Here is a 144,179-nt window from a genome sequence, read left to right as displayed (position 1 = left end):
AACAACAAACAACAGTCAAACATTACAACAACAAACAATACAACAGTCAAACATTACAACAGTCAAACATTACAACAGTCAAACATTACAACAACAAACAACAGTCAAACATTACAACAACAAACAATACAACAGTCAAACATTACAACAGTCAAACATTACAACAGTCAAACATTACAACAACAAACAATACAACAGTCAAACATTACAACAACAAACATTACAACAGTCAAACAATACAACAGTCAAACATTACAACAACAAACATTACAACAGTCAAACATTACAACAACAAACATTACAACAGTCAAACAATACAACAGTCAAACATTACAACAGTCAAACATTACAGCAGTCAAACATTACAACAACAAACATTACAACAGTCAAATATTACAACAACAAACAATACAACAGTCAAACATTACAACAACAAACATTACAACAACAAACATTACAACAACAAACATTACAACAACAAACATTACAACAACAAACACTACAACAACAAACATTACAACAGTCAAACATTACAACAGTCAAACATTACAACAGTCAAACAATACAACAGTCAAACATTACAACAACAAACATTACAACAGTCAAACATTACAACAGTCAAACATTACAACAACAAACATTACAACAACAAACATTACAACAGTCAAACATTACAACAGTCAAACATTACAACAACAAACATTACAACAACAAACATTACAACAACAAACACTACAACAACAAACATTACAACAGTCAAACATTACAACAGTCAAACATTACAACAGTCAAACATTACAACAGTCAAACAATACAACAGTCAAACATTACAACAACAAACATTACAACAGTCAAACATTACAACAGTCAAACATTACAACAACAAACATTACAACAACAAACATTACAACAGTCAAACATTACAACAGTCAAACATTACAACAACAAACATTACAACAGTCAAACAATACAACAGTCAAACATTACAACAGTCAAACATTACAACAACAAACATTTCAACAGTCAAACATTACAACAACAAACATTACAACAGTCAAACATTACAACAACAAACAATACAACAGTCAAACATTACAACAACAAACATTACAACAATCAAACATTACAACAGTCAAACAATACAACAGTCAAACAATACAACAGTCAAACAATACAACAGTCAAACAATACAACAACAAACATTACAACAACAAACATTAGAGCAACAAACAATACAACAGTCAAACATTACAGCAGTCAAACATTACAACAACAAACATTACAACAGTCAAATATTACAACAACAAACAATACAACAGTCAAACATTACAACAACAAACATTACAACAGTCAAACATTACAACAACAAACATTACAACAGTCAAACATTACAACAGTCAAACATTACAACAACAAACATTACAACAGTCAAACATTACAACAGTCAAACAATACAACAGTCAAACATTACAACAAACATTACAACAGTCAAACATTACAACAACAAACAATACAACAGTCAAACATTACAATAACACACATTACAACAACAAACATTACAACAGTCAAACATTACAACAGTCAAACATTACAACAGTCAAACAATACAACAGTCAAACATTACAACAGTCAAACATTACAACAACAAACATTACAACAGTCAAACATTACAACAGTCAAACATTACAACAACAAACAACAGTCAAACATTACAACAACAAACAATACAACAGTCAAACATTACAACAGTCAAACATTACAACAGTCAAAAATTACAACAACAAACAATACAACAGTCAAACATTACAACAACAAACATTACAACAACAAACATTACAACAGTCAAACAATACAACAGTCAAACATTACAACAACAAACATTACAACAGTCAAACATTACAACAACAAACATTACAACAGTCAAACATACAACAGTCAAACATTACAACAGTCAAACATTACTGCAGTCAAACATTACAACAACAAACATTACAACAGTCAAATATTACAACAACAAACAATACAACAGTCAAACATTACAACAACAAACATTACAACAACAAACATTACAACAACAAACATTACAACAACAAACACTACAACAACAAACATTACAACAGTCAAACATTACAACAGTCAAACATTACAACAGTCAAACATTACAACAGTCAAACATTACAAAAGTCAAACAATACAACAGTCAAACATTACAACAACAAACATTACAACAGTCAAACATTACAACAGTCAAACATTACAACAACAAACATTACAACAACAAACATTACAACAGTCAAACATTACAACAGTCAAACATTACAACAACAAACATTACAACAGTCAAACAATACAACAGTCAAACATTACAACAGTCAAACATTACAACAACAAACATTTCAACAGTCAAACATTACAACAACAAACATTACAACAGTCAAACATTACAACAACAAACATTACAACAACAAACATTACAACAGTCAAACATTACAACAACAAACATTACAACAGTCAAACATTACAACAACAAACATTACAACAACAAACATTACAACAGTCAAACATTACAACAACAAACATTACAACAATCAAACATTACAACAGTCAAACAATACAACAGTCAAACAATACAACAGTCAAACAATACAACAGTCAAACAATACAACAACAAACATTACAACAACAAACATTACAGCAACAAACAATACAACAGTCAAACATTACAGCAGTCAAACATTACAACAACAAACATTACAACAGTCAAATATTACAACAACAAACAATACAACAGTCAAACATTACAACAACAAACATTACAACAGTCAAACATTACAACAACAAACATTACAACAGTCAAACATTACAACAGTCAAAACATTACAACAACAAACAATACAACAGTCAAACATTACAACAGTCAAACAATACAAAAGTCAAACATTACAACAACAAATATTACAACAACAAACATTACAACAACAAACAATACAACAGTCAATCATTACAACAACAAACATTACAACAGTCAAACATTACAACAGTCAAACATTACAACAGTCAAACATTACAACAGTAGAACATTACAACAACAAACATTACAACAGTCAAACATTACAACAACAAACATTACAACAGTCAAACATTTAAACAACAAATATTACAACAGTCAGACATTACAACAGTCAAACATTACAACAGTCAAACATTACAACAGTCAAACATTACAACAGTCAAACAATACAACACTCAAACAATACAACAGTGAAACATTACAACAGTCAAACATTACAACAGCCAAACATTACAACAACAAACATTACAACAAAAAACATTACAACAGTCAAACATTACAACAACAGACCATACAACAGTCAAACATTACAACAACAAACATTACAACAGTCAAACATTACAACAACAAACATTACAACAACAAACATTACAACAGTCAAACATTACAACAGTCAAACATTACAACAGTCAAACATTACAACAACAAACCATACAACAGTCAAACATTACAACAACAAACATTACAACAGTCAAACATTACAACAACAAACATTACAACAGTCAAACAATACAACAACAAACAATACAACAGTCAAACATTACAACAACAAACATTACAAAAACAAACATTACAACAGTCAAACATTACAACAACAAACAATACAACAGTCAAACATTACAACAACAAACATTACAACAGTCAAACATTACAACAGTCAAACAATACAACAGTCAAACATTGCAACAGTCAAACATTACAACAACAAACATTACAACAGTCAAACATTACAACAACAAACAATACAACAGTCAAACATTACAACAACAAACATTACAACAGTCAAACATTACAACAACAAACATTACAACAACAAACATTACAACAACAAACATTACAACAGTCAAACATTACAACAGTCAAACATTACAACAACAAACATTACAACAACAAACATTACAACAGTCAAACATTACAACAGTCAAACATTACAACAACAAACATTACAACAACAAACATTACAACAGTCAAACAATACAACAGTCAAACATTACAACAACAAACATTACAACAGTCAAACATTACAACAACAAACATTACAACAGTCAAACATTACAACAACAAACAATACAACAGTCAAACATTACAACAACAAACAATACAACAGTCAAACATTACAACAACAAACATTACAACAACAAACATTACAACAGTCAAACATTACAACAACAAACATTACAACAGTCAAACATTACAACAGTCAAACATTACAACAGTCAAACATTACAACAGTCAAACATTACAACAACAAACAATACAACAGTCAAACATTACAACAACAAACATTACAACAACAAACATTACAACAACAAACATTACAACAGTCAAACATTACAACAACAAACATTACAACAGTCAAACAATACAACAACAAACAATACAACAGTCAAACATTACAACAACAAACATTACAACAACAAACATTACAACAGTCAAACAATACAACAGTCAAACATTACAACAGTCAAACATTACAACAACAAACAATACAACAGTCAAACATTACAACAGTCAAACATTACAACAGTCAAACATTACGACAGTCAAACATTACAACAGTCAAACATTACAACAACAAACAATACAACAGTCAAACATTACAACAGTCAAACATTACAACAGTCAAACAATACAACAGTCAAACATTACAACAACAAACAACAGTCAAACATTACAACAGTCAAAGAATACAACAGTCAAACATTACAACAACAAACATTACAACAACAAACATTACAACAACAAACATTACAACAGTCAAACATTACAACAACAAACATTACAACAGTCAAACATTACAACAGTCAAACATTACAACGTCAAACATTACAACAGTCAAACATTACAACAGTCAAACATTACAACAACAAACATTACAACAGTCAAACATTACAACAACAAACATTACAACAGTCAAATATTACAACAGTCAAATATTACAACAGTCAAACATTAAAACAACAAACATTACAACAGTCAAACATTACAACAGTCAAACATTACAGCAACAAACATTACAGCAACAAACATTACAACAGTCAAACATTACAACAACAAACATTACAACAGTCAAACATTACAACAACAAACAATACAACAACAAACATTACAACAACAAACATTACAACAGTCAAACATTACAACAGTCAAACATTACAACAGTCAAACATTACAACAACAAACATTACAACAACAAACATTACAACAGTCAAACAATACAACAGTCAAACATTTCAACAACAAACATTACAACAGTCAAACATTACAACAACAAACATTACAACAGTCAAAAATTACAACAACAAACAATACAACAGTCAAACATTACAACAACAAACAATACAACAGTCAAACATTACAACAACAAACATTACAACAACAAACATTACAACAGTCAAACATTACAACAGTCAAACAATACAACAGTCAAACATTACAACAAACATTACAACAGTCAAACATTACAACAACAAACAATACAACAGTCAAACATTACAATAACACACATTACAACAACAAACATTACAACAGTCAAACATTACAACAGTTAAACAATACAACAGTCAAACATTACAACAGTCAAACATTACAACAACAAACATTACAACAGTCAAACATTACAACAGTCAAACATTACAACAACAAACAACAGTCAAACATTACAACAACAAACAATACAACAGTCAAACATTACAACAGTCAAACATTACAACAGTCAAACATTACAACAACAAACAATACAACAGTCAAACATTACAGCAACAAACATTACAACAACAAACATTACAACAGTCAAACAATACAACAGTCAAACATTACAACAACAAACATTACAACAGTCAAACATTACAACAACAAACATTACAACAGTCAAACAATACAACAGTCAAACATTACAACAGTCAAACATTACAGCAGTCAAACATTACAACAACAAACATTACAACAGTCAAATATTACAACAACAAACAATACAACAGTCAAACATTACAACAACAAACATTACAACAACAAACATTACAACAACAAACATTACAACAACAAACACTACAACAACAAACATTACAACAGTCAAACATTACAACAGTCAAACATTACAACAGTCAAACATTACAACAGTCAAACATTACAACAGTCAAACAATACAACAGTCAAACATTACAACAACAAACATTACAACAGTCAAACATTACAACAGTCAAACATTACAACAACAAACATTACAACAACAAACATTACAACAGTCAAACATTACAACAGTCAAACATTACAACAACAAACATTACAACAGTCAAACAATACAACAGTCAAACATTACAACAGTCAAACATTACAACAACAAACATTTCAACAGTCAAACATTACAACAACAAACATTACAACAGTCAAACATTACAACAACAAACATTACAACAGTCAAACATTACAACAACAAACATTACAACAATCAAACATTACAACAGTCAAACAATACAACAGTCAAACAATACAACAGTCAAACAATACAACAGTCAAACAATACAACAACAAACATTACAACAACAAACATTACAGCAACAAACAATACAACAGTCAAACATTACAGCAGTCAAACATTACAACAACAAACATTACAACAGTCAAATATTACAACAACAAACAATACAACAGTCAAACATTACAACAACAAACATTACAACAGTCAAACATTACAACAACAAACATTACAACAGTCAAACATTACAACAGTCAAACATTACAACAACAAACAATACAACAGTCAAACATTACAACAGTCAAACAATACAAAAGTCAAACATTACAACAACAAATATTACAACAACAAACATTACAACAAGAAACAATACAACAGTCAAACATTACAACAACAAACATTACAACAGTCAAACATTACAACAGTCAAACATTACAACAGTCAAACATTACAACAGTAGAACATTACAACAACAAACATTACAACAGTCAAACATTACAACAACAAACATTACAACAGTCAAACATTTAAACAACAAATATTACAACAGTCAGACATTACAACAGTCAAACATTACAACAGTCAAAAATTACAACAGTCAAACATTACAACAGTCAAACAATACAACACTCAAACAATACAACAGTCAAACATTACAACAGTCAAACATTACAACAGTCAAACATTACAACAACAAACATTACAACAACAAACATTACAACAGTCAAACATTACAACAACAAACCATACAACAGTCAAACATTACAACAACAAACATTACAACAGTCAAACATTACAAAAACAAACATTACAACAACAAACATTACAACAGTCAAACATTACAACAGTCAAACATTACAACAGTCAAACATTACAACAACAAACCATACAACAGTCAAACATTACAACAACAAACATTACAACAGTCAAACATTACAACAAAAAATATTACAACAGTCAAACAATACAACAACAAACAATACAACAGTCAAACATTACAACAACAAACATTACAACAACAAACATTACAACAGTCAAACATTACAACAACAAACAATACAACAGTCAAACATTACAACAACAAACATTACAACAGTCAAACATTACAACAGTCAAACAATACAACAGTCAAACATTATAACAGTCAAACATTACAACAACAAACATTACAACAGTCAAACATTACAACAACAAACAATACAACAGTCAAACATTACAACAACAAACATTACAACAGTCAAACATTACAACAACAAACATTACAACAACAAACATTACAACAACAAACATTACAACAGTCAAACATTACAACAGTCAAACATTACAACAACAAACATTACAACAACAAACATTACAACAGTCAAACATTACAACAGTCAAACATTACAACAGTCAAACATTACAACAACAAACAATACAACAGTCAAACATTACAACAACAAACATTACAACAACAAACATTACAACAACAAACATTACAACAGTCAAACATTACAACAACAAACATTACAACAGTCAAACAATACAACAGTCAAACATTACAACAAACATTACAACAGTCAAACATTACAACAACAAACAATACAACAGTCAAACATTACAATAACACACATTACAACAACAAACATTACAACAGTCAAACATTACAACAGTCAAACATTACAACAGTCAAACAATACAACAGTCAAACATTACAACAGTCAAACATTACAACAACAAACATTACAACAGTCAAACATTACAACAGTCAAACATTACAACAACAAACAACAGTCAAACATTACAACAACAAACAATACAACAGTCAAACATTACAACAGTCAAACATTACAACAGTCAAACATTACAACAACAAACAATACAACAGTCAAACATTACAACAACAAACATTACAACAACAAACATTACAACAGTCAAACAATACAACAGTCAAACATTACAACAACAAACATTACAACAGTCAAACATTACAACAACAAACATTACAACAGTCAAACAATACAACAGTCAAACATTACAACAGTCAAACATTACAGCAGTCAAACATTACAACAACAAACATTACAACAGTCAAATATTACAACAACAAACAATACAACAGTCAAACATTACAACAACAAACATTACAACAACAAACATTACAACAACAAACATTACAACAACAAACACTACAACAACAAACATTACAACAGTCAAACATTACAACAGTCAAACATTACAACAGTCAAACATTACAACAGTCAAACAATACAACAGTCAAACATTACAACAGTCAAACATTACAACAACAAACAATACAACAGTCAAACATTACAACAGTCAAACAATACAAAAGTCAAACATTACAACAACAAATATTACAACAACAAACATTACAACAAGAAACAATACAACAGTCAAACATTACAACAACAAACATTACAACAGTCAAACATTACAACAGTCAAACATTACAACAGTCAAACATTACAACAGTAGAACATTACAACAACAAACATTACAACAGTCAAACATTACAACAACAAACATTACAACAGTCAAACATTTAAACAACAAATATTACAACAGTCAGACATTACAACAGTCAAACATTACAACAGTCAAAAATTACAACAGTCAAACATTACAACAGTCAAACAATACAACACTCAAACAATACAACAGTCAAACATTACAACAGTCAAACATTACAACAGTCAAACATTACAACAACAAACATTACAACAACAAACATTACAACAGTCAAACATTACAACAACAAACCATACAACAGTCAAACATTACAACAACAAACATTACAACAGTCAAACATTACAAAAACAAACATTACAACAACAAACATTACAACAGTCAAACATTACAACAGTCAAACATTACAACAGTCAAACATTACAACAACAAACCATACAACAGTCAAACATTACAACAACAAACATTACAACAGTCAAACATTACAACAAAAAATATTACAACAGTCAAACAATACAACAACAAACAATACAACAGTCAAACATTACAACAACAAACATTACAACAACAAACATTACAACAGTCAAACATTACAACAACAAACAATACAACAGTCAAACATTACAACAACAAACATTACAACAGTCAAACATTACAACAGTCAAACAATACAACAGTCAAACATTATAACAGTCAAACATTACAACAACAAACATTACAACAGTCAAACATTACAACAACAAACAATACAACAGTCAAACATTACAACAACAAACATTACAACAGTCAAACATTACAACAACAAACATTACAACAACAAACATTACAACAACAAACATTACAACAGTCAAACATTACAACAGTCAAACATTACAACAACAAACATTACAACAACAAACATTACAACAGTCAAACATTACAACAGTCAAACATTACAACAGTCAAACATTACAACAACAAACAATACAACAGTCAAACATTACAACAACAAACATTACAACAACAAACATTACAACAACAAACATTACAACAGTCAAACATTACAACAACAAACATTACAACAGTCAAACAATACAACAGTCAAACATTACAACAAACATTACAACAGTCAAACATTACAACAACAAACAATACAACAGTCAAACATTACAATAACACACATTACAACAACAAACATTACAACAGTCAAACATTACAACAGTCAAACATTACAACAGTCAAACAATACAACAGTCAAACATTACAACAGTCAAACATTACAACAACAAACATTACAACAGTCAAACATTACAACAGTCAAACATTACAACAACAAACAACAGTCAAACATTACAACAACAAACAATACAACAGTCAAACATTACAACAGTCAAACATTACAACAGTCAAACATTACAACAACAAACAATACAACAGTCAAACATTACAACAACAAACATTACAACAACAAACATTACAACATTCAAACAATACAACAGTCAAACATTACAACAACAAACATTACAACAGTCAAACATTACAACAACAAACATTACAACAGTCAAACAATACAACAGTCAAACATTACAACAGTCAAACATTACAGCAGTCAAACATTACAACAACAAACATTACAACAGTCAAATATTACAACAACAAACAATACAACAGTCAAACATTACAACAACAAACATTACAACAACAAACATTACAACAACAAACATTACAACAACAAACACTACAACAACAAACATTACAACAGTCAAACATTACAACAGTCAAACATTACAACAGTCAAACATTACAACAGTCAAACAATACAACAGTCAAACATTACAACAACAAACATTACAACAGTCAAACATTACAACAGTCAAACATTACAACAACAAACATTACAACAACAAACATTACAACAGTCAAACATTACAACAGTCAAACATTACAACAACAAACATTACAACAGTCAAACAATACAACAGTCAAACATTACAACAGTCAAACATTACAACAACAAACATTTCAACAGTCAAACATTACAACAACAAACATTACAACAGTCAAACATTACAACAACAAACATTACAACAGTCAAACATTACAACAACAAACATTACAACAATCAAACATTACAACAGTCAAACAATACAACAGTCAAACAATACAACAGTCAAACAATACAACAGTCAAACAATACAACAACAAACATTACAACAACAAACATTACAGCAACAAACAATACAACAGTCAAACATTACAGCAGTCAAACATTACAACAACAAACATTACAACAGTCAAATATTACAACAACAAACAATACAACAGTCAAACATTACAACAACAAACATTACAACAGTCAAACATTACAACAACAAACATTACAACAGTCAAACATTACAACAGTCAAACATTACAACAACAAACAATACAACAGTCAAACATTACAACAGTCAAACAATACAAAAGTCAAACATTACAACAACAAATATTACAACAACAAACATTACAACAACAAACAATACAACAGTCAAACATTACAACAACAAACATTACAACAGTCAAACATTACAACAGTCAAACATTACAACAGTCAAACATTACAACAGTAGAACATTACAACAACAAACATTACAACAGTCAAACATTACAACAACAAACATTACAACAGTCAAACATTTAAAGAACAAATATTACAACAGTCAGACATTACAACAGTCAAACATTACAACAGTCAAAAATTACAACAGTCAAACATTACAACAGTCAAACAATACAACACTCAAACAATACAACAGTCAAACATTACAACAGTCAAACATTACAACAGTCAAACATTACAACAACAAACATTACAACAACAAACATTACAACAGTCAAACATTACAACAACAAACCATACAACAGTCAAACATTACAACAACAAACATTACAACAGTCAAACATTACAACAACAAACATTACAACAACAAACATTACAACAGTCAAACATTACAACAGTCAAACATTACAACAGTCAAACATTACAACAACAAACCATACAACAGTCAAACATTACAACAACAAACATTACAACAGTCAAACATTACAACAACAAACATTACAACAGTCAAACAATACAACAACAAACAATACAACAGTCAAACATTACAACAACAAACATTACAACAACAAACATTACAACAGTCAAACATTACAACAACAAACAATACAACAGTCAAACATTACAACAACAAACATTACAACAGTCAAACATTACAACAGTCAAACAATACAACAGTCAAACATTATAACAGTCAAACATTACAACAACAAACATTACAACAGTCAAACATTACAACAACAAACAATACAACAGTCAAACATTACAACAACAAACATTACAACAGTCAAACATTACAACAACAAACATTACAACAACAAACATTACAACAACAAACATTACAACAGTCAAACATTACAACAGTCAAACATTACAACAACAAACATTACAACAACAAACATTACAACAGTCAAACATTACAACAGTCAAACATTACAACAACAAACATTACAACAACAAACATTACAACAGTCAAACAATACAACAGTCAAACATTACAACAACAAACATTACAACAGTCAAACATTACAACAACAAACATTACAACAGTGAAACATTACAACAACAAACAATACAACAGTCAAACATTACAACAACAAACAATACAACAGTCAAACATTACAACAACAAACATTACAACAACAAACATTACAACAGTCAAACATTACAACAACAAACATTACAACAGTCAAACATTACAACAGTCAAACATTACAACAGTCAAACATTACAACAGTCAAACATTACAACAACAAACAATACAACAGTCAAACATTACAACAACAAACATTACAACAACAAACATTACAACAACAAACATTACAACAGTCAAACATTACAACAACAAACATTACAACAGTCAAGCAATACAACAACAAACAATACAACAGTCAAACATTACAACAACAAACATTACAACAACAAACATTACAACAGTCAAACAATACAACAGTCAAACATTACAACAACAAACATTACAACAGTCAAACATTACAACAACAAACATTACAACAGTCAAACAATACAACAGTCAAACATTACAACAGTCAAACATTACAGCAGTCAAACATTACAACAACAAACATTACAACAGTCAAATATTACAACAACAAACAATACAACAGTCAAACATTACAACAACAAACATTACAACAACAAACATTACAACAACAAACATTACAACAACAAACACTACAACAACAAACATTACAACAGTCAAACATTACAACAGTCAAACATTACAACAGTCAAACATTACAACAGTCAAACATTACAACAGTCAAACAATACAACAGTCAAACATTACAACAACAAACATTACAACAGTCAAACATTACAACAGTCAAACATTACAACAACAAACATTACAACAACAAACATTACAACAGTCAAACATTACAACAGTCAAACATTACAACAACAAACATTACAACAGTCAAACAATACAACAGTCAAACATTACAACAGTCAAACATTACAACAACAAACATTTCAACAGTCAAACATTACAACAACAAACATTACAACAGTCAAACATTACAACAACAAACATTACAACAGTCAAACATTACAACAACAAACATTACAACAATCAAACATTACAACAGTCAAACAATACAACAGTCAAACAATACAACAGTCAAACAATACAACAGTCAAACAATACAACAACAAACATTACAACAACAAACATTACAGCAACAAACAATACAACAGTCAAACATTACAGCAGTCAAACATTACAACAACAAACATTACAACAGTCAAATATTACAACAACAAACAATACAACAGTCAAACATTACAACAACAAACATTACAACAGTCAAACATTACAACAACAAACATTACAACAGTCAAACATTACAACAGTCAAACATTACAACAACAAACAATACAACAGTCAAACATTACAACAGTCAAACAATACAAAAGTCAAACATTACAACAACAAATATTACAACAACAAACATTACAACAACAAACAATACAACAGTCAAACATTACAACAACAAACATTACAACAGTCAAACATTACAACAGTCAAACATTACAACAGTCAAACATTACAACAGTAGAACATTACAACAACAAACATTACAACAGTCAAACATTACAACAACAAACATTACAACAGTCAAACATTTAAACAACAAATATTACAACAGTCAGACATTACAACAGTCAAACATTACAACAGTCAAAAATTACAACAGTCAAACATTACAACAGTCAAACAATACAACACTCAAACAATACAACAGTCAAACATTACAACAGTCAAACATTACAACAGTCAAACATTACAACAACAAACATTACAACAACAAACATTACAACAGTCAAACATTACAACAACAAACCATACAACAGTCAAACATTACAACAACAAACATTACAACAGTCAAACATTACAACAACAAACATTACAACAACAAACATTACAACAGTCAAACATTACAACAGTCAAACATTACAACAGTCAAACATTACAACAACAAACCATACAACAGTCAAACATTACAACAACAAACATTACAACAGTCAAACATTACAACAACAAACATTACAACAGTCAAACAATACAACAACAAACAATACAACAGTCAAACATTACAACAACAAACATTACAACAACAAACATTACAACAGTCAAACATTACAACAACAAACAATACAACAGTCAAACATTATAACAGTCAAACATTACAACAACAAACATTACAACAGTCAAACATTACAACAACAAACAATACAACAGTCAAACATTACAACAACAAACATTACAACAGTCAAACATTACAACAACAAACATTACAACAACAAACATTACAACAACAAACATTACAACAGTCAAACATTACAACAGTCAAACATTACAACAACAAACATTACAACAACAAACATTACAACAGTCAAACATTACAACAGTCAAACATTACAACAACAAACATTACAACAACAAACATTACAACAGTCAAACAATACAACAGTCAAACATTACAACAACAAACATTACAACAGTCAAACATTACAACAACAAACATTACAACAGTGAAACATTACAACAACAAACAATACAACAGTCAAACATTACAACAACAAACAATACAACAGTCAAACATTACAACAACAAACATTACAACAACAAACATTACAACAGTCAAACATTACAACAACAAACATTACAACAGTCAAACATTACAACAGTCAAACATTACAACAGTCAAACATTACAACAGTCAAACATTACAACAACAAACAATACAACAGTCAAACATTACAACAACAAACATTACAACAACAAACATTACAACAACAAACATTACAACAGTCAAACATTACAACAACAAACATTACAACAGTCAAACAATACAACAGTCAAACATTACAACAAACATTACAACAGTCAAACATTACAACAACAAACAATACAACAGTCAAACATTACAATAACACACATTACAACAACAAACATTACAACAGTCAAACATTACAATAGTCAAACATTACAACAGTCAAACAATACAACAGTCAAACATTACAACAGTCAAACATTACAACAACAAACATTACAACAGTCAAACATTACAACAGTCAAACATTACAACAACAAACAACAGTCAAACATTACAACAACAAACAATACAACAGTCAAACATTACAACAGTCAAACATTACAACAGTCAAACTTTACAACAACAAACAATACAACAGTCAAACATTACAACAACAAACATTACAACAACAAACATTACAACAGTCAAACAATACAACAGTCAAACATTACAACAACAAACATTACAACAGTCAAACAATACAACAGTCAAACAATACAACAGTCAAACATTACAGCAGTCAAACATTACAACAACAAACATTACAACAGTCAAATATTACAACAACAAACAATACAACAGTCAAACATTACAACAACAAACATTACAACAACAAACATTACAACAACAAACATTACAACAACAAACACTACAACAACAAACATTACAACAGTCAAACATTACAACAGTCAAACATTACAACAGTCAAACATTACAACAGTCAAACAATACAACAGTCAAACATTACAACAACAAACATTACAACAGTCAAACATTACAACAGTCAAACATTACAACAACAAACATTACAACAACAAACATTACAACAGTCAAACATTACAACAGTCAAACATTACAACAACAAACATTACAACAGTCAAACAATACAACAGTCAAACATTACAACAGTCAAACATTACAACAACAAACATTTCAACAGTCAAACATTACAACAACAAACATTACAACAGTCAAACATTACAACAACAAACATTACAACAGTCAAACATTACAACAACAAACATTACAACAATCAAACATTACAACAGTCAAACAATACAACAGTCAAACAATACAACAGTCAAACAATACAACAGTCAAACAATACAACAACAAACATTACAACAACAAACATTACAGCAACAAACAATACAACAGTCAAACATTACAGCAGTCAAACATTACAACAACAAACATTACAACAGTCAAATATTACAACAACAAACAATACAACAGTCAAACATTACAACAACAAACATTACAACAGTCAAACATTACAACAACAAACATTACAACAGTCAAACATTACAACAGTCAAACATTACAACAACAAACAATACAACAGTCAAACATTACAACAGTCAAACAATACAAAAGTCAAACATTACAACAACAAATATTACAACAACAAACATTACAACAACAAACAATACAACAGTCAAACATTACAACAACAAACATTACAACAGTCAAACATTACAACAGTCAAACATTACAACAGTCAAACATTACAACAGTAGAACATTACAACAACAAACATTACAACAGTCAAACATTACAACAACAAACATTACAACAGTCAAACATTTAAACAACAAATATTACAACAGTCAGACATTACAACAGTCAAACATTACAACAGTCAAAAATTACAACAGTCAAACATTACAACAGTCAAACAATACAACACTCAAACAATACAACAGTCAAACATTACAACAGTCAAACATTACAACAGTCAAACATTACAACAACAAACATTACAACAACAAACATTACAACAGTCAAACATTACAACAACAAACATTACAACAACAAACCATACAACAGTCAAACATTACAACAACAAACATTACAACAGTCAAACATTACAACAACAAACATTACAACAACAAACATTACAACAGTCAAACATTACAACAGTCAAACATTACAACAGTCAAACATTACAACAACAAACCATACAACAGTCAAACATTACAACAACAAACATTACAAAAGTCAAACATTACAACAACAAACATTACAACAACAAACATTACAACAGTCAAACATTACAACAGTCAAACATTACAACAGTCAAACATTACAACAACAAACCATACAACAGTCAAACATTACAACAACAAACATTACAACAGTCAAACATTACAACAACAAACATTACAACAGTCAAACAATACAACAACAAACAATACAACAGTCAAACATTACAACAACAAACATTACAACAACAAACATTACAACAGTCAAATATTACAACAACAAACAATACAACAGTCAAACATTACAACAACAAACATTACAACAGTCAAACATTACAACAGTCAAACAATACAACAGTCAAACATTATAACAGTCAAACATTACAACAACAAACATTACAACAGTCAAACATTACAACAACAAACAATACAACAGTCAAACATTACAACAACAAACATTACAACAGTCAAACATTACAACAACAAACATTACAACAACAAACATTACAACAACAAACATTACAACAGTCAAACATTACAACAGTCAAACATTACAACAACAAACATTACAACAACAAACATTACAACAGTCAAACATTACAACAGTCAAACATTACAACAACAAACATTACAACAACAAACATTACAACAGTCAAACAATACAACAGTCAAACATTACAACAACAAACATTACAACAGTCAAACATTACAACAACAAACATTACAACAGTGAAACATTACAACAACAAACAATACAACAGTCAAACATTACAACAACAAACAATACAACAGTCAAACATTACAACAACAAACATTACAACAACAAACATTACAACAGTCAAACATTACAACAACAAACATTACAACAGTCAAACATTACAACAGTCAAACGTTACAACAGTCAAACATTACAACAGTCAAACATTACAACAACAAACAATACAACAGTCAAACATTACAACAACAAACATTACAACAACAAACATTACAACAACAAACATTACAACAGTCAAACATTACAACAACAAACATTACAACAGTCAAACAATACAACAACAAACAATACAACAGTCAAACATTACAACAACAAACATTACAACAACAAACATTACAACAGTCAAACAATACAACAGTCAAACATTACAACAGTCAAACATTACAACAACAAACAATACAACAGTCAAACATTACAACAGTCAAACATTACAACAACAAACATTACAACAGTCAAACAATACAACAGTCAAACATTACAACAAACATTACAACAGTCAAACATTACAACAACAAACAATACAACAGTCAATCATTACAATAACACACATTACAACAACAAACATTACAACAGTCAAACATTACAACAGTCAAACATTACAACAGTCAAACAATACAACAGTCAAACATTACAACAGTCAAACATTACAACAACAAACATTACAACAGTCAAACATTAAAACAGTCAAACATTACAACAACAAACATTACAACAACAAGCATTACAACAGTCAAACAATACAACAGTCAAACATTACAACAGTCAAACATTACAACAACAAACAATACAACAGTCAAACATTACAACAGTCAAACATTACAACAACAAACATTACAACAGTCAAACAATACAACAGTCAAACATTACAACAAACATTACAACAGTCAAACATTACAACAACAAACAATACAACAGTCAAACATTACAATAACACACATTACAACAACAAACATTACAACAGTCAAACATTACAACAGTCAAACATTACAACAGTCAAACAATACAACAGTCAAACATTACAACAGTCAAACATTACAACAACAAACAACAGTCAAACATTACAACAACAAACAATACAACAGTCAAACATTACAACAGTCAAACATTACAACAGTCAAACATTACAACAACAAACAACAGTCAAACATTACAACAACAAACAATACAACAGTCAAACATTACAACAGTCAAACATTACAACAGTCAAACATTACAACAGTCAAACAATACAACAGTCAAACATTACAACAACAAACATTACAACAGTCAAACATTACAACAACAAACATTACAACAGTCAAACAATACAACAGTTAAACATTACAACAGTCAAACATTACAGCAGTCAAACATTACAACAACAAACATTACAACAGTCAAATATTACAACAACAAACAATACAACAGTCAAACATTACAACAACAAACATTACAACAACAAACATTACAACAACAAACATTACAACAACAAACACTACAACAACAAACATTACAACAGTCAAACATTACAACAGTCAAACATTACAACAGTCAAACATTACAACAGTCAAACAATACAACAGTCAAACATTACAACAACAAACATTACAACAGTCAAACATTACAAAAGTCAAACATTACAACAACAACATTACAACAACAAACATTACAACAACAAACATTACAACAGTCAAACATTACAACAGTCAAACATTACAACAGTCAAACATTACAACAGTCAAACATTACAACAACAAACATTACAACAACAAACATTACAACAGTCAAACATTACAACAGTCAAACATTACAACAGTCAAACATTACAACAACAAACAATACAACAGTCAAACATTACAACAGTCAAACAATGCAACAGTCAAACATTACAACAGTCAAACATTACAACAGTCAAACATTACAACAACAACATTACAACAACAAACATTACAACAGTAGAACATTACAACAACAAACATTACAACAGTCAAACATTACAACAACAAACATTACAACAGTCAAACATTACAACAACAAACAATACAACAGTCAAACAATACAACAGTCAAACATTACAACAGTCAAACATTACAACAGTCAAACATTACAACAACAAACATTACAACACTCAAACATTACAACAACAAACATTTCAACAGTCAAACATTACAACAACAAACATTACAACAGTCAAACATTACAACAACAAACAATACAACAGTCAAACATTACAACAACAAACATTACAACAGTCAAACTTACAACAACAAACATTACAACAACAAACATTACAACAACAAACATTACAACAGTCAAACATTACAACAGTCAAACATTACAACAACAAACATTACAACAGTCAAACATTACAACAACAAACATTACAACAGTGAAACATTACAACAACAAACAATACAACAGTCAAACATTACAACAACAAACAATACAACAGTCAAACATTACAACAACAAACATTACAACAACAAACATTACAACAGTCAAACATTACAACAACAAACATTACAACAGTCAAACATTACAACAGTCAAACATTACAACAGTCAAACATTACAACAGTCAAACATTACAACAACAAACAATACAACAGTCAAACATTACAACAACAAACATTACAACAACAAACATTACAACAACAAACATTACAACAGTCAAACATTACAACAACAAACATTACAACAGTCAAACAATACAACAACAAACAATACAACAGTCAAACATTACAACAACAAACATTACAACAACAAACATTACAACAGTCAAACAATACAACAGTCAAACATTACAACAGTCAAACATTACAACAACAAACAATACAACAGTCAAACATTACAACAGTCAAACATTACAACAACAAACATTACAACAGTCAAACAATACAACAGTCAAACATTACAACAAACATTACAACAGTCAAACATTACAACAACAAACAATACAACAGTCAATCATTACAATAACACACATTACAACAACAAACATTACAACAGTCAAACATTACAACAGTCAAACATTGCAACAGTCAAACAATACAACAGTCAAACATTACAACAGTCAAACATTACAACAACAAACATTACAACAGTCAAACATTACAACAGTCAAACATTACAACAACAAACATTACAACAACAAGCATTACAACAGTCAAACAATACAACAGTCAAACATTACAACAGTCAAACATTACAACAACAAACAATACAACAGTCAAACATTACAACAGTCAAACATTACAACAACAAACATTACAACAGTCAAACAATACAACAGTCAAACATTACAACAAACATTACAACAGTCAAACATTACAACAACAAACAATACAACAGTCAAACATTACAATAACACACATTACAACAACAAACATTACAACAGTCAAACATTACAACAGTCAAACATTACAACAGTCAAACAATACAACAGTCAAACATTACAACAGTCAAACATTACAACAACAAACATTACAACAGTCAAACATTACAACAGTCAAACATTACAACAACAAACAACAGTCAAACATTACAACAACAAACAATACAACAGTCAAACATTACAACAGTCAAACATTACAACAGTCAAACATTACAACAGTCAAACAATACAACAGTCAAACATTACAACAACAAACATTACAACAGTCAAACATTACAACAACAAACATTACAACAGTCAAACAATACAACAGTCAAACATTACAACAGTCAAACATTACAGCAGTCAAACATTACAACAACAAACATTACAACAGTCAAATATTACAACAACAAACAATACAACAGTCAAACATTACAACAACAAACATTACAACAACAAACATTACAACAACAAACATTACAACAACAAACACTACAACAACAAACATTACAACAGTCAAACATTACAACAGTCAAACATTACAACAGTCAAACATTACAACAGTCAAACAATACAACAGTCAAACATTACAACAACAAACATTACAACAGTCAAACATTACAAAAGTCAAACATTACAACAACAACATTACAACAACAAACATTACAACAACAAACATTACAACAGTCAAACATTACAACAGTCAAACATTACAACAGTCAAACATTACAACAGTCAAACATTACAACAACAAACATTACAACAACAAACATTACAACAGTCAAACATTACAACAGTCAAACATTACAACAGTCAAACATTACAACAACAAACAATACAACAGTCAAACATTACAACAGTCAAACAATGCAACAGTCAAACATTACAACAGTCAAACATTACAACAGTCAAACATTACAACAACAACATTACAACAACAAACATTACAACAGTAGAACATTACAACAACAAACATTACAACAGTCAAACATTACAACAACAAACATTACAACAGTCAAACATTACAACAACAAACAATACAACAGTCAAACAATACAACAGTCAAACATTACAACAGTCAAACATTACAACAGTCAAACATTACAACAACAAACATTACAACACTCAAACATTACAACAACAAACATTTCAACAGTCAAACATTACAACAACAAACATTACAACAGTCAAACATTACAACAACAAACAATACAACAGTCAAACATTACAACAACAAACATTACAACAGTCAAACATTACAACAACAAACATTACAACAACAAACATTACAACAACAAACATTACAACAGTCAAACATTACAACAGTCAAACATTACAACAACAAACATTACAACAACAAACATTACAACAGTCAAACATTACAACAGTCAAACATTACAACAACAAACATTACAACAACAAACATTACAACAGTCAAACAATACAACAGTCAAACATTACAACAACAAACATTACAACAGTCAAACATTACAACAACAAACATTACAACAGTGAAACATTACAACAACAAACAATACAACAGTCAAACATTACAACAACAAACAATACAACAGTCAAACATTACAACAACAAACATTACAACAACAAACATTACAACAGTCAAACATTACAACAACAAACATTACAACAGTCAAACATTACAACAGTCAAACATTACAACAGTCAAACATTACAACAGTCAAACATTACAACAACAAACAATACAACAGTCAAACATTACAACAACAAACATTACAACAACAAACATTACAACAACAAACATTACAACAGTCAAACATTACAACAACAAACATTACAACAGTCAAACAATACAACAGTCAAACATTACAACAAACATTACAACAGTCAAACATTACAACAACAAACAATACAACAGTCAAACATTACAATAACACACATTACAACAACAAACATTACAACAGTCAAACATTACAACAGTCAAACATTACAACAGTCAAACAATACAACAGTCAAACATTACAACAGTCAAACATTACAACAACAAACATTACAACAGTCAAACATTACAACAGTCAAACATTACAACAACAAACAACAGTCAAACATTACAACAACAAACAATACAACAGTCAAACATTACAACAGTCAAACATTACAACAGTCAAACTTTACAACAACAAACAATACAACAGTCAAACATTACAACAACAAACATTACAACAACAAACATTACAACAGTCAAACAATACAACAGTCAAACATTACAACAACAAACATTACAACAGTCAAACATTACAACAACAAACATTACAACAGTCAAACAATACAACAGTCAAACAATACAACAGTCAAACATTACAGCAGTCAAACATTACAACAACAAACATTACAACAGTCAAATATTACAACAACAAACAATACAACAGTCAAACATTACAACAACAAACATTACAACAACAAACATTACAACAACAAACATTACAACAACAAACACTACAACAACAAACATTACAACAGTCAAACATTACAACAGTCAAACATTACAACAGTCAAACATTACAACAGTCAAACAATACAACAGTCAAACATTACAACAACAAACATTACAACAACAAACAATACAACAGTCAAACATTACAACAGTCAAACATTACAACAGTCAAACATTACAACAGTCAAACATTACAACAACAAACATTACAACAACAAACATTACAACAGTCAAACATTACAACAGTCAAACATTACAACAACAAACATTACAACAGTCAAACAATACAACAGTCAAACATTACAACAGTCAAACATTACAACAACAAACATTTCAACAGTCAAACATTACAACAACAAACATTACAACAGTCAAACATTACAACAACAAACATTACAACAGTCAAACATTACAACAACAAACATTACAACAATCAAACATTACAACAGTCAAACAATACAACAGTCAAACAATACAACAGTCAAACAATACAACAGTCAAACAATACAACAACAAACATTACAACAACAAACATTACAGCAACAAACAATACAACAGTCAAACATTACAGCAGTCAAACATTACAACAACAAACATTACAACAGTCAAATATTACAACAACAATCAATACAACAGTCAAACATTACAACAACAAACATTACAACAGTCAAACATTACAACAACAAACATTACAACAGTCAAACATTACAACAGTCAAACATTACAACAACAAACAATACAACAGTCAAACATTACAACAGTCAAACAATACAAAAGTCAAACATTACAACAACAAATATTACAACAACAAACATTACAACAACAAACAATACAACAGTCAAACATTACAACAACAAACATTACAACAGTCAAACATTACAACAGTCAAACATTACAACAGTCAAACATTACAACAGTAGAACATTACAACAACAAACATTACAACAGTCAAACATTACAACAACAAACATTACAACAGTCAAACATTTAAACAACAAATATTACAACAGTCAGACATTACAACAGTCAAACATTACAACAGTCAAAAATTACAACAGTCAAACATTACAACAGTCAAACAATACAACACTCAAACAATACAACAGTCAAACATTACAACAGTCAAACATTACAACAGTCAAACATTACAACAACAAACATTACAACAACAAACATTACAACAGTCAAACATTACAACAACAAACATTACAACAACAAACCATACAACAGTCAAACATTACAACAACAAACATTACAACAGTCAAACATTACAACAACAAACATTACAACAACAAACATTACAACAGTCAAACATTACAACAGTCAAACATTACAACAGTCAAACATTACAACAACAAACCATACAACAGTCAAACATTACAACAACAAACATTACAACAGTCAAACATTACAACAACAAACATTACAACAACAAACATTACAACAGTCAAACATTACAACAGTCAAACATTACAACAGTCAAACATTACAACAACAAACCATACAACAGTCAAACATTACAACAACAAACATTACAACAGTCAAACATTACAACAACAAACATTACAACAGTCAAACAATACAACAACAAACAATACAACAGTCAAACATTACAACAACAAACATTACAACAACAAACATTACAACACTCAAACATTACAACAACAAACAATACAATAGTCAAACATTACAACAACAAACATTACAACAGTCAAACATTACAACAGTCAAACAATACAACAGTCAAACATTATAACAGTCAAACATTACAACAACAAACATTACAACAGTCAAACATTACAACAACAAACAATACAACAGTCAAACATTACAACAACAAACATTACAACAGTCAAACATTACAACAACAAACATTACAACAACAAACATTACAACAACAAACATTACAACAGTCAAACATTACAACAGTCAAACATTACAACAACAAACATTACAACAACAAACATTACAACAGTCAAACATTACAACAGTCAAACATTACAACAACAAACATTACAACAACAAACATTACAACAGTCAAACAATACAACAGTCAAACATTACAACAACAAACATTACAACAGTCAAACATTACAACAACAAACATTACAACAGTGAAACATTACAACAACAAACAATACAACAGTCAAACATTACAACAACAAACAATACAACAGTCAAACATTACAACAACAAACATTACAACAACAAACATTACAACAGTCAAACATTACAACAACAAACATTACAACAGTCAAACATTACAACAGTCAAACATTACAACAGTCAAACATTACAACAGTCAAACATTACAACAACAAACAATACAACAGTCAAACATTACAACAACAAACATTACAACAACAAACATTACAACAACAAACATTACAACAGTCAAACATTACAACAACAAACATTACAACAGTCAAACAATACAACAACAAACAATACAACAGTCAAACATTACAACAACAAACATTACAACAACAAACATTACAACAGTCAAAAAATACAACAGTCAAACATTACAACAGTCAAACATTACAACAACAAACAATACAACAGTCAAACATTACAACAGTCAAACATTACAACAACAAACATTACAACAGTCAAACAATACAACAGTCAAACATTACAACAAACATTACAACAGTCAAACATTACAACAACAAACAATACAACAGTCAAACATTACAATAACACACATTACAACAACAAACATTACAACAGTCAAACATTACAACAGTCAAACATTACAACAGTCAAACAATACAACAGTCAAACATTACAACAGTCAAACATTACAACAACAAACATTACAACAGTCAAACATTACAACAGTCAAACATTACAACAACAAACATTACAACAACAAACATTACAACAGTCAAACAATACAACAGTCAAACATTACAACAGTCAAACATTACAACAACAAACAATACAACAGTCAAACATTACAACAGTCAAACATTACAACAACAAACATTACAACAGTCAAACAATACAACAGTCAAACATTACAACAAACATTACAACAGTCAAACATTACAACAACAAACAATACAACAGTCAAACATTACAATAACACACATTACAACAACAAACATTACAACAGTCAAACATTACAACAGTCAAACATTACAACAACAAACATTACAACAGTCAAACATTACAACAGTCAAACATTACAACAACAAACAACAGTCAAACATTACAACAACAAACAATACAACAGTCAAACATTACAACAGTCAAACATTACAACAGTCAAACATTACAACAACAAACAATACAACAGTCAAACATTACAACAACAAACATTACAACAACAAACATTACAACAGTCAAACAATACAACAGTCAAACATTACAACAACAAACATTACAACAGTCAAACATTACAACAACAAACATTACAACAGTCAAACAATACAACAGTCAAACATTACAACAGTCAAACATTACAGCAGTCAAACATTACAACAACAAACATTACAACAGTCAAATATTACAACAACAAACAATACAACAGTCAAACATTACAACAACAAACATTACAACAACAAACATTACAACAACAAACATTACAACAACAAACACTACAACAACAAACATTACAACAGTCAAACATTACAACAGTCAAACATTACAACAGTCAAACATTACAACAGTCAAACAATACAACAGTCAAACATTACAACAACAAACATTACAACAGTCAAACATTACAACAGTCAAACATTACAACAACAACATTACAACAACAAACATTACAACAACAAACATTACAACAGTCAAACATTACAACAGTCAAACATTACAACAGTCAAACATTACAACAGTCAAACATTACAACAACAAACATTACAACAACAAACATTACAACAGCAAACATTACAACAGTCAAACATTACAACAGTCAAACATTACAACAGTCAAACATTACAACAGTCAAACATTACAACAACAAACATTACAACAACAAACATTACAACAGTCAAACATTACAACAGTCAAACATTACAACAGTCAAACATTACAACAACAAACAATACAACAGTCAAACATTACAACAACAAACATTACAACAACAAACATTACAACAGTCAAACATTACAACAACAAACATTACAACAGTCAAACATTACAACAGTCAAACATTACAACAGTCAAACATTACAACAGTCAAACATTACAACAACAAACAATACAACAGTCAAACATTACAACAACAAACATTACAACAACAAACATTACAACAACAAACATTACAACAGTCAAACATTACAACAACAAACATTACAACAGTCAAACAATACAACAGTCAAACATTACAACAAACATTACAACAGTCAAACATTACAACAACAAACAATACAACAGTCAAACATTACAATAACACACATTACAACAACAAACATTACAACAGTCAAACATTACAACAGTCAAACATTACAACAGTCAAACAATACAACAGTCAAACATTACAACAGTCAAACATTACAACAACAAACATTACAACAGTCAAACATTACAACAGTCAAACATTACAACAACAAACAACAGTCAAACATTACAACAACAAACAATACAACAGTCAAACATTACAACAGTCAAACATTACAACAGTCAAACTTTACAACAACAAACAATACAACAGTCAAACATTACAACAACAAACATTACAACAACAAACATTACAACAGTCAAACAATACAACAGTCAAACATTACAACAACAAACATTACAACAGTCAAACATTACAACAACAAACATTACAACAGTCAAACAATACAACAGTCAAACAATACAACAGTCAAACATTACAGCAGTCAAACATTACAACAACAAACATTACAACAGTCAAATATTACAACAACAAACAATACAACAGTCAAACATTACAACAACAAACATTACAACAACAAACATTACAACAACAAACATTACAACAACAAACACTACAACAACAAACATTACAACAGTCAAACATTACAACAGTCAAACATTACAACAGTCAAACATTACAACAGTCAAACAATACAACAGTCAAACATTACAACAACAAACATTACAACAACAAACAATACAACAGTCAAACATTACAACAGTCAAACATTACAACAGTCAAACATTACAACAGTCAAACATTACAACAACAAACATTACAACAACAAACATTACAACAGTCAAACATTACAACAGTCAAACATTACAACAACAAACATTACAACAGTCAAACAATACAACAGTCAAACATTACAACAGTCAAACATTACAACAACAAACATTTCAACAGTCAAACATTACAACAACAAACATTACAACAGTCAAACATTACAACAACAAACATTACAACAGTCAAACATTACAACAACAAACATTACAACAATCAAACATTACAACAGTCAAACAATACAACAGTCAAACAATACAACAGTCAAACAATACAACAGTCAAACAATACAACAACAAACATTACAACAACAAACATTACAGCAACAAACAATACAACAGTCAAACATTACAGCAGTCAAACATTACAACAACAAACATTACAACAGTCAAATATTACAACAACAAACAATACAACAGTCAAACATTACAACAACAAACATTACAACAGTCAAACATTACAACAACAAACATTACAACAGTCAAACATTACAACAGTCAAACATTACAACAACAAACAATACAACAGTCAAACATTACAACAGTCAAACAATACAAAAGTCAAACATTACAACAACAAATATTACAACAACAAACATTACAACAACAAACAATACAACAGTCAAACATTACAACAACAAACATTACAACAGTCAAACATTACAACAACAAACATTACAACAGTCAAACATTACAACAGTCAAACATTACAACAGTCAAACATTACAACAGTAGAACATTACAACAACAAACATTACAACAGTCAAACATTACAACAACAAACATTACAACAGTCAAACATTTAAACAACAAATATTACAACAGTCAGACATTACAACAGTCAAACATTACAACAGTCAAAAATTACAACAGTCAAACATTACAACAGTCAAACAATACAACACTCAAACAATACAACAGTCAAACATTACAACAGTCAAACATTACAACAGTCAAACATTACAACAACAAACATTACAACAACAAACATTACAACAGTCAAACATTACAACAACAAACATTACAACAACAAACCATACAACAGTCAAACATTACAACAACAAACATTACAACAGTCAAACATTACAACAACAAACATTACAACAACAAACATTACAACAGTCAAACATTACAACAGTCAAACATTACAACAGTCAAACATTACAACAACAAACCATACAACAGTCAAACATTACAACAACAAACATTACAACAGTCAAACATTACAACAACAAACATTACAACAACAAACATTACAACAGTCAAACATTACAACAGTCAAACATTACAACAGTCAAACATTACAACAACAAACCATACAACAGTCAAACATTACAACAACAAACATTACAACAGTCAAACATTACAACAACAAACATTACAACAGTCAAACAATACAACAACAAACAATACAACAGTCAAACATTACAACAACAAACATTACAACAACAAACATTACAACAGTCAAACATTACAACAACAAACAATACAATAGTCAAACATTACAACAACAAACATTACAACAGTCAAACATTACAACAGTCAAACAATACAACAGTCAAACATTATAACAGTCAAACATTACAACAACAAACATTACAACAGTCAAACATTACAACAACAAACAATACAACAGTCAAACATTACAACAACAAACATTACAACAGTCAAACATTACAACAACAAACATTACAACAACAAACATTACAACAACAAACATTACAACAGTCAAACATTACAACAGTCAAACATTACAACAACAAACATTACAACAACAAACATTACAACAGTCAAACATTACAACAGTCAAACATTACAACAACAAACATTACAACAACAAACATTACAACAGTCAAACAATACAACAGTCAAACATTACGACAACAAACATTACAACAGTCAAACATTACAACAACAAACATTACAACAGTGAAACATTACAACAACAAACAATACAACAGTCAAACATTACAACAACAAACAATACAACAGTCAAACATTACAACAACAAACATTACAACAACAAACATTACAACAGTCAAACATTACAACAACAAACATTACAACAGTCAAACATTACAACAGTCAAACATTACAACAGTCAAACATTACAACAGTCAAACATTACAACAACAAACAATACAACAGTCAAACATTACAACAACAAACATTACAACAACAAACATTACAACAACAAACATTACAACAGTCAAACATTACAACAACAAACATTACAACAGTCAAACAATACAACAACAAACAATACAACAGTCAAACATTACAACAACAAACATTACAACAACAAACATTACAACAGTCAAAAAATACAACAGTCAAACATTACAACAGTCAAACATTACAACAACAAACAATACAACAGTCAAACATTACAACAGTCAAACATTACAACAACAAACATTACAACAGTCAAACAATACAACAGTCAAACATTACAACAAACATTACAACAGTCAAACATTACAACAACAAACAATACAACAGTCAAACATTACAATAACACACATTACAACAACAAACATTACAACAGTCAAACATTACAACAGTCAAACATTACAACAGTCAAACAATACAACAGTCAAACATTACAACAGTCAAACATTACAACAACAAACATTACAACAGTCAAACATTACAACAGTCAAACATTACAACAACAAACATTACAACAACAAACATTACAACAGTCAAACAATACAACAGTCAAACATTACAACAGTCAAACATTACAACAACAAACAATACAACAGTCAAACATTACAACAGTCAAACATTACAACAACAAACATTACAACAGTCAAACAATACAACAGTCAAACATTACAACAAACATTACAACAGTCAAACATTACAACAACAAACAATACAACAGTCAAACATTACAATAACACACATTACAACAACAAACATTACAACAGTCAAACATTACAACAACAAACAATACAACAGTCAAACATTACAACAACAAACATTACAACAACAAACATTACAACAACAAACATTACAACAGTCAAACATTACAACAACAAACATTACAACAGTCAAACAATACAACAGTCAAACATTACAACAAACATTACAACAGTCAAACATTACAACAACAAACAATACAACAGTCAAACATTACAATAACACACATTACAACAACAAACATTACAACAGTCAAACATTACAACAGTCAAACATTACAACAGTCAAACAATACAACAGTCAAACATTACAACAGTCAAACATTACAACAACAAACATTACAACAGTCAAACATTACAACAGTCAAACATTACAACAACAAACAACAGTCAAACATTACAACAACAAACAATACAACAGTCAAACATTACAACAGTCAAACATTACAACAGTCAAACTTTACAACAACAAACAATACAACAGTCAAACATTACAACAACAAACATTACAACAACAAACATTACAACAGTCAAACATTACAACAGTCAAACATTACAACAGTCAAACATTACAACAACAAACAATACAACAGTCAAACATTACAACAACAAACATTACAACAACAAACATTACAACAACAAACATTACAACAGTCAAACATTACAACAACAAACATTACAACAGTCAAACAATACAACAGTCAAACATTACAACAAACATTACAACAGTCAAACATTACAACAACAAACAATACAACAGTCAAACATTACAATAACACACATTACAACAACAAACATTACAACAGTCAAACATTACAACAGTCAAACATTACAACAGTCAAACAATACAACAGTCAAACATTACAACAGTCAAACATTACAACAACAAACATTACAACAGTCAAACATTACAACAGTCAAACATTACAACAACAAACAACAGTCAAACATTACAACAACAAACAATACAACAGTCAAACATTACAACAGTCAAACATTACAACAGTCAAACTTTACAACAACAAACAATACAACAGTCAAACATTACAACAACAAACATTACAACAACAAACATTACAACAGTCAAACAATACAACAGTCAAACATTACAACAACAAACATTACAACAGTCAAACATTACAACAACAAACATTACAACAGTCAAACAATACAACAGTCAAACAATACAACAGTCAAACATTACAGCAGTCAAACATTACAACAACAAACATTACAACAGTCAAATATTACAACAACAAACAATACAACAGTCAAACATTACAACAACAAACATTACAACAACAAACATTACAACAACAAACATTACAACAACAAACACTACAACAACAAACATTACAACAGTCAAACATTACAACAGTCAAACATTACAACAGTCAAACATTACAACAGTCAAACAATACAACAGTCAAACATTACAACAACAAACATTACAACAACAAACAATACAACAGTCAAACATTACAACAGTCAAACATTACAACAGTCAAACATTACAACAGTCAAACATTACAACAACAAACATTACAACAACAAACATTACAACAGTCAAACATTACAACAGTCAAACATTACAACAACAAACATTACAACAGTCAAACAATACAACAGTCAAACATTACAACAGTCAAACATTACAACAACAAACATTTCAACAGTCAAACATTACAACAACAAACATTACAACAGTCAAACATTACAACAACAAACATTACAACAGTCAAACATTACAACAACAAACATTACAACAATCAAACATTACAACAGTCAAACAATACAACAGTCAAACAATACAACAGTCAAACAATACAACAGTCAAACAATACAACAACAAACATTACAACAACAAACATTACAGCAACAAACAATACAACAGTCAAACATTACAGCAGTCAAACATTACAACAACAAACATTACAACAGTCAAATATTACAACAACAAACAATACAACAGTCAAACATTACAACAACAAACATTACAACAGTCAAACATTACAACAACAAACATTACAACAGTCAAACATTACAACAGTCAAACATTACAACAACAAACAATACAACAGTCAAACATTACAACAGTCAAACAATACAAAAGTCAAACATTACAACAAATATTACAACAACAAACATTACAACAACAAACAATACAACAGTCAAACATTACAACAACAAACATTACAACAGTCAAACATTACAACAGTCAAACATTACAACAGTCAAACATTACAACAGTAGAACATTACAACAACAAACATTACAACAGTCAAACATTACAACAACAAACATTACAACAGTCAAACATTTAAACAACAAATATTACAACAGTCAGACATTACAACAGTCAAACATTACAACAGTCAAAAATTACAACAGTCAAACATTACAACAGTCAAACAATACAACACTCAAACAATACAACAGTCAAACATTACAACAGTCAAACATTACAACAGTCAAACATTACAACAACAAACATTACAACAACAAACATTACAACAGTCAAACATTACAACAACAAACATTACAACAACAAACCATACAACAGTCAAACATTACAACAACAAACATTACAACAGTCAAACATTACAACAACAAACATTACAACAACAAACATTACAACAGTCAAACATTACAACAGTCAAACATTACAACAGTCAAACATTACAACAACAAACCATACAACAGTCAAACATTACAACAACAAACATTACAACAGTCAAACATTACAACAACAAACATTACAACAACAAACATTACAACAGTCAAACATTACAACAGTCAAACATTACAACAGTCAAACATTACAACAACAAACCATACAACAGTCAAACATTACAACAACAAACATTACAACAGTCAAACATTACAACAACAAACATTACAACAGTCAAACAATACAACAACAAACAATACAACAGTCAAACATTACAACAACAAACATTACAACAACAAACATTACAACAGTCAAACATTACAACAACAAACAATACAATAGTCAAACATTACAACAACAAACATTACAACAGTCAAACATTACAACAGTCAAACAATACAACAGTCAAACATTATAACAGTCAAACATTACAACAACAAACATTACAACAGTCAAACATTACAACAACAAACAATACAACAGTCAAACATTACAACAACAAACATTACAACAGTCAAACATTACAACAACAAACATTACAACAACAAACATTACAACAACAAACATTACAACAGTCAAACATTACAACAGTCAAACATTACAACAACAAACATTACAACAACAAACATTACAACAGTCAAACATTACAACAGTCAAACATTACAACAACAAACATTACAACAACAAACATTACAACAGTCAAACAATACAACAGTCAAACATTACGACAACAAACATTACAACAGTCAAACATTACAACAACAAACATTACAACAGTGAAACATTACAACAACAAACAATACAACAGTCAAACATTACAACAACAAACAATACAACAGTCAAACATTACAACAACAAACATTACAACAACAAACATTACAACAGTCAAACATTACAACAACAAACATTACAACAGTCAAACATTACAACAGTCAAACATTACAACAGTCAAACATTACAACAGTCAAACATTACAACAACAAACAATACAACAGTCAAACATTACAACAACAAACATTACAACAACAAACATTACAACAACAAACATTACAACAGTCAAACATTACAACAACAAACATTACAACAGTCAAACAATACAACAACAAACAATACAACAGTCAAACATTACAACAACAAACATTACAACAACAAACATTACAACAGTCAAAAAATACAACAGTCAAACATTACAACAGTCAAACATTACAACAACAAACAATACAACAGTCAAACATTACAACAGTCAAACATTACAACAACAAACATTACAACAGTCAAACAATACAACAGTCAAACATTACAACAAACATTACAACAGTCAAACATTACAACAACAAACAATACAACAGTCAAACATTACAATAACACACATTACAACAACAAACATTACAACAGTCAAACATTACAACAGTCAAACATTACAACAGTCAAACAATACAACAGTCAAACATTACAACAGTCAAACATTACAACAACAAACATTACAACAGTCAAACATTACAACAGTCAAACATTACAACAACAAACATTACAACAACAAACATTACAACAGTCAAACAATACAACAGTCAAACATTACAACAGTCAAACATTACAACAACAAACAATACAACAGTCAAACATTACAACAGTCAAACATTACAACAACAAACATTACAACAGTCAAACAATACAACAGTCAAACATTACAACAAACATTACAACAGTCAAACATTACAACAACAAACAATACAACAGTCAAACATTACAATAACACACATTACAACAACAAACATTACAACAGTCAAACATTACAACAGTCAAACATTACAACAACAAACATTACAACAGTCAAACATTACAACAGTCAAACATTACAACAACAAACAACAGTCAAACATTACAACAACAAACAATACAACAGTCAAACATTACAACAGTCAAACATTACAACAGTCAAACATTACAACAACAAACAATACAACAGTCAAACATTACAACAACAAACATTACAACAACAAACATTACAACAGTCAAACAATACAACAGTCAAACATTACAACAACAAACATTACAACAGTCAAACATTACAACAACAAACATTACAACAGTCAAACAATACAACAGTCAAACATTACAACAGTCAAACATTACAGCAGTCAAACATTACAACAACAAACATTACAACAGTCAAATATTACAACAACAAACAATACAACAGTCAAACATTACAACAACAAACATTACAACAACAAACATTACAACAACAAACATTACAACAACAAACACTACAACAACAAACATTGCAACAGTCAAACATTACAACAGTCAAACATTACAACAGTCAAACATTACAACAGTCAAACAATACAACAGTCAAACATTACAACAACAAACATTACAACAGTCAAACATTACAACAGTCAAACATTACAACAACAACATTACAACAACAAACATTACAACAACAAACATTACAACAGTCAAACATTACAACAGTCAAACATTACAACAGTCAAACATTACAACAGTCAAACATTACAACAACAAACATTACAACAACAAACATTACAACAGTCAAACATTACAACAGTCAAACATTACAACAGTCAAACATTACAACAACAAACAATACAACAGTCAAACATTACAACAGTCAAACAATGCAACAGTCAAACATTACAACAGTCAAACATTACAACAGTCAAACATTACAACAACAACATTACAACAACAAACATTACAACAGTAGAACATTACAACAACAAACATTACAACAGTCAAACATTACAACAACAAACATTACAACAGTCAAACATTACAACAACAAACAATACAACAGTCAAACATTACAACAACAAACATTACAACAGTCAAACAATACAACAACAAACAATACAACAGTCAAACATTACAACAACAAACATTACAACAACAAACATTACAACAACAAACATTACAACAGTCAAACATTACAACAACAAACATTACAACAGTCAAACAATACAACAACAAACAATACAACAGTCAAACATTACAACAAGAAACATTACAACAACAAACATTACAACAGTCAAAAAATACAACAGTCAAACATTACAACAGTCAAACATTACAACAACAAACAATACAACAGTCAAACATTACAACAGTCAAACATTACAACAACAAACATTACAACAGTCAAACAATACAACAGTCAAACATTACAACAAACATTACAACAGTCAAACATTACAACAACAAACAATACAACAGTCAAACATTACAATAACACACATTACAACAACAAACATTACAACAGTCAAACATTACAACAGTCAAACATTACAACAGTCAAACAATACAACAGTCAAACATTACAACAGTCAAACATTACAACAACAAACATTACAACAGTCAAACATTACAACAGTCAAACATTACAACAACAAACATTACAACAACAAACATTACAACAGTCAAACAATACAACAGTCAAACATTACAACAGTCAAACATTACAACAACAAACAATACAACAGTCAAACATTACAACAGTCAAACATTACAACAACAAACATTACAACAGTCAAACAATACAACAGTCAAACATTACAACAAACATTACAACAGTCAAACATTACAACAACAAACAATACAACAGTCAAACATTACAATAACACACATTACAACAACAAACATTACAACAGTCAAACATTACAACAGTCAAACATTACAACAACAAACATTACAACAGTCAAACATTACAACAGTCAAACATTACAACAACAAACAACAGTCAAACATTACAACAACAAACAATACAACAGTCAAACATTACAACAGTCAAACATTACAACAGTCAAACATTACAACAACAAACAATACAACAGTCAAACATTACAACAACAAACATTACAACAACAAACATTACAACAGTCAAACAATACAACAGTCAAACATTACAACAACAAACATTACAACAGTCAAACATTACAACAACAAACATTACAACAGTCAAACAATACAACAGTCAAACATTACAACAGTCAAACATTACAGCAGTCAAACATTACAACAACAAACATTACAACAGTCAAATATTACAACAACAAACAATACAACAGTCAAACATTACAACAACAAACATTACAACAACAAACATTACAACAACAAACATTACAACAACAAACACTACAACAACAAACATTACAACAGTCAAACATTACAACAGTCAAACATTACAACAGTCAAACATTACAACAGTCAAACAATACAACAGTCAAACATTACAACAACAAACATTACAACAGTCAAACATTACAACAGTCAAACATTACAACAACAACATTACAACAACAAACATTACAACAACAAACATTACAACAGTCAAACATTACAACAGTCAAACATTACAACAGTCAAACATTACAACAGTCAAACATTACAACAACAAACATTACAACAACAAACATTACAACAGTCAAACATTACAACAGTCAAACATTACAACAGTCAAACATTACAACAACAAACAATACAACAGTCAAACATTACAACAGTCAAACAATGCAACAGTCAAACATTACAACAGTCAAACATTACAACAGTCAAACATTACAACAACAACATTACAACAACAAACATTACAACAGTAGAACATTACAACAACAAACATTACAACAGTCAAACATTACAACAACAAACATTACAACAGTCAAACATTACAACAACAAACAATACAACAGTCAAACAATACAACAGTCAAACATTACAACAGTCAAACATTACAACAGTCAAACATTACAACAACAAACATTACAACACTCAAACATTACAACAACAAACATTTCAACAGTCAAACATTACAACAACAAACATTACAACAGTCAAACATTACAACAACAAACAATACAACAGTCAAACATTACAACAACAAACATTACAACAGTCAAACATTACAACAGTCAAACATTACAACAACAAACAATACAACAGTCAAACATTACAACAGTCAAACAATACAAAAGTCAAACATTACAACAACAAATATTACAACAACAAACATTACAACAACAAACAATACAACAGTCAAACATTACAACAACAAACATTACAACAGTCAAACATTACAACAGTCAAACATTACAACAGTCAAACATTACAACAGTAGAACATTACAACAACAAACATTACAACAGTCAAACATTACAACAACAAACATTACAACAGTCAAACATTTAAACAACAAATATTACAACAGTCAGACATTACAACAGTCAAACATTACAACACTCAAACAATACAACAGTCAAACATTACAACAGTCAAACATTACAACAGTCAAACATTACAACAACAAACATTACAACAACAAACATTACAACAGTCAAACATTACAACAACAAACATTACAACAACAAACCATACAACAGTCAAACATTACAACAACAAACATTACAACAGTCAAACATTACAACAACAAACATTACAACAACAAACATTACAACAGTCAAACATTACAACAGTCAAACATTACAACAGTCAAACATTACAACAACAAACCATACAACAGTCAAACATTACAACAACAAACATTACAACAGTCAAACATTACAACAACAAACATTACAACAACAAACATTACAACAGTCAAACATTACAACAGTCAAACATTACAACAGTCAAACATTACAACAACAAACCATACAACAGTCAAACATTACAACAACAAACATTACAACAGTCAAACATTACAACAACAAACATTACAACAGTCAAACAATACAACAACAAACAATACAACAGTCAAACATTACAACAACAAACATTACAACAACAAACATTACAACAGTCAAACATTACAACAACAAACAATACAACAGTCAAACATTACAACAACAAACATTACAACAGTCAAACATTACAACAGTCAAACAATACAACAGTCAAACATTATAACAGTCAAACATTACAACAACAAACATTACAACAGTCAAACATTACAACAACAAACAATACAACAGTCAAACATTACAACAACAAACATTACAACAGTCAAACATTACAACAACAAACATTACAACAACAAACATTACAACAACAAACATTACAACAGTCAAACATTACAACAGTCAAACATTACAACAACAAACATTACAACAACAAACATTACAACAGTCAAACATTACAACAGTCAAACATTACAACAACAAACATTACAACAACAAACATTACAACAGTCAAACAATACAACAGTCAAACATTACAACAACAAACATTACAACAGTCAAACATTACAACAACAAACATTACAACAGTGAAACATTACAACAACAAACAATACAACAGTCAAACATTACAACAACAAACAATACAACAGTCAAACATTACAACAACAAACATTACAACAACAAACATTACAACAGTCAAACATTACAACAACAAACATTACAACAGTCAAACATTACAACAGTCAAACATTACAACAGTCAAACATTACAACAGTCAAACATTACAACAACAAACAATACAACAGTCAAACATTACAACAACAAACATTACAACAACAAACATTACAACAGTCAAACAATACAACAGTCAAACATTACAACAGTCAAACATTACAACAACAAACAATACAACAGTCAAACTTTACAACAGTCAAACATTACAACAACAAACATTACAACAGTCAAACAATACAACAGTCAAACATTACAACAAATATTACAACAGTCAAACATTACAACAACAAACAATACAACAGTCAAACATTACAATAACACACATTACAACAACAAACATTACAACAGTCAAACATTACAACAGTCAAACATTACAACAGTCAAACAATACAACAACAAACATTACAACAGTCAAACATTACAACAGTCAAACATTACAACAACAAACATTACAACAACAAACATTACAACAGTCAAACAATACAACAGTCAAACATTACAACAGTCAAACATTACAACAGTCAAACATTACAACAACAAACATTACAACAGTCAAACAATACAACAGTCAAACATTACAACAAATATTACAACAGTCAAACATTACAACAACAAACAATACAACAGTCAAACATTACAATAACACACATTACAACAACAAACATTACAACAGTCAAACATTACAACAGTCAAACATTACAACAGTCAAACAATACAACAGTCAAACATTACAACAGTCAAACATTACAACAACAAACATTACAACAGTCAAACATTACAACAGTCAAACATTACAACAACAAACAACAGTCAAACATTACAACAACAAACAATACAACAGTCAAACATTACAACAGTCAAACATTACAACAGTCAAACATTACAACAACAAACAATACAACAGTCAAACATTACAACAACAAACATTACAACAACAAACATTACAACAGTCAAACAATACAACAGTCAAACATTACAACAACAAACATTACAACAGTCAAACATTACAACAACAAACATTACAACAGTCAAACAATACAACAGTCAAACATTACAACAGTCAAACATTACAGCAGTCAAATATTACAACAACAAACAATACAACAGTCAAACATTACAACATCAAACATTACAACAACAAACATTACAACAACAAACATTACAACAACAAACACTACAACAACAAACATTACAACAGTCAAACATTACAACAGTCAAACATTACAACAGTCAAACATTACAACAGTCAAACAATACAACAGTCAAACATTACAACAACAAACATTACAACAGTCAAACATTACAACAGTCAAACATTACAACAACAACATTACAACAACAAACATTACAACAACAAACATTACAACAGTCAAACATTACAACAGTCAAACATTACAACAGTCAAACATTACAACAGTCAAACATTACAACAACAAACATTACAACAACAAACATTACAACAGTCAAACATTACAACAGTCAAACATTACAACAGTCAACCATTACAACAACAAACAATACAACAGTCAAACATTACAACAGTCAAACAATGCAACAGTCAAACATTACAACAGTCAAACATTACAACAGTCAAACATTACAACAACAACATTACAACAACAAACATTACAACAGTAGAACATTACAACAACAAACATTACAACAGTCAAACATTACAACAACAAACATTACAACAGTCAAACATTACAACAACAAACAATACAACAGTCAAACAATACAACAGTCAAACATTACAACAGTCAAACATTACAACAGTCAAACATTACAACAACAAACATTACAACACTCAAACATTACAACAACAAACATTTCAACAGTCAAACATTACAACAACAAACATTACAACAGTCAAACATTACAACAACAAACAATACAACAGTCAAACATTACAACAACAAACATTACAACAACAAACATTACAACAGTCAAACATTACAACAACAAACATTACAACAGTCAAACATTACAACAACAAACATTACAACAATCAAACAATACAACAGTCAAACAATACAACAACAAACATTACAACAACAAACATTACAGCAACAAACATTACAACAGTCAAACATTACAACAACAACATTACAACAACAAACATTACAACAACAAACATTACAACAGTAGAACATTACAACAACAAACATTACAACAGTCAAACATTACAACAACAAACATTACAACAGTCAAACATTACAACAACAAACAATACAACAGTCAAACAATACAACAGTCAAACATTACAACAGTCAAACATTACAACAGTCAAACATTACAACAACAAACATTTCAACAGTCAAACATTACAACAACAAACATTACAACAGTCAAACATTACAACAACAAACAATACAACAGTCAAACATTACAACAACAAACATTACAACAACAAACATTACAACAGTCAAACATTACAACAACAAACAATACAACAGTCAAACAATACAACAGTCAAACATTACAAAAGTCAAACATTACAACAGTCAAACAATACAACAGTCAAACATTACAACAGTCAAACAATACAACAGTCAAACAATACAACAACAAACATTACAGCAACAAACATTACAGCAACAAACATTACAACAGTCAAACATTACAACAACAAACATTACAACAGTCAAACATTACAACAGTCAAACATTACAACAGTCAAACATTAGAACAACAAACATTACAACAGTCAAACATTACAACAGTCAAACATTACAACAGTCAAACATTACAACAACAAACAATACAACAGTCAAACATTACAACAAACATTACAACAACAAACATTACAACAGTCAAATATTACAACAACAAACATTACAACAGTCAAACATTACAACAACAAACATTACAACAACAAACATTACAACAACAAACATTACAACAGTCAAACATTACAACAACAAACAATACAACAGTCAAACATTACAACAGTCAAACATTACAACAGTCAAACATTACAACAGTCAAACAATACAACAGTCAAACATTACAACAACAAATATTACGACAACAAACATTACGACAACAAACAATACAACAGTCAAACATTACAACAGTCAACCATTACAACAACAAACATTACAACAGTCAAACTTTACAACAGTCAAACATTACAACATTCAAACAATACAACAGTCCAACAATACAACAGTCAAACATTACAACAGTCAAACATTACAACAGTCAAACAATACAACAGTCAAACATTACAACAGTCAAACATTACAACAGTCAAACATTACAACAGTCAAACAATACAACAGTCAAACATTACAACAGTCAAACATTACAACAGTCAAACATTACAACAACAAACATTACAACAGTCAAACTTTACAACAGTCAAACAATACAACAGTCAAACATTACAACAGTCAAACATTACAACAGTCAAACAATACAACAGTCAAACATTACAACAGTCAAACATTACAACAGTCAAACATTACAACAGTCAAACAATACAACAGTCAAACATTACAACAGTCAAACATTACAGCAACAAATATTACTAGAACAAACATTACAACAACAAACAATACAACAGTCAAACATTACAATAACAAACATTACAACAACAAACATTACAACAGTCAAACATTACAACAGTCAAACATTACAACAGTCAAACAATACAACAGTCAAACATTACAACAACAAACATTACAACAGTCAAACATTACAACAGTCAAACATTACAACAACAAACATTACAACAACAAACATTACAACAGTCAAACATTACAACAACAGACATTACAACAGTCAAACATTACAACAACAAACAACAGTCAAAAATTACAACAACAAACAATACAACAGTCAAACATTACAACAGTCAAACATTACAACAGTCAAACATTGCAACAACAAACATTTCAACAGTCAAACATTTCAACAGTCAAACATTACAACAACAAACATTACAACAGTCAAACATTACAACAACAAACAATACAACAGTCAAACATTACAACAACAAACATTACAACAACAAACATTACAACAACAAACAATACAACAGTCAAACATTACAACAGTCAAACATTACAACAGTCAAACAATACAACAGTCAAACATTACAACAGTCAAACATAACAACAGTCAAACAATACAACAGTCAAACATTACAACAACAAACATTACAACAGTCAAACATTACAACAACAAACATTACAACAGTCAAACAATACAACAGTCAAACATTACAACAACAAACATTACAACAGTCAAATATTACAACAACAAACAATACAACAGTCAAACATTACAACAACAAACATTACAACAACAAACAATACAACAGTCAAACCTTACAACAACAAACATTACAACAGTCAAATATTACAACAACAAACATTACAACAGTCAAACATTACAACAACAAACATTACAACAGTCAAACAATACAACAACAAACATTACAATAACAAACATTACAACAACAAACATTACAACAGTTAAACATTACAACAGTCAAACATTACAACAACAACATTACAACAACAAACATTACAACAGTCAAATATTACAACAGTCAAACAATACAACAGTCAAACATTACAACAGTCAAACATTACAACAACAAACAACAGTCAAACATTACAACAGTCAAAGAATACAACAGTCAAACATTACAACAACAAACATTACAACAACAAACATTACAACAGTCAAACATTACAACAACAAACATTACAACAGTCAAACATTACAACAGTCAAACATTACAATGTCAAACATTACAACAGTCAAACATTACAACAGTCAAACATTACAACAACAAACATTACAACAACAAACATTACAACAGTCAAATATTACAACAGTCAAACATTAAAACAACAAACATTACAACAGTCAAACATTACAACAGTCAAACATTACAGCAACAAACATTACAGCAACAAACATTACAACAGTCAAACATTACAACAACAAACATTACAACAGTCAAACATTACAACAACAAACATTACAACAGTCAAACATTACAACAACAAACAATACAACAACAAACATTACAACAACAAACATTACAACAGTCAAACATTACAACAACAAACATTACAACAGTCAAACATTACAACAACAAACATTACAACAGTCAAACAATACAACAGTCAAACATTACAACAGTCAAACAATACAACAGTCAAACATTACAACAGTCAAACATTACAACAACAAACATTACAACAGTCAAACATTACAACAGTCAAACATTACAACAACAAACAACAGTCAAACATTACAACAACAAACAATACAACAGTCAAACATTACAACAGTCAAACATTACAACAGTCAAACATTACAACAACAAACAATACAACAGTCAAACATTACAACAACAAACATTACAACAACAAACATTACAACAGTCAAACAATACAACAGTCAAACATTACAACAACAAACATTACAACAGTCAAACATTACAACAACAAACATTACAACAGTCAAACAATACAACAGTCAAACATTACAACAGTCAAACATTACAGCAGTCAAACATTACAACAACAAACATTACAACAGTCAAATATTACAACAACAAACAATACAACAGTCAAACATTACAACAACAAACATTACAACAACAAACATTACAACAACAAACATTACAACAACAAACACTACAACAACAAACATTACAACAGTCAAACATTACAACAGTCAAACATTACAACAGTCAAACATTACAACAGTCAAACAATACAACAGTCAAACATTACAACAACAAACATTACAACAGTCAAACATTACAACAGTCAAACATTACAACAACAACATTACAACAACAAACATTACAACAACAAACATTACAACAGTCAAACATTACAACAGTCAAACATTACAACAGTCAAACATTACAACAGTCAAACATTACAACAACAAACATTACAACAACAAACATTACAACAGTCAAACATTACAACAGTCAAACATTACAACAGTCAAACATTACAACAACAAACAATACAACAGTCAAACATTACAACAGTCAAACAATGCAACAGTCAAACATTACAACAGTCAAACATTACAACAGTCAAACATTACAACAACAACATTACAACAACAAACATTACAACAGTAGAACATTACAACAACAAACATTACAACAGTCAAACATTACAACAACAAACATTACAACAGTCAAACATTACAACAACAAACAATACAACAGTCAAACAATACAACAGTCAAACATTACAACAGTCAAACATTACAACAGTCAAACATTACAACAACAAACATTACAACAATCAAACATTACAACAACAAACATTTCAACAGTCAAACATTACAACAACAAACATTACAACAGTCAAACATTACAACAACAAACAATACAACAGTCAAACATTACAACAACAAACATTACAACAGTCAAACATTACAACAACAAACATTACAACAACAAACATTACAACAACAAACATTACAACAGTCAAACATTACAACAGTCAAACATTACAACAACAAACATTACAACAACAAACATTACAACAGTCAAACATTACAACAGTCAAACATTACAACAACAAACATTACAACAACAAACATTACAACAGTCAAACAATACAACAGTCAAACATTACAACAACAAACATTACAACAGTCAAACATTACAACAACAAACATTACAACAGTGAAACATTACAACAACAAACAATACAACAGTCAAACATTACAACAACAAACAATACAACAGTCAAACATTACAACAACAAACATTACAACAACAAACATTACAACAGTCAAACATTACAACAACAAACATTACAACAGTCAAACATTACAACAGTCAAACATTACAACAGTCAAACATTACAACAGTCAAACATTACAACAACAAACAATACAACAGTCAAACATTACAACAACAAACATTACAACAACAAACATTACAACAACAAACATTACAACAGTCAAACATTACAACAACAAACATTACAACAGTCAAACAATACAACAGTCAAACATTACAACAAACATTACAACAGTCAAACATTACAACAACAAACAATACAACAGTCAAACATTACAATAACACACATTACAACAACAAACATTACAACAGTCAAACATTACAACAGTCAAACATTACAACAGTCAAACAATACAACAGTCAAACATTACAACAGTCAAACATTACAACAACAAACATTACAACAGTCAAACATTACAACAGTCAAACATTACAACAACAAACAACAGTCAAACATTACAACAACAAACAATACAACAGTCAAACATTACAACAGTCAAACATTACAACAGTCAAACTTTACAACAACAAACAATACAACAGTCAAACATTACAACAACAAACATTACAACAACAAACATTACAACAGTCAAACAATACAACAGTCAAACATTACAACAACAAACATTACAACAGTCAAACATTACAACAACAAACATTACAACAGTCAAACAATACAACAGTCAAACAATACAACAGTCAAACATTACAGCAGTCAAACATTACAACAACAAACATTACAACAGTCAAACATTACAACAGTCAAACATTACAACAGTCAAACATTACAACAACAAACAATACAACAGTCAAACATTACAACAGTCAAACAATGCAACAGTCAAACATTACAACAGTCAAACATTACAACAGTCAAACATTACAACAACAACATTACAACAACAAACATTACAACAGTAGAACATTACAACAACAAACATTACAACAGTCAAACATTACAACAACAAACATTACAACAGTCAAACATTACAACAACAAACAATACAACAGTCAAACAATACAACAGTCAAACATTACAACAGTCAAACATTACAACAGTCAAACATTACAACAACAAACATTACAACAATCAAACATTACAACAACAAACATTTCAACAGTCAAACATTACAACAACAAACATTACAACAGTCAAACATTACAACAACAAACAATACAACAGTCAAACATTACAACAACAAACATTACAACAGTCAAACATTACAACAACAAACATTACAACAACAAACATTACAACAACAAACATTACAACAGTCAAACATTACAACAGTCAAACATTACAACAACAAACATTACAACAACAAACATTACAACAGTCAAACATTACAACAGTCAAACATTACAACAACAAACATTACAACAACAAACATTACAACAGTCAAACAATACAACAGTCAAACATTACAACAACAAACATTACAACAGTCAAACATTACAACAACAAACATTACAACAGTGAAACATTACAACAACAAACAATACAACAGTCAAACATTACAACAACAAACAATACAACAGTCAAACATTACAACAACAAACATTACAACAACAAACATTACAACAGTCAAACATTACAACAACAAACATTACAACAGTCAAACATTACAACAGTCAAACATTACAACAGTCAAACATTACAACAGTCAAACATTACAACAACAAACAATACAACAGTCAAACATTACAACAACAAACATTACAACAACAAACATTACAACAACAAACATTACAACAGTCAAACATTACAACAGTCAAACATTACAACAGTCAAACATTACAACAACAAACAATACAACAGTCAAACATTACAACAGTCAAACAATGCAACAGTCAAACATTACAACAGTCAAACATTACAACAGTCAAACATTACAACAACAACATTACAACAACAAACATTACAACAGTAGAACATTACAACAACAAACATTACAACAGTCAAACATTACAACAACAAACATTACAACAGTCAAACATTACAACAACAAACAATACAACAGTCAAACAATACAACAGTCAAACATTACAACAGTCAAACATTACAACAGTCAAACATTACAACAACAAACATTACAACAATCAAACATTACAACAACAAACATTTCAACAGTCAAACATTACAACAACAAACATTACAACAGTCAAACATTACAACAACAAACAATACAACAGTCAAACATTACAACAACAAACATTACAACAGTCAAACATTACAACAACAAACATTACAACAACAAACATTACAACAACAAACATTACAACAGTCAAACATTACAACAGTCAAACATTACAACAACAAACATTACAACAACAAACATTACAACAGTCAAACATTACAACAGTCAAACATTACAACAACAAACATTACAACAACAAACATTACAACATTCAAACAATACAACAGTCAAACATTACAACAACAAACATTACAACAGTCAAACATTACAACAACAAACATTACAACAGTGAAACATTACAACAACAAACAATACAACAGTCAAACATTACAACAACAAACAATACAACAGTCAAACATTACAACAACAAACATTACAACAACAAACATTACAACAGTCAAACATTACAACAACAAACATTACAACAGTCAAACATTACAACAGTCAAACATTACAACAGTCAAACATTACAACAGTCAAACATTACAACAACAAACAATACAACAGTCAAACATTACAACAACAAACATTACAACAACAAACATTACAACAACAAACATTACAACAGTCAAACATTACAACAACAAACATTACAACAGTCAAACAATACAACAGTCAAACATTACAACAAACATTACAACAGTCAAACATTACAACAACAAACAATACAACAGTCAAACATTACAATAACACACATTACAACAACAAACATTACAACAGTCAAACATTACAACAGTCAAACATTACAACAGTCAAACAATACAACAGTCAAACATTACAACAGTCAAACATTACAACAACAAACATTACAACAGTCAAACATTACAACAGTCAAACATTACAACAACAAACAACAGTCAAACATTACAACAACAAACAATACAACAGTCAAACATTACAACAGTCAAACATTACAACAGTCAAACTTTACAACAACAAACAATACAACAGTCAAACATTACAACAACAAACATTACAACAACAAACATTACAACAGTCAAACAATACAACAGTCAAACATTACAACAACAAACATTACAACAGTCAAACATTACAACAACAAACATTACAACAGTCAAACAATACAACAGTCAAACAATACAACAGTCAAACATTACAGCAGTCAAACATTACAACAACAAACATTACAACAGTCAAACATTACAACAGTCAAACATTACAACAGTCAAACATTACAACAACAAACAATACAACAGTCAAACATTACAACAGTCAAACAATGCAACAGTCAAACATTACAACAGTCAAACATTACAACAGTCAAACATTACAACAACAACATTACAACAACAAACATTACAACAGTAGAACATTACAACAACAAACATTACAACAGTCAAACATTACAACAACAAACATTACAACAGTCAAACATTACAACAACAAACAATACAACAGTCAAACAATACAACAGTCAAACATTACAACAGTCAAACATTACAACAGTCAAACATTACAACAACAAACATTACAACAATCAAACATTACAACAACAAACATTTCAACAGTCAAACATTACAACAACAAACATTACAACAGTCAAACATTACAACAACAAACAATACAACAGTCAAACATTACAACAACAAACATTACAACAGTCAAACATTACAACAACAAACATTACAACAACAAACATTACAACAACAAACATTACAACAGTCAAACATTACAACAGTCAAACATTACAACAACAAACATTACAACAACAAACATTACAACAGTCAAACATTACAACAGTCAAACATTACAACAACAAACATTACAACAACAAACATTACAACAGTCAAACAATACAACAGTCAAACATTACAACAACAAACATTACAACAGTCAAACATTACAACAACAAACATTACAACAGTGAAACATTACAACAACAAACAATACAACAGTCAAACATTACAACAACAAACAATACAACAGTCAAACATTACAACAACAAACATTACAACAACAAACATTACAACAGTCAAACATTACAACAACAAACATTACAACAGTCAAACATTACAACAGTCAAACATTACAACAGTCAAACATTACAACAGTCAAACATTACAACAACAAACAATACAACAGTCAAACATTACAACAACAAACATTACAACAACAAACATTACAACAACAAACATTACAACAGTCAAACATTACAACAACAAACATTACAACAGTCAAACAATACAACAGTCAAACATTACAACAAACATTACAACAGTCAAACATTACAACAACAAACAATACAACAGTCAAACATTACAATAACACACATTACAACAACAAACATAACAACAGTCAAACATTACAACAGTCAAACATTACAACAGTCAAACAATACAACAGTCAAACATTACAACAGTCAAACATTACAACAACAAACATTACAACAGTCAAACATTACAACAGTCAAACATTACAACAACAAACAACAGTCAAACATTACAACAACAAACAATACAACAGTCAAACATTACAACAGTCAAACATTACAACAGTCAAACTTTACAACAACAAACAATACAACAGTCAAACATTACAACAACAAACATTACAACAACAAACATTACAACAGTCAAACAATACAACAGTCAAACATTACAACAACAAACATTACAACAGTCAAACATTACAACAACAAACATTACAACAGTCAAACAATACAACAGTCAAACAATACAACAGTCAAACATTACAGCAGTCAAACATTACAACAACAAACATTACAACAGTCAAATATTACAACAACAAACAATACAACAGTCAAACATTACAACAACAAACATTACAACAACAAACATTACAACAACAAACATTACAACAACAAACACTACAACAACAAACATTACAACAGTCAAACATTACAACAGTCAAACATTACAACAGTCAAACATTACAACAGTCAAACAATACAACAGTCAAACATTACAACAACAAACATTACAACAGTCAAACATTACAACAGTCAAACATTACAACAACAAACATTACAACAACAAACATTACAACAGTCAAACATTACAACAACAAACATTACAACAGTCAAACAATACAACAGTCAAACATTACAACAGTCAAACATTACAACAACAAACATTTCAACAGTCAAACATTACAACAGTCAAACATTACAACAACAAACATTACAACAACAAACATTACAACAACAAACATTACAACAACAAACATTACAACAACAAACACTACAACAACAAACATTACAACAGTCAAACATTACAACAGTCAAACATTACAACAGTCAAACATTACAACAGTCAAACAATACAACAGTCAAACATTACAACAACAAACATTACAACAACAAACATTACAACAGTCAAACATTACAACAGTCAAACATTACAACAACAAACATTACAACAACAAACATTACAACAGTCAAACAATACAACAGTCAAACATTACAACAACAAACATTACAACAGTCAAACATTACAACAACAAACATTACAACAGTGAAACATTACAACAACAAACAATACAACAGTCAAACATTACAACAACAAACAATACAACAGTCAAACATTACAACAACAAACATTACAACAACAAACATTACAACAGTCAAACATTACAACAACAAACATTACAACAGTCAAACATTACAACAGTCAAACATTACAACAGTCAAACATTACAACAGTCAAACATTACAACAACAAACAATACAACAGTCAAACATTACAACAACAAACATTACAACAACAAACATTACATCAACAAACATTACAACAGTCAAACATTACAACAACAAACATTACAACAGTCAAACAATACAACAGTCAAACATTACAACAAACATTACAACAGTCAAACATTACAACAACAAACAATACAACAGTCAAACATTACAATAACACACATTACAACAACAAACATTACAACAGTCAAACATTACAACAGTCAAACATTACAACAGTCAAACAATACAACAGTCAAACATTACAACAGTCAAACATTACAACAACAAACATTACAACAGTCAAACATTACAACAGTCAAACATTACAACAACAAACAACAGTCAAACATTACAACAACAAACAATACAACAGTCAAACATTACAACAGTCAAACATTACAACAGTCAAACTTTACAACAACAAACAATACAACAGTCAAACATTACAACAACAAACATTACAACAACAAACATTACAACAGTCAAACAATACAACAGTCAAACATTACAACAACAAACATTACAACAGTCAAACATTACAACAACAAACATTACAACAGTCAAACAATACAACAGTCAAACAATACAACAGTCAAACATTACAGCAGTCAAACATTACAACAACAAACATTACAACAGTCAAATATTACAACAACAAACAATACAACAGTCAAACATTACAACAACAAACATTACAACAACAAACATTACAACAACAAACATTACAACAACAAACACTACAACAACAAACATTACAACAGTCAAACATTACAACAACAAACATTACAACAATCAAACATTACAACAGTCAAACAATACAACAGTCAAACAATACAACAGTCAAACAATACAACAGTCAAACAATACAACAACAAACATTACAACAACAAACATTACAGCAACAAACAATACAACAGTCAAACATTACAGCAGTCAAACATTACAACAACAAACATTACAACAGTCAAATATTACAACAACAAACAATACAACAGTCAAACATTACAACAACAAACATTACAACAGTCAAACATTACAACAACAAACATTACAACAGTCAAACATTACAACAGTCAAACATTACAACAACAAACAATACAACAGTCAAACATTACAACAGTCAAACAATACAAAAGTCAAACATTACAACAACAAATATTACAACAACAAACATTACAACAACAAACAATACAACAGTCAAACATTACAACAACAAACATTACAACAGTCAAACATTACAACAGTCAAACATTACAACAGTCAAACATTACAACAGTAGAACATTACAACAACAAACATTACAACAGTCAAACATTACAACAACAAACATTACAACAGTCAAACATTTAAACAACAAATATTACAACAGTCAGACATTACAACAGTCAAACATTACAACAGTCAAAAATTACAACAGTCAAACATTACAACAGTCAAACAATACAACACTCAAACAATACAACAGTCAAACATTACAACAGTCAAACATTACAACAGTCAAACATTACAACAACAAACATTACAACAACAAACATTACAACAGTCAAACATTACAACAACAAACATTACAACAACAAACCATACAACAGTCAAACATTACAACAACAAACATTACAACAGTCAAACATTACAACAACAAACATTACAACAACAAACATTACAACAGTCAAACATTACAACAGTCAAACATTACAACAGTCAAACATTACAACAACAAACCATACAACAGTCAAACATTACAACAACAAACATTACAACAGTCAAACATTACAACAACAAACATTACAACAACAAACATTACAACAGTCAAACATTACAACAGTCAAACATTACAACAGTCAAACATTTAAACAACAAATATTACAACAGTCAGACATTACAACAGTCAAACATTACAACAGTCAAAAATTACAACAGTCAAACATTACAACAGTCAAACAATACAACACTCAAACAATACAACAGTCAAACATTACAACAGTCAAACATTACAACAGTCAAACATTACAACAACAAACATTACAACAACAAACATTACAACATTCAAACATTACAACAACAAACATTACAACAACAAACCATACAACAGTCAAACATTACAACAACAAACATTACAACAGTCAAACATTACAACAACAAACATTACAACAACAAACATTACAACAGTCAAACATTACAACAGTCAAACATTACAACAGTCAAACATTACAACAACAAACCATACAACAGTCAAACATTACAACAACAAACATTACAACAGTCAAACATTACAACAACAAACATTACAACAACAAACATTACAACAGTCAAACATTACAACAGTCAAACATTACAACAGTCAAACATTACAACAACAAACCATACAACAGTCAAACATTACAACAACAAACATTACAACAGTCAAACATTACAACAACAAACATTACAACAGTCAAACAATACAACAACAAACAATACAACAGTCAAACATTACAACAACAAACATTAAAACAGTCAAACATTACAACAACAAACAATACAACAGTCAAACATTACAACAACAAACATTACAACAGTCAAACATTACAACAGTCAAACAATACAACAGTCAAACATTATAACAGTCAAACATTACAACAACAAACATTACAACAGTCAAACATTACAACAACAAACATTACAACAACAAACATTACAACAGTCAAACATTACAACAGTCAAACATTACAACAACAAACATTACAACAACAAACATTACAACAGTCAAACAATACAACAGTCAAACATTACAACAACAAACATTACAACAGTCAAACATTACAACAACAAACATTACAACAGTGAAACATTACAACAACAAACAATACAACAGTCAAACATTACAACAACAAACAATACAACAGTCAAACATTACAACAACAAACATTACAACAACAAACATTACAACAGTCAAACATTACAACAACAAACATTACAACAGTCAAACATTACAACAGTCAAACATTACAACAGTCAAACATTACAACAGTCAAACATTACAACAACAAACAATACAACAGTCAAACATTACAACAACAAACATTACAACAACAAACATTACAACAACAAACATTACAACAGTCAAACATTACAACAACAAACATTACAACAGTCAAACAATACAACAACAAACAATACAACAGTCAAACATTACAACAACAAACATTACAACAACAAACATTACAACAGTCAAAAAATACAACAGTCAAACATTACAACAGTCAAACATTACAACAACAAACAATACAACAGTCAAACATTACAACAGTCAAACATTACAACAACAAACATTACAACAGTCAAACAATACAACAGTCAAACATTACAACAAACATTACAACAGTCAAACATTACAACAACAAACAATACAACAGTCAAACATTACAATAACACACATTACAACAACAAACATTACAACAGTCAAACATTACAACAGTCAAACATTACAACAGTCAAACAATACAACAGTCAAACATTACAACAGTCAAACATTACAACAACAAACATTACAACAGTCAAACATTACAACAGTCAAACATTACAACAACAAACATTACAACAACAAACATTACAACAGTCAAACAATACAACAGTCAAACATTACAACAGTCAAACATTACAACAACAAACAATACAACAGTCAAACATTACAACAGTCAAACATTACAACAACAAACATTACAACAGTCAAACAATACAACAGTCAAACATTACAACAAACATTACAACAGTCAAACGTTACAACAACAAACAATACAACAGTCAAACATTACAATAACACACATTACAACAACAAACATTACAACAGTCAAACATTACAACAGTCAAACATTACAACAGTCAAACAATACAACAGTCAAACATTACAACAGTCAAACATTACAACAACAAACATTACAACAGTCAAACATTACAACAGTCAAACATTACAACAACAAACAACAGTCAAACATTACAACAACAAACAATACAACAGTCAAACATTACAACAGTCAAACATTACAACAGTCAAACATTACAACAACAAACAATACAACAGTCAAACATTACAACAACAAACATTACAACAACAAACATTACAACAGTCAAACAATACAACAGTCAAACATTACAACAACAAACATTACAACAGTCAAACATTACAACAACAAACATTACAACAGTCAAACAATACAACAGTCAAACATTACAACAGTCAAACATTACAGCAGTCAAACATTACAACAACAAACATTACAACAGTCAAATATTACAACAACAAACAATACAACAGTCAAACATTACAACAACAAACATTACAACAACAAACATTACAACAACAAACATTACAACAACAAACACTACAACAACAAACATTACAACAGTCAAACATTACAACAGTCAAACATTACAACAGTCAAACATTACAACAGTCAAACAATACAACAGTCAAACATTACAACAACAAACATTACAACAGTCAAACATTACAACAGTCAAACATTACAACAACAACATTACAACAACAAACATTACAACAACAAACATTACAACAGTCAAACATTACAACAGTCAAACATTACAACAGTCAAACATTACAACAGTCAAACATTACAACAACAAAATTACAATTACAACAGTCAAACATTACAACAGTCAAACATTACAACAGTCAAACATTACAACAACAAACAATACAACAGTCAAACATTACAACAGTCAAACAATGCAACAGTCAAACATTACAACAGTCAAACATTACAACAGTCAAACATTACAACAACAACATTACAACAACAAACATTACAACAGTAGAACATTACAACAACAAACATTACAACAGTCAAACATTACAACAACAAACATTACAACAGTCAAACATTACAACAACAAACAATACAACAGTCAAACAATACAACAGTCAAACATTACAACAGTCAAACATTACAACAGTCAAACATTACAACAACAAACATTACAACACTCAAACATTACAACAACAAACATTTCAACAGTCAAACATTACAACAACAAACATTACAACAGTCAAACATTACAACAACAAACAATACAACAGTCAAACATTACAACAACAAACATTACAACAGTCAAACATTACAACAGTCAAACATTACAACAACAAACAATACAACAGTCAAACATTACAACAGTCAAACAATACAAAAGTCAAACATTACAACAACAAATATTACAACAACAAACATTACAACAACAAACAATACAACATTCAAACATTACAACAACAAACATTACAACAGTCAAACATTACAACAGTCAAACATTACAACAGTCAAACATTACAACAGTAGAACATTACAACAACAAACATTACAACAGTCAAACATTACACCAACAAACATTACAACAGTCAAACATTTAAACAACAAATATTACAACAGTCAGACATTACAACAGTCAAACATTACAACACTCAAACAATACAACAGTCAAACATTACAACAGTCAAACATTACAACAGTCAAACATTACAACAACAAACATTACAACAACAAACATTACAACAGTCAAACATTACAACAACAAACATTACAACAACAAACCATACAACAGTCAAACATTACAACAACAAACATTACAACAGTCAAACATTACAACAACAAACATTACAACAACAAACATTACAACAGTCAAACATTACAACAGTCAAACATTACAACAGTCAAACATTACAACAACAAACCATACAACAGTCAAACATTACAACAACAAACATTACAACAGTCAAACATTACAACAACAAACATTACAACAACAAACATTACAACAGTCAAACATTACAACAGTCAAACATTACAACAGTCAAACATTACAACAACAAACCATACAACAGTCAAATATTACAACAACAAACATTACAACAGTCAAACATTACAACAACAAACATTACAACAGTCAAACAATACAACAACAAACAATACAACAGTCAAACATTACAACAACAAACATTACAACAACAAACATTACAACAGTCAAACATTACAACAACAAACAATACAACAGTCAAACATTACAACAACAAACATTACAACAGTCAAACATTACAACAGTCAAACAATACAACAGTCAAACATTATAACAGTCAAACATTACAACAACAAACATTACAACAGTCAAACATTACAACAACAAACAATACAACAGTCAAACATTACAACAACAAACATTACAACAGTCAAACATTACAACAACAAACATTACAACAACAAACATTACAACAACAAACATTACAACAGTCAAACATTACAACAGTCAAACATTACAACAACAAACATTACAACAACAAACATTACAACAGTCAAACATTACAACAGTCAAACATTACAACAACAAACATTACAACAACAAACATTACAACAGTCAAACAATACAACAGTCAAACATTACAACAACAAACATTACAACAGTCAAACATTACAACAACAAACATTACAACAGTGAAACATTACAACAACAAACAATACAACAGTCAAACATTACAACAACAAACAATACAACAGTCAAACATTACAACAACAAACATTACAACAACAAACATTACAACAGTCAAACATTACAACAACAAACATTACAACAGTCAAACATTACAACAGTCAAACATTACAACAGTCAAACATTACAACAGTCAAACATTACAACAACAAACAATACAACAGTCAAACATTACAACAACAAACATTACAACAACAAACATTACAACAACAAACATTACAACAGTCAAACATTACAACAACAAACATTACAACAGTCAAACAATACAACAACAAACAATACAACAGTCAAACATTACAACAACAAACATTACAACAACAAACATTACAACAGTCAAACAATACAACAGTCAAACATTACAACAGTCAAACATTACAACAACAAACAATACAACAGTCAAACTTTACAAAAGTCAAACATTACAACAACAAACATTACAACAGTCAAACAATACAACAGTCAAACATTACAACAAACATTACAACAGTCAAACATTACAACAACAAACAATACAACAGTCAAACATTACAATAACACACATTACAACAACAAACATTACAACAGTCAAACATTACAACAGTCAAACATTACAACAGTCAAACAATACAACAGTCAAACATTACAACAGTCAAACATTACAACAACAAACATTACAACAGTCAAACATTACAACAGTCAAACATTACAACAACAAACATTACAACAACAAACATTACAACAGTCAAACAATACAACAGTCAAACATTACAACAGTCAAACATTACAACAGTCAAACATTACAACAACAAACATTACAACAGACAAACAATACAACAGTCAAACATTACAACAAACATTACAACAGTCAAACATTACAACAACAAACAATACAACAGTCAAACATTACAATAACACACATTACAACAACAAACATTACAACAGTCAAACATTACAACAGTCAAACATTACAACAGTCAAACAATACAACAGTCAAACATTACAACAGTCAAACATTACAACAACAAACATTACAACAGTCAAACATTACAACAGTCAAACATTACAACAACAAACAACAGTCAAACATTACAACAACAAACAATACAACAGTCAAACATTACAACAGTCAAACATTACAACAGTCAAACATTACAACAACAAACAATACAACAGTCAAACATTACAACAACAAACATTACAACAACAAACATTACAACAGTCAAACAATACAACAGTCAAACATTACAACAACAAACATTACAACAGTCAAACATTACAACAACAAACATTACAACAGTCAAACAATACAACAGTCAAACATTACAACAGTCAAACATTACAGCAGTCAAACATTACAACAACAAACATTACAACAGTCAAATATTACAACAACAAACAATACAACAGTCAAACATTACAACAACAAACATTACAACAACAAACATTACAACAACAAACATTACAACAACAAACACTACAACAACAAACATTACAACAGTCAAACATTACAACAGTCAAACATTACAACAGTCAAACATTACAACAGTCAAACAATACAACAGTCAAACATTACAACAACAAACATTACAACAGTCAAACATTACAACAGTCAAACATTACAACAACAACATTACAACAACAAACATTACAACAACAAACATTACAACAGTCAAACATTACAACAGTCAAACATTACAACAGTCAAACATTACAACAGTCAAACATTACAACAACAAACATTACAACAACAAACATTACAACAGTCAAACATTACAACAGTCAAACATTACAACAGTCAACCATTACAACAACAAACAATACAACAGTCAAACATTACAACAGTCAAACAATGCAACAGTCAAACATTACAACAGTCAAACATTACAACAGTCAAACATTACAACAACAACATTACAACAACAAACATTACAACAGTAGAACATTACAACAACAAACATTACAACAGTCAAACATTACAACAACAAACATTACAACAGTCAAACATTACAACAACAAACAATACAACAGTCAAACAATACAACAGTCAAACATTACAACAGTCAAACATTACAACAGTCAAACATTACAACAACAAACATTACAACACTCAAACATTACAACAACAAACATTTCAACAGTCAAACATTACAACAACAAACATTACAACAGTCAAACATTACAACAACAAACAATACAACAGTCAAACATTACAACAACAAACATTACAACAACAAACATTACAACAGTCAAACATTACAACAACAAACATTACAACAGTCAAACATTACAACAACAAACATTACAACAACAAACATTACAGCAACAAACATTACAACAGTCAAACATTACAACAACAACATTACAACAACAAACATTACAACAACAAACATTACAACAGTAGAACATTACAACAACAAACATTACAACAGTCAAACATTACAACAACAAACATTACAACAGTCAAACATTACAACAACAAACAATACAACAGTCAAACAATACAACAGTCAAACATTACAACAGTCAAACATTACAACAGTCAAACATTACAACAACAAACATTTCAACAGTCAAACATTACAACAACAAACATTACAACAGTCAAACATTACAACAACAAACAATACAACAGTCAAACATTACAACAACAAACATTACAACAACAAACATTACAACAGTCAAACATTACAACAACAAACAATACAACAGTCAAACAATACAACAGTCAAACATTACAAAAGTCAAACATTACAACAGTCAAACAATACAACAGTCAAACATTACAACAGTCAAACAATACAACAGTCAAACATTACAACAGTCAAACATTACAACAGTCAAACATTACAACAGTAGAACATTACAACAACAAACATTACAACAGTCAAACATTACAACAACAAACATTACAACAGTCAAACATTTAAACAACAAATATTACAACAGTCAGACATTACAACAGTCAAACATTACAACAGTCAAACATTACAACAATCAAACATTACAACAGTCAAACAATACAACACTCAAACAATACAACAGTCAAACATTACAACAGTCAAACATTACAACAGTCAAACATTACAACAACAAACATTACAACAACAAACATTACAACAGTCAAACATTACAACAACAAACCATACAACAGTCAAACATTACAACAACAAACATTACAACAGTCAAACAATACAACAACAAACATTACAACAACAAACATTACAACAGTCAAACATTACAACAGTCAAACATTACAACAGTCAAACATTACAACAACAAACCATACAACAGTCAAACATTACAACAACAAACATTACAACAGTCAAACATTACAACAACAAACATTACAACAGTCAAACAATACAACAACAAACAATACAACAGTCAAACATTACAACAACAAACATTACAACAACAAACATTACAACAGTCAAACATTACAACAACAAACAATACAACAGTCAAACATTACAACAACAAACATTACAACAGTCAAACATTACAACAGTCAAACAATACAACAGTCAAACATTACAACAGTCAAACATTACAACAACAAACATTACAACAGTCAAACATTACAACAACAAACAATACAACAGTCAAACATTACAACAACAAACATTACAACAGTCAAACATTACAACAACAAACATTACAACAACAAACATTACAACAACAAACATTACAACAGTCAAACATTACAACAGTCAAACATTACAACAACAAACATTACAACAACAAACATTACAACAGTCAAACATTACAACAGTCAAACATTACAACAATAAACATTACAACAACAAACATTACAACAGTCAAACAATACAACAGTCAAACATTACAACAACAAACATTACAAAAGTCAAACATTACAACAACAAACATTACAACAGTCAAACATTACAACAACAAACAATACAACAGTCAAACATTACAACAACAAACAATACAACAGTCAAACATTACAACAAACATTACAACAGTCAAACATTACAACAACAAACAATACAACAGTCAAACATTACAATAACACACATTACAACAACAAACATTACAACAGTCAAACATTACAACAGTCAAACATTACAACAGTCAAACAATACAACAGTCAAACATTACAACAGTCAAACATTACAACAACAAACATTACAACAGTCAAACATTACAACAGTCAAACATTACAACAACAAACAACAGTCAAACATTACAACAACAAACAATACAACAGTCAAACATTACAACAGTCAAACATTACAACAGTCAAACATTACAACAACAAACAATACAACAGTCAAACATTACAACAACAAACATTACAACAACAAACATTACAACAGTCAAACAATACAACAGTCAAACATTACAACAACAAACATTACAACAGTCAAACATTACAACAACAAACATTACAACAGTCAAACAATACAACAGTCAAACATTACAACAGTCAAACATTACAGCAGTCAAACATTACAACAACAAACATTACAACAGTCAAATATTACAACAACAAACAATACAACAGTCAAACATTACAACAACAAACATTACAACAACAAACATTACAACAACAAACATTACAACAACAAACACTACAACAACAAACATTACAACAGTCAAACATTACAACAGTCAAACATTACAACAGTCAAACATTACAACAGTCAAACAATACAACAGTCAAACATTACAACAACAAACATTACAACAGTCAAACATTACAACAGTCAAACATTACAACAACAACATTACAACAACAAACATTACAACAACAAACATTACAACAGTCAAACATTACAACAGTCAAACATTACAACAGTCAAACATTACAACAGTCAAACATTACAACAACAAACATTACAACAACAAACATTACAACAGTCAAACATTACAACAGTCAAACATTACAACAGTCAACCATTACAACAACAAACAATACAACAGTCAAACATTACAACAGTCAAACAATGCAACAGTCAAACATTACAACAGTCAAACATTACAACAGTCAAACATTACAACAACAACATTACAACAACAAACATTACAACAGTAGAACATTACAACAACAAACATTACAACAGTCAAACATTACAACAACAAACATTACAACAGTCAAACATTACAACAACAAACAATACAACAGTCAAACGATACAACAGTCAAACATTACAACAGTCAAACATTACAACAGTCAAACATTACAACAACAAACATTACAACACTCAAACATTACAACAACAAACATTTCAACAGTCAAACATTACAACAACAAACATTACAACAGTCAAACATTACAACAACAAACAATACAACAGTCAAACATTACAACAACAAACATTACAACAACAAACATTACAACAGTCAAACATTACAACAACAAACATTACAACAGTCAAACATTACAACAACAAACATTACAACAATCAAACAATACAACAGTCAAACAATACAACAACAAACATTACAACAACAAACATTACAGCAACAAACATTACAACAGTCAAACATTACAACAACAACATTACAACAACAAACATTACAACAACAAACATTACAACAGTAGAACATTACAACAACAAACATTACAACAGTCAAACATTACAACAACAAACATTACAACAGTCAAACATTACAACAACAAACAATACAACAGTCAAACAATACAACAGTCAAACATTACAACAGTCAAACATTACAACAGTCAAACATTACAACAACAAACATTTCAACAGTCAAACATTACAACAACAAACATTACAACAGTCAAACATTACAACAACAAACAATACAACAGTCAAACATTACAACAACAAACATTACAACAACAAACATTACAACAGTCAAACATTACAACAACAAACAATACAACAGTCAAACAATACAACAGTCAAACATTACAAAAGTCAAACATTACAACAGTCAAACAATACAACAGTCAAACATTACAACAGTCAAACAATACAACAGTCAAACAATACAACAACAAACATTACAGCAACAAACATTACAGCAACAAACATTACAACAGTCAAACATTACAACAACAAACATTACAACAGTCAAACATTACAACAGTCAAACATTACAACAGTCAAACATTAGAACAACAAACATTACAACAGTCAAACATTACAACAGTCAAACATTACAACAGTCAAACATTACAACAACAAACAATACAACAGTCAAACATTACAACAAACATTACAACAACAAACATTACAACAGTCAAATATTACAACAACAAACATTACAACAGTCAAACATTACAACAACAAACATTACAACAACAAACATTACAACAACAAACATTACAACAGTCAAACATTACAACAACAAACAATACAACAGTCAAACATTACAACAGTCAAACATTACAACAGTCAAACATTACAACAGTCAAACAATACAACAGTCAAACATTACAACAACAAATATTACGACAACAAACATTACGACAACAAACAATACAACAGTCAAACATTACAACAGTCAACCATTACAACAACAAACATTACAACAGTCAAACTTTACAACAGTCAAACATTACAACAGTCAAACAATACAACAGTCCAACAATACAACAGTCAAACATTACAACAGTCAAACATTACAACAGTCAAACAATACAACAGTCAAACATTACAACAGTCAAACATTACAACAGTCAAACATTACAACAGTCAAACAATACAACAGTCAAACATTACAACAGTCAAACATTACAACAGTCAAACATTACAACAACAAACATTACAACAGTCAAACTTTACAACAGTCAAACAATACAACAGTCAAACATTACAACAGTCAAACATTACAACAGTCAAACATTACAACAGTCAAACAATACAACAGTCAAACATTACAACAGTCAAACATTACAACAGTCAAACATTACAACAGTCAAACATTACAACAGTCAAACAATACAACAGTCAAACATTACAACAGTCAAACATTACAGCAACAAATATTACAAGAACAAACATTACAACAACAAACAATACAACAGTCAAACATTACAATAACAAACATTACAACAACAAACATTACAACAGTCAAACATTACAACAGTCAAACATTACAACAGTCAAACAATACAACAGTCAAACATTACAACAACAAACATTACAACAGTCAAACATTACAACAGTCAAACATTACAACAACAAACATTACAACAACAAACATTACAACAGTCAAACATTACAACAACAAACATTACAACAGTCAAACATTACAACAACAAACAACAGTCAAAAATTACAACAACAAACAATACAACAGTCAAACATTACAACAGTCAAACATTACAACAGTCAAACATTGCAACAACAAACATTTCAACAGTCAAACATTTCAACAGTCAAACATTACAACAACAAACATTACAACAGTCAAACATTACAACAACAAACAATACAACAGTCAAACATTACAACAACAAACATTACAACAACAAACATTACAACAACAAACAATACAACAGTCAAACATTACAACAGTCAAACATTACAACAGTCAAACAATACAACAGTCAAACATTACAACAGTCAAACATAACAACAGTCAAACAATACAACAGTCAAACATTACAACAACAAACATTACAACAGTCAAACATTACAACAACAAACATTACAACAGTCAAACAATACAACAGTCAAACATTACAACAACAAACATTACAACAGTCAAATATTACAACAACAAACAATACAACAGTCAAACATTACAACAACAAACATTACAACAACAAACAATACAACAGTCAAACCTTACAACAACAAACATTACAACAGTCAAATATTACAACAACAAACATTACAACAGTCAAACATTACAACAACAAACATTACAACAGTCAAACAATACAACAACAAACATTACAATAACAAACATTACAACAACAAACATTACAACAGTCAAACATTACAACAACAACATTACAACAACAAACATTACAACAGTCAAATATTACAACAGTCAAACAATACAACAGTCAAACATTACAACAGTCAAACATTACAACAACAAACAACAGTCAAACATTACAACAGTCAAAGAATACAACAGTCAAACATTACAACAACAAACATTACAACAACAAACATTACAACAGTCAAACATTACAACAACAAACATTACAACAGTCAAACATTACAACAGTCAAACATTACAATGTCAAACATTACAACAGTCAAACATTACAACAGTCAAACATTACAACAACAAACATTACAACAACAAACATTACAACAGTCAAACATTACAACAGTCAAACATTACAGCAACAAACATTACAGCAACAAACATTACAACAGTCAAACATTACAAAAACAAACATTACAACAGTCAAACATTACAACAACAAACATTACAACAGTCAAACATTACAACAACAAACAATACAACAACAAACATTACAACAACAAACATTACAACAGTCAAACATTACAACAACAAACATTACAACAGTCAAACATTACAACAACAAACATTACAACAACAAACATTACAACAGTCAAACATTACAACAACAAACATTACAACATTCAAACATTACAACATTCAAACAATACAACAACAATCATTACAACAGTCAAACATTACAACAGTCAAACATTACAACAGTCAAACATTACAACAACAAACATTACAACAGTCAAACATTACAACAACAAACAATACAACAGTCAAACATTACAACAACAAACATTACAACAGTCAAACATTACAACAACAAACATTACAACAGTCAAACATTACAACAGTCAAACATTACAACAACAAACATTACAACAACAAACATTACAACAGTCAAACAATACAACAGTCAAACATTACAACAGTCAAACATTACAACAGTCAAACATTACAACAACAAACATTACAACAGTCAAACAATACAACAGTCAAACATTACAACAAACATTACAACAGTCAAACATTACAACAACAAACAATACAACAGTCAAACATTACAATAACACACATTACAACAACAAACATTACAACAGTCAAACATTACAACAGTCAAACATTACAACAGTCAAACAATACAACAGTCAAACATTACAACAGTCAAACATTACAACAACAAACATTACAACAGTCAAACATTACAACAGTCAAACATTACAACAACAAACAACAGTCAAACATTACAACAACAAACAATACAACAGTCAAACATTACAACAGTCAAACATTACAACAGTCAAACATTACAACAACAAACAATACAACAGTCAAACATTACAACAACAAACATTACAACAACAAACATTACAACAGTCAAACAATACAACAGTCAAACATTACAACAACAAACATTACAACAGTCAAACATTACAACAACAAACATTACAACAGTCAAACAATACAACAGTCAAACATTACAACAGTCAAACATTACAGCAGTCAAACATTACAACAACAAACATTACAACAGTCAAATATTACAACAACAAACAATACAACAGTCAAACATTACAACAACAAACATTACAACAACAAACATTACAACAACAAACATTACAACAACAAACACTACAACAACAAACATTACAACAGTCAAACATTACAACAGTCAAACATTACAACAGTCAAACATTACAACAGTCAAACAATACAACAGTCAAACATTACAACAACAAACATTACAACAGTCAAACATTACAACAACAACATTACAACAACAAACATTACAACAGTCAAACATTATAACAACAAACAACAGTCAAAAATTACAACAACAAACAATACAACAGTCAAACATTACAACAGTCAAACATTACAACAGTCAAACATTGCAACAACAAACATTTCAACAGTCAAACATTTCAACAGTCAAACATTACAACAACAAACATTACAACAGTCAAACATTACAACAACAAACAATACAACAGTCAAACATTACAACAACAAACATTACAACAACAAACATTACAACAACAAACAATACAACAGTCAAACATTACAACAGTCAAACATTACAACAGTCAAACAATACAACAGTCAAACATTACAACAGTCAAACATAACAACAGTCAAACAATACAACAGTCAAACATTACAACAACAAACATTACAACAGTCAAACATTACAACAACAAACATTACAACAGTCAAACAATACAACAGTCAAACATTACAACAACAAACATTACAACAGTCAAATATTACAACAACAAACAATACAACAGTCAAACATTACAACAACAAACATTACAACAACAAACAATACAACAGTCAAACCTTACAACAACAAACATTACAACAGTCAAATATTACAACAACAAACATTACAACAGTCAAACATTACAACAACAAACATTACAACAGTCAAACAATACAACAACAAACATTACAATAACAAACATTACAACAACAAACATTACAACAGTCAAACATTACAACAACAACATTACAACAACAAACATTACAACAGTCAAATATTACAACAGTCAAACAATACAACAGTCAAACATTACAACAGTCAAACATTACAACAACAAACAACAGTCAAACATTACAACAGTCAAAGAATACAACAGTCAAACATTACAACAACAAACATTACAACAACAAACATTACAACAGTCAAACATTACAACAACAAACATTACAACAGTCAAACATTACAACAGTCAAACATTACAATGTCAAACATTACAACAGTCAAACATTACAACAGTCAAACATTACAACAACAAACATTACAACAACAAACATTACAACAGTCAAACATTACAACAGTCAAACATTACAGCAACAAACATTACAGCAACAAACATTACAACAGTCAAACATTACAAAAACAAACATTACAACAGTCAAACATTACAACAACAAACATTACAACAGTCAAACATTACAACAACAAACAATACAACAACAAACATTACAACAACAAACATTACAACAGTCAAACATTACAACAACAAACATTACAACAGTCAAACATTACAACAGTCAAACATTACAACAACAAACATTACAACAACAAACATTACAACAGTCAAACATTACAACAACAAACATTACAACAGTCAAACATTACAACAACAAACAACAGTCAAAAATTACAACAACAAACAATACAACAGTCAAACATTACAACAGTCAAACATTACAACAGTCAAACATTGCAACAACAAACATTTCAACAGTCAAACATTTCAACAGTCAAACATTACAACAACAAACATTACAACAGTCAAACATTACAACAACAAACAATACAACAGTCAAACATTACAACAACAAACATTACAACAACAAACATTACAACAACAAACAATACAACAGTCAAACATTACAACAGTCAAACATTACAACAGTCAAACAATACAACAGTCAAACATTACAACAGTCAAACATAACAACAGTCAAACAATACAACAGTCAAACATTACAACAACAAACATTACAACAGTCAAACATTACAACAACAAACATTACAACAGTCAAACAATACAACAGTCAAACATTACAACAACAAACATTACAACAGTCAAATATTACAACAACAAACAATACAACAGTCAAACATTACAACAACAAACATTACAACAACAAACAATACAACAGTCAAACCTTACAACAACAAACATTACAACAGTCAAATATTACAACAACAAACATTACAACAGTCAAACATTACAACAACAAACATTACAACAGTCAAACAATACAACAACAAACATTACAATAACAAACATTACAACAACAAACATTACAACAGTCAAACATTACAACAACAACATTACAACAACAAACATTACAACAGTCAAATATTACAACAGTCAAACAATACAACAGTCAAACATTACAACAGTCAAACATTACAACAACAAACAACAGTCAAACATTACAACAGTCAAAGAATACAACAGTCAAACATTACAACAACAAACATTACAACAACAAACATTACAACAGTCAAACATTACAACAACAAACATTACAACAGTCAAACATTACAACAGTCAAACATTACAATGTCAAACATTACAACAGTCAAACATTACAACAGTCAAACATTACAACAACAAACATTACAACAACAAACATTACAACAGTCAAACATTACAACAGTCAAACATTACAGCAACAAACATTACAGCAACAAACATTACAACAGTCAAACATTACAAAAACAAACATTACAACAGTCAAACATTACAACAACAAACATTACAACAGTCAAACATTCCAACAACAAACAATACAACAACAAACATTACAACAACAAACATTACAACAGTCAAACATTACAACAACAAACATTACAACAGTCAAACATTACAACAACAAACATTACAACAACAAACATTACAACAGTCAAACATTACAACAACAAACATTACAACATTCAAACATTACAACATTCAAACAATACAACAACAATCATTACAACAGTCAAACATTACAACAGTCAAACATTACAACAGTCAAACATTACAACAACAAACATTACAACAGTCAAACATTACAACAACAAACAATACAACAGTCAAACATTACAACAACAAACATTACAACAGTCAAACATTACAACAACAAACATTACAACAGTCAAACATTACAACAGTCAAACATTACAACAACAAACATTACAACAACAAACATTACAACAGTCAAACAATACAACAGTCAAACATTACAACAGTCAAACATTACAACAGTCAAACATTACAACAACAAACATTACAACAGTCAAACAATACAACAGTCAAACATTACAACAGTCAAACATTACAGCAGTCAAACATTACAACAACAAACATTACAACAGTCAAATATTACAACAACAAACAATACAACAGTCAAACATTACAACAACAAACATTACAACAACAAACATTACAACAACAAACATTACAACAACAAACACTACAACAACAAACATTACAACAGTCAAACATTACAACAGTCAAACATTACAACAGTCAAACATTACAACAGTCAAACAATACAACAGTCAAACATTACAACAACAAACATTACAACAGTCAAACATTACAACAACAACATTACAACAACAAACATTACAACAGTCAAACATTATAACAACAAACAACAGTCAAAAATTACAACAACAAACAATACAACAGTCAAACATTACAACAGTCAAACATTACAACAGTCAAACATTTCAACAGTCAAACATTACAACAACAAACATTACAACAGTCAAACATTACAACAACAAACAATACAACAGTCAAACATTACAACAACAAACATTACAACAACAAACATTACAACAACAAACAATACAACAGTCAAACATTACAACAGTCAAACATTACAACAGTCAAACAATACAACAGTCAAACATTACAACAGTCAAACATAACAACAGTCAAACAATACAACAGTCAAACATTACAACAACAAACATTACAACAGTCAAACATTACAACAACAAACATTACAACAGTCAAACAATACAACAGTCAAACATTACAACAACAAACATTACAACAGTCAAATATTACAACAACAAACAATACAACAGTCAAACATTACAACAACAAACATTACAACAACAAACAATACAACAGTCAAACCTTACAACAACAAACATTACAACAGTCAAATATTACAACAACAAACATTACAACAGTCAAACATTACAACAACAAACATTACAACAGTCAAACAATACAACAACAAACATTACAATAACAAACATTACAACAACAAACATTACAACAGTCAAACATTACAACAACAACATTACAACAACAAACATTACAACAGTCAAATATTACAACAGTCAAACAATACAACAGTCAAACATTACAACAGTCAAACATTACAACAACAAACAACAGTCAAACATTACAACAGTCAAAGAATACAACAGTCAAACATTACAACAACAAACATTACAACAACAAACATTACAACAGTCAAACATTACAACAACAAACATTACAACAGTCAAACATTACAACAGTCAAACATTACAATGTCAAACATTACAACAGTCAAACATTACAACAGTCAAACATTACAACAACAAACATTACAACAACAAACATTACAACAGTCAAACATTACAACAGTCAAACATTACAGCAACAAACATTACAGCAACAAACATTACAACAGTCAAACATTACAAAAACAAACATTACAACAGTCAAACATTACAACAACAAACATTACAACAGTCAAACATTACAACAACAAACAATACAACAACAAACATTACAACAACAAACATTACAACAGTCAAACATTACAACAACAAACATTACAACAGTCAAACATTACAACAGTCAAACATTACAACAACAAACATTACAACAACAAACATTACAACAGTCAAACATTACAACAACAAACATTACAACAGTCAAACATTACAACAACAAACAACAGTCAAAAATTACAACAACAAACAATACAACAGTCAAACATTACAACAGTCAAACATTACAACAGTCAAACATTGCAACAACAAACATTTCAACAGTCAAACATTTCAACAGTCAAACATTACAACAACAAACATTACAACAGTCAAACATTACAACAACAAACAATACAACAGTCAAACATTACAACAACAAACATTACAACAACAAACATTACAACAACAAACAATACAACAGTCAAACATTACAACAGTCAAACATTACAACAGTCAAACAATACAACAGTCAAACATTACAACAGTCAAACATAACAACAGTCAAACAATACAACAGTCAAACATTACAACAACAAACATTACAACAGTCAAACATTACAACAACAAACATTACAACAGTCAAACAATACAACAGTCAAACATTACAACAACAAACATTACAACAGTCAAATATTACAACAACAAACAATACAACAGTCAAACATTACAACAACAAACATTACAACAACAAACAATACAACAGTCAAACCTTACAACAACAAACATTACAACAGTCAAATATTACAACAACAAACATTACAACAGTCAAACATTACAACAACAAACATTACAACAGTCAAACAATACAACAACAAACATTACAATAACAAACATTACAACAACAAACATTACAACAGTCAAACATTACAACAACAACATTACAACAACAAACATTACAACAGTCAAATATTACAACAGTCAAACAATACAACAGTCAAACATTACAACAGTCAAACATTACAACAACAAACAACAGTCAAACATTACAACAGTCAAAGAATACAACAGTCAAACATTACAACAACAAACATTACAACAACAAACATTACAACAGTCAAACATTACAACAACAAACATTACAACAGTCAAACATTACAACAGTCAAACATTACAATGTCAAACATTACAACAGTCAAACATTACAACAGTCAAACATTACAACAACAAACATTACAACAACAAACATTACAACAGTCAAACATTACAACAGTCAAACATTACAGCAACAAACATTACAGCAACAAACATTACAACAGTCAAACATTACAAAAACAAACATTACAACAGTCAAACATTACAACAACAAACATTACAACAGTCAAACATTACAACAACAAACAATACAACAACAAACATTACAACAACAAACATTACAACAGTCAAACATTACAACAACAAACATTACAACAGTCAAACATTACAACAACAAACATTACAACAACAAACATTACAACAGTCAAACATTACAACAACAAACATTACAACATTCAAACATTACAACATTCAAACAATACAACAACAATCATTACAACAGTCAAACATTACAACAGTCAAACATTACAACAGTCAAACATTACAACAACAAACATTACAACAGTCAAACATTACAACAACAAACAATACAACAGTCAAACATTACAACAACAAACATTACAACAGTCAAACATTACAACAACAAACATTACAACAGTCAAACATTACAACAGTCAAACATTACAACAACAAACATTACAACAACAAACATTACAACAGTCAAACAATACAACAGTCAAACATTACAACAGTCAAACATTACAACAGTCAAACATTACAACAACAAACATTACAACAGTCAAACAATACAACAGTCAAACATTACAACAAACATTACAACAGTCAAACATTACAACAACAAACAATACAACAGTCAAACATTACAATAACACACATTACAACAACAAACATTACAACAGTCAAACATTACAACAGTCAAACATTACAACAGTCAAACAATACAACAGTCAAACATTACAACAGTCAAACATTACAACAACAAACATTACAACAGTCAAACATTACAACAGTCAAACATTACAACAACAAACAACAGTCAAACATTACAACAACAAACAATACAACAGTCAAACATTACAACAGTCAAACATTACAACAGTCAAACATTACAACAACAAACAATACAACAGTCAAACATTACAACAACAAACATTACAACAACAAACATTACAACAGTCAAACAATACAACAGTCAAACATTACAACAACAAACATTACAACAGTCAAACATTACAACAACAAACATTACAACAGTCAAACAATACAACAGTCAAACATTACAACAGTCAAACATTACAGCAGTCAAACATTACAACAACAAACATTACAACAGTCAAATATTACAACAACAAACAATACAACAGTCAAACATTACAACAACAAACATTACAACAACAAACATTACAACAACAAACATTACAACAACAAACACTACAACAACAAACATTACAACAGTCAAACATTACAACAGTCAAACATTACAACAGTCAAACATTACAACAGTCAAACAATACAACAGTCAAACATTACAACAACAAACATTACAACAGTCAAACATTACAACAACAACATTACAACAACAAACATTACAACAGTCAAACATTATAACAACAAACAACAGTCAAAAATTACAACAACAAACAATACAACAGTCAAACATTACAACAGTCAAACATTACAACAGTCAAACATTGCAACAACAAACATTTCAACAGTCAAACATTTCAACAGTCAAACATTACAACAACAAACATTACAACAGTCAAACATTACAACAACAAACAATACAACAGTCAAACATTACAACAACAAACATTACAACAACAAACATTACAACAACAAACAATACAACAGTCAAACATTACAACAGTCAAACATTACAACAGTCAAACAATACAACAGTCAAACATTACAACAGTCAAACATAACAACAGTCAAACAATACAACAGTCAAACATTACAACAACAAACATTACAACAGTCAAACATTACAACAACAAACATTACAACAGTCAAACAATACAACAGTCAAACATTACAACAACAAACATTACAACAGTCAAATATTACAACAACAAACAATACAACAGTCAAACATTACAACAACAAACATTACAACAACAAACAATACAACAGTCAAACCTTACAACAACAAACATTACAACAGTCAAATATTACAACAACAAACATTACAACAGTCAAACATTACAACAACAAACATTACAACAGTCAAACAATACAACAACAAACATTACAATAACAAACATTACAACAACAAACATTACAACAGTCAAACATTACAACAACAACATTACAACAACAAACATTACAACAGTCAAATATTACAACAGTCAAACAATACAACAGTCAAACATTACAACAGTCAAACATTACAACAACAAACAACAGTCAAACATTACAACAGTCAAAGAATACAACAGTCAAACATTACAACAACAAACATTACAACAACAAACATTACAACAGTCAAACATTACAACAACAAACATTACAACAGTCAAACATTACAACAGTCAAACATTACAATGTCAAACATTACAACAGTCAAACATTACAACAGTCAAACATTACAACAACAAACATTACAACAACAAACATTACAACAGTCAAACATTACAACAGTCAAACATTACAGCAACAAACATTACAGCAACAAACATTACAACAGTCAAACATTACAACAACAAACATTACAACAGTCAAACATTACAACAACAAACAATACAACAGTCAAACATTACAACAACAAACATTACAACAGTCAAACATTACAACAACAAACATTACAACAGTCAAACATTACAACAGTCAAACATTACAACAACAAACATTACAACAACAAACATTACAACAGTCAAACAATACAACAGTCAAACATTACAACAGTCAAACATTACAACAGTCAAACATTACAACAACAAACATTACAACAGTCAAACAATACAACAGTCAAACATTACAACAAACATTACAACAGTCAAACATTACAACAACAAACAATACAACAGTCAAACATTACAATAACACACATTACAACAACAAACATTACAACAGTCAAACATTACAACAGTCAAACATTACAACAGTCAAACAATACAACAGTCAAACATTACAACAGTCAAACATTACAACAACAAACATTACAACAGTCAAACATTACAACAGTCAAACATTACAACAACAAACAACAGTCAAACATTACAACAACAAACAATACAACAGTCAAACATTACAACAGTCAAACATTACAACAGTCAAACATTACAACAACAAACAATACAACAGTCAAACATTACAACAACAAACATTACAACAACAAACATTACAACAGTCAAACAATACAACAGTCAAACATTACAACAACAAACATTACAACAGTCAAACATTACAACAACAAACATTACAACAGTCAAACAATACAACAGTCAAACATTACAACAGTCAAACATTACAGCAGTCAAACATTACAACAACAAACATTACAACAGTCAAATATTACAACAACAAACAATACAACAGTCAAACATTACAACAACAAACATTACAACAACAAACATTACAACAACAAACATTACAACAACAAACACTACAACAACAAACATTACAACAGTCAAACATTACAACAGTCAAACATTACAACAGTCAAACATTACAACAGTCAAACAATACAACAGTCAAACATTACAACAACAAACATTACAACAGTCAAACATTACAACAACAACATTACAACAACAAACATTACAACAGTCAAACATTATAACAACAAACAACAGTCAAAAATTACAACAACAAACAATACAACAGTCAAACATTACAACAGTCAAACATTACAACAGTCAAACATTGCAACAACAAACATTTCAACAGTCAAACATTTCAACAGTCAAACATTACAACAACAAACATTACAACAGTCAAACATTACAACAACAAACAATACAACAGTCAAACATTACAACAACAAACATTACAACAACAAACATTACAACAACAAACAATACAACAGTCAAACATTACAACAGTCAAACATTACAACAGTCAAACAATACAACAGTCAAACATTACAACAGTCAAACATAACAACAGTCAAACAATACAACAGTCAAACATTACAACAACAAACATTACAACAGTCAAACATTACAACAACAAACATTACAACAGTCAAACAATACAACAGTCAAACATTACAACAACAAACATTACAACAGTCAAATATTACAACAACAAACAATACAACAGTCAAACATTACAACAACAAACATTACAACAACAAACAATACAACAGTCAAACCTTACAACAACAAACATTACAACAGTCAAATATTACAACAACAAACATTACAACAGTCAAACATTACAACAACAAACATTACAACAGTCAAACAATACAACAACAAACATTACAATAACAAACATTACAACAACAAACATTACAACAGTCAAACATTACAACAACAACATTACAACAACAAACATTACAACAGTCAAATATTACAACAGTCAAACAATACAACAGTCAAACATTACAACAGTCAAACATTACAACAACAAACAACAGTCAAACATTACAACAGTCAAAGAATACAACAGTCAAACATTACAACAACAAACATTACAACAACAAACATTACAACAGTCAAACATTACAACAACAAACATTACAACAGTCAAACATTACAACAGTCAAACATTACAATGTCAAACATTACAACAGTCAAACATTACAACAGTCAAACATTACAACAACAAACATTACAACAACAAACATTACAACAGTCAAACATTACAACAGTCAAACATTACAGCAACAAACATTACAGCAACAAACATTACAACAGTCAAACATTACAAAAACAAACATTACAACAGTCAAACATTACAACAACAAACATTACAACAGTCAAACATTACAACAACAAACAATACAACAACAAACATTACAACAACAAACATTACAACAGTCAAACATTACAACAACAAACATTACAACAGTCAAACATTACAACAACAAACATTACAACAACAAACATTACAACAGTCAAACATTACAACAACAAACATTACAACATTCAAACATTACAACATTCAAACAATACAACAACAATCATTACAACAGTCAAACATTACAACAGTCAAACATTACAACAGTCAAACATTACAACAACAAACATTACAACAGTCAAACATTACAACAACAAACAATACAACAGTCAAACATTACAACAACAAACATTACAACAGTCAAACATTACAACAACAAACATTACAACAGTCAAACATTACAACAGTCAAACATTACAACAACAAACATTACAACAACAAACATTACAACAGTCAAACAATACAACAGTCAAACATTACAACAGTCAAACATTACAACAGTCAAACATTACAACAACAAACATTACAACAGTCAAACAATACAACAGTCAAACATTACAACAAACATTACAACAGTCAAACATTACAACAACAAACAATACAACAGTCAAACATTACAATAACACACATTACAACAACAAACATTACAACAGTCAAACATTACAACAGTCAAACATTACAACAGTCAAACAATACAACAGTCAAACATTACAACAGTCAAACATTACAACAACAAACATTACAACAGTCAAACATTACAACAGTCAAACATTACAACAACAAACAACAGTCAAACATTACAACAACAAACAATACAACAGTCAAACATTACAACAGTCAAACATTACAACAGTCAAACATTACAACAACAAACAATACAACAGTCAAACATTACAACAACAAACATTACAACAACAAACATTACAACAGTCAAACAATACAACAGTCAAACATTACAACAACAAACATTACAACAGTCAAACATTACAACAACAAACATTACAACAGTCAAACAATACAACAGTCAAACATTACAACAGTCAAACATTACAGCAGTCAAACATTACAACAACAAACATTACAACAGTCAAATATTACAACAACAAACAATACAACAGTCAAACATTACAACAACAAACATTACAACAACAAACATTACAACAACAAACATTACAACAACAAACACTACAACAACAAACATTACAACAGTCAAACATTACAACAGTCAAACATTACAACAGTCAAACATTACAACAGTCAAACAATACAACAGTCAAACATTACAACAACAAACATTACAACAGTCAAACATTACAACAACAACATTACAACAACAAACATTACAACAACAAACATTACAACAGTCAAACATTACAACAGTCAAACATTACAACAGTCAAACATTACAACAGTCAAACATTACAACAACAAACATTACAACAACAAACATTACAACAGTCAAACATTACAACAGTCAAACATTACAACAGTCAACCATTACAACAACAAACAATACAACAGTCAAACATTACAACAGTCAAACAATGCAACAGTCAAACATTACAACAGTCAAACATTACAACAGTCAAACATTACAACAACAACATTACAACAACAAACATTACAACAGTAGAACATTACAACAACAAACATTACAACAGTCAAACATTACAACAACAAACATTACAACAGTCAAACATTACAACAACAAACAATACAACAGTCAAACAATACAACAGTCAAACATTACAACAGTCAAACATTACAACAGTCAAACATTACAACAACAAACATTACAACACTCAAACATTACAACAACAAACATTTCAACAGTCAAACATTACAACAACAAACATTACAACAGTCAAACATTACAACAACAAACAATACAACAGTCAAACATTACAACAACAAACATTACAACAACAAACATTACAACAGTCAAACATTACAACAACAAACATTACAACAGTCAAACATTACAACAACAAACATTACAACAATCAAACAATACAACAGTCAAACAATACAACAACAAACATTACAACAACAAACATTACAGCAACAAACATTACAACAGTCAAACATTACAACAACAACATTACAACAACAAACATTACAACAACAAACATTACAACAGTAGAACATTACAACAACAAACATTACAACAGTCAAACATTACAACAACAAACATTACAACAGTCAAACATTACAACAACAAACAATACAACAGTCAAACAATACAACAGTCAAACATTACAACAGTCAAACATTACAACAGTCAAACATTACAACAACAAACATTTCAACAGACAAACATTACAACAACAAACATTACAACAGTCAAACATTACAACAACAAACAATACAACAGTCAAACATTACAACAACAAACATTACAACAACAAACATTACAACAGTCAAACATTACAACAACAAACAATACAACAGTCAAACAATACAACAGTCAAACATTACAAAAGTCAAACATTACAACAGTCAAACAATACAACAGTCAAACATTACAACAGTCAAACAATACAACAGTCAAACATTACAACAGTCAAACATTACAACAGTCAAACATTACAACAGTAGAACATTACAACAACAAACATTACAACAGTCAAACATTACAACAACAAACATTACAACAGTCAAACATTTAAACAACAAATATTACAACAGTCAGACATTACAACAGTCAAACATTACAACAGTCAAACATTACAACAGTCAAACATTACAACAGTCAAACAATACAACACTCAAACAATACAACAGTCAAACATTACAACAGTCAAACATTACAACAGTCAAACATTACAACAACAAACATTACAACAACAAACATTACAACAGTCAAACATTACAACAACAAACCATACAACAGTCAAACATTACAACAACAAACATTACAACAGTCAAACAATACAACAACAAACATTACAACAACAAACATTACAACAGTCAAACATTACAACAGTCAAACATTACAACAGTCAAACATTACAACAACAAACCATACAACAGTCAAACATTACAACAACAAACATTACAACAGTCAAACATTACAACAACAAACATTACAACAGTCAAACAATACAACAACAAACAATACAACAGTCAAACATTACAACAACAAACATTACAACAACAAACATTACAACAGTCAAACATTACAACAACAAACAATACAACAGTCAAACATTACAACAACAAACATTACAACAGTCAAACATTACAACAGTCAAACAATACAACAGTCAAACATTACAACAGTCAAACATTACAACAACAAACATTACAACAGTCAAACATTACAACAACAAACAATACAACAGTCAAACATTACAACAACAAACATTACAACAGTCAAACATTACAACAACAAACATTACAACAACAAACATTACAACAACAAACATTACAACAGTCAAACATTACAACAGTCAAACATTACAACAACAAACATTACAACAACAAACATTACAACAGTCAAACATTACAACAGTCAAACATTACAACAATAAACATTACAACAACAAACATTACAACAGTCAAACAATACAACAGTCAAACATTACAACAACAAACATTACAAAAGTCAAACATTACAACAACAAACATTACAACAGTCAAACATTACAACAACAAACAATACAACAGTCAAACATTACAACAACAAACAATACAACAGTCAAACATTACAACAAACATTACAACAGTCAAACATTACAACAACAAACAATACAACAGTCAAACATTACAATAACACACATTACAACAACAAACATTACAACAGTCAAACATTACAACAGTCAAACATTACAACAGTCAAACAATACAACAGTCAAACATTACAACAACAAACATTACAACAGTCAAACATTACAACAACAAACATTACAACAACAAACATTACAACAACAAACATTACAACAGTCAAACATTACAACAGTCAAACATTACAACAACAAACATTACAACAACAAACATTACAACAGTCAAACATTACAACAGTCAAACATTACAACAATAAACATTACAACAACAAACATTACAACAGTCAAACAATACAACAGTCAAACATTACAACAACAAACATTACAAAAGTCAAACATTACAACAACAAACATTACAACAGTCAAACATTACAACAACAAACAATACAACAGTCAAACATTACAACAACAAACAATACAACAGTCAAACATTACAACAAACATTACAACAGTCAAACATTACAACAACAAACAATACAACAGTCAAACATTACAATAACACACATTACAACAACAAACATTACAACAGTCAAACATTACAACAGTCAAACATTACAACAGTCAAACAATACAACAGTCAAACATTACAACAGTCAAACATTACAACAACAAACATTACAACAGTCAAACATTACAACAGTCAAACATTACAACAACAAACAACAGTCAAACATTACAACAACAAACAATACAACAGTCAAACATTACAACAGTCAAACATTACAACAGTCAAACATTACAACAACAAACAATACAACAGTCAAACATTACAACAACAAACATTACAACAACAAACATTACAACAGTCAAACAATACAACAGTCAAACATTACAACAACAAACATTACAACAGTCAAACATTACAACAACAAACATTACAACAGTCAAACAATACAACAGTCAAACATTACAACAGTCAAACATTACAGCAGTCAAACATTACAACAACAAACATTACAACAGTCAAATATTACAACAACAAACAATACAACAGTCAAACATTACAACAACAAACATTACAACAACAAACATTACAACAACAAACATTACAACAACAAACACTACAACAACAAACATTACAACAGTCAAACATTACAACAGTCAAACATTACAACAGTCAAACATTACAACAGTCAAACAATACAACAGTCAAACATTACAACAACAAACATTACAACAGTCAAACATTACAACAGTCAAACATTACAACAACAACATTACAACAACAAACATTACAACAACAAACATTACAACAGTCAAACATTACAACAGTCAAACATTACAACAGTCAAACATTACAACAGTCAAACATTACAACAACAAACATTACAACAACAAACATTACAACAGTCAAACATTACAACAGTCAAACATTACAACAGTCAACCATTACAACAACAAACAATACAACAGTCAAACATTACAACAGTCAAACAATGCAACAGTCAAACATTACAACAGTCAAACATTACAACAGTCAAACATTACAACAACAACATTACAACAACAAACATTACAACAGTAGAACATTACAACAACAAACATTACAACAGTCAAACATTACAACAACAAACATTACAACAGTCAAACATTACAACAACAAACAATACAACAGTCAAACAATACAACAGTCAAACATTACAACAGTCAAACATTACAACAGTCAAACATTACAACAACAAACATTACAACACTCAAACATTACAACAACAAACATTTCAACAGTCAAACATTACAACAACAAACATTACAACAGTCAAACATTACAACAACAAACAATACAACAGTCAAACATTACAACAACAAACATTACAACAACAAACATTACAACAGTCAAACATTACAACAACAAACATTACAACAGTCAAACATTACAACAACAAACATTACAACAATCAAACAATACAACAGTCAAACAATACAACAACAAACATTACAACAACAAACATTACAGCAACAAACATTACAACAGTCAAACATTACAACAACAACATTACAACAACAAACATTACAACAACAAACATTACAACAGTAGAACATTACAACAACAAACATTACAGCAACAAACATTACAACAGTCAAACATTACAACAACAACATTACAACAACAAACATTACAACAACAAACATTACAACAGTCAAACATTACAACAACAAACAATACAACAGTCAAACAATACAACAGTCAAACATTACAACAGTCAAACATTACAACAGTCAAACATTACAACAACAAACATTTCAACAGTCAAACATTACAACAACAAACATTACAACAGTCAAACATTACAACAACAAACAATACAACAGTCAAACATTACAACAACAAACATTACAACAACAAACATTACAACAGTCAAACATTACAACAACAAACAATACAACAGTCAAACAATACAACAGTCAAACATTACAAAAGTCAAACATTACAACAGTCAAACAATACAACAGTCAAACATTACAACAGTCAAACAATACAACAGTCAAACAATACAACAACAAACATTACAACACTCAAACATTACAACAACAAACATTTCAACAGTCAAACATTACAACAACAAACATTACAACAGTCAAACATTACAACAACAAACAATACAACAGTCAAACATTACAACAACAAACATTACAACAACAAACATTACAACAGTCAAACATTACAACAACAAACATTACAACAGTCAAACATTACAACAACAAACATTACAACAATCAAACAATACAACAGTCAAACAATACAACAACAAACATTACAACAACAAACATTACAGCAACAAACATTACAACAGTCAAACATTACAACAACAACATTACAACAACAAACATTACAACAACAAACATTACAACAGTAGAACATTACAACAACAAACATTACAACAGTCAAACATTACAACAACAAACATTACAACAGTCAAACATTACAACAACAAACAATACAACAGTCAAACAATACAACAGTCAAACATTACAACAGTCAAACATTACAACAGTCAAACATTACAACAACAAACATTTCAACAGTCAAACATTACAACAACAAACATTACAACAGTCAAACATTACAACAACAAACAATACAACAGTCAAACATTACAACAACAAACATTACAACAACAAACATTACAACAGTCAAACATTACAACAACAAACAATACAACAGTCAAACAATACAACAGTCAAACATTACAACAGTCAAACATTACAACAGTCAAACATTACAACAACAAACATTACAACACTCAAACATTACAACAACAAACATTTCAACAGTCAAACATTACAACAACAAACATTACAACAGTCAAACATTACAACAACAAACAATACAACAGTCAAACATTACAACAACAAACATTACAACAACAAACATTACAACAGTCAAACATTACAACAACAAACATTACAACAGTCAAACATTACAACAACAAACATTACAACAATCAAACAATACAACAGTCAAACAATACAACAACAAACATTACAACAACAAACATTACAGCAACAAACATTACAACAGTCAAACATTACAACAACAACATTACAACAACAAACATTACAACAACAAACATTACAACAGTAGAACATTACAACAACAAACATTACAACAGTCAAACATTACAACAACAAACATTACAACAGTCAAACATTACAACAACAAACAATACAACAGTCAAACAATACAACAGTCAAACATTACAACAGTCAAACATTACAACAGTCAAACATTACAACAACAAACATTTCAACAGTCAAACATTACAACAACAAACATTACAACAGTCAAACATTACAACAACAAACAATACAACAGTCAAACATTACAACAACAAACATTACAACAACAAACATTACAACAGTCAAACATTACAACAACAAACAATACAACAGTCAAACAATACAACAGTCAAACATTACAAAAGTCAAACATTACAACAGTCAAACAATACAACAGTCAAACATTACAACAGTCAAACAATACAACAGTCAAACAATACAACAACAAACATTACAACACTCAAACATTACAACAACAAACATTTCAACAGTCAAACATTACAACAACAAACATTACAACAGTCAAACATTACAACAACAAACAATACAACAGTCAAACATTACAACAACAAACATTACAACAGTCAAACATTACAACAACAAACATTACAACAGTCAAACATTACAACAACAAACATTACAACAATCAAACAATACAACAGTCAAACAATACAACAACAAACATTACAACAACAAACATTACAGCAACAAACATTACAACAGTCAAACATTACAACAACAACATTACAACAACAAACATTACAACAACAAACATTACAACAGTAGAACATTACAACAACAAACATTACAACAGTCAAACATTACAACAACAAACATTACAACAGTCAAACATTACAACAACAAACAATACAACAGTCAAACAATACAACAGTCAAACATTACAACAGTCAAACATTACAACAGTCAAACATTACAACAACAAACATTTCAACAGTCAAACATTACAACAACAAACATTACAACAGTCAAACATTACAACAACAAACAATACAACAGTCAAACATTACAACAACAAACATTACAACAACAAACATTACAACAGTCAAACATTACAACAACAAACAATACAACAGTCAAACAATACAACAGTCAAACATTACAAAAGTCAAACATTACAACAGTCAAACAATACAACAGTCAAACATTACAACAGTCAAACAATACAACAGTCAAACAATACAACAACAAACATTACAGCAACAAACATTACAGCAACAAACATTACAACAGTCAAACATTACAACAACAAACATTACAACAGTCAAACATTACAACAGTCAAACATTACAACAGTCAAACATTAGAACAACAAACATTACAACAGTCAAACATTACAACAGTCAAACATTACAACAGTCAAACATTACAACAACAAACAATACAACAGTCAAACATTACAACAAACATTACAACAACAAACATTACAACAGTCAAATATTACAACAACAAACATTACAACAGTCAAACATTACAACAACAAACATTACAACAACAAACATTACAACAACAAACATTACAACAGTCAAACATTACAACAACAAACAATACAACAGTCAAACATTACAACAGTCAAACATTACAACAGTCAAACATTACAACAGTCAAACAATACAACAGTCAAACATTACAACAACAAATATTACGACAACAAACATTACGACAACAAACAATACAACAGTCAAACATTACAACAGTCAACCATTACAACAACAAACATTACAACAGTCAAACTTTACAACAGTCAAACATTACAATAGTCAAACAATACAACAGTCCAACAATACAACAGTCAAACATTACAACAGTCAAACATAACAACAGTCAAACAATACAACAGTCAAACATTACAACAGTCAAACATTACAACAGTCAAACATTACAACAGTCAAACAATACAACAGTCAAACATTACAACAGTCAAACATTACAACAGTCAAACATTACAACAACAAACATTACAACAGTCAAACTTTACAACAGTCAAACAATACAACAGTCAAACATTACAACAGTCAAACATTACAACAGTCAAACATTACAACAGTCAAACAATACAACAGTCAAACATTACAACAGTCAAACATTACAACAGTCAAACATTACAACAGTCAAACATTACAACAGTCAAACAATACAACAGTCAAACATTACAACAGTCAAACATTACAGCAACAAATATTACAAGAACAAACATTACAACAACAAACAATACAACAGTCAAACATTACAATAACAAACATTACAACAACAAACATTACAACAGTCAAACATTACAACAGTCAAACATTACAACAGTCAAACATTACAACAGTCAAACATTACAACAACAAACATTACAACAGTCAAACATTACAACAGTCAAACATTACAACAACAAACATTACAACAACAAACATTACAACAGTCAAACATTACAACAACAAACATTACAACAGTCAAACATTACAACAACAAACAACAGTCAAAAATTACAACAACAAACAATACAACAGTCAAACATTACAACAGTCAAACATTACAACAGTCAAACATTGCAACAACAAACATTTCAACAGTCAAACATTTCAACAGTCAAACATTAGAACAACAAACATTACAACAGTCAAACATTACAACAACAAACAATACAACAGTCAAACATTACAACAACAAACATTACAACAACAAACATTACAACAACAAACAATACAACAGTCAAACATTACAACAGTCAAACATTACAACAGTCAAACAATACAACAGTCAAACATTACAACAGTCAAACATAACAACAGTCAAACAATACAACAGTCAAACATTACAACAACAAACATTACAACAGTCAAACATTACAACAACAAACATTACAACAGTCAAACAATACAACAGTCAAACATTACAACAACAAACATTACAACAGTCAAATATTACAACAACAAACAATACAACAGTCAAACATTACAACAACAAACATTACAACAACAAACAATACAACAGTCAAACCTTACAACAACAAACATTACAACAGTCAAATATTACAACAACAAACATTACAACAGTCAAACATTACAAGAACAAACATTACAACAGTCAAACAATACAACAACAAACATTACAATAACAAACATTACAACAACAAACATTACAACAGTCAAACATTACAACAACAACATTACAACAACAAACATTACAACAGTCAAATATTACAACAGTCAAACAATACAACAGTCAAACATTACAACAGTCAAACATTACAACAACAAACAACAGTCAAACATTACAACAGTCAAAGAATACAACAGTCAAACATTACAACAACAAACATTACAACAACAAACATTACAACAGTCAAACATTACAACAACAAACATTACAACAGTCAAACATTACAACAGTCAAACATTACAATGTCAAACATTACAACAGTCAAACATTACAACAGTCAAACATTACAACAACAAACATTACAACAACAAACATTACAACAGTCAAATATTACAACAGTCAAACATTAAAACAACAAACATTACAACAGTCAAACATTACAACAGTCAAACATTACAGCAACAAACATTACAGCAACAAACATTACAAAAGTCAAACATTACAAAAACAAACATTACAACAGTCAAACATTACAACAACAAACAATACAACAGTCAAACATTACAACAACAAACAATACAACAACAAACATTACAACAACAAACATTACAACAGTCAAACATTACAACAACAAACATTACAACAGTCAAACATTACAACAACAAACATTACAACAACAAACATTACAACAGTCAAACATTACAACAACAAACATTACAACATTCAAACATTACAACATTCAAACAATACAACAACAATCATTACAACAGTCAAACATTACAACAGTCAAACATTACAACAGTCAAACATTACAACAACAAACATTACAACAGTCAAACATTACAACAACAAACAATACAACAGTCAAACATTACAACAACAAACATTACAACAGTCAAACATTACAACAACAAACATTACAACAACAAACATTACAACAGTCAAACATTACAACAGTCAAACATTACAACAACAAACATTACAACAACAAACATTACAACAGTCAAACATTACAACAGTCAAACATTACAACAGTCAAACATTACAACAACAAACATTACAACAACAAACATTACAACAGTCAAACAATACAACAGTCAAACATTACAACAACAAACATTACAACAGTCAAACATTACAACAACAAACATTACAACAGTCAAACATTACAACAGTCAAACATTACAACAGTCAAACATTACAACAGTCAAACATTACAACAACAAACATTACAACAGTCAAACAATACAACAGTCAAACATTACAACAACAAACATTACAACAGTCAAATATTACAACAACAAACAATACAACAGTCAAACATTACAACAACAAACATTACAACAACAAACAATACAACAGTCAAACATTACAACAGTCAAACATTACAACAACAAACATTACAACAGTCAAATATTACAACAACAAACATTACAACAGTCAAACATTACAACAACAAACATTACAACAGTCAAACAATACAACAACATACATTACAATAACAAACATTACAACAACAAACATTACAACAGTCAAACATTACAACAGTCAAACATTACAACAGTCAAACAATACAACAGTCAAACATTACAACAACAAACATTACAACAGTCAAACATTACAACAGTCAAACATTACAACAACAACATTACAACAACAAACATTACAACAACAAACATTACAACAGTCAAACATTACAACAGTCAAACATTACAACAGTCAAACATTACAACAGTCAAACATTACAACAACAAACATTACAACAACAAACATTACAACAGTCAAACATTACAACAGTCAAACATTACAACAGTCAAACATTACAACAACAAACAATACAACAGTCAAACATTACAACAGTCAAACAATGCAACAGTCAAACATTACAACAGTCAAACATTACAACAACAACATTACAACAACAAACATTACAACAGTAGAACATTACAACAACAAACATTACAACAGTCAAACATTACAACAACAAACATTACAACAGTCAAACATTACAACAACAAACAATACAACAGTCAAACAATACAACAGTCAAACATTACAACAGTCAAACATTACAACAGTCAAACATTACAACAACAAACATTACAACACTCAAACATTACAACAACAAACATTTCAACAGTCAAACATTACAACAACAAACATTACAACAGTCAAACATTACAACAACAAACAATACAACAGTCAAACATTACAACAACAAACATTACAACAACAAACATTACAACAGTCAAACATTACAACAACAAACATTACAACAGTCAAACATTACAACAACAAACATTAAAACAATCAAACAATACAACAGTCAAACAATACAACAACAAACATTACAACAACAAACATTACAGCAACAAACATTACAACAGTCAAACATTACAACAACAACATTACAACAACAAACATTACAACAACAAACATTACAACAGTAGAACATTACAACAACAAACATTACAACAGTCAAACATTACAACAACAAACATTACAACAGTCAAACATTACAACAACAAACAATACAACAGTCAAACAATACAACAGTCAAACATTACAACAGTCAAACATTACAACAGTCAAACATTACAACAACAAACATTTCAACAGTCAAACATTACAACAACAAACATTACAACAGTCAAACATTACAACAACAAACAATACAACAGTCAAACATTACAACAACAAACATTACAACAACAAACATTACAACAGTCAAACATTACAACAACAAACAATGCAACAGTCAAACAATACAACAGTCAAACATTACAACAGTCAAACATTACAACAGTCAAACAATACAACAGTCAAACATTACAACAGTCAAACAATACAACAGTCAAACAATACAACAACAAACATTACAGCAACAAACATTACAGCAACAAACATTACAACAGTCAAACATTAGAACAACAAACATTACAACAGTCAAACATTACAACAGTCAAACATTACAACAGTCAAACATTACAACAACAAACAATACAACAGTCAAACATTACAACAAACATTACAACAACAAACATTACAACAGTCAAATATTACAACAACAAACATTACAACAGTCAAACATTACAACAACAAACATTACAACAACAAACATTACAACAACAAACATTACAACAGTCAAACATTACAAGAACAAACAATACAACAGTCAAACATTACAACAGTCAAACATTACAACAGTCAAACATTACAACAGTCAAACAATACAACAGTCAAACATTACAACAACAAATATTACGACAACAAACATTACGACAACAAACAATACAACAGTCAAACATTACAACAGTCAACCATTACAACAACAAACATTACAACAGTCAAACTTTACAACAGTCAAACATTACAACAGTCAAACAATACAACAGTCCAACAATACAACAGTCAAACATTACAACAGTCAAACATTACAACAGTCAAACATTACAACAGTCAAACATTACAACAACAAACATTACAACAGTCAAACTTTACAACAGTCAAACAATACAACAGTCAAACATTACAACAGTCAAACATTACAACAGTCAAACATTACAACAGTCAAACAATACAACAGTCAAACATTACAACAGTCAAACATTACAACAGTCAAACATTACAACAGTCAAACATTACAACAGTCAAACAATACAACAGTCAAACATTACAACAGTCAAACATTACAGCAACAAATATTACAAGAACAAACATTACAACAACAAACAATACAACAGTCAAACATTACAATAACAAACATTACAACAACAAACATTACAACAGTCAAACATTACAACAGTCAAACATTACAACAGTCAAACAATACAACAGTCAAACATTACAACAACAAACATTACAACAGTCAAACATTACAACAGTCAAACATTACAACAACAAACATTACAACAACAAACATTACAACAGTCAAACATTACAACAACAAACATTACAACAGTCAAACATTACAACAACAAACAACAGTCAAAAATTACAACAACAAACAATACAACAGTCAAACATTACAACAGTCAAACATTACAACAGTCAAACATTGCAACAACAAACATTTCAACAGTCAAACATTTCAACAGTCAAACATTACAACAACAAACATTACAACAGTCAAACATTACAACAACAAACATTACAACAACAAACATTACAACAACAAACAATACAACAGTCAAACATTACAACAGTCAAACATTACAACAGTCAAACAATACAACAGTCAAACATTACAACAGTCAAACATAACAACAGTCAAACAATACAACAGTCAAACATTACAACAACAAACATTACAACAGTCAAACATTACAACAACAAACATTACAACAGTCAAACAATACAACAGTCAAACATTACAACAACAAACATTACAACAGTCAAATATTACAACAACAAACAATACAACAGTCAAACATTACAACAACAAACATTACAACAACAAACAATACAACAGTCAAACATTACAACAACAAACATTACAACAGTCAAATATTACAACAACAAACATTACAACAGTCAAACATTACAACAACAAACATTACAACAGTCAAACAATACAACAACAAACATTACAATAACAAACATTACAACAACAAACATTACAACAGTTAAACATTACAACAGTCAAACATTACAACAACAACATTACAACAACAAACATTACAACAGTCAAATATTACAACAGTCAAACAATACAACAGTCAAACATTACAACAGTCAAACATTACAACAACAAACAACAGTCAAACATTACAACAGTCAAAGAATACAACAGTCAAACATTACAACAACAAACATTACAACAACAAACATTACAACAGTCAAACATTACAACAACAAACATTACAACAGTCAAACATTACAATGTCAAACATTACAACAGTCAAACATTACAACAGTCAAACATTACAACAACAAACATTACAACAACAAACATTACAACAGTCAAATATTACAACAGTCAAACATTAAAACAACAAACATTACAACAGTCAAACATTACAACAGTCAAACATTACAACAACAAACATTACAACAGTCAAACATTACAACAACAAACATTACAACAGTCAAACATTACAACAACAAACAATACAACAACAAACATTACAACAACAAACATTACAACAGTCAAACATTACAACAACAAACATTACAACAGTCAAACATTACAACAACAAACATTACAACAACAAACATTACAACAGTCAAACATTACAACAACAAACATTACAACATTCAAACATTACAACATTCAAACAATACAACAACAATCATTACAACAGTCAAACATTACAACAGTCAAACATTACAACAGTCAAACATTACAACAACAAACATTACAACAGTCAAACATTACAACAACAAACAATACAACAGTCAAACATTACAACAACAAACATTACAACAGTCAAACATTACAACAACAAACATTACAACAACAAACATTACAACAGTCAAACATTACAACAGTCAAACATTACAACAACAAACATTACAACAACAAACATTACAACAGTCAAACATTACAACAGTCAAACATTACAACAGTCAAACATTACAACAACAAACATTACAACAACAAACATTACAACAGTCAAACAATACAACAGTCAAACATTACAACAACAAACATTACAACAGTCAAACATTACAACAACAAACATTACAACAGTCAAACATTACAACAGTCAAACATTACAACAGTCAAACATTACAACAGTCAAACATTACAACAACAAACAATACCACAGTCAAACATTACAACAACAAACATTACAACAACAAACATTACAACAACAAACATTACAACAGTCAAACAATACAACAACAAACATTACAACAACAAACATTACAACAACAAACATTACAACAACAAACATTACAACAGTCAAACATTACAACAACAAACATTACAACAGTCAAACAGTACAACAGTCAAACAATACAACAGTCAAACATTACAACAACAAACATTACAACAGTCAAACATTACAACAGTCAAACAATACAACAACAAACATTACAACAGTCAAACATTACAACAGTCAAACATTACAACAGTCAAACATTACAACAACAACATTACAACAACAAACATTACAACAGTAGAACATTACAACAACAAACATTACAACAACAAACATTACAACAGTCAAACATTACAACAACAAACATTACAACATTCAAACATTACAACATTCAAACAATACAACAACAATCATTACAACAGTCAAACATTACAACAGTCAAACATTACAACAGTCAAACATTACAACAACAAACATTACAACAGTCAAACATTACAACAACAAACAATACAACAGTCAAACATTACAACAACAAACATTACAACAGTCAAACATTACAACAACAAACATTACAACAACAAACATTACAACAGTCAAACATTACAACAGTCAAACATTACAACAACAAACATTACAACAACAAACATTACAACAGTCAAACATTACAACAGTCAAACATTACAACAGTCAAACATTACAACAACAAACATTACAACAACAAACATTACAACAGTCAAACAATACAACAGTCAAACATTACAACAACAAACATTACAACAGTCAAACATTACAACAACAAACATTACAACAGTCAAACATTACAACAGTCAAACATTACAACAGTCAAACATTACAACAGTCAAACATTACAACAACAAACATTACAACAACAAACATTACAACAACAAACATTACAACAGTCAAACAATACAACAACAAACATTACAACAACAAACATTACAACAACAAACATTACAACAACAAACATTACAACAGTCAAACATTACAACAACAAACATTACAACAGTCAAACAGTACAACAGTCAAACAATACAACAGTCAAACATTACAACAACAAACATTACAACAGTCAAACATTACAACAGTCAAACAATACAACAACAAACATTACAACAGTCAAACATTACAACAGTCAAACATTACAACAGTCAAACATTACAACAACAACATTACAACAACAAACATTACAACAGTAGAACATTACAACAACAAACATTACAACAGTCAAACATTACAACAACAAACATTACAACAGTCAAACATTACAACAACAAACAATACAACAGTCAAACAATACAACAGTCAAACATTACAACAGTCAAACATTACAACAGTCAAACATTACAACAACAAACATTACAACACTCAAACATTACAACAACAAACATTTCAACAGTCAAACATTACAACAACAAACATTACAACAGTCAAACATTACAACAACAAACAATACAACAGTCAAACATTACAACAACAAACATTACAACAACAAACATTACAACAGTCAAACATTACAACAACAAACATTACAACAGTCAAACATTACAACAACAAACATTAAAACAATCAAACAATACAACAGTCAAACAATACAACAACAAACATTACAACAACAAACATTACAGCAACAAACATTACAACAGTCAAACATTACAACAACAACATTACAACAACAAACATTACAACAACAAACATTACAACAGTAGAACATTACAACAACAAACATTACAACAGTCAAACATTACAACAACAAACATTACAACAGTCAAACATTACAACAACAAACAATACAACAGTCAAACAATACAACAGTCAAACATTACAACAGTCAAACATTACAACAGTCAAACATTACAACAACAAACATTTCAACAGTCAAACATTACAACAACAAACATTACAACAGTCAAACATTACAACAACAAACAATACAACAGTCAAACATTACAACAACAAACATTACAACAACAAACATTACAACAGTCAAACATTACAACAACAAACAATACAACAGTCAAACAATACAACAGTCAAACATTACAACAGTCAAACATTACAACAGTCAAACATTACAACAGTCAAACATTACAACAACAGACATTACAACAGTCAAACATTACAACAGTCAAACATTACAACAGTCAAACATTACAACAACAAACAATACAACAGTCAAACATTACAACAAACATTACAACAACAAACATTACAACAGTCAAACATTACAACAACAAACATTACAACAGTCAAACATTACAACAACAAACATTACAACAACAAACATTACAACAACAAACATTACAACAACAAACATTACAACAGTCAAACATTACAACAACAAACAATACAACAGTCAAACATTACAACAGTCAAACATTACAACAGTCAAACATTACAACAGTCAAACAATACAACAGTCAAACATTACAACAACAAATATTACGACAACAAACATTACGACAACAAACAATACAACAGTCAAACATTACAACAGTCAACCATTACAACAACAAACATTACAACAGTCAAACTTTACAACAGTCAAACATTACAACAGTCAAACAATACAACAGTCAAACAATACAACAGTCAAACATTACAACAGTCAAACATTACAACAGTCAAACAATACAACAGTCAAACATTACAACAGTCAAACATTACAACAGTCAAACATTACAACAGTCAAACAACACAACAGTCAAACATTACAACAGTCAAACATTACAACAGTCAAACATTACAACAACAAACATTACAACAGTCAAACTTTACAACAGTCAAACAATACAACAGTCAAACATTACAACAGTCAAACATTACAACAGTCAAACATTACAACAGTCAAACAATACAACAGTCAAACATTACAACAGTCAAACATTACAACAGTCAAACATTACAACAGTCAAACAATACAACAGTCAAACATTACAACAGTCAAACATTACAGCAACAAATATTACAAGAACAAACATTACAACAACAAACAATACAACAGTCAAACATTACAATAACAAACATTACAACAACAAACATTACAACAGTCAAACATTACAACAGTCAAACATTACAACAGTCAAACAATACAACAGTCAAACCTTACAACAACAAACATTACAACAGTCAAACATTACAACAGTCAAACATTACAACAACAAACATTACAACAACAAACATTACAACAGTCAAACATTACAACAGTCAAACATTACAACAGTCAAACATTACAACAACAAACATTTCAACAGTCAAACATTACAACAACAAACATTACAACAGTCAAACATTACAACAACAAACAATACAACAGTCAAACATTACAACAACAAACATTACAACAACAAACATTACAACAGTCAAACATTACAACAACAAACAATACAACAGTCAAACAATACAACAGTCAAACATTACAACAGTCAAACATTACAACAGTCAAACATTACAACAGTCAAACATTACAACAGTCAAAAAATACAACAGTCAAACAATACAACAACAAACATTACAGCAACAAACATTACAGCAACAAACATTAAAACAGTCAAACATTAAAACAACAAACATTACAACAGTCAAACATTACAACAGTCAAACATTACAACAGTCAAACATTACAACAACAAACATTACAACAGTCAAACATTACAACAGTCAAACATTACAACAGTCAAACATTACAACAACAAACAATACAACAGTCAAACATTACAACAAACATTACAACAACAAACATTACAACAGTCAAACATTACAACAACAAACATTACAACAACAAACATTACAACAGTCAAACATTACAACAACAAACAATACAACAGTCAAACATTACAACAGTCAAACATTACAACAGTCAAACATTACAACAGTCAAACAATACAACAGTCAAACATTACAACAACAAATATTACGACAACAAACATTACGACAACAAACAATACAACAGTCAAACATTACAACAGTCAACCATTACAACAACAAACATTACAACAGTCAAACTTTACAACAGTCAAACATTACAACAGTCAAACAATACAACAGTCCAACAATACAACAGTCAAACATTACAACAGTCAAACATTACAACAGTCAAACAATACAACAGTCAAACATTACAACAGTCAAACATTACAACAGTCAAACATTACAACAGTCAAACATTACAACAGTCAAACAATACAACAACAAACATTACAACAGTAGAACATTACAACAACAAACATTACAACAGTCAAACATTACAACAACAAACATTACAACAGTCAAACATTACAACAACAAACAATACAACAGTCAAACAATACAACAGTCAAACATTACAACAGTCAAACATTACAACAGTCAAACATTACAACAACAAACATTACAACACTCAAACATTACAACAACAAACATTTCAACAGTCAAACATTACAACAACAAACATTACAACAGTCAAACATTACAACAACAAACAATACAACAGTCAAACATTACAACAACAAACATTACAACAACAAACATTACAACAGTCAAACATTACAACAACAAACATTACAACAGTCAAACATTACAACAACAAACATTACAACAATCAAACAATACAACAGTCAAACAATACAACAACAAACATTACAACAACAAACATTACAGCAACAAACATTACAACAGTCAAACATTACAACAACAACATTACAACAACAAACATTACAACAACAAACATTACAACAGTAGAACATTACAACAACAAACATTACAACAGTCAAACATTACAACAACAAACATTACAACAGTCAAACATTACAACAACAAACAATACAACAGTCAAACAATACAATAGTCAAACATTACAACAGTCAAACATTACAACAGTCAAACATTACAACAACAAACATTTCAACAGTCAAACATTACAACAACAAACATTACAACAGTCAAACATTACAACAACAAACAATACAACAGTCAAACATTACAACAACAAACATTACAACAACAAACATTACAACAGTCAAACATTACAACAACAAACAATACAACAGTCAAACAATACAACAGTCAAACATTACAACAGTCAAACATTACAACAGTCAAACATTACAACAGTCAAACATTACAACAACAGACATTACAACAGTCAAACATTACAACAGTCAAACATTACAACAGTCAAACATTACAACAACAAACAATACAACAGTCAAACATTACAACAAACATTACAACAACAAACATTACAACAGTCAAACATTACAACAACAAACATTACAACAGTCAAACATTACAACAACAAACATTACAACAACAAACATTACAACAACAAACATTACAACAACAAACATTACAACAGTCAAACATTACAACAACAAACAATACAACAGTCAAACATTACAACAGTCAAACATTACAACAGTCAAACATTACAACAGTCAAACAATACAACAGTCAAACATTACAACAACAAATATTACGACAACAAACATTACGACAACAAACAATACAACAGTCAAACATTACAACAGTCAACCATTACAACAACAAACATTACAACAGTCAAACTTTACAACAGTCAAACATTACAACAGTCAAACAATACAACAGTCAAACAATACAACAGTCAAACATTACAACAGTCAAACATTACAACAGTCAAACAATACAACAGTCAAACATTACAACAGTCAAACATTACAACAGTCAAACATTACAACAGTCAAACAATACAACAGTCAAACATTACAACAGTCAAACATTACAACAGTCAAACATTACAACAACAAACATTACAACAGTCAAACTTTACAACAGTCAAACAATACAACAGTCAAACATTACAACAGTCAAACATTACAACAGTCAAACATTACAACAGTCAAACAATACAACAGTCAAACATTACAACAGTCAAACATTACAACAGTCAAACATTACAACAGTCAAACAATACAACAGTCAAACATTACAACAGTCAAACATTACAGCAACAAATATTACAAGAACAAACATTACAACAACAAACAATACAACAGTCAAACATTACAATAACAAACATTACAACAACAAACATTACAACAGTCAAACATTACAACAGTCAAACAATACAACAGTCAAACCTTACAACAACAAACATTACAACAGTCAAACATTACAACAGTCAAACATTACAACAACAAACATTACAACAACAAACATTACAACAGTCAAACATTACAACAGTCAAACATTACAACAGTCAAACATTACAACAACAAACATTTCAACAGTCAAACATTACAACAACAAACATTACAACAGTCAAACATTACAACAACAAACAATACAACAGTCAAACATTACAACAACAAACATTACAACAACAAACATTACAACAGTCAAACATTACAACAACAAACATTACAACAGTCAAACATTACAACAACAAACATTACAACAATCAAACAATACAACAGTCAAACAATACAACAACAAACATTACAACAACAAACATTACAGCAACAAACATTACAACAGTCAAACATTACAACAACAACATTACAACAACAAACATTACAACAACAAACATTACAACAGTAGAACATTACAACAACAAACATTACAACAGTCAAACATTACAACAACAAACATTACAACAGTCAAACATTACAACAACAAACAATACAACAGTCAAACAATACAACAGTCAAACATTACAACAGTCAAACATTACAACAGTCAAACATTACAACAACAAACATTTCAACAGTCAAACATTACAACAACAAACATTACAACAGTCAAACATTACAACAACAAACAATACAACAGTCAAACATTACAACAACAAACATTACAACAACAAACATTACAACAGTCAAACATTACAACAACAAACAATACAACAGTCAAACAATACAACAGTCAAACATTACAACAGTCAAACATTACAACAGTCAAACATTACAACAGTCAAACATTACAACAACAGACATTACAACAGTCAAACATTACAACAGTCAAACATTACAACAGTCAAACATTACAACAACAAACAATACAACAGTCAAACATTACAACAAACATTACAACAACAAACATTACAACAGTCAAACATTACAACAACAAACATTACAACAGTCAAACATTACAACAACAAACATTACAACAACAAACATTACAACAACAAACATTACAACAACAAACATTACAACAGTCAAACATTACAACAACAAACAATACAACAGTCAAACATTACAACAGTCAAACATTACAACAGTCAAACATTACAACAGTCAAACAATACAACAGTCAAACATTACAACAACAAATATTACGACAACAAACATTACGACAACAAACAATACAACAGTCAAACATTACAACAGTCAACCATTACAACAACAAACATTACAACAGTCAAACTTTACAACAGTCAAACATTACAACAGTCAAACAATACAACAGTCAAACAATACAACAGTCAAACATTACAACAGTCAAACATTACAACAGTCAAACAATACAACAGTCAAACATTACAACAGTCAAACATTACAACAGTCAAACATTACAACAGTCAAACAATACAACAGTCAAACATTACAACAGTCAAACATTACAACAGTCAAACATTACAACAACAAACATTACAACAGTCAAACTTTACAACAGTCAAACAATACAACAGTCAAACATTACAACAGTCAAACTTTACAACAGTCAAACATTACAACAGTCAAACAATACAACAGTCAAACAATACAACAGTCAAACATTACAACAGCCAAACATTACAACAGTCAAACAATACAACAGTCAAACATTACAACAGTCAAACATTACAACAGTCAAACATTACAACAGTCAAACAATACAACAGTCAAACATTACAACAGTCAAACATTACAACAGTCAAACATTACAACAACAAACATTACAACAGTCAAACTTTACAACAGTCAAACAATACAACAGTCAAACATTACAACTGTCAAACATTACAACAGTCAAACATTACAACAGTCAAACATTACAACAGTCGAACATTACAACAGTCAAACATTACAACAGTCAAACATTACAACAGTCAAACAATACAACAGTCAAACATTACAACAGTCAAACATTACAGCAACAAATATTACAAGAACAAACATTACAACAACAAACAATACAACAGTCAAACATTACAATAACAAACATTACAACAACAAACATTACAACAGTCAAACATTACAACAGTCAAACATTACAACAGTCAAACAATACAACAGTCAAACCTTACAACAACAAACATTACAACAGTCAAACATTACAACAGTCAAACATTACAACAACAAACATTACAACAGTCAAACATTACAACAGTCAAACATTACAACAGTCAAACATTACAACAACAAACATTTCAACAGTCAAACATTACAACAACAAACATTACAACAGTCAAACATTACAACAACAAACAATACAACAGTCAAACATTACAACAACAAACATTACAACAACAAACATTACAACAGTCAAACATTACAACAACAAACAATACAACAGTCAAACAATACAACAGTCAAACATTACAACAGTCAAACATTACAACAGTCAAACATTACAACAGTCAAACATTACAACAGTCAAACAATACAACAGTCAAACAATACAACAACAAACATTACAGCAACAAACATTACAGCAACAAACATTAAAACAGTCAAACATTACAACAACAAACATTACAACAGTCAAACATTACAACAGTCAAACATTACAACAGTCAAACATTACAACAACAAACATTACAACAGTCAAACATTACAACAGTCAAACATTACAACAGTCAAACATTACAACAACAAACAATACAACAGTCAAACATTACAACAAACATTACAACAACAAACATTACAACAGTCAAACATTACAACAACAAACATTACAACAACAAACATTACAACAACAAACATTACAACAGTCAAACATTACAACAACAAACAATACAACAGTCAAACATTACAACAGTCAAACAATACAACAGTCAAACATTACAACAGTCAAACAATACAACAGTCAAACATTACAACAACAAATATTACGACAACAAACATTACGACAACAAACAATACAACAGTCAAACATTACAACAGTCAACCATTACAACAACAAACATTACAACAGTCAAACTTTACAACAGTCAAACATTACAACAGTCAAACAATACAACAGTCCAACAATACAACAGTCAAACATTACAACAGTCAAACATTACAACAGTCAAACAATACAACAGTCAAACATTACAACAGTCAAACATTACAACAGTCAAACATTACAACAGTCAAACATTACAACAGTCAAACAATACAACAGTCAAACATTACAACAGTCAAACATTACAACAGTCAAACATTACAACAACAAACATTACAACAGTCAAACAATACAACAGTCAAACATTACAACAACAAACATTACAACAGTCAAACATTACAACAGTCAAACAATACAACAACAAACATTACAACAGTCAAACATTACAACAGTCAAACATTACAACAGTCAAACATTACAACAACAACATTACAACAACAAACATTACAACAGTAGAACATTACAACAACAAACATTACAACAGTCAAACATTACAACAACAAACATTACAACAGTCAAACATTACAACAACAAACAATACAACAGTCAAACAATACAACAGTCAAACATTACAACAGTCAAACATTACAACAGTCAAACATTACAACAACAAACATTACAACACTCAAACATTACAACAACAAACATTTCAACAGTCAAACATTACAACAACAAACATTACAACAGTCAAACATTACAACAACAAACAATACAACAGTCAAACATTACAACAACAAACATTACAACAACAAACATTACAACAGTCAAACATTACAACAACAAACATTACAACAGTCAAACATTACAACAACAAACATTACAACAATCAAACAATACAACAGTCAAACAATACAACAACAAACATTACAACAACAAACATTACAGCAACAAACATTACAACAGTCAAACATTACAACAACAACATTACAACAACAAACATTACAACAACAAACATTACAACAGTAGAACATTACAACAACAAACATTACAACAGTCAAACATTACAACAACAAACATTACAACAGTCAAACATTACAACAACAAACAATACAACAGTCAAACAATACAACAGTCAAACATTACAACAGTCAAACATTACAACAGTCAAACATTACAACAACAAACATTTCAACAGTCAAACATTACAACAACAAACATTACAACAGTCAAACATTACAACAACAAACAATACAACAGTCAAACATTACAACAACAAACATTACAACAACAAACATTACAACAGTCAAACATTACAACAACAAACAATACAACAGTCAAACAATACAACAGTCAAACATTACAACAGTCAAACATTACAACAGTCAAACATTACAACAGTCAAACATTACAACAACAGACATTACAACAGTCAAACATTACAACAGTCAAACATTACAACAGTCAAACATTACAACAACAAACAATACAACAGTCAAACATTACAACAAACATTACAACAACAAACATTACAACAGTCAAACATTACAACAACAAACATTACAACAACAAACATTACAACAACAAACATTACAACAACAAACATTACAACAGTCAAACATTACAACAACAAACAATACAACAGTCAAACATTACAACAGTCAAACATTACAACAGTCAAACATTACAACAGTCAAACAATACAACAGTCAAACATTACAACAACAAATATTACGACAACAAACATTACGACAACAAACAATACAACAGTCAAACATTACAACAGTCAACCATTACAACAACAAACATTACAACAGTCAAACTTTACAACAGTCAAACATTACAACAGTCAAACAATACAACAGTCAAACAATACAACAGTCAAACATTACAACAGTCAAACATTACAACAGTCAAACAATACAACAGTCAAACATTACAACAGTCAAACATTACAACAGTCAAACATTACAACAGTCAAACAATACAACAGTCAAACATTACAACAGTCAAACATTACAACAGTCAAACATTACAACAACAAACATTACAACAGTCAAACTTTACAACAGTCAAACAATACAACAGTCAAACATTACAACAGTCAAACATTACAACAGTCAAACATTACAACAGTCAAACAATACAACAGTCAAACATTACAACAGTCAAACATTACAACAGTCAAACATTACAACAGTCAAACAATACAACAGTCAAACATTACAACAGTCAAACATTACAGCAACAAATATTACAAGAACAAACATTACAACAACAAACAATACAACAGTCAAACATTACAATAACAAACATTACAACAACAAACATTACAACAGTCAAACATTACAACAGTCAAACATTACAACAGTCAAACAATACAACAGTCAAACCTTACAACAACAAACATTACAACAGTCAAACATTACAACAGTCAAACATTACAACAACAAACATTACAACAACAAACATTACAACAGTCAAACATTACAACAGTCAAACATTACAACAGTCAAACATTACAACAACAAACATTTCAACAGTCAAACATTACAACAACAAACATTACAACAGTCAAACATTACAACAACAAACAATACAACAGTCAAACATTACAACAACAAACATTACAACAACAAACATTACAACAGTCAAACATTACAACAACAAACAATACAACAGTCAAACAATACAACAGTCAAACATTACAACAGTCAAACATTACAACAGTCAAACATTACAACAGTCAAACAATACAACAGTCAAACAATACAACAACAAACATTACAGCAACAAACATTACAGCAACAAACATTAAAACAGTCAAACATTACAACAACAAACATTACAACAGTCAAACATTACAACAGTCAAACATTACAACAGTCAAACATTACAACAACAAACATTACAACAGTCAAACATTACAACAGTCAAACATTACAACAGTCAAACATTACAACAACAAACAATACAACAGTCAAACATTACAACAAACATTACAACAACAAACATTACAACAGTCAAACATTACAACAACAAACAATACAACAGTCAAACATTACAACAGTCAAACATTACAACAGTCAAACATTACAACAGTCAAACAATACAACAGTCAAACATTACAACAACAAATATTACGACAACAAACATTACGACAACAAACAATACAACAGTCAAACATTACAACAGTCAACCATTACAACAACAAACATTACAACAGTCAAACTTTACAACAGTCAAACATTACAACAGTCAAACAATACAACAGTCAAACAATACAACAGTCAAACATTACAACAGTCAAACATTACAACAGTCAAACAATACAACAGTCAAACATTACAACAGTCAAACATTACAACAGTCAAACATTACAACAGTCAAACAATACAACAGTCAAACATTACAACAGTCAAACATTACAACAGTCAAACATTACAACAACAAACATTACAACAGTCAAACTTTACAACAGTCAAACAATACAACAGTCAAACATTACAACAGTCAAACATTACAACAGTCAAACATTACAACAGTCAAACAATACAACAGTCAAACATTACAACAGTCAAACATTACAACAGTCAAACATTACAACAGTCAAACAATACAACAGTCAAACATTACAACAGTCAAACATTACAGCAACAAATATTACAAGAACAAACATTACAACAACAAACAATACAACAGTCAAACATTACAATAACAAACATTACAACAACAAACATTACAACAGTCAAACATTACAACAGTCAAACATTACAACAGTCAAACAATACAACAGTCAAACCTTACAACAACAAACATTACAACAGTCAAACATTACAACAACAAACATTACAACAGTCAAACATTACAACAGTCAAACATTACAACAGTCAAACATTACAACAACAAACATTTCAACAGTCAAACATTACAACAACAAACATTACAACAGTCAAACATTACAACAACAAACAATACAACAGTCAAACATTACAACAACAAACATTACAACAACAAACATTACAACAGTCAAACATTACAACAACAAACAATACAACAGTCAAACAATACAACAGTCAAACATTACAACAGTCAAACATTACAACAGTCAAACATTACAACAGTCAAACATTACAACAGTCAAACAATACAACAGTCAAACAATACAACAACAAACATTACAGCAACAAATATTACAGCAACAAACATTAAAACAGTCAAACATTACAACAACAAACATTACAACAGTCAAACATTACAACAGTCAAACATTACAACAGTCAAACATTACAACAACAAACATTACAACAGTCAAACATTACAACAGTCAAACATTACAACAGTCAAACATTACAACAACAAACAATACAACAGTCAAACATTACAACAAACATTACAACAACAAACATTACAACAGTCAAACATTACAACAACAAACATTACAACAACAAACATTACAACAACAAACATTACAACAGTCAAACATTACAACAACAAACAATACAACAGTCAAACATTACAACAGTCAAACATTACAACAGTCAAACATTACAACAGTCAAACAATACAACAGTCAAACATTACAACAACAAATATTACGACAACAAACATTACGACAACAAACAATACAACAGTCAAACATTACAACAGTCAACCATTACAACAACAAACATTACAACAGTCAAACTTTACAACAGTCAAACATTACAACAGTCAAACAATACAACAGTCCAACAATACAACAGTCAAACATTACAACAGTCAAACATTACAACAGTCAAACAATACAACAGTCAAACATTACAACAGTCAAACATTACAACAGTCAAACATTACAACAGTCAAACATTACAACAGTCAAACAATACAACAGTCAAACATTACAACAGTCAAACATTACAACAGTCAAACATTACAACAACAAACATTACAACAGTCAAACTTTACAACAGTCAAACAATACAACAGTCAAACATTACAACAGTCAAACATTACAACAGTCAAACATTACAACAGTCAAACAATACAACAGTCAAACATTACAACAGTCAAACATTACAACAGTCAAACATTACAACAGTCAAACATTACAACAGTCAAACATTACAACAGTCAAACATTACAGCAACAAATATTACAAGAACAAACATTACAACAACAAACAATACAACAGTCAAACATTACAATAACAAACATTACAACAACAAACATTACAACAGTCAAACATTACAACAGTCAAACATTACAACAGTCAAACAATACAACAGTCAAACATTACAACAACAAACATTACAACAGTCAAACATTACAACAGTCAAACATTACAACAACAAACATTACAACAACAAACATTACAACAGTCAAACATTACAACAACAAACATTACAACAGTCAAACATTACAACAACAAACAACAGTCAAACATTACAACAACAAACAATACAACAGTCAAACATTACAACAGTCAAACATTACAACAGTCAAACATTGCAACAACAAACATTTCAACAGTCAAACATTTCAACAGTCAAACATTACAACAACAAACATTACAACAGTCAAACATTACAACAACAAACAATACAACAGTCAAACATTACAACAACAAACATTACAACAACAAACATTACAACAACAAACAATACAACAGTCAAACATTACAACAGTCAAACATTACAACAGTCAAACAATACAACAGTCAAACATTACAACAGTCAAACATAACAACAGTCAAACAATACAACAGTCAAACATTACAAAAACAAACATTACAACAGTCAAACATTACAACAACAAACATTACAACAGTCAAACAATACAACAGTCAAACATTACAACAACAAACATTACAACAGTCAAATATTACAACAACAAACAATACAACAGTCAAACATTACAACAACAAACATTACAACAACAAACAATACAACAGTCAAACATTACAACAGTCAAACATTACAACAACAAACATTACAACAGTCAAATATTACAACAACAAACATTACAACAGTCAAACATTACAACAACAAACATTACAACAGTCAAACAATACAACAACAAACATTACAATAACAAACATTACAACAACAAACATTACAACAGTTAAACATTACAACAGTCAAACATTACAACAACAACATTACAACAACAAACATTACAACAGTCAAATATTACAACAGTCAAACAATACAACAGTCAAACATTACAACAGTCAAACATTACAACAACAAACAACAGTCAAACATTACAACAGTCAAAGAATACAACAGTCAAACATTACAACAACAAACATTACAACAACAAACATTACAACAACAAACATTACAACAGTCAAACCTTACAACAACAAACATTACAACAGTCAAACATTACAACAGTCAAACATTACAATGTCAAACATTACAACAGTCAAACATTACAACAGTCAAACATTACAACAGTCAAACATTACAACAACAAACATTACAACAACAAACATTACAACAGTCAAATATTACAACAGTCAAACATTAAAACAACAAACATTACAACAGTCAAACATTACAACAGTCAAACATTACAGCAACAAACATTACAGCAACAAACATTACAACAGTCAAACATTACAACAACAAACATTCCAACAGTCAAACATTACAACAACAAACAATACAACAACAAACATTACAACAACAAACATTACAACAGTCAAACATTACAACAACAAACATTACAACAGTCAAACATTACAACAACAAACATTACAACAACAAACATTACAACAGTCAAACATTACAACAACAAACATTACAACATTCAAACATTACAACATTCAAACAATACAACAACAATCATTACAACAGTCAAACATTACAACAGTCAAACATTACAACAGTCAAACATTACAACAACAAACATTACAACAGTCAAACATTACAACAACAAACAATACAACAGTCAAACATTACAACAACAAACATTACAACAGTCAAACATTACAACAACAAACATTACAACAACAAACATTACAACAGTCAAACATTACAACAGTCAAACATTACAACAACAAACATTACAACAACAAACATTACAACAGTCAAACATTACAACAGTCAAACATTACAACAGTCAAACATTACAACAACAAACATTACAACAACAAACATTACAACAGTCAAACAATACAACAGTCAAACATTACAACAACAAACATTACAACAGTCAAACATTACAACAACAAACATTACAACAGTCAAACATTACAACAGTCAAACATTACAACAGTCAAACATTACAACAACAAACAATACAACAGTCAAACATTACAACAACAAACATTACAACAACAAACATTACAACAGTCAAACAATACAACAACAAACATTACAACAACAAACATTACAACAACAAACATTACAACAACAAACATTACAACAGTCAAACATTACAACAACAAACATTACAACAGTCAAACAGTACAACAGTCAAACAATACAACAGTCAAACATTACAACAACAAACATTACAACAGTCAAACATTACAACAGTCAAACAATACAACAACAAACATTACAACAGTCAAACATTACAACAGTCAAACATTACAACAGTCAAACATTACAACAACAACATTACAACAACAAACATTACAACAATAGAACATTACAACAACAAACATTACAACAGTCAAACATTACAACAACAAACATTACAACAATCAAACATTACAACAACAAACAATACAACAGTCAAACAATACAACAGTCAAACATTACAACAGTCAAACATTACAACAGTCAAACATTACAACAACAAACATTACAACACTCAAACATTACAACAACAAACATTTCAACAGTCAAACATTACAACACCTAACATTACAACAGTCAAACATTACAACAACAAACAATACAACAGTCAAACATTACAACAACAAACATTACAACAACAAACATTACAACAGTCAAACATTACAACAACAAACATTACAACAATCAAACAATACAACAGTCAAACAATACAACAACAAACATTACAACAACAAACATTACAGCAACAAACATTACAACAGTCAAACATTACAACAACAACATTACAACAACAAACATTACAACAACAAACATTACAACAGTAGAACATTACAACAACAAACATTACAACAGTCAAACATTACAACAACAAACATTACAACAGTCAAACATTACAACAACAAACAATACAACAGTCAAACAATACAACAGTCAAACATTACAACAGTCAAACATTACAACAGTCAAACATTACAACAACAAACATTTCAACAGTCAAACATTACAACAACAAACATTACAACAGTCAAACATTACAACAACAAACAATACAACAGTCAAACATTACAACAACAAACATTACAACAACAAACATTACAACAGTCAAACATTACAACAACAAACAATACAACAGTCAAACAATACAACAGTCAAACATTACAACAGTCAAACATTACAACAGTCAAACATTACAACAGTCAAACATTACAACAGTCAAACATTACAACAGTCAAACAATACAACAGTCAAACAATACAACAACAAACATTACAGCAACAAACATTACAGCCACAAACATTACAACAGTCAAACATTACAACAACAAACATTACAACAGTCAAACATTACAACAACAAACATTACAACAGTCAAACATTACAACAGTCAAACATTACAACAGTCAAACATTACAACAACAAACAATACAACAGTCAAACATTACAACAAACATTACAACAACAAACATTACAACAGTCAAACATTACAACAACAAACATTACAACAGTCAAACATTACAACAACAAACATTACAACAACAAACATTACAACAGTCAAACATTACAACAACAAACAATACAACAGTCAAACATTACAACAGTCAAACATTACAACAGTCAAACATTACAACAGTCAAACAATACAACAGTCAAACATTACAACAACAAATATTACGACAACAAACATTACGACAACAAACAATACAACAGTCAAACATTACAACAGTCAAACATTACAACAACAAACATTACAACAGTCAAACTTTACAACAGTCAAACAATACAACAGTCAAACATTACAACAGTCAAACATTACAACAGTCAAACATTACAACAGTCAAACATTACAACAGTCAAACATTACAACAGTCAAACAATACAACAGTCAAACATTACAACAGTCAAACATTACAGCAACAAATATTACAAGAACAAACATTACAACAACAAACAATACAACAGTCAAACATTACAATAACAAACATTACAACAACAAACATTACAACAGTCAAACATTACAACAGTCAAACATTACAACAGTCAAACAATACAACAGTCAAACATTACAACAACAAACATTACAACAGTCAAACATTACAACAGTCAAACATTACAACAACAAACATTACAACAACAAACATTACAACAGTCAAACATTACAACAACAAACATTACAACAGTCAAACATTACACAGTCAAACATTACAACAACAAACAATACAACAGTCAAACATTACAAAAGTCAAACATTACAACAGTCAAACATTGCAACAACAAACATTTCAACAGTCAAACATTTCAACAGTCAAACATTACAACAACAAACATTACAACAGTCAAACATTACAACAACAAACAATACAACAGTCAAACATTACAACAACAAACATTACAACAACAAACATTACAACAACAAACAATACAACAGTCAAACATTACAACAGTCAAACAATACAACAGTCAAACATTACAACAGTCAAACATAACAACAGTCAAACAATACAACAGTCAAACATTACAACAACAAACATTACAACAGTCAAACATTACAACAACAAACATTACAACAGTCAAACAATACAACAGTCAAACATTACAACAACAAACATTACAACAGTCAAATATTACAACAACAAACAATACAACAGTCAAACATTACAACAACAAACATTACAACAACAAACAATACAACAGTCAAACATTACAACATTCAAACATTACAACAACAAACATTACAACAGTCAAATATTACAACAACAAACATTACAACAGTCAAACATTACAACAACAAACATTACAACAGTCAAACAATACAACAACAAACATTACAATAACAAACATTACAACAACAAACATTACAACAGTTAAACATTACAACAGTCAAACATTACAACAACAACATTACAACAACAAACATTACAACAGTCAAATATTACAACAGTCAAACAATACAACAGTCAAACATTACAACAGTCAAACATTACAACAACAAACAACAGTCAAACATTACAACAGTCAAAGAATACAACAGTCAAACATTACAACAACAAACATTACAACAACAAACATTACAACAACAAACATTACAACAGTCAAACATTACAACAACAAACATTACAACAGTCAAACATTACAACAGTCAAACATTACAATGTCAAACATTACAACAGTCAAACATTACAACAGTCAAACATTACAACAGTCAAACATTACAACAACAAACATTACAACAACAAACATTACAACAGTCAAATATTACAACAGTCAAATATTACAACAGTCAAACATTAAAACAACAAACATTACAACAGTCAAACATTACAACAGTCAAACATTACAGCAACAAACATTACAGCAACAAACATTACAACAGTCAAACATTACAACAACAAACATTACAACAGTCAAACATTACAACAACAAACATTACAACAGTCAAACATTACAACAACAAACAATACAACAACAAACATTACAACAACAAACATTACAACAGTCAAACATTACAACAACAAACATTACAACAGTCAAACATTACAACAACAAACATTACAACAACAAACATTACAACAGTCAAACATTACAACAACAAACATTACAACATTCAAACATTACAACATTCAAACAATACAACAACAATCATTACAACAGTCAAACATTACAACAGTCAAACAATACAACAGTCAAACATTACAACAACAAACATTACAACAGTCAAACATTACAACAACAAACAATACAACAGTCAAACATTACAACAACAAACATTACAACAGTCAAACATTACAACAACAAACATTACAACAACAAACATTACAACAGTCAAACATTACAACAGTCAAACATTACAACAACAAACATTACAACAACAAACATTACAACAGTCAAACATTACAACAGTCAAACATTACAACAACAAACATTACAACAACAAACATTACAACAGTCAAACAATACAACAGTCAAACATTACAACAACAAACATTACAACAGTCAAACATTACAACAACAAACATTACAACAGTCAAAAATTACAACAACAAACAATACAACAGTCAAACATTACAACAACAAACATTACAACAACAAACATTACAACAGTCAAACATTACAACAACAAACATTACAACAGTCAAACATTACAACAGTCAAACATTACAACAGTCAAACATTACAACAGTCAAACAATACAACAGTCAAACATTACAACAACAAACATTACAACAACAAACATTACAACAACAAACATTACAACATTCAAACAATACAACAACAAACATTACAACAACAAACATTACAACAACAAACATTACAACAACAAACATTACAACAGTCAAACATTACAACAACAAACATTACAACAACAAACATTACAACAACAAACATTACAACATTCAAACAATACAACAACAAACATTACAACAACAAACATTAAAACAACAAACATTACAACAACAAACATTACAACAACAAACATTACAACATTCAAACAATACAACAACAAACATTACAACAACAAACATTACAACAACAAACATTACAACAACAAACATTACAACAGTCAAACATTACAACAACAAACATTTCAACAGTCAAACATTACAACAACAAACATTACAACAGTCAAACATTACAACAACAAACAATACAACAGTCAAACATTACAACAACAAACATTACAACAACAAACATTACAACAGTCAAACATTACAACAACAAACATTACAACAGTCAAACATTACAACAACAAACATTACAACAATCAAACAATACAACAGTCAAACAATACAACAACAAACATTACAACAACAAACATTACAGCAACAAACATTACAACAGTCAAACATTACAACAACAACATTACAACAACAAACATTACAACAACAAACATTACAACAGTAGAACATTACAACAACAAACATTACAACAGTCAAACATTACAACAACAAACATTACAACAGTCAAACATTACAACAACAAACAATACAACAGTCAAACAATACAACAGTCAAACATTACAACAGTCAAACATTACAACAGTCAAACATTACAACAACAAACATTTCAACAGTCAAACATTACAACAACAAACATTACAACAGTCAAACATTACAACAACAAACAATACAACAGTCAAACATTACAACAACAAACATTACAACAACAAACATTACAACAGTCAAACATTACAACAACAAACAATACAACAGTCAAACAATACAACAGTCAAACATTACAACAGTCAAACATTACAACAGTCAAACATTACAACAGTCAAACATTACAACAGTCAAACAATACAACAGTCAAACAATACAACAACAAACATTACAGCAACAAACATTACAGCCACAAACATTACAACAGTCAAACATTACAACAACAAACATTACAACAGTCAAACATTACAACAGTCAAACATTACAACAGTCAAACATTACAACAACAAACATTACAACAGTCAAACATTACAACAGTCAAACATTACAACAGTCAAACATTACAACAACAAACAATACAACAGTCAAACATTACAACAAACATTACAACAACAAACATTACAACAGTCAAACATTACAACAACAAACATTACAACAGTCAAACATTACAACAACAAACATTACAACAACAAACATTACAACAACAAACATTACAACAGTCAAACATTACAACAACAAACAATACAACAGTCAAACATTACAACAGTCAAACATTACAACAGTCAAACAATACAACAGTCAAACATTACAACAACAAATATTACGACAACAAACATTACGACAACAAACAATACAACAGTCAAACATTACAACAGTCAAACATTACAACAACAAACATTACAACAGTCAAACTTTACAACAGTCAAACAATACAACAGTCAAACATTACAACAGTCAAACATTACAACAGTCAAACATTACAACAGTCAAACATTACAACAGTCAAACATTACAACAGTCAAACAATACAACAGTCAAACATTACAACAGTCAAACATTACAGCAACAAATATTACAAGAACAAACATTACAACAACAAACAATACAACAGTCAAACATTACAATAACAAACATTACAACAACAAACATTACAACAGTCAAACATTACAACAGTCAAACATTACAACAGTCAAACAATACAACAGTCAAACATTACAACAACAAACATTACAACAGTCAAACATTACAACAGTCAAACATTACAACAACAAACATTACAACAACAAACATTACAACAGTCAAACACAACAACAAACATTACAATAGTCAAACATTACAACAACAAACAATACAACAGTCAAACATTACAACAGTCAAACATTACAACAGTCAAACATTGCAACAACAAACATTTCAACAGTCAAACATTTCAACAGTCAAACATTACAACAACAAACATTACAACAGTCAAACATTACAACAACAAACAATACAACAGTCAAACATTACAACAACAAACATTACAACAACAAACATTACAACAACAAACAATACAACAGTCAAACATTACAACAGTCAAACAATACAACAGTCAAACATTACAACAGTCAAACAATACAAAAGTCAAACATTACAACAACAAACATTACAACAGTCAAACATTACAACAACAAACATTACAACAGTCAAACAATACAACAGTCAAACATTACAACAACAAACATTACAACAGTCAAATATTACAACAACAAACAATACAACAGTCAAACATTACAACAACAAACATTACAACAACAAACAATACAACAGTCAAACATTACAACATTCAAACATTACAACAACAAACATTACAACAGTCAAATATTACAACAACAAACATTACAACAGTCAAACATTACAACAACAAACATTACAACAGTCAAACAATACAACAACAAACATTACAATAACAAACATTACAACAACAAACATTACAACAGTTAAACATTACAACAGTCAAACATTACAACAACAACATTACAACAACAAACATTACAACAGTCAAATATTACAACAGTCAAACAATACAACAGTCAAACATTACAACAGTCAAACATTACAACAACAAACAACAGTCAAACATTACAACAGTCAAAGAATACAACAGTCAAACATTACAACAACAAACATTACAACAACAAACATTACAACAACAAACATTACAACAGTCAAACATTACAACAACAAACATTACAACAGTCAAACATTACAACAGTCAAACATTACAATGTCAAACATTACAACAGTCAAACATTACAACAGTCAAACATTACAACAACAAACATTACAACAACAAACATTACAACAGTCAAATATTACAACAGTCAAATATTACAACAGTCAAACATTAAAACAACAAACATTACAACAGTCAAACATTACAACAGTCAAACATTACAGCAACAAACATTACAGCAACAAACATTACAACAACAAACAATACAACAACAAACATTACAACAACAAACATTACAACAGTCAAACATTACAACAACAAACATTACAACAGTCAAACATTACAACAACAAACATTACAACAACAAACATTACAACAGTCAAACATTACAACAACAAACATTACAACATTCAAACATTACAACATTCAAACAATACAACAACAATCATTACAACAGTCAAACATTACAACAGTCAAACAATACAACAGTCAAACATTACAACAACAAACATTACAACAGTCAAACATTACAACAACAAACAATACAACAGTCAAACATTACAACAACAAACATTACAACAGTCAAACATTACAACAACAAACATTACAACAACAAACATTACAACAGTCAAACATTACAACAGTCAAACAATACAACAGTCAAACATTACAACAGTCAAACATTACAACAGTCAAACATTACAACAACAAACATTTCAACAGTCAAACATTACAACAACAAACATTACAACAGTCAAACATTACAACAACAAACAATACAACAGTCAAACATTACAACAACAAACATTACAACAACAAACATTACAACAGTCAAACATTACAACAACAAACAATACAACAGTCAAACAATACAACAGTCAAACATTACAACAGTCAAACATTACAACAGTCAAACATTACAACAGTCAAACATTACAACAGTCAAACAATACAACAGTCAAACAATACAACAACAAACATTACAGCAACAAACATTACAGCCACAAACATTACAACAGTCAAACATTACAACAACAAACATTACAACAGTCAAACATTACAACAGTCAAACATTACAACAGTCAAACATTACAACAACAAACATTACAACAGTCAAACATTACAACAGTCAAACATTACAACAGTCAAACATTACAACAACAAACAATACAACAGTCAAACATTACAACAAACATTACAACAACAAACATTACAACAGTCAAACATTACAACAACAAACATTACAACAGTCAAACATTACAACAACAAACATTACAACAACAAACATTACAACAACAAACATTACAACAGTCAAACATTACAACAACAAACAATACAACAGTCAAACATTACAACAGTCAAACATTACAACAGTCAAACATTACAACAGTCAAACAATACAACAGTCAAACATTACAACAACAAATATTACGACAACAAACATTACGACAACAAACAATACAACAGTCAAACATTACAACAGTCAAACATTACAACAACAAACATTACAACAGTCAAACTTTACAACAGTCAAACAATACAACAGTCAAACATTACAACAGTCAAACATTACAACAGTCAAACATTACAACAGTCAAACATTACAACAGTCAAACATTACAACAGTCAAACAATACAACAGTCAAACATTACAACAGTCAAACATTACAGCAACAAATATTACAAGAACAAACATTACAACAACAAACAATACAACAGTCAAACATTACAATAACAAACATTACAACAACAAACATTACAACAGTCAAACATTACAACAGTCAAACATTACAACAGTCAAACAATACAACAGTCAAACATTACAACAACAAACATTACAACAGTCAAACATTACAACAGTCAAACATTACAACAACAAACATTACAACAACAAACATTACAACAGTCAAACATTACAACAACAAACATTACAATAGTCAAACATTACAACAACAAACAACAGTCAAACATTACAACAACAAACAATACAACAGTCAAACATTACAACAGTCAAACATTACAACAGTCAAACATTGCAACAACAAACATTTCAACAGTCAAACATTTCAACAGTCAAACATTACAACAACAAACATTACAACAGTCAAACATTACAACAACAAACAATACAACAGTCAAACATTACAACAACAAACATTACAACAACAAACATTACAACAACAAACAATACAACAGTCAAACATTACAACAGTCAAACAATACAACAGTCAAACATTACAACAGTCAAACATAACAACAGTCAAACAATACAACAGTCAAACATTACAACAACAAACATTACAACAGTCAAACATTACAACAACAAACATTACAACAGTCAAACAATACAACAGTCAAACATTACAACAACAAACATTACAACAGTCAAATATTACAACAACAAACAATACAACAGTCAAACATTACAACAACAAACATTACAACAACAAACAATACAACAGTCAAACATTACAACATTCAAACATTACAACAACAAACATTACAACAGTCAAATATTACAACAACAAACATTACAACAGTCAAACATTACAACAACAAACATTACAACAGTCAAACAATACAACAACAAACATTACAATAACAAACATTACAACAACAAACATTACAACAGTTAAACATTACAACAGTCAAACATTACAACAACAACATTACAACAACAAACATTACAACAGTCAAATATTACAACAGTCAAACAATACAACAGTCAAACATTACAACAGTCAAACATTACAACAACAAACAACAGTCAAACATTACAACAGTCAAAGAATACAACAGTCAAACATTACAACAACAAACATTACAACAACAAACATTACAACAACAAACATTACAACAGTCAAACATTACAACAACAAACATTACAACAGTCAAACATTACAACAGTCAAACATTACAATGTCAAACATTACAACAGTCAAACATTACAACAGTCAAACATTACAACAGTCAAACATTACAACAACAAACATTACAACAACAAACATTACAACAGTCAAATATTACAACAGTCAAATATTACAACAGTCAAACATTAAAACAACAAACATTACAACAGTCAAACATTACAACAGTCAAACATTACAGCAACAAACATTACAGCAACAAACATTACAACAGTCAAACATTACAACAACAAACATTACAACAGTCAAACATTACAACAACAAACATTACAACAGTCAAACATTACAACAACAAACAATACAACAACAAACATTACAACAACAAACATTACAACAGTCAAACATTACAACAACAAACATTACAACAGTCAAACATTACAACAACAAACATTACAACGACAAACATTACAACAGTCAAACATTACAACAACAAACATTACAACATTCAAACATTACAACATTCAAACAATACAACAACAATCATTACAACAGTCAAACATTACAACAGTCAAACAATACAACAGTCAAACATTACAACAACAAACATTACAACAGTCAAACATTACAACAACAAACAATACAACAGTCAAACATTACAACAACAAACATTACAACAGTCAAACATTACAACAACAAACATTACAACAACAAACATTACAACAGTCAAACATTACAACAGTCAAACATTACAACAACAAACATTACAACAACAAACATTACAACAGTCAAACATTACAACAGTCAAACATTACAACAACAAACATTACAACAACAAACATTACAACAGTCAAACAATACAACAGTCAAACATTACAACAACAAACATTACAACAGTCAAACATTACAACAACAAACATTACAACAGTCAAAAATTACAACAACAAACAATACAACAGTCAAACATTACAACAACAAACATTACAACAACAAACATTACAACAGTCAAACATTACAACAACAAACATTACAACAGTCAAACATTACAACAGTCAAACATTACAACAGTCAAACATTACAACAGTCAAACATTACAACAACAAACAATACAACAGTCAAACATTACAACAACAAACATTACAACAACAAACATTACAACAACAAACATTACAACATTCAAACAATACAACAACAAACATTACAACAACAAACATTACAACAACAAACATTACAACAACAAACATTACAACAGTCAAACATTACAACAACAAACATTACAACAGTCAAACAGTACAACAGTCAAACAATACAACAGTCAAACATTACAACAACAAACATTACAACAGTCAAACATTACAACAGTCAAACAATACAACAACAAACATTACAACAGTCAAACATTACAACAGTCAAACAATACAACAACAAACATTACAGCAACAAACATTACAACAGTCAGACATTACAACAGTCAAACATTACAACAACAAACAATACAACAGTCAAACATTACAACAGTCAAACATTACAACAGTCAAACATTACAACAGTCAAACATTACAACAGTCAAACATTACAACAACAAACAATACAACAGTCAAACATTACAACAGTCAAACATTACAACAGTCAAACATTACAACAGTCAAACAATACAACAGTCAAACATTACAACAACAAACAACAGTCAAACATTACAACAGTCAAAGAATACAACAGTCAAACATTACAACAAACATTACAACAACAAACATTACAACAATCAAACATTACAACAACAAACAATACAACAACAAACATTACAACAACAAACATTACAACAGTCAAACATTACAACAACAAACAATACAACAGTCAAACATTACAACAGTCAAACAATACAACAGTCAAACAATACAACAGTCAAACATTACAACAACAAACATTACAACAGTCAAACATTACAACAGTCAAACAATACAACAGTCAAACATTACAACAACAAACATTACAACAGTCAAACATTACAACAACAAACATTACAACAACAAACATTACAACAGTCAAACATTACAACAACAAACATTACAACAGTCAAACATTACAACATTCAAACAATACAACAACAATCATTACAACAGTCAAACATTACAACAGTCAAACATTACAACAACAAACAATACAACAGTCAAACATTACAACAACAAACATTACAACAGTCAAACATTACAACAACAAACATTACAACAACAAACATTACAACAGTCAAACATTACAACAGTCAAACATTACAACAACAAACATTACAACAGTCAAACATTACAACAGTCAAACATTACAACAGCAAACATTACAACAACAAACATTACAACAGTCAAACAATACAACAGTCAAACATTAAAACAACAAACATTACAACAGTCAAACATTACAACAACAAACATTACAACAGTCAAAAATTACAACAACAAACAATACAACACTCAAACATTACAACAACAAACAATACAACAGTCAAACATTACAACAACAAACATTACAACAACAAACATTACAACAGTCAAACATTACAACAACAAACATTACAACAGTCAAACATTACAACAGTTAAACATTAAAACAGTCAAACATTACAACAGTCAAACATTACAACAACAAACAATACAACAGTCAAACATTACAACAACAAACATTACAACAACAAACATTACAACAGTCAAACAATACAACAACAAACATTACAACAACAAACATTACAACAACAAACATTACAACAACAAACATTACAACAGTCAAACATTACAACAACAAACATTACAACAGTCAAACAGTACAACAGTCAAACAATACAACAGTCAAACATTACAACAACAAACATTACAACAGTCAAACATTACAACAGTCAAACAATACAACAACAAACATTACAACAGTCAAACATTACAACAGTCAAACAATACAACAACAAACATTACAGCAACAAACATTACAACAGTCAGACATTACAACAGTCAAACATTTCAGCAGTCAAACATTACAACAGTCAAACATTACAACAACAAACAATACAACAGTCAAACATTACAACAGTCAAACATTACAACAGTCAAACATTACAACAGTCAAACATTACAACAGTCAAACATTACAACAACAAACAATACAACAGTCAAACATTACAACAGTCAAACATTACAACAGTCAAACATTACAACAGTCAAACAATACAACAGTCAAACATTAAAACAACAAACAACAGTCAAACATTACAACAGTCAAAGAATACAACAGTCAAACATTACAACAACAAACATTACAACAACAAACATTACAACAACAAACATTACAACAGTCAAACATTACAACAACAAACATTACAACAGTCAAACATTACAACAGTCAAACATTACAACGTCAAACATTACAACAGTCAAACATTACAACAGTCAAACATTACAACAACAAACATTACAACAGTCAAACATTACAACAACAAACATTACAACAGTCAAATATTACAACAGTCAAACATTAAAACAACAAACAATACAACAACAAACATTACAACAACAAACATTACAACAGTCAAACATTACAACAACAAACATTACAACAGTCAAACATTACAACAGTCAAACAATACAACAGTCAAACATTACAACAACAAACATTACAACAGTCAAACATTACAACAACAAACATTACAACAACAAACATTACAACAGTCAAACATTACAACAACAAACAATACAACAGTCAAACATTACAACAGTCAAACATTACAGCAACAAATATTACAACAACAAACATTACAACAACAAACAATACAACAGTCAAACATTACAATAACAAACATTACAACAACAAACATTACAACAGTCAAACATTACAACAGTCAAACATTACAACAGTCAAACAATACAACAGTCAAACATTACAACAACAAACATTACAACAGTCAAACATTACAACAGTCAAACATTACAACAACAAACATTACAACAACAAACATTACAACAGTCAAACATTACAACAACAAACATTACAACAACAAACATTACAACAGTCAAACATTACAACAACAAACATTACAACAGTCAAACATTACAACTACAAACAACAGTCAAACATTACAACAACAAACAATACAACAGTCAAACATTACAACAGTCAAACATTACAACAGTCAAACATTACAACAACAAACATTTCAACAGTCAAACATTTCAACAGTCAAAAATTACAACAACAAACATTACAACAGTCAAACATTACAACAACAAACATTACAACAGTCAAACAATACAACAGTCAAACATTACAACAACAAACATTACAACAGTCAAATATTACAACAACAAACAATACAACAGTCAAACATTACAACAAACATTACAACAACAAACAATACAACAGTCAAACATTACAACAGTCAAACATTACAACAACAAACATTACAACAGTCAAATATTACAACAACAAACATTACAACAGTCAAACATTACAACAACAAACATTACAACAGTCAAACAATACAACAACAAACATTACAATAACAAACATTACAACAACAAACATTACAACAGTCAAACATTACAACAGTCAAACATTACAACAGTCAAACAATACAACAGTCAAACATTACAACAACAAACATTACAACAGTCAAACATTACAACAGTCAAACATTACAACAACAACATTACAACAACAAACATTACAACAACAAACATTACAACAGTCAAACATTACAACAGTCAAACATTACAACAGTAAAACATTACAACAGTCTAACATTACAACAGTCAAACATTACAACAACAAACATTACAACAACAAACATTACAACAGTCAAACATTACAACAGTCAAACATTACAACAGTCAAACATTACAACAACAAACAATACAACAGTCAAACATTACAACAGTCAAACAATACAACAGTCAAACATTACAACAGTCAAACATTACAACAGTCAAACATTACAACAACAACATTACAACAACAAACATTAAAACAGTAGAACATTACAACAACAAACATTACAACAGTCAAACATTACAACAACAAACATTACAACAGTCAAACATTACAACAACAAACAATACAACAGTCAAACAATACAACAGTCAAACATTACAACAGTCAAACATTACAACAGTCAAACATTACAACAACAAACATTACAACACTCAAACATTACAACAACAAACATTTCAACAGTCAAACATTACAACAGTCAAACATTACAACAACAAACAATACAACAGTCAAACATTACAACAACAAACATTACAACAACAAACATTACAACAGTCAAACATTACAACAACAAACATTACAACAACAAACATTACAACAGTCAAACATTACAACAGTCAAACATTACAACAGTCAAACATTACAACAACAAACAATACAACAGTCAAACATTACAACAGTTAAACATTACAACAGTCAAACATTACAACAGTCAAACATTACAACAACAAACAATACAACAGTCAAACATTACAACAACAAACATTACAACAACAAACATTACAACAACAAACATTACAACAGTCAAACAATACAACAACAAACATTACAACAACAAACATTACAACAACAAACATTACAACAACAAACATTACAACAGTCAAACATTACAACAACAAACATTACAACAGTCAAACAGTACAACAGTCAAACAATACAACAGTCAAACATTACAACAACAAACATTACAACAGTCAAACATTACAACAGTCAAACAATACAACAACAAACATTACAACAGTCAAACATTACAACAGTCAAACAATACAACAACAAACATTACAGCAACAAACATTACAACAGTCAGACATTACAACAGTCAAACATTTCAGCAGTCAAACATTACAACAGTCAAACATTACAACAACAAACAATACAACAGTCAAACATTACAACAGTCAAACATTACAACAGTCAAACATTACAACAGTCAAACATTACAACAGTCAAACATTACAACAACAAACAATACAACAGTCAAACATTACAACAGTCAAACATTACAACAGTCAAACATTACAACAGTCAAACAATACAACAGTCAAACATTAAAACAACAAACAACAGTCAAACATTACAACAGTCAAAGAATACAACAGTCAAACATTACAACAACAAACATTACAACAACAAACATTACAACAACAAACATTACAACAGTCAAACATTACAACAACAAACATTACAACAGTCAAACATTACAACAGTCAAACATTACAACGTCAAACATTACAACAGTCAAACATTACAACAGTCAAACATTACAACAACAAACATTACAACAGTCAAACATTACAACAACAAACATTACAACAGTCAAATATTACAACAGTCAAATATTACAACAGTCAAACATTAAAACAACAAACAATACAACAACAAACATTACAACAACAAACATTACAACAGTCAAACATTACAACAACAAACATTACAACAGTCAAACATTACAACAGTCAAACAATACAACAGTCAAACATTACAACAACAAACATTACAACAGTCAAACATTACAACAACAAACATTACAACAACAAACATTACAACAGTCAAACATTACAACAACAAACAATACAACAGTCAAACATTACAACAGTCAAACATTACAGCAACAAATATTACAACAACAAACATTACAACAACAAACAATACAACAGTCAAACATTACAATAACAAACATTACAACAACAAACATTACAACAGTCAAACATTACAACAGTCAAACATTACAACAGTCAAACAATACAACAGTCAAACATTACAACAACAAACATTACAACAGTCAAACATTACAACAGTCAAACATTACAACAACAAACATTACAACAACAAACATTACAACAGTCAAACATTACAACAACAAACATTACAACAACAAACATTACAACAGTCAAACATTACAACAACAAACATTACAACAGTCAAACATTACAACTACAAACAACAGTCAAACATTACAACAACAAACAATACAACAGTCAAACATTACAACAGTCAAACATTACAACAGTCAAACATTACAACAACAAACATTTCAACAGTCAAACATTTCAACAGTCAAAAATTACAACAACAAACATTACAACAGTCAAACATTACAACAACAAACATTACAACAGTCAAACAATACAACAGTCAAACATTACAACAACAAACATTACAACAGTCAAATATTACAACAACAAACAATACAACAGTCAAACATTACAACAAACATTACAACAACAAACAATACAACAGTCAAACATTACAACAGTCAAACATTACAACAACAAACATTACAACAGTCAAATATTACAACAACAAACATTACAACAGTCAAACATTACAACAACAAACATTACAACAGTCAAACAATACAACAACAAACATTACAATAACAAACATTACAACAACAAACATTACAACAGTCAAACATTACAACAGTCAAACATTACAACAGTCAAACAATACAACAGTCAAACATTACAACAACAAACATTACAACAGTCAAACATTACAACAGTCAAACATTACAACAACAACATTACAACAACAAACATTACAACAACAAACATTACAACAGTCAAACATTACAACAGTCAAACATTACAACAGTAAAACATTACAACAGTCTAACATTACAACAGTCAAACATTACAACAACAAACATTACAACAACAAACATTACAACAGTCAAACATTACAACAGTCAAACATTACAACAGTCAAACATTACAACAACAAACAATACAACAGTCAAACATTACAACAGTCAAACAATACAACAGTCAAACATTACAACAGTCAAACATTACAACAGCAAACATTACAACAGTCAAACATTACAACAGTCAAACATTACAACAGTCAAACAATACAACAGTCAAACATTACAACAACAAACATTAAAACAGTAGAACATTACAACAACAAACATTACAACAGTCAAACATTACAACAACAAACATTACAACAGTCAAACATTACAACAACAAACAATACAACAGTCAAACAATACAACAGTCAAACATTACAACAGTCAAACATTACAACAGTCAAACATTACAACAACAAACATTACAACACTCAAACATTACAACAACAAACATTTCAACAGTCAAACATTACAACAACAAACATTACAACAGTCAAACATTACAACAACAAACAATACAACAGTCAAACATTACAACAACAAACATTACAACAACAAACATTACAACAGTCAAACATTAAACAACAAACATTACAACAACAAACATTACAACAGTCAAACATTACAACAGTCAAACATTACAACAGTCAAACATTACAACAACAAACAATACAACAGTCAAACATTACAACAGTTAAACATTACAACAGTCAAACATTACAACAGTCAAACATTACAACAACAAACAATACAACAGTCAAACATTACAACAACAAACATTACAACAACAAACATTACAACAACAAACATTACAACAGTCAAACAATACAACAACAAACATTACAACAACAAACATTACAACAACAAACATTACAACAACAAACATTACAACAACAAACATTACAACAGTCAAATATTACAACAACAAACAATACAACAGTCAAACATTACAACAAACATTACAACAACAAACAATACAACAGTCAAACATTACAACAGTCAAACATTACAACAACAAACATTACAACAGTCAAATATTACAACAACAAACATTACAACAGTCAAACAATACAACAACAAACATTACAATAACAAACATTACAACAACAAACATTACAACAGTCAAACATTACAACAGTCAAACATTACAACAGTCAAACAATACAACAGTCAAACATTACAACAACAAACATTACAACAGTCAAACATTACAACAGTCAAACATTACAACAACAACATTACAACAACAAACATTACAACAACAAACATTACAACAGTCAAACATTACAACAGTCAAACATTACAACAGTAAAACATTACAACAGTCTAACATTACAACAGTCAAACATTACAACAACAAACATTACAACAACAAACATTACAACAGTCAAACATTACAACAGTCAAACATTACAACAGTCAAACATTACAACAACAAACAATACAACAGTCAAACATTACAACAGTCAAACAATACAACAGTCAAACATTACAACAGTCAAACATTACAACAGTCAAACATTACAACAACAACATTACAACAACAAACATTAAAACAGTAGAACATTACAACAACAAACATTACAACAGTCAAACATTACAACAACAAACATTACAACAGTCAAACATTACAACAACAAACAATACAACAGTCAAACAATACAACAGTCAAACATTACAACAGTCAAACATTACAACAGTCAAACATTACAACAACAAACATTACAACACTCAAACATTACAACAACAAACATTTCAACAGTCAAACATTACAACAGTCAAACATTACAACAACAAACAATACAACAGTCAAACATTACAACAACAAACATTACAACAACAAACATTACAACAGTCAAACATTACAACAACAAACATTACAACAACAAACATTACAACAGTCAAACATTACAACAGTCAAACATTACAACAGTCAAACATTACAACAACAAACAATACAACAGTCAAACATTACAACAGTTAAACATTACAACAGTCAAACATTACAACATACAAACAATACAACAGTCAAACATTACAACAACAAACATTACAACAACAAACATTACAACAACAAACATTACAACAGTCAAACAATACAACAACAAACATTACAACAACAAACATTACAACAACAAACATTACAACAACAAACATTACAACAGTCAAACATTACAACAACAAACATTACAACAGTCAAACAGTACAACAGTCAAACAATACAACAGTCAAACATTACAACAACAAACATTACAACAGTCAAACATTACAACAGTCAAACAATACAACAACAAACATTACAACAGTCAAACATTACAACAGTCAAACAATACAACAACAAACATTACAGCAACAAACATTACAACAGTCAGACATTACAACAGTCAAACATTTCAGCAGTCAAACATTACAACAGTCAAACATTACAACAACAAACAATACAACAGTCAAACATTACAACAGTCAAACATTACAACAGTCAAACATTACAACAGTCAAACATTACAACAGTCAAACATTACAACAACAAACAATACAACAGTCAAACATTACAACAGTCAAACATTACAACAGTCAAACATTACAACAGTCAAACAATACAACAGTCAAACATTAAAACAACAAACAACAGTCAAACATTACAACAGTCAAAGAATACAACAGTCAAACATTACAACAACAAACATTACAACAACAAACATTACAACAACAAACATTACAACAGTCAAACATTACAACAACAAACATTACAACAGTCAAACATTACAACAGTCAAACATTACAACGTCAAACATTACAACAGTCAAACATTACAACAGTCAAACATTACAACAACAAACATTACAACAGTCAAACATTACAACAACAAACATTACAACAGTCAAATATTACAACAGTCAAATATTACAACAGTCAAACATTAAAACAACAAACAATACAACAACAAACATTACAACAACAAACATTACAACAGTCAAACATTACAACAACAAACATTACAACAGTCAAACATTACAACAGTCAAACAATACAACAGTCAAACATTACAACAACAAACATTACAACAGTCAAACATTACAACAACAAACATTACAACAACAAACATTACAACAGTCAAACATTACAACAACAAACAATACAACAGTCAAACATTACAACAGTCAAACATTACAGCAACAAATATTACAACAACAAACATTACAACAACAAACAATACAACAGTCAAACATTACAATAACAAACATTACAACAACAAACATTACAACAGTCAAACATTACAACAGTCAAACATTACAACAGTCAAACAATACAACAGTCAAACATTACAACAACAAACATTACAACAGTCAAACATTACAACAGTCAAACATTACAACAACAAACATTACAACAACAAACATTACAACAGTCAAACATTACAACAACAAACATTACAACAACAAACATTACAACAGTCAAACATTACAACAACAAACATTACAACAGTCAAACATTACAACTACAAACAACAGTCAAACATTACAACAACAAACAATACAACAGTCAAACATTACAACAGTCAAACATTACAACAGTCAAACATTACAACAACAAACATTTCAACAGTCAAACATTTCAACAGTCAAAAATTACAACAACAAACATTACAACAGTCAAACATTACAACAACAAACATTACAACAGTCAAACAATACAACAGTCAAACATTACAACAACAAACATTACAACAGTCAAATATTACAACAACAAACAATACAACAGTCAAACATTACAACAAACATTACAACAACAAACAATACAACAGTCAAACATTACAACAGTCAAACATTACAACAACAAACATTACAACAGTCAAATATTACAACAACAAACATTACAACAGTCAAACATTACAACAACAAACATTACAACAGTCAAACAATACAACAACAAACATTACAATAACAAACATTACAACAACAAACATTACAACAGTCAAACATTACAACAGTCAAACATTACAACAGTCAAACAATACAACAGTCAAACATTACAACAACAAACATTACAACAGTCAAACATTACAACAGTCAAACATTACAACAACAACATTACAACAACAAACATTACAACAACAAACATTACAACAGTCAAACATTACAACAGTCAAACATTACAACAGTAAAACATTACAACAGTCTAACATTACAACAGTCAAACATTACAACAACAAACATTACAACAACAAACATTACAACAGTCAAACATTACAACAGTCAAACATTACAACAGTCAAACATTACAACAACAAACAATACAACAGTCAAACATTACAACAGTCAAACAATACAACAGTCAAACATTACAACAGTCAAACATTACAACAGCAAACATTACAACAGTCAAACATTACAACAGTCAAACATTACAACAGTCAAACAATACAACAGTCAAACATTACAACAACAAACATTAAAACAGTAGAACATTACAACAACAAACATTACAACAGTCAAACATTACAACAACAAACATTACAACAGTCAAACATTACAACAACAAACAATACAACAGTCAAACAATACAACAGTCAAACATTACAACAGTCAAACATTACAACAGTCAAACATTACAACAACAAACATTACAACACTCAAACATTACAACAACAAACATTTCAACAGTCAAACATTACAACAACAAACATTACAACAGTCAAACATTACAACAACAAACAATACAACAGTCAAACATTACAACAACAAACATTACAACAACAAACATTACAACAGTCAAACATTAAACAACAAACATTACAACAACAAACATTACAACAGTCAAACATTACAACAGTCAAACATTACAACAGTCAAACATTACAACAACAAACAATACAACAGTCAAACATTACAACAGTTAAACATTACAACAGTCAAACATTACAACAGTCAAACATTACAACAACAAACAATACAACAGTCAAACATTACAACAACAAACATTACAACAACAAACATTACAACAACAAACATTACAACAGTCAAACAATACAACAACAAACATTACAACAACAAACATTACAACAACAAACATTACAACAACAAACATTACAACAGTCAAACATTACAACAACAAACATTACAACAGTCAAACAGTACAACAGTCAAACAATACAACAGTCAAACATTACAACAACAAACATTACAACAGTCAAACATTACAACAGTCAAACAATACAACAACAAACATTACAACAGTCAAACATTACAACAGTCAAACAATACAACAACAAACATTACAGCAACAAACATTACAACAGTCAGACATTACAACAGTCAAACATTTCAGCATTCAAACATTACAACAGTCAAACATTACAACAACAAACAATACAACAGTCAAACATTACAACAGTCAAACATTACAACAGTCAAACAATACAACAGTCAAACATTACAACAACAAACAACAGTCAAACATTACAACAGTCAAAGAATACAACAGTCAAACATTACAACAACAAACATTACAACAACAAACATTACAACAACAAACATTACAACAGTCAAACATTACAACAACAAACATTACAACAGTCAAACATTACAACAGTCAAACATTACAACGTCAAACATTACAACAGTCAAACATTACAACAGTCAAACATTACAACAACAAACATTACAACAGTCAAACATTACAACAACAAACATTACAACAGTCAAATATTACAACAGTCAAATATTACAACAGTCAAACATTAAAACAACAAACAATACAACAACAAACATTACAACAACAAACATTACAACAGTCAAACATTACAACAACAAACATTACAACAGTCAAACATTACAACAGTCAAACAATACAACAGTCAAACATTACAACAACAAACATTACAACAGTCAAACATTACAACAACAAACATTACAACAACAAACATTACAACAGTCAAACATTACAACAACAAACAATACAACAGTCAAACATTACAACAGTCAAACATTACAGCAACAAATATTACAACAACAAACATTACAACAACAAACAATACAACAGTCAAACATTACAATAACAAACATTACAACAACAAACATTACAACAGTCAAACATTACAACAGTCAAACATTACAACAGTCAAACAATACAACAGTCAAACATTACAACAACAAACATTACAACAGTCAAACATTACAACAGTCAAACATTACAACAACAAACATTACAACAACAAACATTACAACAACAAACATTACAACAGTCAAACAATACAACAACAAACATTACAACAACAAACATTACAACAACAAACATTACAACAGTCAAACATTACAACAACAAACATTACAACAGTCAAACAGTACAACAGTCAAACAATACAACAGTCAAACATTACAACAACAAACATTACAACAGTCAAACATTACAACAGTCAAACAATACAACAACAAACATTACAACAGTCAAACATTACAACAGTCAAACAATACAACAACAAACATTACAGCAACAAACATTACAACAGTCAGACATTACAACAGTCAAACATTTCAGCAGTCAAACATTACAACAGTCAAACATTATAACAACAAACAATACAACAGTCAAACATTACAACAGTCAAACATTACAACAGTCAAACATTACAACAGTCAAACATTACAACAGTCAAACATTACAACAACAAACAATACAACAGTCAAACATTACAACAGTCAAACATTACAACAGTCAAACATTACAACAGTCAAACAATACAACAGTCAAACATTACAACAACAAACAACAGTCAAACATTACAACAGTCAAAGAATACAACAGTCAAACATTACAACAACAAACATTACAACAACAAACATTACAACAACAAACATTACAACAGTCAAACATTACAACAACAAACATTACAACAGTCAAACATTACAACAGTCAAACATTACAACGTCAAACATTACAACAGTCAAACATTACAACAACAAACATTACAACAGTCAAACATTACAACAACAAACATTACAACAGTCAAATATTACAACAGTCAAATATTACAACAGTCAAACATTAAAACAACAAACAATACAACAACAAACATTACAACAACAAACATTACAACAGTCAAACATTACAACAACAAACATTACAACAGTCAAACATTACAACAACAAACATTACAACAGTCAAACATTACAACAGTCAAACATTACAACAACAAACATTACAACAACAAACATTACAACAGTCAAACATTACAACAGTCAAACATTACAACAACAAACATTACAACAACAAACATTACAACAGTCAAACAATACAACAGTCAAACATTACAACAACAAACATTACAACAGTCAAACATTACAACAACAAACATTACAACAGTCAAAAATTACAACAACAAACAATACAACAGTCAAACATTACAACAACAAACATTACAACAACAAACATTACAACAGTCAAACATTACAACAACAAACATTACAACAGTCAAACATTACAACAGTCAAACATTACAACAGTCAAACATTACAACAGTCAAACATTACAACAACAAACAATACAACAGTCAAACATTACAACAACAAACATTACAACAACAAACATTACAACATTCAAACAATACAACAACAAACATTACAACAACAAACATTACAACAACAAACATTACAACAACAAACATTACAACAGTCAAACATTACAACAACAAACATTACAACAACAAACATTACAACAACAAACATTACAACATTCAAACAATACAACAACAAACATTACAACAACAAACATTACAACAACAAACATTACAACAACAAACATTACAACAACAAACATTACAACATTCAAACAATACAACAACAAACATTACAACAACAAACATTACAACAACAAACATTACAACAACAAACATTACAACAGTCAAACATTACAACAACAAACATTTCAACAGTCAAACATTACAACAACAAACATTACAACAGTCAAACATTACAACAACAAACAATACAACAGTCAAACATTACAACAACAAACATTACAACAACAAACATTACAACAGTCAAACATTACAACAACAAACATTACAACAGTCAAACATTACAACAACAAACATTACAACAATCAAACAATACAACAGTCAAACAATACAACAACAAACATTACAACAACAAACATTACAGCAACAAACATTACAACAGTCAAACATTACAACAACAACATTACAACAACAAACATTACAACAACAAACATTACAACAGTAGAACATTACAACAACAAACATTACAACAGTCAAACATTACAACAACAAACATTACAACAGTCAAACATTACAACAACAAACAATACAACAGTCAAACAATACAACAGTCAAACATTACAACAGTCAAACATTACAACAGTCAAACATTACAACAACAAACATTTCAACAGTCAAACATTACAGCAACAAACATTACAACAGTCAAACATTACAACAACAAACAATACAACAGTCAAACATTACAACAACAAACATTACAACAACAAACATTACAACAGTCAAACATTACAACAACAAACAATACAACAGTCAAACAATACAACAGTCAAACATTACAACAGTCAAACATTACAACAGTCAAACATTACAACAGTCAAACAATACAACAGTCAAACAATACAACAACAAACATTACAGCAACAAACATTACAGCCACAAACATTACAACAGTCAAACATTACAACAACAAACATTACAACAGTCAAACATTACAACAGTCAAACATTACAACAGTCAAACATTACAACAACAAACATTACAACAGTCAAACATTACAACAGTCAAACATTACAACAACAAACATTACAACAGTCAAACATTACAACAACAAACAATACAACAGTCAAACATTACAACAACAAACATTACAACAACAAACATTACAACAGTCAAACATTACAACAACAAACATTACAACAGTCAAACATTACAACAACAAACATTACAACAATCAAACAATACAACAGTCAAACAATACAACAACAAACATTACAACAACAAACATTACAGCAACAAACATTACAACAGTCAAACATTACAACAACAACATTACAACAACAAACATTACAACAACAAACATTACAACAGTAGAACATTACAACAACAAACATTACAACAGTCAAACATTACAACAACAAACATTACAACAGTCAAACATTACAACAACAAACAATACAACAGTCAAACAATACAACAGTCAAACATTACAACAGTCAAACATTACAACAGTCAAACATTACAACAACAAACATTTCAACAGTCAAACATTACAACAACAAACATTACAACAGTCAAACATTACAACAACAAACAATACAACAGTCAAACATTACAACAACAAACATTACAACAACAAACATTACAACAGTCAAACATTACAACAACAAACAATACAACAGTCAAACATTACAACAGTCAAACAATACAACAGTCAAACAATACAACAGTCAAACATTACAACAACAAACATTACAACAGTCAAACATTACAACAGTCAAACAATACAACAGTCAAACATTACAACAACAAACATTACAACAGTCAAACATTACAACAACAAACATTACAACAACAAACATTACAACAGTCAAACATTACAACAACAAACATTACAACAGTCAAACATTACAACATTCAAACAATACAACAACAATCATTACAACAGTCAAACATTACAACAGTCAAACATTACAACAACAAACAATACAACAGTCAAACATTACAACAACAAACATTACAACAGTCAAACATTACAACAACAAACATTACAACAACAAACATTACAACAGTCAAACATTACAACAGTCAAACATTACAACAACAAACATTACAACAGTCAAACATTACAACAGTCAAACATTACAACAGCAAACATTACAACAACAAACATTACAACAGTCAAACAATACAACAGTCAAACATTACAACAACAAACATTACAACAGTCAAACATTACAACAACAAACATTACAACAGTCAAAAATTACAACAACAAACAATACAACACTCAAACATTACAACAACAAACAATACAACAGTCAAACATTACAACAACAAACATTACAACAACAAACATTACAACAGTCAAACATTACAACAACAAACATTACAACAGTCAAACATTACAACAGTTAAACATTACAACAGTCAAACATTACAACAGTCAAACATTACAACAACAAACAATACAACAGTCAAACATTACAACAACAAACATTACAACAACAAACATTACAACAACAAACTTTACAACAGTCAAACAATACAACAACAAACATTACAACAACAAACATTACAACAACAAACATTACAACAACAAACATTACAACAGTCAAACATTACAACAACAAACATTACAACAGTCAAACAATACAACAGTCAAACATTACAACAACAAACATTACAACAGTCAAACATTACAACAGTCAAACAATACAACAACAAACATTACAACAGTCAAACATTACAACAGTCAAACAATACAACAACAAACATTACAGCAACAAACATTACAACAGTCAGACATTACAACAGTCAAACATTTCAGCAGTCAAACATTACAACAGTCAAACATTACAACAACAAACAATACAACAGTCAAACATTACAACAGTCAAACATTACAACAGTCAAACATTACAACAGTCAAACATTACAACAGTCAAACATTACAACAACAAACAATACAACAGTCAAACATTACAACAGTCAAACATTACAACAGTCAAACATTACAACAGTCAAACAATACAACAGTCAAACATTAAAACAACAAACAACAGTCAAACATTACAACAGTCAAAGAATACAACAGTCAAACATTACAACAACAAACATTACAACAACAAACATTACAACAACAAACATTACAACAGTCAAACATTACAACAACAAACATTACAACAGTCAAACATTACAACAGTCAAACATTACAACGTCAAACATTACAACAGTCAAACATTACAACAGTCAAACATTACAACAACAAACATTACAACAGTCAAACATTACAACAACAAACATTACAACAGTCAAATATTACAACAGTCAAATATTACAACAGTCAAACATTAAAACAACAAACAATACAACAACAAACATTACAACAACAAACATTACAACAGTCAAACATTACAACAACAAACATTACAACAGTCAAACATTACAACAGTCAAACAATACAACAGTCAAACATTACAACAACAAACATTACAACAGTCAAACATTACAACAACAAACATTACAACAACAAACATTACAACAGTCAAACAATACAACAACAAACAATACAACAGTCAAACATTACAACAGTCAAACATTACAACAGTCAAACATTACAACAGTCAAACATTACAACAACAAACATTTCAACAGTCAAACATTACAACAACAAACATTACAACAGTCAAACATTACAACAACAAACAATACAACAGTCAAACATTACAACAACAAACATTACAACAACAAACATTACAACAGTCAAACATTACAACAACAAACAATACAACAGTCAAACATTACAACAGTCAAACAATACAACAGTCAAACAATACAACAGTCAAACATTACAACAACAAACATTACAACAGTCAAACATTACAACAGTCAAACAATACAACAGTCAAACATTACAACAACAAACATTACAACAGTCAAACATTACAACAACAAACATTACAACAACAAACATTACAACAGTCAAACATTACAACAACAAACATTACAACAGTCAAACATTACAACATTCAAACAATACAACAACAATCATTACAACAGTCAAACATTACAACAGTCAAACATTACAACAACAAACAATACAACAGTCAAACATTACAACAACAAACATTACAACAGTCAAACATTACAACAACAAACATTACAACAACAAACATTACAACAGTCAAACATTACAACAGTCAAACATTACAACAACAAACATTACAACAGTCAAACATTACAACAGTCAAACATTACAACAGCAAACATTACAACAACAAACATTACAACAGTCAAACAATACAACAGTCAAACATTACAACAACAAACATTACAACAGTCAAACATTACAACAACAAACATTACAACAGTCAAAAATTACAACAACAAACAATACAACACTCAAACATTACAACAACAAACAATACAACAGTCAAACATTACAACAACAAACATTACAACAACAAACATTACAACAGTCAAACATTACAACAACAAACATTACAACAGTCAAACATTACAACAGTTAAACATTACAACAGTCAAACATTACAACAGTCAAACATTACAACAACAAACAATACAACAGTCAAACATTACAACAACAAACATTACAACAACAAACATTACAACAACAAACTTTACAACAGTCAAACAATACAACAACAAACATTACAACAACAAACATTACAACAACAAACATTACAACAGTCAAACATTACAACAACAAACATTACAACAGTCAAACAATACAACAGTCAAACATTACAACAACAAACATTACAACAGTCAAACATTACAACAGTCAAACAATACAACAACAAACATTACAACAGTCAAACATTACAACAGTCAAACAATACAACAACAAACATTACAGCAACAAACATTACAACAGTCAGACATTACAACAGTCAAACATTTCAGCAGTCAAACATTACAACAGTCAAACATTACAACAACAAACAATACAACAGTCAAACATTACAACAGTCAAACATTACAACAGTCAAACATTACAACAGTCAAACATTACAACAGTCAAACATTACAACAACAAACAATACAACAGTCAAACATTACAACAGTCAAACATTACAACAGTCAAACATTACAACAGTCAAACAATACAACAGTCAAACATTAAAACAACAAACAACAGTCAAACATTACAACAGTCAAAGAATACAACAGTCAAACATTACAACAACAAACATTACAACAACAAACATTACAACAACAAACATTACAACAGTCAAACATTACAACAACAAACATTACAACAGTCAAACATTACAACAGTCAAACATTACAACGTCAAACATTACAACAGTCAAACATTACAACAGTCAAACATTACAACAACAAACATTACAACAGTCAAACATTACAACAACAAACATTACAACAGTCAAATATTACAACAGTCAAATATTACAACAGTCAAACATTAAAACAACAAACAATACAACAACAAACATTACAACAACAAACATTACAA

Source organism: Salmo salar, chromosome ssa12, assembly GCF_905237065.1.
Source record: "Salmo salar chromosome ssa12, Ssal_v3.1, whole genome shotgun sequence".
NCBI lineage: Eukaryota > Metazoa > Chordata > Actinopteri > Salmoniformes > Salmonidae > Salmo > Salmo salar.
Note: the sequence above shows the minus strand (reverse complement) of the source record.